This window comes from Aquarana catesbeiana, linkage group LG09 (assembly GCF_042186555.1).
Source record: "Aquarana catesbeiana isolate 2022-GZ linkage group LG09, ASM4218655v1, whole genome shotgun sequence".
Lineage (NCBI taxonomy): Eukaryota > Metazoa > Chordata > Amphibia > Anura > Ranidae > Aquarana > Aquarana catesbeiana.
In genome coordinates this window covers 255,619,181-255,763,359 of record NC_133332.1, presented here as the reverse complement: position 1 = coordinate 255,763,359, position 144,179 = coordinate 255,619,181, and the positions used below count along the sequence as shown (strand labels likewise).

General features: G+C 44.3%; 1 protein-coding gene across 1 annotated transcript; it reads right to left on the bottom strand.

Annotated features, from left to right (window-relative positions):
• Positions 1 to 29,083: 29,083 nt before the first annotated feature.
• Positions 29,084 to 106,699, bottom strand: LOC141108537 (heat shock factor protein 3-like). Its single transcript, XM_073600218.1, has 13 exons — positions 106,406 to 106,699; positions 80,587 to 80,695; positions 77,430 to 77,557; positions 69,235 to 69,362; positions 64,601 to 64,676; positions 63,237 to 63,298; positions 61,583 to 61,670; positions 53,345 to 53,511; positions 48,140 to 48,343; positions 39,493 to 39,598; positions 38,060 to 38,125; positions 37,882 to 37,942; positions 29,084 to 35,120 (listed from the first exon to the last, which is right to left on the bottom strand). The coding sequence occupies exons 1-13, from the start codon at positions 106,514 to 106,516 to the stop codon at positions 34,828 to 34,830; spliced, it is 1,599 nt and encodes a 532-aa protein (XP_073456319.1). The 5' UTR covers positions 106,517 to 106,699; the 3' UTR covers positions 29,084 to 34,827.
• Between the last annotated feature and the right edge of the window lie 37,480 nt (positions 106,700 to 144,179).

Sequence of the window (144,179 nt, the reverse complement as noted above, 5' to 3'; positions counted from 1 at the left end):
ATGCAGTATTTTCTGAAAACACTGCATTATGGCCAGTAGATGGCGCTGACAAGCATAGGGAATAAACATATTAGACACAATTCGGGGATTATTCTCGATGGCTGTGCGAATGCCAATATGTGCACACAACACGACTTTTTTTTTTTTTTATAGACTCCCTAATGTCATTTAAAGTGTTACTAAACCCATAACAGTAAAATCAGTGTGTATATGCAGTAAAGCATGCTTGTTACACTCACTGTGGAACCTAAGGGGTTAATCATCTGCATTGCTGACATAGGCTATTTGATTCTGTATACACAGATCCTCCTCTTCTTGCATTATACCCATAACATGTCCGGATAAGACAGAGTTACTGGAGTCTGGCTGACATGCTCAGTTTGGTGTGTATTGCTAGAAAGTTTGTATTGCTAGAAAGTAAAAAAATATCCCAAGCTTTGAAATGGAGCACTGTTCAATTCATCATCCAAAAATGAAGAGTATGGCACAACTGCAAACCTACCGTTTTTTTTTTTTTTTTGGGAGAGTGCATGTGATCAGCACAGGGCCAATCAGCACTGTCCAGACAGAGGATTGGGGCGTCCTCTATCCTGATAAGACAGCTCAGTGCAGTATGAAAACTCCTCCTACGAGCTTTAACCAGGCACTGATAGAAGTCACAAGACTGCTATATACTGCTGATGAGGAAAGGTATTTAGCGGTTTATATTTAGTAAAATGATTGCATTTCCATGTTCTGTGTACTGTGGGAGACCAGATATTGTAAATGCAGGGTCCTGGATTTAGTAAGACTTTAAGCGTAAAAAATCTGTAAAGGAAAAGATACATACATTGCCTGTCCCTCCACTTGTGCCTCAGTTCTTCCTTCTTTTGAAGGTCTACATTGGCTGAAGAGTGAAAATGCTTCTCCTCCATAGATACTGTACAGTGAGTGTGCATCATTAGCCTAGTCAGGGTTATTACTCTACACTAGCAGGATCACTATATGGCCAAATGAATGTGGCGACCCCTCCAAATAATTGGGTTCAAGCATTTCCAGTGAAAGGTATTGTTAATGCTACAGCATACAAAAAGGTTTTAGACAATTGTGGTCTTCTAATCTTGTGGTAACAATTTGGTGAACCCTTTTCTGTTCCACCATGACTGTACCCCTGCGTACAAAGCAACCTCTATAAAGACATGGTACGATGAATTTGGTGTGAAGGTGTCCTGCACAGAGCCCTGACCTCTACCCTACTGTACACCTTTGGGATTAATTGGATAATTGGAATTGGAATAATATCAATACCTGACCTCACAAATGGGCACAATTTCCCACAGAAAACACCCCACAATCTTCTGGAAAGCCTTCCAAGAACAGTGTAGGCTGTTATAGCCACAAAAAGACGAACATTTTTGGTTTTCAAGTTTTAATTCTTTTCATGATTCTGAGGTGATCTCAGTTATTACCTTGTACTTAGTTGGTTCTGTACTGCGTTACTATAGGTACAGTGCCTTGAAAAAGTATTCATAGCCCTTGAATTTTTCCACATTACAACCAAAAATTTAAATGTATTTTATTGGGATTTTATGTGATAGACCAACACAAAGTGACACATAATTGTGAAGTGGAAGGAAAATGATAAATTGTTTTCAAAATTTTTTACAAATAAATATGTGAAAAGTGTGGGGGGTACATTTGTATTCAGCCCCCTTTACTCTGATACCCCTAACTAAAATTTAGTGGAACCAATTGCCTTCAGAAATCACCTAATTAGTAAATAGAGTCCACCTGTGTGTAATTTAATCTCAGTATAAATACAGCTGTTCTGTTAAGCCCTCAGAGGTTTGTTAGAGAACCTTAGTGAACAAACAGCATCATGAAGGCCAAGGAACACACCAGACAGGTCAGGGATAAAGTTGTGGAGAAGTTTAAAGCAGGGTTAGGTTATAAAAAATATCCCAAGCTTTGAACATCTCACAGAGCACTGTTCAATCCATCATCCGAAAAGGAAGAGTATGGCACAACTGCAAACCTACCAAGACATGGCCGTCCACCTAAACTGACAGGCTGGGCAAGCAGAGCATTGATCAGAGAGGCAGCCAAGAGGCCCATGGTAACTCTGGGGGAGCTGCAGAGATCCACAGCTCAGGTGGGAGAATCTGTCCACAGGACAACTATTAGTCGTGTTCTCCACAAATCTGCCCTTTATGGAAGAGTGACAAGAAGAAAGACATTGTTGAAAGAAAGCCATAAGAAGTCCTGTTTGCAGTTTGCGAGAAGCCATGTGGGGGACACAGCAAACATGTGGAAGAAGGTTCTCTGGTCAGATGAGACCAAACTTTTCGGCCCCAAACAAAATACTATGTGTGGCGGAAAACTAACACTGCATATCACCCTGAACACACCATTCCCACCGTGAAACATGGTGGTGGCAGCATCATATTGTGGGGATGCTTTTCTTCAGCAGGGACGGGGAAGCTGGTCAGAGTTGATGGGAAGATGGATGGAGCCAAATACAGGGCAATCTTAGAAGAAAACCTGTTAGAGTCTGCAAATGACTCGAGACTGGGGCGGAGGTTCACCTTCCAGCAGGACAACAACCCTAAACATACAGCCAGAGCTACAATGGAATGGTTTAGATCAAATCATATTCATGTGTTAGAATGGCCCAGTCAAAGTCCAGACCTAAATCCAATTGAGAATCTGTGACAAGACTCAAATTGCTCTCCATCCAATCTGACAGAGCTTGAGCTATTTTGAAAAGAACGGGCAAAAATGTCCCTCTCTAGATGTGCAAATCTGGTAGAGACATTCCCAAAAAGACTTGCAGCTGTAATTGCAGCAAAATGGGGTTCTACAAAGTATTGACTCAGGGGGGCTGAATACAAATGCACGCCACACATAATTTATTTGTAAAAAGTGTTGAAAACCATTTATCATTTTCCTTTTAGTTCACAATTATGTGCCACTTTGTGTTGGTCTATCACATAAAATTCCAATAAAATACATTTACGTTTTTGGTTGCAACATGACAAAATGTGGAAAATTTCAAAGGGTATGAATGTTTTTTTTCAATGGTTTGGACCGTTTTCTAACACCTGGACTTGGTTGGCTGGTGACGGTCCATTGACAGTCTTGAGGACTTTTCTGACTGTGAGGGTATTTGGGAAGGGTTTTGTTTTTTCGTTTTTGTTAAGTTTGTATTTTCCATTTTTGTACTAATTCTTTAATAAAATTCTTATGGAACAAAAAAAAAAAAAAGAAGGGTCGACAACTCCATAATAATGCCCATGGTTTTGCAATGGAATGTCCAAAACAAGCTCATAGGAGGTGTGATGTCAGGTTTACAAAAACTTTTGGCCACGTAGTGCATTTATTTTTATTTATTTTTTTACAATTCAAGAAATGGGTTTTAAAAGAAAACATGAAAGGTTAAAAAAATTTGTTTAGCATTGGTCCAAATATTGAAAAATGCATTAAAATAAAGACAATACACACAAGCTCAACAAAATTGATAGTTAAGGCACATATTATGTAAAAGCAGAAGTCTAATTTAACACAAAGTTAATTTTTAGTCTGCAGGATGCAAAACATGACGTTTTTTCACAGTAAGCAGATTATGGTAATACGAACATTCTTGGGAACGTATGAATCAGAAAAAAAAAGGGGACATTCAGCAGAAAGAAAAAAGAGGAACTTTTTGGTTGTTCTTTTTTGGTTACAAAAGCCAGATTTAGTAAAGCTAAAGAAAAAAAAAAATCACGTTCCTCAAGAGTTACAAAGGAAATAAACCCACTTTGTGGCCACCAAATGTGCTTCAAACCCAGATATTACCATTTAAAAGTAGTAATGACATATTTATTGTGTTGCACATAGCCTTGGCAGACAGCGGAACTGTGGGAGGGGCCAAGCAGCTCCACCTACTACAGGCTGCCTGTAGAATACTACAAGAGGGGCGGAGACAAGTCTAGTCACCCTGACCAGGAGAGAGCAGCAGTGAGCGGTCTTCATTACAGGAAGGAAAAGTCTCACACTGGATTACTGCACAGATCTGGAAGGGATTCAAGAATAATACACATGGCAAATGCACTGGTTTGGTGTCAATGGCCCTGTTTTGGTGGCGGTTAGGAACACACTTTTGGCCTATACTAGTCTGGTGACACTGGAGCTGGTGTGACGGCAATCAGAAACACTGCTGCTGGCTTACACTGTCCTGTTGACACTGGTGTGACGGTGATCATGAACACTGTAACTGGCTGCACCGGTACTTATGCGTCAGAACCAGAGGTGTAACTAGAATCTTCAGAGCCCCGATGCAAGAAACCATGAAGGGCCCCCACCAGGGGCATTGCTAGATTTACAAAAGATCTCGGGCTAGAGCCCATTGCAGCTAAGTAAAGAAAGTCATACGCTTGGGCGGGCATACGCATGTATGTGTATTTATTATATAAAATATATAAAAATATATTGTTACAAATCTATCTACATATCCCCCTCATTACATCAGGGTCCTCAGGGAGCCTCCCTACTTACATCAGGGTCCCCAGAGAGTCCCCCCTTACATCAGTGTCCCCAAAGAGCCTCCCTTTTACATCAGGGTCCCTAGGGAGCCTCCCCTTTACATCTTGGTCCCCAGGGAGCCCCCCTTACATCAGGGTCCACAGAGAGCCCCTCCTTACATCAAGATCCCCAGAGAGCCCCTTCCTTACATCAGGGTCCCCAGAGAGCCCCCTCCTTACATCAGGGTCCCCAGAGAGCCCCCCCTTACATCAGGGTCCCCAGACAGATACCCCCCCCCTTTCCCGAGGTTCCCCTGTACCTGGCTGGTCTCTGCACCTCCAACCCCCAGCACATCTCTGTACCCCCCACCTGGGGGGAGGTGGGATGAGGCGATCGGCAGCTCTATGGTGCTCGCGGGCCGCGGGATCTCCCTGGGGCTAGTAGTTCTGCTCCCGAGTGTATACAGGGAGAGGTGAGGGGACTCTGACCCGGCCATGTATCTGCAAGAGTGTAGAAGCAGAGCGACACACTGAAGAGTGAAGCCGATACATGTCCGGGTCAGAGGCCCCTCCCCTCTCCACTGTATACATTCAGAGAGAGAACTACAAGCCCCAGGGACATCCCACGGCTCACGGGCACCATACAGCTGCCGATCGCTGCCTCCAACCTCCCCCCACTGCATACTAAATCCGACAGCCGGAGGTGCAGGGGAGATGCCGGGTCTTGGGACCCCCCCATAGTGGCAGAATGGTAGGGCCCAGTCGCAAGTGCAACTGCTGCGACCCTGAAAGTTCCGCCACTGGTCAGAACTCATGAACACTGTTGTTGGCTTACAATGGTCTGGTAACACTAAGCCTGGTGTGGTGCCAATCAGGAACACTGTTGCTGGCTTACACTTGTCTAGCGACAGTGGCACTGAAGTGGCTAGAGATTAGCAACATTGTTGCTTGCTGCATTGCTTTGGTGATACTGGCACTGGTGTGGCAGTCATCCAGAACACTATTGCTGGCTATATTGGTGACACTGGCACTAGTGCGTCGACGATCGGGAATGCTGTTGCTGGCTGAACTGGTCTGGCGATGCTGGGAATGGCTTAATGGCAATCAGAAACATGGTTGTTGACTTCACAGATCTGGCAATGCTGGAACTGGTGTAGTGACAATTAGGAACACTAATGCTGGCTGTCAAATTGCCACTGGTAGTCTCAAACAGAAGCCTGTGTGACAAGATTACAGTGCAGGACTTCAGATACAGAGAATTAACACCCTACAACAGGTAGTGCCTGAACAAGGACCTTAATGGCAGGACCATCAAAATAGGATTTTTATAACAGCTAACCTATAAAATTTTTGTTTGAAGTACATCACGGGACACAGAGCCATAGTAGTTACTATGTGGGTTATATAGGCCACCTTTAGGTGCTGGACACTGGCATACCCCAAACAGGAAGTTCAACTCGCTAGATAACCCCTCCCCCTACAGGGAGTATGTCAAGTTCTCACGTACCTGACTGATGAGCCCGATAGTGCAGAGGAAGGCCTCCCTTACGTATCTGACTCGCGGCCCCTGGTAGAGCAGACAGGTGGCACGAGAGTGCAGAATGGTATGAGCGCCTGGTAGGAGCAACAGCAGATGGGTCAGATGGCCGGAACAGCAGACAAGACCAGCAGGCTGGATGGATCAGCAGACAGGTGAGCAGACTGGATGGATCAGCAGACAGGTGAGCAAACTGGATGGATCAGCAGACAGGTAAGCAGACTGGATGGATGAGCAGGCAGGTGAGCAGACTGGATGGATCAGCAGACAGGTGAGCAGACTGGATGGATCAGCAGGCAGGTGAGCAGACTGGATGGATCAGCAGACAGGTGAGCAGACTGGGACTGAAGCTGGATGGCTGCAGTAGGTAAGTATAGCAGACTGGAGGAGAATCTTGGAACGTCAGGCAGGCCGGGTTGATAATCAGGCTGGCAACAAAGGTACAAGAGGAGCAGGCAGAAGGAATCATCAAACAAGCCAAGGGTCAGGTGCAGGCGGATAACAGGAACAGTCTCAAAACAAGCCGGGTCAAACAGGAGCAGATATCAGATCTTCAGGAAACACATACACAGAGCTGCAGATCAAACAGCAAGGACACAGAGCTGCTGAGGTGTTTAAATAAGGCAGCCTGTTGCCAATCACTGAAATCAGCCTGGACTAAGTTAACCCTTAGGTGGCAGATCCATGACAGAGTACCTCAATTTTGTAGCAAAGCAATACACGTGCATACCCAAAAAGAGGGGAGGGACCTCTGTGTCCCGTGATGTACTTCAAAGAAAAGGATTTTAAAGGTAAGCTGTTATAAAAATCCTATTTTCGTAATCCTACATCACGGGACACAGAGCTATAGTAGTTACTATGTGGGATGTCCCAGAGCAATGCCAACTGAGGGGAGGGAGACACAAACAAAAGTAGGGTGCCATCAGGCCTGAGGACCTGTACTGCTGCCTGCAGTACACTGTGCCCAAAGGTGATAGCCTCATGCCTTCTTACATCCACCCGATAGAATCTGGTAAATGTATGGACTGAAGACCAAGTCGCGGCCTTGCATATTTGAGCCATGGAGGCTTGGTGATGCACTGCCCATGAAGCACTAACAGCCCTAGTGGAGTGCGCTTTGACTTAGGTGGAAAAAGGTGGAACCTTCCTGTTATACCTGAAAGGTTCCACATGTACTGTCACTTTAAGGCTGGCTCCACCCAGGAGTGATGACAAGGGTCAAGGGGTATAGTAGCCATCTTAGAGCACATGTAAGGAAGCATATAAGATGTACTTGTCCTGAGATGCATGTTGCAGTGTACAGTGTGTACTGAAATAAACATCCATTGTTCCAGACCAGAGTCTTGTGTCTCTCACAACTCAGAGGATATAACAGTGGCGACGAGGGTGGGATTTACAAAGTGTCTATCAGTCTGAGAGAGAGACAAAGGCAGTGTGGATTGTCATCTGGATAAAAGCAATCACAGAGCCCAGCAGGAAAATGTCATTGATCGGGACATTAGGTGAATTTGATGGGGAACAGACATCCTGGAGTTCCTGGGTTGAGAGACTGGAACAGTATTGCAGTGCAAATGCCATCCCAGACAACAGGCAAGTAGCAGTATTCCTGACAGTGGTTGGTGCTAAGACATATGACACTCTTAGAGATCTCCTTTTCCCTGTAAAGCCAGCAACTAAGACATTGGCAGAGCTCCTGACACTGTTAGAGGATCACTTCCAGCCTAAACCACCAGAGATTGCAGAAAGATTTCGGTTTTATCAGCGGCAGCAGCAGCCAGGTGAAGAAATTAAAGCTTATGTGCTCGCCCTTCGCAGACTAGCCTCTACCTGTTCTTTTGGGGAGTATCTACCTACTGCACTGAGAGATAAGTTTGTAATGGGACTGAATTGTGAGTCTAGCCAAAAGAGACTTTTAACAGAGAAAGATCTTACCCTTACAAAGGCAATTGAAATAGCTTCAGTGATGGAAATGGCTGTGAAAGATACAGAGGAATTGAACCCCCAGGGCAGAAGGGAAGAGGTGAAACAGGAAGTTTTCAGAACAGCAGTCAAGCCAACTGCCGCATACTGGAAATACAGACCCCCACCAAGTCGGGAGTCAGCCTGCTACCGTTGTGGAAATACAGACCATGACCACAAAGTCTGCCGTTTTAAGGATCAGACCTGTCATAATTGCGGTAAGACAGGCCATCTTAAACGAGTTTGCCGTAGCAAGAAGGTGAGAGATAAACAACCTCTGAACCCCAAGACAAAGACATATATGGTGGGAAGATATACATCCTCATCCAAGTCAGAGGATGAGGAAGTGCTCCACAGATTAGACATACATCATATGCATTCAGCACCCTCCGCAATGACTGTAGAGGTAACTGTGGAGGGAAAGAAACTCAAGATGGATGTAGACACAGAGCAGCAGTTTCAGTTATCACCCAGAAACAATGGAGACAACTTCAGACCCAAACAACTGTCCGCCCAACACCAATCAAACTGCAGACATATTCAAAGCAGATACTCCACCCACTGGGTTATGCGAAAGTACAAGTATTGTACAAGGGTCAGACAAAGAGACTGCCATTATATATCGTAGAAAATGGGGGACCCCCTCTTTTTGGGAGGGACTGGATTGCTCACTTTGGTATGCCAGACATCACCATAAATCCCTGTAACACTGTTACAATTCCATTAGGAGATAATGAGGGATGGGTGGTGTCCCTAAAGCAACGTTTCCCAAAGATCTTTGATGACCAGTTGGGGAAAATAAAGCACGACTGTGTAAGACTCAAGCTGAAACCCAACGCTCAGCCTAAGTTCTTCAAAGCTCGGACAGTACCTTTCTCACTGCGAGCAGGAGTGGAAGCAGAACTAAGTCGGCTGGAGGAACAAGGTGTCATCTCCAAGGTAGAGCACAGCGAGTGGGCATCACCAGTTGTACCAGTAAAGAAAGCGAATGGGGACTTAGGCATTTGTGGCGATTTCCACATGGCACTGAACTCCCAACTGGAGATAGACCAGTATCCTCTACCCAGAGTAGATGACATTTTTGCCTCTCTTGCAGGGGGCCAAAAGTTCACCAAGCTTGATCTCAGACAAGCATATTTACAGTTTGAGGTCCATCCTTCTTCCCGCAAGTTTCTAACCATCAACACCCACAAGGGACTGTATGAATACAATCGGATGGTGTTTAGTGTAGCCTCCGCCCCAGCCATTTGGCAACGAAAAATGGACGAGATTTTGGCGGACATTCCTTTCACGCAGTGCCTGCTAGATGACATGCTCATCACAGGACGGACAGAGCAGGAACACGAGCGGAACGTGGAACTTGTGTTGGCGAGACTCCAAGAACAGGGTCTAAAAATGAACTTAGCAAAATGCCAATTCATGGTGCCTAAATTGGAGTTTTGTGGCCACCTTGTGGATGCAGAGGGTATACACACCACGGAAGCCAAGGTTGATGCTTTAGTCAAAGCTCCAGCCCCAACCAACGTCCAGCAGTTGAGATCATACCTTGGCTTGCTGAACTATTACCACAAATTCCTGCCAGATCTGGCACACACCTTGTTTCCGCTGAACAAGCTTTTGGAAAAACACTCAAGATGGGACTGGTCGGCTGCATGCCAACGGGCTTTTGAAGTCTCTAAGCGGAAGCTGTTGGCGTCACGCATGCTCGTGCACTATGACCTCCAGAAGCCTCTCACCTTGGCTTGTGATGCCTCACCCTATGGTCTGGGTGCTGTACTATCTCACATCTTACCAGATGGGTCAGAAAAACCAGTGGCGTTTGCCTCCAGGTCTTTGACAAAAGCAGAAAGCAATTACTCACACATTGACAAAGAGGCTCTAGCGCTGATATGGGCAATTAAGAAGTTTCATCTTTACCTGTATGGTAGGGAATTCACCATACTGACAGACCATAAACCACTCCTTCAGATCTTTAGCCCTGACAAAGGCATCTCTCAGACTACTGCGGCCCGCCTCCAACGCTATGCCCTATTCTTGGGAGCATACAGCTACAAAATCCAGTATCGCGGTCATGATGCCAATGCGGACGCAATGTCCTGACTGACAGGGAAGTTGATGGACTCTTCTCCACCGGTCAAGAGTTGTCGTTACACCAGCCTGTCCTTCTTGTCTTCTGGGGAGATAGCAGCCCATACAGCCAAGGATACCTTTCTGAAAACAATACTCTCCTGGGTACGGTCCGGTTGGCCTGCAACCGTCACACAGGATTATGAACCTTATTTTCGTAAGCGTATGGAATTAACTGTGGCTGGCAACTGTGTTTTATGGGGAGACCGAGTGATCATTCCACAGACCCTCCGGAGACACATTCTGGGTTTGCTACATACTGGTCATCCCGGGGGCACACGTATGAAACAAAAGGCCAGAGGCTATGTGTGGTGGCCAAACCTAGACTCAGATATCACAACATATGTGAATGCTTGTGCTGGATGTGCACAAACTGCAAGAGACCCTCCTCGAGGGTGTGTCCAGCCCTGGACTTGGCCCACAGTTCCTTGGTTTCGCCTACACTTGGACTTTGCAGGCCCGATCAGAGGACACACCTTCTTGATCATAGTGGACGCCCATTCAAAGTGGCCTGAGGTCATTCCTGTTACTCCCGCTGCTACGTTTGGATACCCCAGAGAGATAGTCACTGACAATGGTGCACAATTCACCAGTCAGGAGTTTCAGCGTTTCCTGACTGCCCACAACATCAAGCACAAGTTGACTGCACCTTACCACCCGGCTACTAATGGTCAAGCAGAACGGTTTGTGCAGACTTTTAAACGCTATTTCAAAGCTACAGTGGCTGCAAGTAAACAACAGTCCCTGTCACCCCAGCAGCTGGACTCCTTCCTTTCTGCTTACAGAAACACACCACATGCAACCACCGGGAAAACTCCAGCAGAACTCCTTCTGGGTCGGCAGCCATGGACTGTTTTGGACATGCTCCGTCCTCAAACAGTCCAGGAACATGTCCCTTCAAACCATAAACTTGAATTATTACTTGCCGGATCCACTTAAAAATAGTAGATTTAGACTCTGCCTGTCCTTTTCTAGGACCTTCAGCCAACACAAACAAAAGCATCCGATTTTTTTTTTTTTTTAATCTGAGTAGTCGTCTTCAAATAGACTTTGACTGCTCTCACTACATTAAGAGAATATAGCGACCTTGGACAGTCGCCTCCACTGCTCCCCAACCCGAAAGGCTGGAAGCTGTTGTTACCATCTTCTAGGTAACTGGTAAGAAGGATTTCCCCTTCTGCAGATTCTTGGATATCTTCCACCAACCGAGGCTCTGGTGCACCCTTTGGCAACAGAAGCTTTGGAAATCTAGTGCTTGGACCTTCTTGTTCCAGGTAGACAGGATACTGTTTTGCAGCAGTCTTAAAAGAGACTGAGCATAGGGAATAGCTTTGAATGAAATCACTATCTTTCCCAACAACCTTATGCAAAGGCAAATAGAAGGACCCTTCTTTGCCCTGACCACCTGAACCAGCTCCTTTACGGAACTGATCTTTGCCTGGGATAAAAGCCACCCTCTTCTGGGCTGTATCTATAGCCAGACTCAAGTATTCTTAGTCTTCTTAATGGTTTTAAAGAAGATCTCTCTAGGTTGAGGACCCAACCTAGGTATTCCAGGTAGCTGATTGTGGAGACCATGCTTTGGTCTAAGCGGGCTGTCTATTCAGAGCAGGTCATCTAGGTATGCTACAATTGTTATACCTTGAGCCCCTAATCTGGCCAAAGCAAGGGCCAGAAATTTTGTAAACACCCGAGGTGCAGTAGCTAGACCGAAAAAAGGCAATGCTACAACTGAAAGTGAAGTTTTTCTACTTCAAAACACAGATATTTTTCATGAGCGGGGAAAAATAGGTACATGCAGGTATGTATCCCTGATGTTGACTGATGCCAGAAGTTCTCCTCCTTAGGATGGAGACAACAGATTAGATTGATTCCACGTGGAAAAAAGTGGATATTTCAGGAACCGGTTTAGATCCATGAGATCTAGCATGGGTCTCACATCCCCGTTTGGTCTTTGGCACCGTGTAAAGGTTTGAAAAAAACTGGAACCCCTGCTCCATCGCGGGGACCGCCATGACCCTTTTCGAGACAAAAGTCTCAATGCTTGAAAAAAAAAGGAGACTTTTTTTTCTCTGGATCTATGGACCTTTTCCCTGAGGAAAATGAGGGGATGGGAAATCTCAGAACTCTAGTTTGTAGCCTAGAGCTATTATGGAGACCATCCATCTGTCTCGAAACTCCTCTTGCCAGACCCTTGAGAACTGCAGAAGTCCCCCCCCCCCCACTCGACCGAGCGGGGGCGCCCCTTCATAAGAGGCTTTAGCGTTCTTTTTTGTAGGTTCCCCCCCCCAGGGCTTCTTTTGTCCCTGAAGTCCTCTTGAACCTGACGGTGGAGGCAGTCATGACTGCCTGAATGCAGACGCCCCTGGCACTGGAGAAAAGAGCCTGTTTAAATGAGGGACGTTTTACTCCTTTTCTTAACTGGCAAAAGGGTACCTTTTCCCATCCCCAACAGCCTTTCACAGCGGAAAGAAAAAAAACAGCCAGGAGCTTTGCATGGCGCTTCGGCTGACCACTTTTCAACCATAAGATTCTACGGATATGCCTCAACCCAAGCGTAAAGCGAGAGGTTTGCAGAATAGAATCTCTGATTGCGTCAATTGCAAAATACCAAGCCTCTGGCAGCTGGGCTAAATCCTGGGCCTCCACCTCTTAGTATTTTTTTTCCTCCATAGGATAAAGTGTTGAAAACTTTTTTAGGAGGGAAAAAATGCTTATCTGGGTGATCCCACTCAGAATAAATAAGCTTTCCCAGCAATGAATGAACAGGAAAAGCATACACAACTTGAGGAGGCTTCAGTGAACCCAAACCAGAAGTGGGCTTTTTAACTGACACAGTTACGGGTAACTTAAATGTGGAGCGTACCATTTCAGTAAGAGATTGCACCAGCAATTTCTCAGCCTGTGAGGCTGAAGAGGGTCCTTCCCCACTTGATTCCTCAGAAGAGGAGTCATCAATCTATTCCCGGTCCCCTGAGAGGGATCATCTTCCTTCTCCCAGAATTTCTCTGTTTGAGGGTCCTGGGTGATAGAAGGGGCCTTAATGCGTTTTCTTCTACTTGTGAAGATGTGATTAAGGTCACTAATCTTTCCTCTAATCCACTCATGGCTGAGGAAAAAAACCTCCTGAGTATTATATATACATGGGCTGAAATGCCAGAAGCAGTTGCAGGCCCTAACCCCGACGGCTCACTCTGACCAGCCTCCCCAGGTTTTTCACGGGGAGATGGCGTTGCAGAGGGAGGGTCCTCAGAGCCTGAGGGAGATCCCTTTGAGCCCCTATTTTTCTGGGTATTTGTACCTCCCCTTCTGCCACAAATGCAGAGGTACTACCAGAAATGCACCCACTGCTGATCAATATAGTTCAGCAACTGCTGCTGCTATCAAGGCTCAGTCTGATGCTAAGTAAATGTGCCTAGGAATGCCTGTGTCAACTACTCCCACATGCAATCATTCTGCTCTGTGTCCCTCCTTTAGCTGTGTGCACCTGCAAAAAGTGCACCTTTATAGCTAAGCATGGCCCGCGCTTGTGGGCGTTGAACCACGCTAATGCTCAGCCCCCCTCCTCCGACCACCCCTTCCGCCCCCCTTCATCTTTTTTTCAAAAAAAGACCGCTTTCTCGCGTGAGTGGGGGTGCCGATTAGACTGGATGGCACGTGGAGGGCGGGCTGGGGCGGAGGAGAGCAAGTGGATGGAGAGCCTTCGTAATGGCAGAAGGAGCGGTGCGGCATACCCCAGACCGCCCCATGGCCTCTAACCGTGAGGAGAAGCTGTGGAGGGACATTCCTAAACAGAAAAAGCCCCCTTTCCCACATCCTACCTGGAGCTTGGGCTTGAAGGAAGTGTGCAGCTTGTGACACTGAGCAAGACTGACCAGCATGGAACAGGTACGTGCTCTTGACAGCCCCCGGTGGCGACTTTAGACATAGCAAACATTTATTTAAAGGCGAAAACCCACAAGGATTAGAAAAATTCTTTAGGAATCCCCCTTACCTTATCCAGCTGCAGGGTTCTGTGGTAAAACAGACTCAATCTTCACCGCTTACGGTGGGCTCCATTAAAAAATCTTCAGGGACAGGGGACCCCTTTTAATCGGGGGATCCACAGCTCTGGGCTTGTAAAGCACCCCGCCAGGAATATGGCTGAAAAAAAGAAATACTGGATCCCGGGGTCCAGCTTTTTAAAAAAAAAGAAGTGTTACAGATAAAAACGAATTTCTTCCGACACAAGGCCCAGGTACTATTCAATTCGGCCTGGAAAAGACACTTTGAATGGATCCGGTTGCATGGCTTGCCCCAGCAAGGAACATTCCAGCAGAGCTCAGCACAGCACATCTTTACTCATGACCAACAGCTAAGACACTGGCGAAAAAACTGAGGTACTCCCTGTAGGGGGAGGGATTATATAGGGAGTTGAACTTCCTGTTTAGGGTGTGCCAGTGTCCATCACCTAAAGGTGGCCTATATAACCCACATAGTAACTACTATGGCTCTGTGTCCCGTGATGTATGATTAATTAAGAAATAATGATTTAAAGAAAGTTGCAGATGTAACCACTTGCCGACTGTCCAATAGCAGATTTACTTTAGGGCTGCTGCTCTGCACAGGATCCGGCATATATACACACATGATTCTGCATTTACAGGCTTCAGCGCAAATGTGCGCTGCCGGAGGCGCACCACAGTCCCCCACAGTAGTAAAACACTGGCTAGGCACACATTTAACCCTTTGATTGCCCCTGATGTTAACCCCTTTCCAGCCAGTGTCATTAGTACACTGACCGCGCATATTTCCAGCACTGATCACTGTATTAGTGTCACTGGTCCCCAAAAAAGTGTCAGTTAGGTGTCTGACTTGTCCAGCGCAATATTACAGTCCCACTATAAGTCACTGATCACCGCCATTACTAGTAAAAAATAAATAAAAATTCCATAAATATATCCCATAGTTTGTTGACACTATAACTTATGTGCAAACCAATCAATAAAAGATTATAAAAGATCTGAACAAATTAATGGGGTGGGGAACTACATGGCAAATGAGGTTCAATGAAGAAAAATGTAAAAAAATGCATTTAAGTGGCAAAAATCTGAATGCAATCTATACACTGAGGGGAGAACCTCTGGGGGAATCTAGGATGGAAAGGGACCTGGGGGTCCTAGTAGATGATAGGCTCAGCAATGGCATGCAATGCCAAGCTGCTGCTAACATAGCAAACAGAATATTGGCATTAAAAAGGGGATCAACTCCAGAGATAAAACGATAATTCCCCCGCTCTACAAGACTCTGGTCCGGCCGTACCTGGAGTATGCTGTCCAGTTCTGGGCACCAGTCCTCTGGAAGGATGTACTGGAAATGGAGCGAGTACAAAGAAGGGCAACAAAGCTAATAAAGGGTCTGGAGGATATTAGTTATGAGGAAAGGTTGCGAGCACTGAACTTATTCTCTCAGGAGAAGAGACGCTTGAGAGGGGATATGATTTCAATGTACAAATACCGTACTGGTGACCCCACAATAGGGATAAAACTTTTTTGCGGAAGGGAGTTTAACAAGACTCATGGCCACTCGTTAAAATTAGAAGAAAAAAGGTTTAACCTTAAACTACGTAGAGGGTTCTTTACTGTAAGAGCAGCAAGGATGTGGAATTCCCTTCCACAGGCGGTGGTCTCAGCGGGGGGCATTAATAGTTTCAAGAAACTATTAGACACCTGAACAACCACAACATACAGGGATATACAATGTAATACTGACATATAATCACACACATAGGTTGGACTTGATGGACTTGTGTCTTTTTTCAACCTCACCTACTAGGTACGCTTTTTGAGATTTTCTTTTACCATAAATATGTAGGAGAATACATATTGGCCTAAATTGATGAAGAAATTTGATTTTTTACTTTTTTTTTTTATTGGATATGTTTTATAGCAGAAAATAAAAAATATTGTTTTCATTTCAAAATTGTTGGTCTTTTTTTTTTTTGGTTTAAAAAAAAAAAAAAAAAACACAGAGGTGATCAAATACCAGTAAAAGAAAGCTCTATTTGTGGGGAAAAAAGGGACATATAATTTTATTTTATCTGGGTAGAATGTTGCACGACTGCGCAGTTGTCAGTTAAAATAATGCAGTGCCGTATCGCACAAAAATGTCCTGTTCGTGATTTGGGGGGGGAGGGGGGGGGTAAATCTTCCAGAGCTGAAGTGGTTAAATAAAAAGCATTAGCACACTGTTATAGCACAGATGATTCTTGCTACATCAGCCAAAAAATGTGAGCAGTCCCTGATGTGGAAAGGCAGAGAGGTGCTGAACTGAAAAATCATACATCCCCATGAAATACCACATAACCGTCCCACTTCCCATAATGTGGTCACTTGACACTCATTAGAGATTCATAACAGGAGATCCTCTTACGTAATTCTACAAGCCAATGGCATCATTTGGGGATTGCACTTCCATTTACACTATTTCACACAGACATGGCGAAAGCCAAAACAGTGTAATAATGAAATACCTGACCTTGTGAGGTAAACCTTGCATTTCTTAACCACTTGACCTCCAGAGCATTTACCCCCCCCTTCATGAACGGGCAATTTTTCGCTATACGGCGCTGCATTATTTTAACTGACTATTGCGCGGTCGTGTGACACTGTACACAAAAAATAAAAATGGTGTCCTTTGTTTCCACCCACAAACAGAGCTTTCTTTTGGTGGTATTTGATCACCTCTGTGTTTTGTTTTTTTTTTTGCACTATAAAACAAAAAAAAAAGACCGACAATTTTGAAAAAAAAAATGGTTTTGCCTTCTGCTATAAAACATATCCAATAACAAGTAGAGAAAAACCAAAGAGTTTGGTTTTCGGATGTTTGCATTGTGAGGGTCCTTCTTCCCAAAATCCAATTAAAAAAAAAAAAAAAAGGATCAAATTTCTTCATAAATTTAGGCCAATATGTATTCTGCTACATACACTTTATTACCAAAAGTATTAAAGTTTAAAAACTTTATTAATTTTTTTTTCCATAAACAAAAACAGAGGTTTTCAACCATAAAATACATATAGTCTACATTCATAACCATCAACCCCCATTTTCCTTTCTCCCCCCCCCCCGATCCGTTTCCTAAAGTCGTTCTTATTTCAGTCACCGCTGCCCTCCTCCTTCATCCCCCTTGCAGAATTCCCGGACAGTGTAGATGCCAGCCATCTTTCCCAGACTGCCCTGTATCTTTCGACCTGTCCCTCCTCTCCACTACTACCTTGTTTCCCTGAAAATAAGACCTAGCGTGATTGTCGGTGATGGCTGCAATATAAAGCCCTACCCCCCAAATAAGCTCTAGTTAAAGTCCTTGTAGGTCTTCTTTTCAGGGTAGGGCCTATTATCGGGGAAACAGGGTAAGATATTCCATCTTACAGATAAAATCTATTCTTTCCAACCACTTTTATACTTGGTTTTTCTTTGTGTAACCATTTTTTTGGTATAAGTCCCTTTGCGGCACTCAGTAGGGGTGGGATTAGTGTTTTCTTGTGTCGTTTTTTTTTTTTTTTTATCGCTTGTAGCATGGAACAGGCAGGTCCAATGGTTATTCAGTATTCTCTCCTCTGTAATCTTTTCTATATATTCTAACATTTCCTGCCAATATTCTTTTTATTTTTGGGCACTCCCACCAAATTTGCACCATTGTGCCAATTTGCTTGCACTCCCGCCAGCATTGTGGGGATTTATCTTGTTGAAATTTATGAATTCTCTCTGGTGTCAGGTACCACCGTATCAAACACTTATAATTCGCTTCAATAGTATTTATGTCTGTTGCAAAATTATGTACTGATTCAATCATTTGTGTTTCCTCTAGTTTTATACCCATATCTTGTTCCCATTTCTCTATACAAGGTAATGGCCCTCGTCCCTCTAGCTCTGTTAGGATCTCGTATACTTGGGAGATCCCATGTTTTAAAGATTTATTTATATTGCATAATTTTTCGATAGGGTTTAGGTCCTTACCGTCCCTTATTGGGTGGGGTATTGTACTCACCAAGTGTTTTATCTGCAGGTGTTCCCACTCACTGATCTTCTGACACCCATTTACGCTTTTTAGTTCCAGTCTTGTCCTTATCCTGCCCGGCACAGTGACGTCTTTTAATTGTGCATTTCCCATTTGACTTCCTAAAGGTGTCCCTTTTCCAGGGATAAAAAAATTTGTGCCCGTAAGTGATATTAACCACTTCCCGCCCAAAGACGTCATATGACGTCTTTGACTTTCAGTGGGAATATCTGAATGATGCCTGCAGCTACAGGCATGATTCAGATATCCTTGTTTTCATCCGGCGATTCTGTGCACCATAAGTACGATCACCCCTCCTGCCGCCATCTGGTGCTTCTCTGGGCTCTCCCGTGCCATCGGGGATCCAGAGAAAGAATTGGCCGCCGCCGGATGACCACCATAGAGATTTCCGGTGACCAGATGGTCACCAGTCATCTCTATGACCGTCGGAGGCCCAGACGCGACGATATGACGTCAAGTCCGGGCCGCGGATGTAATCAAAGCCGCGATCGCGGTTGGTAAGCATGAGATCGTGGACTTTTTTTTACGATCTCATGCTTTCCAGCCTGGAGGAGAGATGTGGGGTCTTATTGACCCAGCATCTCTCCATAAAGAGGACCTGTCACGAACGATTCCTATTACAAGGGAAGTTTACATTCCTTGTAATGGGAATAAAAGTGATAAAAAAAAATGTAAAAGAAAGTGTAAAAATAAAAAAAAATAAAGTAAAATAAAAAAAATAAAAATATAATTTAAAACGCCCCTGTCCCCGGTAGCTCGCGCTCAGAAGCGAATGCACACGCAAGTCCCACCCACATATGTAAACGCTGTTCAAACCACACGTGAGGTATTGCCGTGTGCGTTAGAGCACAAGCAACAATTCTAGCACTAGACCTCCCTTGTAACGCTAAACATGTAACCTGTAAAAATTTTTAAAGCGTCGCCTATGGAGATTTTTTAAGTACCGAAGTTTGGCGTCATTCCATGAGTGCGCAATTTTAAAGCGTGTTATGTTAGGTATCTATTTACTCGGTGTAACATCATCTTTCACATTATACAAAAAAATTGGGCTAACTTTACTGATTTGTTATTTTTTAAATCATGAAATAATGTTTTTTTTCAAAATTGTTGCGCAAATATCGTGTGAGATAAAAAGTTGCAATGACCGCCATTTTATTCCCTAGGGTGTCTGCTAAAAAAAATACATATGTTTGGGGGTTCTGAGTAGTTTTCCAGCAAAAAAATGATGACTTATACATGTAGGAGAGGAGTGCCAGAATAGGCCCGGTATGGAAGTGGTTAAAGGTGAATTATACTTCCCATTTCCCTGCTTATGTATTGCGTCCCATATTTTAAAATACATTCTTAGTTAACTCATGTGTGCCTGTGCCCAGTGTTCTAAATTTCCATGGTATCCATATATTTTTTTTAAAGTGTCGTGTTAAGGAAATCTTCCATTTTTACTGTTTTGCCCATTCTACCAACCGTGCTATTATGACTGCTTTGTAGTATCTTTTTACATCTGGTGCTTCTAACCCCAGTTGTTTTTTTTTTCCTACAGAGAAGTGCAAAGTTTACTCTAGATTTTTTGTTTAACCATATATATTTTAACATCATTGTTTTTATTAATATAAAAAAACTCTGTGGAGTTGCTATCAGCAGCATTTGGAACTTGTATATTATTTTTGGTAGAATCACCATTTTTGATCCTACCAATCCAGGGCAAGGGTCTTATCTAAATGTTCTTAATCTCCGTTTTAATTTCATTAAGTAGTGGGATATAATTTGCCTGGTATTGCTTCTCTAGGGAAGGTGTCAATTTAATTCCTAGGTATGTTAGTTCTTTTTTTGCCCACGTAAATGGGAATTGCCTTTGTAAAGCTTGTTCTTTTTTATTTATTCCTAGATACATTATTTCTGTTTTTAATTTTGAAATTCGAAAGTTCCCCATATTTTTTTTTTTAATTCTCTCATTACATTCGGTAATGTCAGTCTTGGCTTGGTTATATATAAAACAAGATGTCATCTGCGTATGCCGCCACCTTATGTTCTTCATCGCCCATTCTCGCCCCTCCTATATCCACGCCCTTCCGTAACGTTGCCAATAGTGGTTCCAATGATAATACATACAGGAGTGGCGAGAGCGGACAATCCCTGGCTTGTTCCACTGAACATTTGAAAAGGCGGCAACACACTTGCATTTACCTTTACCATATCCGTAGGGTGGTTGTATAGGTTTTTAATCCAACGCATACATTTTGAACCCATACCCAGATATTGAAGTGTATCCATCATGAATCCCCAGTCTACCCTATAGAAAGCTTTCTTCGCGTCAATCGACAGGAGTAGTTCTGGGGACTCCATATCTTTCCCCTTTTGCATTAATAACATTGTTCTTATGCTGTTATCTCTGGCTTCCCTTCCTGGTATGAATCCTGTTTGATCTATATTTATCAACTCCGGCATCAGCTTTTTTTTGTCTCGCTGCCAGGATTTTTGCATATAGCTTTATATCTGCGTTTAACAGAGCTATGGGCCTATAAGTGGAGCACATTGTTCTATCCTTACCTTCTTTTGGTAATTTAGTACATTGTTAGCCAGTTGGGATTTCCTTCTAAATTCTTTGTTTTCCCAAATCATGTTCAAGTAGTTGCAAATTTTTGGCATGAATTGTTCTTTAAGCTTTTTTATAGTATTTGGTCGTAAAGCCATCTGGGCCTGAACTTTTCCCAGATGGTATTTCCTTTAGGGCTTTCCTGATTTCCTCCTGTGTTTGGTTCTTCTAGTGCTTCTAAGTTTTTTAATATAGTCTTTGGCATTTATTTGGTCTTTCCAATTTCTTCTTCCTTTTGTGTCTCTTCATTTCTAACCGCATATAAAGCACTATAAATATGTTTGAAAATGTAGATAGGGAAAATACTGCGCCAACCTATGGTACAGATGCGGCCAACACAACAATATGACTAACTGTGATGAAAATGGAAAAATAAAAGTGTGGCGCTAAAAGTAAAAAATAAATAAAAAGTGAAAGATGGGGGGAGGCTACCTGAAACAAGTAGTTTCTCTCTAATACAAACATATGCACATATAGTGTATACACTGCAAGACAAAGTGAAAATAGTAGTATCATGCAACTGTAAGTCACTCACTGTGAACTGCCATAAAGTGTTACATATATATCAAATAAGTGCAAAAAAAATCATTCAGTGCAATGAAGTACAAAACAACAAAAGGAGTGACTAATAAAAGCAAACAATAAAACATAAGCGTACAAAATGTGAAGGTAAGTGATAAATAACAGTATATAAGTCCCAAGAGTGATGATATTGAGAGGAATGAAATGAGGAGACAACTTCAACTAGGATCAAACAGTCTCTGAAATGGATGAATTCGGTGGTAGGTATACACCCGGGAGTGCTGACACCATCAAAGGGACAAGAGGAGAAAAAGGTACTCTTACCAGGAGTGGTGGACCCAGCTCACCGTACGGCGGTGGGTCAGTAAAGTGTAGTGTAGGAGACCTGAAATGGAACTCGCGGGCTGGACTGCACGGTGACCCCTCTAGTAGGTAGCTGGATCTCAAAGACGCCAAACGAGGGAGATGGATGGAAGATGGCAGCGCCCGCCAAACCGCTATCAGCTTACTGGGAGCTTTCCTCCAGCTCAAAGGGATATTAAAAAGCATGTGGGGAGAAAAGGAGTCTCCGCATAGTATAAATCCATATGTTGGGATTTATTGGTAACAAGTAAAACGGATATCCAATAAAATGTTCAAGTAAAAACACCAAAAAAATAGAAAAAGCGCAGTAAAAGTGACCAAGGCCGGCGTATTAACCCTACGCGTTTCGTCTTGAGACTTCAACTGGGGTATATGTTTAAAAAGCCTTTGCAATTTCTGTTTTATATATCATCTCACCTTTCTTGTTCTTTATCTTTTCTATATAATTTAAAGTTTTTTTTATTTCTGGAGATTTTTGCAAGATATTTTCCAGGCTTATTGCCCCATTTGTATCTTTCCTGTGCTACATTATTAAAATACTTTTCTTGTTTCCTGTTCCATTAAGTCCTTTAGTTGGTCTCTTTTTATGATTATTGCATTATGGGTTTCCTTATCTAATTGTATTTTATGCCTTTGTTCTATTCATATACTTATTTTATTGTATTTTTCATCTTATTTGCTCTTTCCCTCTTTTTGTCTGCCAAAATAGAAATCAGTTTCCCCCTGACGCATACCTTGTGGGCTTCCCAAATTGTTGCCTTTGTTAGTTCTGGCTTCTCATTAATAGTAAAACATTGTTCAATTTCCTCTATTATTTCTCCGACCTCTATATCATCTATGAGATCTTCATTTAACCTCCATATACCCTTCTTATGATCTCATTAAACCTCATCTTCATCATTACTGGTACATAGTCTGAAATCAATGTTATTTCGATTGAGGTTTCTACTACAAACGCCAATACTCCATGATCCACCAAAATATAATCCAACCAGGAGTACGTGTCGTGCACTGATGAGTGATATGTATAGTCTTTTGTACTTGGGTGTTGTATTCTCCATATATCAACCGACTGATTATTATATTTTTTTTTCTTGACCAATTTTTGTTGTTTATTTTCCCTAATCAGTGCACCAGACGTACTATCCAGTTTGTGGTCCATTGAGAAATGAAAATCCCTGGCCAGAATTAGATAACCTTGTTTAAATTTCATTTAGGCATTTAGGATCCCCTTTAAATATTTTTTTGAGATAAACATTGGGGCAATATATGTTTGCCAACGTATACTTCTTCCCCTGTAGGGTCCCCTTTAAAAAAAAGAAAACAGCCTTCTGGGTCAACTCTCCTCCAATAAAAAACTGACCTTTTTTCCTATTTCAATGGCAACCCCTTTTGCCCTTTTGTTTGGGGAGTCTCCATAGTACCAAGTTGGGATGGCCCTAGAATATAATTTAATGTTTGTATCCTGTGCTATATGCGTCTCTTGCAGGAATATTATATCAGCGGCTTATCTTTCTAATTCCCTTAGTACCATATGTCTTTTCCCTGGGGAATTCAGACCGCTTACATTATATGTTCAAAATGTGATATCCTTCATTTATTGTTCTCTCCTCCTGTCCTTCGGTCTAAGTTTTGCAAAACGTCCATTTTTCTTGCCAATCAAACATGAGGGGAAGCCCCAGCTATATTGGATATCATGTTCCTGTAGTACCATCAATAGGGGTTTTAAAGTTCTTCTTAAAGTTTCTTGTGAGAGATCTTGAAAAATTTGTATAATGTTTTCCTCAAATTTAATTGGGGACTTACCCCTCATGTTTCTCCATAGTCGGTTTTTCTCCTCCCAGTTGTCAATTCTAACTATAATGTCTCTTGGACTTCCCGTCGGAATTTCCTTTGGTCTTCTTAGTCTATGTGCTCTTTCAATTCCTATTGGAGTTGTTACCACTTTATCCAAAAATGGATTAAATATCTTCCTCATTATTTCTGTTAAATCTTGTGTCTGGGAGGATTTGGGGAGACCGCGTATTCTTAGATTCTTCCTTCTATCTCTGTTCTCTTGGTCTTCTAACCTATATGCCTGTTCCTGTTCTCTTTTTAGAGATTTTATTTCTCTTTTTAATTCTTTTATTGTGATTGTATCGCAGTATGTTTTTTTTTTCTACTTCCTCATCTTTCAAGCATATGTCCCAGGTCTTTATGAATTATCTCCATTTCTGATTTTAAACATTTTTCCAGAGCCGCGAACATGGTTTCCATGGCTGATTTTGTTGGTAATTTGGTTTTCCTCAGCTGGTCCTCGTCTATCCCAGCTTCTAGCTCTATCTCAGGTTATTCTACTATTCTGGACTCTGAAAGTGTGCTAGTCTCAATGAGTAGTTTATTCTGACCCGTTTTCTCCTTTTGTTTCCCCTTGGTCTATGCTTGGCAGCTTTTGGTACTTTGTTTCTCTGCACCGTTTCCTCCATGGGTTACAAAGTTATTCATTGGGCCTGAGTTGGGGCTTAGGCTAGAACAGGGTGATTTGGGGACCGCTCCCCCTCTTGCATTCCCTGAAGAAGGTGGTGGGGTGTTATTTCAATCTCCAAGTACATGCATATATTTTTCTTTTCCTCTTCTCCCTCTTTCCTTTCCTCCCCTTCCTTCGTTATATTACCCGGGAGGTTACTATAGACCAGGGATATGCCATTGGCAGACCTCCAGCTGTTAAAGAACTACAAGTCCCATGAGGCATAGCAAGACTCTGACAGCCACAAGCATGACACCCAGAGGCAGAGGCATGATGAGACTTGTAGTTTTGCAACAGCTGGAGGTCCGCTATTTGCATATCCCTGCTATAGACCTTTAGTCACTTGGGTCTCCGCCCTCACCCCTCCCAGGTTTCAAATTACTTTGGCTTCTGTGCCCGCCACCCCTTCAAGAGTCATCATCCATGCGAAGGGAAGAAGAAACAAAAAACAAAAGAAGATCTTCCTTTCCTAAACCACACAGATATTTCAGGCAGTACCGTTCTTTAAAAACCCACCATGTGAGACCTTATGAACTCTATATGTAGACCAAGCAATCTGTTCAGGGTTTTATGTGCACGTCACTACATATTACATGTGCTTATATAAGATGTTAGCTCTGTGTGTAATAAAGTACATTTTATCCATTGTACTCCCCACTCCCACTCTCTTCTGGTTACCCTCTATTCCTGCTGTCGTTCATAAACAGTTGTCTCTCATATGCAGGGGATAGCCAACTCGGGGGGGGGGGGGGGGGGGGGGGGATTTGAGACGCTCCGCGGGGTCCCTGAGTGGTGTTGCCCACACTCTCTCCAGATAGTTACTCGGCTCTTCTCGTCTCCTGACAGACGGTTGTCCAGTGTCTCCACCAACACTCGTCCCCTCTTCATTCACCTCCGAGCACTTCTGGTATTCGTTGCTCCTCCGCTCCAACACCTCTCACTATCTTCCACCCGAGAGGAGGAAAGAGCGTGCTTCACCTTCCTCTCCTATCCCGCACTGTGCCTCGTCTCCCGTCTTCACCGGCAAGGGATATACCTTCCTGACAGGGCAGACAGAAAGGTGAGGGGGGGGGGCACCTCCTCCACTCACCGCCCGCACTCCACGCTGCAACGTCCGCCCGGCTCAGATCCTCAAGAGGGACATGTAGCGGACACACCGGTTCCCCAAGCATGTCCGGGGTAAGCTGTACTAGGAAAGGGGGTGGGACAGGGCTCGGGCGGTCTCCAGCTACTCCATTCGGCAGGGACAGCAAACCAGACGCACCTAAAGCATGCTTTGGACCAGCGCTGGCGCAATTACTAGACTCCTTCCTCTACGCCACACACACACACACACACATGAACTTTAATGACATCCCAGTCTTAGTCCATAGGGTTCAATATTGAGTTGGCCCACCCTTTGCAGCTATAACAGCTTCAGTTCTTCTGGAAAAGCTGTCCACGAGGTTTAGGAGTATGTCTATGGGAATGTTTGACCATACTTCCAGAAGTGCATTTATGAGGTCAGGCACTGATGTTGGACGAGAAGGCCTGGCTCGCAATCTCTGCTCCAATTCATCCCAGAGGTGTTCTATCGGATTGAGGTCAGGACTCTGTGCAGGCCAGTCAAGTTCCTCCTCCCCAAACTCGCTCATCCATGTCTTTATGGACCTTGATTTGTGCACTGGTGCGAAGTCATGTTGGAACAAGAAGGGGCCATCCCCAAACAGTCCCCACAAAGTTTGGAAACCCGACAGAACACCTTTGGGATGAATTAGATTATATAGCAAAAAAAAAAAATTATATATATATATTTTTTTTTTTCAAAATGGTCGGCCTTTTTATGTTTATAGCGCAATTAAAGGCGATCAAATACCACCAAAACAAAGCTCTATTTGTGAGAAAAAAAGGCAAATTTTATTTGGGTACAGCATCGCATGATTGCGCAATTGTCAGTTAAAGTAACGCAGTGCCCTATCACAAAAAATGGCCTGGTCATGAAGGGGGGTAATTCTTCCAGAGGTCAAGTGGTTAAAGTAATTCTAAAGGATAGGAAAAACAGAAAAGTGCCTCTGAGTGCAATGTTTTAATGTACAACGGTATAAAATATCCAACACTTACATAGAGGTAAGGAATGGTGTGCTTGTAGGAAATCAAGTCTCCAGGGATCGTCTCCTGTATGAGCAGGGAACCAGCCGCAGGAGCCGTGATAACCCAGGAAGGAAGCCGGCTGATCCTGTGGGTGGCTGGAGAAGGCTGGTGTGATTGGCTCGGAGAGCAACACCTCTGAGCGTGTGACGTCACCGGGGTATAGGGGAACCCCAGCGCATTTCAGAGCATGCGCGAAGCTCCTACGGAGCACGCGCTCTCCTTTCTGAAGGTGATTCTAAAGGTTTTTTTTTAAAATAACATGTTATTCTTACCTCCTCTATGTAGTGGTTTTGCACAGAACAGCCCCAATCCTCCTCTTCTCGGGTCCCTCGCCGGCGATCCTGGCCCCTCCCTCCTGCCTAGCGCCCCCAGAGCAAGCAGCTTGCAAGCCTGGCCTCCCTGAGCACCACTGTTGACTGGAGCAGTGTGCTGGACTTGTCGGATCGCTGGGGAATCAGACCGCTGTGCTCTGTGTAAGGACAGAGGTCCAGCTCTCCAGTGTGCTGCCAACAAAGGTCTTGGGCCCCTTTCACACAATTATTCTGATCAGGTTCACCTGTCAGGTTTTCAGGCCGACCTGAAAAACAAACAGAAGGGGAGCCGTTCTCCTCCGTTTAGGCAGATCAGAGGTAGTTGGGTCCCCTGCTGATTGGAACTTAGTCCGCCTCATGTAAATCAGCTGCTGATCGGAACAAAGTCCGCCTCCTGTAAATCCCCTGCTGATTGGAGCGGAGTGTCTCGTGTGGATCCCCCGCTGATTGGAACAGAGTCTGCCTCGTGTGGATCCCCTGCTGATTAGAACAGAGTCCGCCTCGTGTGGATCCCCGCTGATTGGAACAGAGTCCGCTTCGTGTGGATCCCCACTGATTGGAACAGAGTCCGCCTCGTGTGGATTCCCGCTGATTGGAACAGAGTCTGCCTCGTGTGGATCCCCGCTGATTGGAACAGAGTCTGCCTTGTGTGGATCCCCGTTGATTGGAACAGAGTCCACCTCGTGTGGATCCCCGCTGATTGGAACAGAGTCCGCCTTGTGTGGATCCCCTGCTGATTGGAACAGAGTCCGCCTCGTGTGGATCCCCTGCTAATTGGCACGGAGTCCTCATGTGGATCCCCTGCTAACTGGAACGGAGTCCGCCTCATGTGGATCCCCTGCTGATTGGAACAGAGTCTGCCTCGTGTGGATCCCCTGCTGATTGGAACAGAGTCTGCCTCGTGTGGATCCCCTGCTGATTAGAACAGAGTCCGCCTCGTGTGGATCCCCGCTGATTGGAACAGAGTCCGCTTCGTGTGGATCCCCACTGATTGGAACAGAGTCCGCCTCGTGTGGATTCCCGCTGATTGGAACAGAGTCTGCCTCGTGTGGATCCCCGCTGATTGGAACAGAGTCTGCCTTGTGTGGATCCCCGTTGATTGGAACAGAGTCCACCTTGTGTGGATCCCCGCTGATTGGAACAGAGTCTGCCTTGTGTGGATCCCCTGCTGATTGGAACAGAGTCCGCCTCGTGTGGATCCCCTGCTAATTGGCACGGAGTCCTCCTCATGTGGATCCCCTGCTAACTGGAACGGAGTCCGCCTCATGTGGATCCCCTGCTGATTGGAACAGAGTTCGCCTCATGTGGATCCCCTGCTGATTACAACAGAGTCCGCCTCATGTGGCTACCCTGTTGATTGGAACAGTCCGCCTCATGTGGATCTCCTGCTGATTGGAACAGTCCGCCTCATGTGGATCCCCTGCTGATTGGAACGGAGTCCGCCTCGTATGAAAGGGGCCTTATAGTTTTAAGCAGTAAATACGTGTTCTAAACCATCTCCACGATATCCGAAACTAAAAAAAAACAAAAAAATATAAAAGAAAATAAAAGTTTTGCCTTTAGTTATACTGTAAGCACTAAAAATAATAAAAATGTAATACTCTTCTATACTTATTATGCAGCCCGATTACAGAACAATAAAAAAGCAAAAAACTTCAATTGGGCCTTAATAAATACATGTAGGGCGACACCAACAACTGACTATTTCTAGTAAAACCTGAAAGAAGCCATTAGACCTCAACTCCTTCTTACTAGCAGCCCACCAGCCCTTTAAGGGTTCTAAGCATTGGGAGGCAGGCATTCGAGTCATGTGACCGATGTGATTGGTTGTCACATGATCCGAAAACTCCCAATTGCTAATACGCATCAGGAGCTTTCCGGTAACCGCTGGCTGTGGTTTACACAGGGCCACATACCCTGTTTCCCATAAAATAAGACCTAGCGTGATTGTCAGTGATGGCTACAATATAAGCCCTACCCCCCAAATAAGCCCTACCCTGTTTCCCCGAAAATAAGCCCTACCCTGAAAATAAAGCCTACAAGGACTTTAACTAGGGCTTATTTGGGGGGTAGGGCTTATATTGCAGCCATTACCTCCTGGAAGCCTGGAAGTGGGCAAGGGTACCTGTTCCCTCCCCTCCCCCTTGAAAAGGTGCCAAATGTGGAACCGGAGGGGGGGGAAGCAGATGTTGCACTTTTTGGTGGAACTCCGCTTTAACCACGTGAGGATTTTGAATGTGATAGATACTGTAGGCCCTTAAAAAAACTAAAAAGTTTTTAAGACATTTCTTATTTACTGCTCTTCTCTCCCTGCCACTGCCATTACAAGCAATTACTGGCTGACAAAATGACAGCCGGGAATTGCTTTGTATTCTACAGCAGGAATGTCTGTCAAAATGCATTCATTGCATGTTTTTTTTACAATTTTGCAATAATTACCTACAATTTTTTTTTACCTTTCTTCAGTTTGATAATTTTAGTCATTTAAACAGCACAAATTATAGAGTAAAATGTATATTTATTTACAACTTTTTAAAACACAAAGAAAACACATTTAAATTTTTTACCTGTAAATTCCACGGAAAATAAAATACTTTTTTGCAAAAACAATATTGCCAAGAAAGCCTAGTTTCACCCCCACCCCCACCCCCTAAAAAACCCTAAAACAATGTAGTTGTTACTTTGTTCTCTTAAAGCAGAACTAAACCCTTTTTATCGATTACAGTCAAGGAAGCTGCCATCTTTGTCTCTTTGATCTGGAGTTGCCAGGAAGCTGCACATGTAACCAGTTATGACACCGGCAATTTTATGGGTTGACAGTTTGGTAGAGAGCACAAGCCAATGCGGTAGTTATAATTCAGGGCATGCCTTGAATGTAACTGATTTGGGGAAACCATTAAATCAGTGGATTAAAGAGTTATTAGTTCACCTTTACCAAAATACTGCCTATGCAGAGAAGGGATGTCTGTAGATGAAAAACTGTACAGCTCTGACTAAAGTTGAAAAATGCCCTTGCTATAGGTGTAGGTCATTTACATTCCTTAACCACTTGCCAACCTCGTAACGTACATGTAACATGCGGCAAAGTGGATCTATTGCACAAAATCACATACCTGTATGTCATTTCGTGCAATAAGCTCTAGGGGGCACGCGCCACCAGATACCCGATTGCGTGGTGATTGGACAGAGGGGGAGCCAATCAACGGGTCCAGTGGACCCAATGTGTGCCAGCCACCCGTGATCGTTCCCGGGAGAAGAGGCAGAACAGCGATCTACCTATGTAAACAAGGCAGTTCTGACAGGGGAGAAGATGGAGATCCTGTGTTTCTTCTAAGCAGGAACACGGACCCCCATCTTTCCCCAGTCAGAGCACCTCCCCCACAGTTAGTTAACCCCCTCCCTGCCAGTGTCATTAGTACAGTGACAGCGCATTTTTTTTAGCACTGATCACTGAATTAGTGTCACTGGTCCCCAAAAAGTGTCACTTCATGTCATATTTGTCCGCCGCAATGGTGCAGTCCCACTAAAAATCGCTCATTGCCGCCATTACTAGTAAAAAAAATTAAAAATAAAAATTCCATAAATCTATCCCATAGTTTGTAGACGCAATAACTTTTGCGCAAACCAATCAATATACACTTATTGTGATTTTTTTCTACCAAAAATATGTAGCAGAATACACATGGACCTAAATTGATGAAGAAATTAGATTTTTTTACTTATACTGAATATGTTTTATAGCAGAAAGAAAATGTTGTTCTCTTTTCAAAATTGTTGCTCTTTTGTGTATAGTGCAAAAAAATATAAACAGCAGAGGTGATCAAATACCACCAAAAGAAAGCTCTATTTGTGGGGGAAAAAGAACATTTTTATTTAGGCACATCGTCGCACGAATGCTCAATTGTCAGTTAAGGTAACGCAGTGCCACATTGCAAAAAACGGCCTGGTCATTAAGGGGGTAAAACCTTCCCGGGGTTGGAGTGGTTAATGAAACCTAACTGGAAAACTCCCAGGAAGTTGCTAAGAGAGGCCCAGCTGTTACTGTCCACCTTCACCATCACCGGAGTAAGCTCTCAAACTCCAAGCTCAGAGCTACTGCATCAGGGGAGAGAAAGTACATTTGAATCAGAGAAAGAGCTCCCTCCTGTGATGGTGAAGGAGAACAATAACAGCTGTTACTACACCTATAGCAAGGGCGTTATTCAACTTTAGTCAGTGTTGCACAGTTTGTTTTCATCTATAGATACTTCTCATCTGCGTAGGCAGTTTTTTTCTGGTAAAAGGTGAACTATGCCTTTAAGTTCCACTTTAAATGAAGACAGAATTATTGCCGTATAAACAGGTCCATGCTGGAAATGCAAAAATTTTTCAGGTGAATAAAGATTATACACAGCTATGAGAGCTGGGTGGATACGATATATCAATATAAATCTAAATTTTAGTAAGTCGCAAACCATTAAACACTGGCAGAAAAAGATTTTTGCCGACAGCCATACAAATATTTACATTAATGAGCCGCACCCATCAGCTGAGATCATATATCAGGGGTCTTCAAACTTTACAGTACGAGGGCCACAGTGTAAACTATACAAAAAATCGCGGGCCAGAAAAACTAAGGATAAATGAATGAATACGGTTTACCTGATTCTTTTTTTGGCGCCACTGTGATACGATTCAGAACACAAGAGAAAAAATTCCATAAGACAAAGTTCACTCTACTTGTCAGAGTCCCCTTTACATCAGGATCCTCCCCCATCAGGGCCCATCTTAGAACAGGGCCCCCATGAGAGCCTCCCTTACACCAGATTCCACCAGGATCTCAAATCAGTTGCATTTACATCAGGGTTTCCATCAGAAACCCCCTAACTTCAGATTCCACCAGAATCCTATCTTATATCAGTCACCTTTAGCGTTCCTCCTTACATCAAGGTCCCCATGGAAGCCCCCCTTTACATCAGAGTTGGCCTTGGGACTCCCCCCCCCCCCCCCCATCAGGGTCCCCTTTAGAAACTTCTTTACATTCAGGGTTCCCATCACAGTCCCCATCAGAAACCCCCTAACATCAGGGTCCCCATTAAAGCCCTCCTTACATCATAGTTGGCCTTAGGATTCCCCTCTTAAATCAAGGTCCCTACTAGAACCCTACTTACATCAGAGTGCACCTTCAGAATCTCCCCTTACATCAGGGTCTCTGCCAAATACCCCCCCTACATCAGATTCCCAATCGGGGATCCACCCAGACCTCTCAGAGCGTGACTTTAGTCAGTGTAGCAGCAGGACAGGAGCTGGAGAGTAGAGTAGGTATGGACAAAGGAAGTGCCAGCCTGCTGCCTGGGCAAGCCCGTCATTCATTGCTAAAATTATGGTGGTCCTAGCAACGGACTTGGAGAAAAGACATGGCAGTGTCCCCTTTAGAAACTTCTTTAGATACAGGGTTCTCATCACAGTGCCCATCAGAAGCCCCCTAACATCAGGGTCCCCATTAAAGCCCTCCTTACATCAGTTGGCCTTAAGATTCCCCTCAGGGTCGTCATTAGCATCCCCCTAACATCAAAGTCCACATTAGAGTGCCACTAACATCAGGGTCCCCATCTGAAACACCACTACACGACTGATCCCCATCAGAGTCCAATAACATCAGGGTGCACCTTAGGAATCTCCCCTAACATCAGATTCTCCATTAGAAACCTCTTTACATCAGGGTTTTTATCAGTGTCCCTCTAACATTAGTCCATATCAGTCAGAAACCCCGCTACACTAGGATCACCATCAGAATCCACTTACATCAGAGTCCCCCATCAGAAACCCCCTAACATCAGGGTTCCTCATCAGAGCCCTCCTTACATCAGAGATGGCCTAAGGATTCCCCTCTTAAATCAAGGTCTCTACTAGAGCCCCACTTACATCAGAGTGCACCTTCAGAATCTCTCCTTACATCAGGGTCTCTGCCAGAGACCCCTCTACATCAGACTCCCAATCAGGGGTCCACCTTTACCTTGCTTACAGCATGTCTTAAGTCAGTGTAGCAGCAGCACGGGAGCCAGAGAGTAGAGCAGGTATGGACAAAGGAAGTGCCGTCCTGCCTGGGCAAGCCCGTCATCTATTGCTAAAATGATGGCGGTCCTAGCAACGGACTTGGAGAAAAGACAGGGCAGCGGGGAAGGGGAACCTGATTTCTAGCTGTGGGTAGGATGCAATCCTGTAGCAGTCCGGATTTAGCCCAGGGGCAGTAGTTTGAAGACCCCTGGTAAAAAATGAATAGAGAAAGAAGGGAAGACGTGACTACTGAGAGACAAATGCTACATATGGTCTGTATGGACACATTGTACAACGGTTTCCGTACAGAACAGCCAACCTGCCGTGTTGGGCTGAACACAGACAGGCGATTTTAGTTGTGTCAGAAGCAATGTTCTTGGAAGGAAGCACAATCTGTAGTAGAATCAGGCAATTTCTAGCTTTTATTTTTAGTGCCCAACAGGCAACTAGCATTAGTAGAACACAAAGAATGCAATGAAAGCCCCAGTAGGCTTTAAAGCCTTTTGTAGGCAGAGCCCTTGCATAAACATGGTCATTAAAAAAAAGTTAAAGCTGAATTCCAGTGCTGACACACTATAAATTAAATCCAAATTGGTGCATGACATCTCCTGGACTAATTTATATCTGAACGGTTTATGGCTTTGCCTGGGCATACACTGACACCCCACACTCGGGGCTGTGAGAGAAGAGAGAGGCACCCAGAACTCATGCCCCTCCTTGGACTTAACACATAGTGTGCCTTCAATTTTTACAAAGGAGCTGAATTCCTGGAATTCAGCTTTAATATTCCCTTTCTTCTTTTTTCTGTTGATATTACTGAAGGCTCCAAGTTTATTACATTAAATCATTTTGATTTTGCAGGAAAGCATTCCCCAGCATACAGGTTAGTTTGCTTGTGTGCCCAACATGTACTTTTCTTTTATGGCCTGCCACATATTGCTTTGTGATATTTCCCGGAAGCTTGCACACAGAGCTCGTCACAGGGAGCTAACTTTACTAATCATCTTATCTGGATGGGGGAGGAGTGGCTTCCGACAGTGGGAGTCTGTGCCGCAATAGTGGATGCACATAGCAGAAGATACAATCAGCTGCAGTCCCACCTGGGACTAAGATGGCCTCGTGGGACCCTACGAGGGGATGGAGTCACTCCAAAGCAGGGACCTGTGCAGTCGGAATTTTTTACTAACTCAGGAACTACAGGTTTTTAAAGCTGAATTCCAGGAATTCAGCTACTTTGTAAAAACTTCAGCCATACCATGAGTTAAGTCCAAAAAGGTGCCTCCTGACACCTCTTAGACTTTTCTCATTTATTCCTATCTGACAGGTTTACTGTGTGCCAGGAAAGATAACTTCCGGAGCGCTGACGCTGGTCACTGTGGTCTCAGTTCCTACAAGAGCAGAGTCGCTGAACTGCAATCCCCTCCTTCTGCACATTCACCAGAAGCCTTTGTATTATGTGAACTTCTTTACAAAATACAAAGGCTTCTGTGAATGGGCAGAAGGGAGGGGCAGGCAAAGCTGCTTTGTACTTTTCTCCTCTCGCAGCATATCCTTCAGATGTGCAATAAACCTGTCCCATGTAATCCATAGAGACGTGCCGAAGGTGTCATGCCCCTAATTGGACTTAACTCATAGTGTGCCTGCAATAGCAATGCATGGAATTCAGCTTTAAGATAAAATTACCTAGCAAACCTGGTAAGAGCTAAAGTCACCAACACTATATGTTTTTAAATTTTAGGGTTTAACAACACTTTAAAGGATGTCTACATCGAACCCACAAAAAAGTAATAAATTGCAGTTACCAGTCAGATAAGGTGGCTTCATTCGTTTTCTTTTTTTTACTTTATTTTCACCTAGTGATCCTGCCAGTAAAACACTTTCTAGAGTGACAACACTCACTCATTGCATTTATATCTATGGAAGATTAACGTTGCCACCCTAGGACAGGACACTTTTCCATGATACCACAAGCAAGCATGGCTAAAAGAAGCTTTCCTAAACCTTAATATTGTTTTGTTTTGTTAATTTTGAATGTTTAAAGAAGTAACAGTACTGTAGAAATTGAATAAAATACATTGATTTCCTATGACAAAAACCTTATTGCGTTACATACAAGCCCCGAGTAAGAACAGTTCACATTTTAAAATAGTCTTCTTAGAACAGCTGATCTCTTGACACAAAATGCGCTGGTACTGCGTCCCCACCATCAGAGTTCCTCAGCTTCTTTGGCTTCGTCGATCAATTTGTTGACAGGACTAAGGACGAACAAAGGTAAAAGTTCCTGGGGGCCGCTAAAATCTTCTGCCAGCAGGTCTGGCTCCTTGCCGGAGCTACACTCTGGAACATTGTCATTCTGCATTGCTGAACTGCCTACGTATGCGTCGTCTCCCATCGTGGTCAGCAAGTTAGCTGGGTCTATTGCGTCTGTTCCATAGTCGCCAGAAGAGAGATCAAAAAGGGAGACCAGAGGGTTTCCTGTGTACTGCATCAGCTGCTTGTCTGCAAAATAAAAGGCCACACAATGTTAACCTGCAGTCCATGATCAACAGTCTAGTCATTCGTTTAACCACTCGACCTCCGGAAGGTTTTACCCCCTTTTTCTGCATTTGTCACACTTTAATATTAGAATTTGTTTGATGATCTGAATCATTTAGACAAAGATAACCAGGAGTAAATACAAAATGCAGTTTTTAAATGAGGATTTCTTTTATTAAGAGGAAAAAGCTGTCCAAACCTGACTGGCCCTATGTGAAAAAGTAATTGCCCCCTAAACCTAATAACTGGTTGTGCCACCAATGGCGGCAAAAATTGCAATCAAGCGTTTGTGATAACTAGCAATGAGTCTTTTACATCACGGTGGAGGAATTTTGGCCCACTCTTCTTTGCAGAATTGTTTTCATTCAGCCACATTGGAGGGTTTTCCAGTATGAACGGCCTGTTTATAGTCATGCCACAGTATCTCAATCGGATTTAAGTCCAGACTTGGACTACGCCACTCCAAAACCTTTATTTTTATTTATTTTTTGAGACTTGGTGTGTTTCAGATCATTGTCCTGCTGCATAACCCAAGTGCGCTTGAGCTTGAGGTCAGGAACTGATGGCCAGACATTCTCCTTCAGGATTTTCTGGTCTGGATTGGGTCCATCAATTATGGCAAATTGTCTAGGTCCTGAAGCTGCAAAGCAGCCCCAGACCATCACACTACCACCACCATGTATGACTGTTGGTATGATGTTCTTTTTATGAAATGCTGTGTTAGTTTTACGCAAGACGTAACGGGACGCACCCCTTCCAACTCATCAGTTGCAGAGTACTTGCCCAAAAGTCTTGGAGATAATCAAAATGATTTATTTTTTGGCAAATGTGAGATGAGACTGTGTTCTTTTTGGTCAGCAATTGCTTTGGCCTTGGGACTTTCCTATGGATGCCATTTTTTCCCAGTCTCTTTCTTATTGTTGAATCATGAACACTGACCTTATCTGAGGCCTGAAGTTCTTTAGATGTTGTTCTAGGTACTTGCATGACCACCTGGATGAGTCCTCATTGTGCTCTTGGAGTAATGTTGGTAGGCCGGCCACTCTTGGGAGTGTTCACCACTGTTTCAAGTTTTCTCCATTTGTGGATAGTGGCTCTTACCATTGTTCATTGGAGTCCAATGGCTTTGTAACCCTTTCCAGACTGATACATGTACATTATTTTGTTTCTTACATGTTCTTGAACGTCTTTAGATTGAAGCATTATGTGTAGCTTTTTTAGATCTTTTAGCGTGCTTTGTCAGACAGCTTCTATTTAAGTGATTTCTTGATTCAACAGGTCCAGCAGTAATCAGGCCTGGATGTGGCAATGAAATTTAACTCGGCTTTCTAAAAAATGTGGATAACACATCACAGTTCATTCATGATTTAGCAGGGGAGGGGCGGCAATTACTTTTTCAGAGGGCCAGGCAGGTCTGGACAGCTTTTTCCCCTTAATAAATGAAATGGTCATTTAAAAACTGGCTTCCACTAACCCAACGAAAAAAAAAAATCTAACGTAATAACAATAATTTACAAAGCCATCCACAACTCAGCTCCCGGCTACATCACTAACCTGGTCCCAAAATACCAGCCCGCTCTCTTCGGTCCTCCCAAGACCTCCTACTCTCTAGCTCCCTTGTCACCTCCTCCCATGCTCCCTCCAGGATTTCTCCAGAGCTTCTCTCATCCTTTGGAACTCCCTATCCCAATCTGTCTGACTGTCCCCTAATCTATCCATCTTTAGACGATCCCTGAAAACCCTTCTCTTTAAAAGAAGCTTATCCTGCTTCTAATACACTGTTTTACTTTCTCCATCAGCTCATCCCCCCACAGCTATTACCTTTTGTATCAATTGACCCTCCCTCCTAGATTGTAAGCTCTAACAAACAGGGTCCTCGGACTCCTCTTGTACCAAATTGTAGTGTAACTGTAATGTCTGCCTTTATTTTGTTAAGCGCTTTGCAAATTGTTGGCACTATATAAATCCTGTATAATAATAATTAAAAAAAACTGCATTTTGTAATTACTTGAGTTACCTTTGTGTAATATTACAATTTGTTTGATGTACTGAATCATTTAAAGTGTTACTAAGCCCAGCACCCTGCATTCACTATATCTGGTCACCCACGGTACACAGAACATGGAAATAAAATTATTTTAGTAAATATAAACTGCTAACTACCTTTCCTCATTAGTAGTTAGAACAGTCTTATGACTTCTATCAGTGTCCAGCAGAGCACTGGTTAAAGCTTGTAAGAGGAGTTTTCTGACTGTCCTATGAGACTGCAAGACCCCTGACCCACTGTCTGAACAGTGGTGACTGGCCCTGTGCTGATCACATGCACCCTCCCAAGAGAGAGAGAGAAAAAAAAAAATTATCAATACACACCAAACTCAGCATATGCAGCCTGACTCTTCAGACCGTTATCAAGAAATTATTAGGAGACGGTGGATGAAGGGGAGGATCAGAGAAGACTGGATCAACCAGCCTTTTTACACAATGCGGAGGATTAACCCCTTAGGTTCCACAGTGTGTATAACAAGCATGTTTTACTGCATATACAGACTGATTTTGCTGTTGTGGATTTAGTAACACTTTAATTGTGGCAAATGTGCAAAAAAAAAAAAATCAAAAAATCAGGAAGGGGGCAAATACTTTTTCACAGCACTGTATGTAGAGATTATAAACTCAACTACTGTAGTTGAAAGAAATGTATTTGTGCAATTAAATTATAAAACATCACCTTTGCTCAAATCATCATTGCTGATCCTTAATGCAGCATCATCCTCATTTCCCTGCAGGTCCTGTGAATAAAAGAAGTAGAACACAAGTTTGTACTTGCACCCAATCTGTCTACAATTTGTCATTTCAGATCGTTACATGAGGAGATGTAAGAAATCACGTATAAAAGATGAACTTACATTTGCTGTGCTGGGGTTGGGTTCAGTTACGGGATTATCTGAGGATGACAAGTCAGGTTTAAAAAGCTGCAAAAAGTTAGAGAGATAAAAGAAGACTTGCCTTCATGTATTACCTTATGTGAACTCTGGCCTGCTGGCTTCCTAGACCCAATCAGAAATACAAATGTACAAGGCTACGCTGCAGTTGGCTATTCCACATTTTTCCTATGCTTGTATTCCAGACATGCTCATTAGGTTTTAAAAGCACAAACATTATACATTTCACAGCACCATTCCCCAACTACAATAGCACAAAAAAAAAAAAAAAAAATTCCATCATACATTAGCCTAACCCCAGGCTTAGAGACCGAACTGCAAGACTTAAGCAGACCTTCAATCATTATTATGACTTTGCATGGTTGCAATATATAAGACCCCCCCCATCCAGAATATTTTGGGTCTGGCCCCGGTAACGCCCTCCATTCTTGCCTAGGTGAGCATGACATCTCCTCCACATCTGCAGCCTCCAGGGTTATCAATGTCACATATCCCAGGAGGCTTCAGGGTCCTTGCAGCAGAGGACAGACACAGCACTGGTGGGGGAGAAACTGGCTGGCTATCTGAATCCGGAAGAGACTGCTCCTGATGAGGAGGACGGTGGTGTAGGACCTGGTGATGAGCAGCCGACTTCCTGTGTTCACAATGCATGTCCGGCGGACTTTCCCAACTAACGGACCTACACACGATCACACCAAAGTCAGATGGATTCATACGTGATGACGTACGACCGGACTAAAAATGAAGTTGATAGCCAGCAGCCAATAGCTGCCCTAGCATCGGTTTTCATCCATCAGACTAGCATACAGACGAGCGGACTTTTCGATAGGAACTGGGTCCGGCAGAGTTCAGATGTAAAGATTTGAAACATGTTCCAAATCTAAGTCTGTCAGATTTTCGACTGAAAAAGTCTGCTGCAGGTCCGATGAAGCCCACACACGGTCGAATTGTCCGCCGGACTCGGTCTGTTGGACCAGTCCAGTCGAAAAGTCCACTCGTGTGTACGCGGCATTACAGCTATTTCAATATGAAATACAATTGCTAGACTCTCAAAATCCCCCCCCCCCCCCCCCCAAATAACTGACAAATACAGCCTTTACCTCTGCACAAGGCACTTCCTACAGAATGTTGTACATTAAAGAAATGCAAATATTAGAAAAAAATTACAAACAATAAACTGGTAAAGTACAATCATTACTCCAAAGACATGCTGGTAAGTTAATTGGCTTCTGTCTAAATTGGCCCTAGTATGTGTGAGTTTAGGGACCTTAGATTGTAAGCTCCTTGAGGGTAGGGACCGATGCGAATGTACAATGTATATGTAAAGCGCTGCTTAACTTGACGGCGCTATAGAAGTACCTGAAATAATAATAATGCATTTTTTGCAACCTTCTCACCTCGTCAATAACATCATCATCCACATTGAGTTTCTTTTTACAGAACATAGTCTGCAGCTCTTCCAGACTAGCATCAATACAGCTCAGGAAGTCTTGGATTTCCTCTCTAATAAAGAAAAAAACACAAATATTAGAATCTTGCGGCATAAATCAGATGATTCCATAAAATCAGGCAAAGATAGTGACTTGTGATCCTAGACACAGAAGAAAAGGTTGTCTACTAGGTTGGATATGTTCAACAACGAGACTAACAATATCCAGTCATAAAAGAAACCTGTAGATCCTATACATAGAAGGCAGCGGGTACCCCCTTAGCTAGCAAGGTGCTAAAACCAAGAACTACCGAACAGTAAAGCTTCACTTATGAAGGATTTTATGGCATGCCGCTGGTCTCTTTTTTTTGGATGTATTTTGGGGCATATGTTTGCTGCAGGTAAGCTTGTTTGGGGTGAGGACAACTGTCCTGCTTGGATCATCATCCGGCTATCTAAGCAGGTAATCCAGCATATAGGGCTTGGTAGTGGCAGATAACCCTTGCTCTTGTATGAAAAATAAAAATAATAAAATGAAAGTTCTTCTCACGAGATCCCCCTGCGAGAACACTATAGCTAACTACAACTTAAGCATTTTCTTCAACAACTCATTAAATCTCGCCATACCCCATACACTCCGACTCCATTTGAGAGCCTATGTAGAGCTAGACCCCACTCTCCAGGTCTGATATAGTTGATATATTCATCTAGAATTTCTACAAAAAAGCCCCCAATGGGGCTCTATCATCTCTAGTGGGAAAAAGAACTGGGGAGGCAGTTAGATCCAGAGGACTGGCAGATTATGACCATAGCCCTTTCCAAATGTTTGAGAAATGTTGTTGTATTGGAGAATGCCTATCAAGTGTTGTATAGGTGGTATTATACACGGCTAGATTGGCCTGTTTTATCCCAACTTACTCTCTCCTCTCTGTTTTTGGGGATGCTCACAAGAAGGCTTCATAGCACATATTGGGTGATCATGCTCGAGGGTGTGCAGGCTATGGGTCAGGGTCTATACCCTTCTTCGTAATTTATTATAAGTTAATCTTAAAAGGGACCCCTACAAAGCCAAATTGTTGAGTTGCTATGTCCGGAACGGCAGTTGGCCCAATATCTCTTTACTGCAACTAAATTAACTATTGCGAGGGCATGGAAAATCCCCACTCTCAGCTTTGAGGTGGTCAAAAATCATATGAATGATGTCATGGTGAACAAGAAGTTGACGGCCATCCTTTCAGCCACGGATTACACATACTCAGCCTACTCGGTTTGACAGTACACGTCTCTCGATTTAATGCTCCCCCTCTGGACACTCCTTTTTTCTTCTTATCCTTTTTCTTCTACCAGATTTTTTCTCTTTTCTTTCTGGTTGCTTTCTCTTCAACCTGTTATGCTTTATGCATTTAATCCATAGGTTTATCAGGCTACTAGTTATTGTCCTGGTCAGAATGGTTATATTTAAAACTTTAGGTTTTCTATATTGTTTTGAATTTAGTTTTACTTTTTATATTGCATCCTCCCCAAATGGGGGATTCTTGAGCTTGATTTTGTTTGGATATGCAGGTTCTATATGTGGACATTCTCATTTGCAGACACCCTATGATGCCTAGGATAGCTCGGAAAGCTATTTCTGGTCTTCCATTTTTCTGCTTTGCTCCATGGGACACTGAGTATGATAGCCGCATATTCCTACTGCTCATGTCTCCGTTATATTACTATACATTGTTTGTTTTGCCTTTTGTTCGCCTATCAATGTAACCGTCTAAATTTTGACCTGATATGTTGGATTACATGCTAATAAACCTTTGTAAAAGAAAAATACGATCTGGCTTGTCAGAGTCTCAAAAGCCGACTCAAAAGAGAAGTATGGCCAAAGCCGTTTTGCACTTAGGCCCTATTCACACCTGAGCGATTTTCTGCTTGAAGCTTGTAGCTCTAAAACGCTCAAGCTAATTCTCATTCATTTCAATGTCAGCTCTTCACATCTGAGCGTTCTGCCCCTAAAGCAAAACGCTCATCGCTCAAAAAAAGTACATAGTTACATAGTAGGTGAGGTTGAAAAAAGACAACTCCATCAAATCCAACCTATGTATTTGTCAGTATTACATTGTATATCCCTGTATGTTGCGGTCGTTGAGGTGATTATCTAATCGTTTTTTGAAACTATCGATGCTCCCCGCTGAGACCACTGCCTGCGGAAGGGAATTCCACATCCTTGCCGCTCTTACAGTAAAGAACCCTCTACATAGTTTAAGGTTAAACCTCTTTTCTTCTAATATTAATGAGGGGCCATGTGTCTGGTTAAAGTCCTTTCCGCAAAAAAGCTTTATACCTATTGTGGGGCCACCAGTACTGTATTTGTAAATTGAAATCATATCCCCTCTCAAACATCTCTTCTCCAGAGAGAATAAGTTCAGAGCTCGCAACCTTTCTTCATAACTAATATCCTCCAGACCTTTTATTAGCCTTATTGCCCTTCTCTGTACTCGCTCCATTTTCATTAAGTCCTTCCTGAGGACTGGTGCCCAGAACTGGAAAGCATACTCCAGGTGCGGTCGGACCAGAGTCTTATAGAGTGGGGGAATTATCGCTTTGTCCCTGGAGTAAATCCCTTTTTTAATACATGCCAATATTCTGTTTGCTTGGTTATCAGCAGCTTGGCATTGCATATCATCTACTGGGACCCCTAGGTCCTTTTCCATTCAAGATTCCCCCAGAGGTTCTCCTTCCAGTGTATAGATCGCATTCTTATTTTTGCCACCCAAATGCATTATTTTACATTTTTCTACATTAAACCTAATATGCTATGTAGTTGCCCACCCCATTAATTTGTTCAGATCTTCGTGCAAGGTTTCCACCTCCTGTGGAGAAGTTATTGCCCTGCTTAGCTTAGAATTGTTGGCAAATACAGAGATTGAACTGTTTATCCCATCCTCCAGGTCGTTTATGAACAAATTAAATAGGATTGGTCCCAGCATAGAACCCTGTGAGACCCCACTATCCACCCCTGACCATTCTGAGTATTCCCCATTTATCACCACCCTCTGAACTTGCCCTTGTAGCCAGTTTTCAATCCATGTAGTCACCCTATGGTCCATGCCAACAGACCTTATTTTGTACAGTAAACGTTTATGGGGGGGGGGGGGACGACTGTGTCAAATGCTTTTGCGAAATCCAGATACACCACGTCAACGGGTCTTTCTTTATCTGGATGGCAACTCACCTCCTCATAGAAGGTTAATAGATTGGTTTGGAAGAATGATTCTTTATAAATGTATGATAATTAGTGCTAATGATACCTTTCTCATGACTAAAATCTTGTATATAGTCCCTCATCCCCTCCAAGCGCTTGCATACTATTGATATTAGGCTAACTGGTCTGTAATTCCCAGGGATGTATTTTGGGCCCTTTTTAAATATTGGTGCTACATTGGCTTTTCTCCAATCAGGTGGTGCTATTTCAGTCAGTAGACTCTCAGTAAAAATGAGGAACAATGGTCTGGCAATTACTTGACTGAGTTCCCCAAGTACCCTCGGGTGCAAGCCATCTGGTCCCGGTGATTTATTAGTGTTAAGTTTCCCCAAGTCTAATTTTAATTCTGTCCTCTGTTAACCATGGAGGTGCTTCCTGTGTTGTGTCATGAGGATAAACGCTGCAGTTTTGGTTACTAAAGCCCCCCCGGTTCCCTTGTGAAAACTGAGAAAAATAAATTCAATACCTTCGTCAACTCCCCATCCTTTGTAACCAGATGTCCTACCTCATTCTTTATGGGGCCCATATGGTCTGTCATCCATTTTTTACTGTTTACATGCTTAAAGAATTTCTTGGGATTTTTATTGCTCTCCTCCGCTATGTGTCTTTCGTGTTCTATCTTAGCTGCCCTAATTGCACCCTTACATTTCTTGTTGCATACTTTATAAAGTTTGAATGCTGATTATTATCCCTCAACCCTGTATTTTTTGAAGGCCTTCTCTTTTGCTTTTATATGCATTTTTACATTAGCATTAAGCTATCCAGGACTTTTGTTCACTCTTTTAAATTTATTACCCAATGGGATGCACTGGCTAATGCCCTTATTTAGTATGTTCTTAAAGCGAACCCATCTCTCCTCCATGTTCTTTGTTCCTAAGATTTTATCTCAATTTATGCCTTCTAGCAAGGTTTGTAGTTTAGGGAAGTTGGCTCTTTTGAAATTCAGTGTCTTTGGGTTTCCTTTTTTTGTGATTTATACTGAAGCCAATTGAACTGCGATCGCTGTTTCCTAAATTTCTCTGTATTTCCACATCCGGGATCAGGTCTGTATTGTTGGTAATCAGTAGATCTAGTAATGCTTTATTTCTAGTTTGTGCGTCTACCATCTGACCCATGAAATTGTCCTGCAAGACATTTAGGAACTGGCGAGCCTTAGACGAACGTGTGGTTCCCTCTGTCCAGTCTGTCTGGATAATTAAAATCCCCCATTATGATAACACTTCCCATCCTTGCTGCAAATCCAAATTGTAATAGGAGGTCCGCCTCCCCCTCCTCCCACAGGTTAGGGGGCCTATAGCATACTCCCAGTATTATTTTCCCCTTAGCTTCATCCCTTTGGGGCTCTACCCATAAGGATTCCACCTCCTCCCTAGCTCCCTTAGTGATGTCATCTCTCACATTCACTTGCACATTATTCTTGTTATATAGGCATACCCCTCCCCTTTTTTTACCCTCTCTATCCCTGCGATAAAGGGTATACCCTTGAATGGTTGCCAGCCAATCATGAGAGCTGTTGAACCAAGTCTCTGAAATTCCCACAAAATCCAAATCCTCCTCGTACAACAGTATCTCAAGTTCACCCATCTTATCCGCCAGGCCCCTGGCATTGGTGAACATGCCACGTAGTTTAGACCAGTTGCATATTATTCTTTTATTGGGTGTTCCGAGATTGCAACTAGGGACTTGGTACTATAGTTACCTTGGGTTTATGTGCTTTAGTCAACCTACCACTAATGCCCCCAATACTACCCTCTGGACCATGTTCCGCACTGACTCCCTCTACCTCTGGACCCACCCCGCCGTCGCCTAGTTTAAAAACCCCTCTAACTTTTTGACCATCTTTACTCCCGGCACATCTGCACCCTCCTCATTTGGGTGCTGTCCATCCCCTCTATAGTACTGGTGACCGATTTTTAGCTCCTAAGTCCCTAAAATCGTTCTTTAGGACACTACATCTGCCTCTGACTTTGTCATTGGTGCCAACGTACACCATGACATACGGGAATTCCCCAGCCCCTTCCAGTAATCTGTCCACCAGATCCGTGATGTGCCCGGTAGACAGCATACAGTTCGATGCTTCAGGTCTTTTTCACAGATTGGCCTCTCTGTCCTAAGAATTGCGTCCCCTACCACCAGAAACTGTCTATCCTGTCCCTTCGCTCCCCCCCCACTCTCACTGGAGGAGTTCTTCAGCCAGCAGCTAGAGTCCCTCAGCTCCAGCAGTGCTGGTCCCCAACTGGTTTCACCAATGTGACTCAATGGAACCTACTTATTGGGATGCTCCAGGACAGGATGGGCCTCCCTGGCACTTCCCCCTCTATCCTTCCTGAGTGTCACCCATCTACTCTTTTCTGGTGCCTGCACCTCTTTGTCTCCACCCACCTCTGTGCTGGCCCCTGCCAGGTACGTTACCGACTCTCCTTTAGTATGGAGGGTCTTCTCAGTGTTGACAATTGCTTTCCCAGATTCAGAACCTGGGCTTCCAGGGAAACAATGTGCTTACATTTTATACAGCATTTGCCTCGATCAGATAATCAAGGAACGCATACATGCCGCAAGATGTACACCAAGTCGCATCTCCACACTCGCCGGGCATAGTACCTACCAATTTGATGAGGATATGGATCATACCCTGTCCATTACCTAACTAAAATTTCTACATGAGTTTCTTTTTGGCAGATTGGAGGCAGGTTGGGCCCATAGACTTCATTGGGAACGCCTGAAAATGTGCGACATGAGCGTTTTACAATAATTTTGTCGCTCGTTTTTTGCTGAAACAGCAACTCTCATCCCCACTTGTGCTTTATATTGGTCAAACAAAAATGCCCAAAGCTGTAAAATGCTTGTGATAAACTCAAAAATGCTCAAATAAAAACGCCAGTAAATCGCTACGCTATGCTCAGGTGTGAATGCAGCCTTAGTTCTGCACTCTTAAGTCCCAGATTCAGCGGACAGTGGGCTAAAGCAGGCTGTTGGCTGAAGTCACAGAGCCGATCAAGGCTCCCTGCTTAGAACCTCAGCCAACCACTCCTGCCACCCTCCACAGCTCGGTGCTCCAGTGAGCGCTGGAGGGGCAGAGCAGAGATCTGTGATCGACAGTCACTGCTCTGTGCTCAGAGCAGACTCAAGAACTGAGCGATCAGCAGTTTTGATTGCTCAGTTCTATGTGTAGAGGTGACAGCTGCAGCCCGGATTGCTAAATGTTCATTAATTTAGATTCCCTCACTGCTAAAAAATATGCACTGTCTCTGTACTAATGACACTGTCTGGGAAGGGGTTAAACATTAAGGGCGATCAAAGGGGTAAATGTGTGCCTAGCCAGTGTTTGTGTGCTGCTTTTACTATTGGGCAGTAACAGATTTTTTTTTCCCTGCTGTGCAAGGACACAAAATCCATCCCCTGTCAAAATGGAGATCTCCCTTGTTTACATAGGCAGAGCTCTGTTCTGAGTCTCTGCCCGACAGTCGGAGGTACTGGTGGACATCCAGTGCCTGGCATCTGCAGATCAGCTTCTGCTGTGATTAATCACAGCAGAAGCGCCCCCTGTAGGCGGAAGTGCGGAATCACGATTCTGCACAGTAAGGCTGCCCTGTAGCAGTAAATCTGCTATGGGGCAGTCCAGAAGTGGTTAAAATACCGTTCGGCTGCAGTTTGTAAACGTTGAACACAGAACTTATGGGACTGCTGATTGCCAATTTAAACAAACTGCTAGAAGGCCATCAAAAGGCAATCAACACACTCATTACAATTTGTGTTCAACATTCCCAAACTGGAGCTGATAACTGGAACCAGTACTTTAAATACTTCAATACCGGGCCAATTCTCACACTTCTAATATACATGTAAAAATCTTCTTTTTTTTTTTTTTTGCTAGAAACTCCCAAACATTATAATAAAGATTTTTTCTTTTTTTTTTTTAGGAGAGGACCTATATAATAAAATGATGGGTGTTACAATTATTTGTCACCTGGTATTTGTGCAGCGGCTTTTCAAACACTTTTTTTTTTCCGAAAAGATACACTTTATTGAATTTTATTGCACACCACAATATAATACCCAACTTTTACGCTGAGTAAATAGATACCTAACACGTCAAGCTTTAAAATTGCGTCCGCCTATCAAATGGTGCCAAACTACGATACTGAAAAATTCTCCATATGCAACGCTTTAAAGGGGTTGTAAAGGCAGACGACTTTTTATCTTAATGCATTCTAAGCTCATTGACACCAGTCTATCGCCCGTACTAAAGTTCATTGACTCCAGTCCTTTGCCCATACTAAAGCTTTTTGACTCCAGTCTATCGCCCGTACTAAAGCTCATTGACACCAGTCTACTGCCCATAATAAAGCTCATTGACGCCACTCTATCGCACATACTAAAGCTCATTAACGCCATGCCCATAATAAAGCTCATTGACGCCACGCCCATACTAAAGCTCACCGATGTCAGTCTAGCACCCTTACTAAAGCTCATTAACACCAGTCTATCCCCCACACTAAAGCTGATTGACGCCAGTCTATCGCCCATAGTAAAGCTCATTGACGCCAGTCTATCGGCCATACCAAAGCTCAACTCCTCGCCCATACTAAAAAGCTCATTGACGCTATGCCCATACTAAAGCTCATTGACGCCAGTCTATCACACATACTAAAGCTCATTGATGCCAGTCTATCACATATACTAAAGCTCATTAAAGTGAGGCCAACGCTCATACTAATGCTCATTGATGCCACGCCCATACTAAAGCTTACTGATGCCAGTCTAGCACCCATAGTAAAGCTCATTGACGCCAGTCTAGCGCCCATATTAAAACTCATTAACACCAGTCTATCAACCACACTAAAGCTCATTGACGCCAGTCTATCGGCCATACTAAAGCTCATTGATGCCAGTCTATCACATATACTAAAGCTCATTAAAGTGAGGCCAACGCCCATACTAATGCTCATTGATGCCATGCCCATACTAAAGCTTACTGACGCCAGTCTAGCGCCCATACTAAAGCTCATTAGCAACAGTCTAATCCCCAAACTAAAGCTCATTGACGCCAGTCTATCGGCCATACTAAAGCTCATTGATGCCACGCCCATATAAAGCTCATTGACGCCATGCCCATAATAAAGCTCATTGATGCCAGTCTATTGCACATATTAAAGCTCATTGATGTCAGTTTATCGCAAATATTAAAGCTCATTAAAGAGAGTCTAATGCCCATACTAATGCTATAGAAGCATTTGTTAAGCATTAGAAATGTAGTAAAGTGTGAACAAGTCCTAAGTGTGATTACACCAAAGACGAGATGAATATTGCTGCAAAATCTGCTTTTAATCGGTTCAACTGATTACATTTTTGTCCTACTTACCGGTATAACAATTCATTGCTGCTGGCTGCATTCTCATTCAGAATAGAACTGATCATGCTATCTGCATCCTCAGCGGAGTTCGCTTGCACCAAATCCAGCGCTAGTCCCTCTTCCCCTGCAGAGCTACTGGGGACTGGATTTTGCTCAGCCAAAGACTGCAGCTGCAGAACTGAATCATCAATAATAATCTCCTGCACCGATTCGCTGTGAGAGAATAGAAAATAAATCTGAGTTTTACAGCTTACAAATGGGACTTTTCAAGTGGTGGGTGCACAATACCCATAACTGCTCCCAGTGGTGGACAGACCATTCAGGAATAGCGCTGATTAGGTGCTGCAGTGTCACAGCCCATATTGCTGTAAGCAATGTTCTTTAGTTTTGATAACCAGTCATATACCGAGCCACCGTCATCAATACATGGTCACAATATGTGAAGCACATTTAGCAGGCCATTTAACATCAACACCCCTTTAGATAAGCCCTTAGTAACTCTAAAAGACTTTGCAGCAACGCTCCAAGCAGGAGTGTATGAGGTTTTCTCCCTCGACCCTCAGGTATAGAAGCGCTGGCATTTGAGTATCGCATCCAGCAGCAGCAATGACCATCATCGATGAACGCCGTTCTCCCTTCTGACCCGTAGAAGATATATTAAATGGCCTCAGCCAGCGCTCCTCTTCTGACCACACCTCCCTGAAGTGTTTCGACCCACCCACAGGGCTTAGTCATAGGTGAACTCTAATGACTAAGCCCCCATGGCCAGGGCAAAACGCGTCGAGTGTGTGGTCAGCAAAGGAACATTGGCTGAGGCTGTCTAATATATCTTCTACAGGTCAGAAGGGAGAGCGGAATTCATCAATGCCCTTAATGACTCTGTTTGCTAAGGGAAAATCCCAACCTGTAAAAGGAATAAGACTGTCCCTCTGCCCGTCCCTCAGATCTGTGCTCTCTTGCAAAGCAACAATGGCTATCTTCAGCATTTGACACTTTTAGATGCCACATCCGCATCACTTTCGCATGTGTTGGATGCTGCACCTTTTGCCGTTCTACCACATGGCCACTACATGACCGCAGAGTCATACCAGTGACGTTGTGGCCAACAGGTGAAACTAGATTTCTGTAGGAGGTGGATGAGACCTCAGATACACCTGAGAGGTTGGATGCTCAAGATTCTTTGGTCAGTGTGCAAAAGGCCGAACATCTGTATACCTCTTAAAGCTGAATTCCAAAAATCCAGACACTTTGCAAAATGTAAAGGCACGCTATGAGTTAAGTCCAAGGAAGTGCATGAAATCTCCTGAACTTACCCTATTTATATTTGACAGGTTTATGGCTCTGCCAAAGAGTACACTGATACTCGGAGCTGTGAGAGAGAAGAGATAGGCACACAGAGCAGCTATGCCTGCCCCCCCTGCTTCTCATTCAGAGAAGCCTTTGTATTTTGTTAATGAGTTCACAAAATACAAAAGCTTCTGTGATTGGCCTGGAGGAGGGGAAGGGTAGGCATAGCACATTGACTCTAATGTTGAAGATGCTTAGACCTGTAACATGAGCATTGGATTCCGAGAAATACAGCAATAGCCGTATTCCTGGAGTGCAATAAAACTATCAGATGTACAGTGCATTTGGAAAGTATTCACAGCGCTTCACTTTTTCCACATTTTGTTAGGTTACAGTCTTATTCCAAAATGGATTAAATTCATTATTTTCCTCAAAACCCTACAAACAATACCCAATAATGACAACATGAAAGAAGTTTGTTTGAAATCTTTGCAAATTTATTAAAAATAAAAATATCCCATGTACATAAGTATTCACAGTCTTTGCTCCATACTTTTTTTAAGCACCTTTGGCACCAATTACAGCCTCAAGTCTTTTTGAGTATGATGCTACAAGCTTGGCACACCTATTTTCGGGCAGTTTCTCCCATTCTCCTTTGGAGGACCTCTCAAGCTCCATCAGATTGAATGGGGAGCATCAGTGTACAGCCATTTTTAGATCTCTCCAGAGATGTTCAATCAGGTTCAAGTCTGGGCTCTGTCTGGGCCACTCAAGGACATTCACAGAGTTGTCACTTAGCCACTCCTTTGTTACCTTGGCTGTGGGCTTTGGGTCTTTGTCCTGTTGGAAGATTAACCTTTGCCCCAGTCTGAGGTCCAGAGCACTCTGAAGCAGGTTTACATCAAGGATGTCTCTGTACATTGCTGCATTCATCTTTCCCTCTATCCTGACTTGTCTCCCAGTTCCTGCCATTAAAAAATATCCCCACAGCATGATGCTGCCACCACCATGCTTCACTGTAGGGATGGTATTGGCCAGGTAATGAGCGGTGCCTGGTTTCCTCCAGACAGGAGGCTTGCCATTTAGGCCAGAGTTCACTCTTTGTTTCATCAGAAAAGATAATTTTTTTTCTCACGGCCTGAGAGTCCTTCAGGTGCCTTTTGGCAAACTCCAGGGGGCAGACATGTACTTTTTACTGAGGAGTGGCTTCTGTCTGGCCACTCTACCATACAGGCCTGATTGGTGGAGTGTTGCAGAAATGGTTGTTCTTCTGGAAGGTTCTCCTCTCACCACAGAGAAACACTGGAACTTTGTCAGAGTGACCATCGGGTTCTTGGCCACCTCCCTGACTAAGGCCCTTCTCCCCCGATTGCTCAGTTTAGCTGGACGGAGCCCTCTAGGAAGAGGTCTGGTGGTTCCAAACTACTTCCATTTATGGATGATGGAGGCCACTGTGCTCAATGGAACCTTCAATGCTGCAGACATTTTTCTGTACCCTTCCCCAGATCTGTGCCTCGATACAATCCTGTCTCGGGAGTCTACAGACAACTCCTTGGACTCCATGGCTTGGTTTGTGCTTTAACATGCACTGTTAGCTGTGGCACCTTTTATAGACAGGTGTATGCCTTTCCAAATAATGTCCAATCAACTGAATTTACCACAGGTGGACTCCAATCAAGTTGCAGAAATATCTTAGGGATGATCAGAGGAAATAGCATGCACCTGAGCTCAATTTTGAGTGTCACGGCAAAGGCTGTGACTACTTATGTACATGTATTTTTTTTTTATTTTTAAGTAATTTGCAAAGATTTAAAACAAACTTCTTTCACGTTGTCATTATGGGGTATTGTGTGTAGAATTTTAAAGGAAAATAATTAACTTAACATAACAAAATGTAGAAAAAGTGAAGCGCTGTGAACACTTTCCAGATGTACTGTAAACTAATAGGGATATGCCCAGGAGAGGTCAGGCACCTCCTTGAACTCATAGTGTGCCTTCACTTTTTACAAAGGAGCTGAATTTCTGGAATGCAGCTTTAAGGCAGTTGTTCCCAAAGTCTGTGGCACCACCACCAGAGTGTGATACAGATGGCATTACTGAATAGGCAACATATTCAGTGCTCAGAGTGAACTGATAATAGGGCAGCAGTCATATGATGAAGCTCTGTTCACTAGAGCTCATCATGAAGGGAAAAAGAGAAGCCACAACATAAAATAAAAAGGTATCCCACATTCCAACAGCCATTGTGTTATCTGAATAAGATGTTCTTGGAAGGATTTGGGCATAGCAACGGGCGCCCTGACTGTATAAAATATGAGTGTGCTACTGGTGGTGAGAGGGAGGTTGGGGGCAACTTTATGTTTTATGTAGGCACAAGATCTATTAGGGTCAGACTAGGACTCTGCCTGTACCCAGGTTCCTTCAGTTTGGAACTATGCATGCAATTGCTGTTTATGTTATATTAATTTAACCACCGGAAGGTTTTAACCCCTTCAAGGCGAGAGAATTCTTTGTTATTCAACACTGTGTTACATTAACTGACAATTGCGCGGTCATGCCACACTGTACCCAAATTCAATTTAGTCCTTTTTTTCGCACAAATAAAGCTTCACCGGGTTTATTTTTTATTATATGAAAGAAAAAAGGCTGAAAATTTTGAAAAAAAAAATATTATTTTCTAATTTCTGTTATAAAACATATCAAATATCTTCAAATTTGGGCCAAAATGTACTGTGCAACATGTCTTCATTAAAAAAAAAATCCAAGTGTATATTGATTGGTTTGTGTGAAATTTATAACGTCTACAAATTATGGTATATATACTGGAATTTTACACAGCTATAGACACTATGCTGGTTATGGCGGTGATCAGAGACTTATGCCCTGTACACACGGTCGGATTTTCAGACGGAAAAAGTGCGATCCGATTGTGTTGTCGGAAATTCCGATCGTGTGTGGGCTCCATCTGACTTTTTCCGTCAGAATTTTCGACACACAAAGTTTGAGAGCAGGCTATAAAATTTTCCGACAACAAAATCCGATCGGATAAATTCCGATCGTGTGTACACAAATCCGACGCACAAAGTGCCATGCATGCTCAGAATAAATTCAGAGACGAAAGCTATTGGCTACTGCCCCGTTTATAGTCCTGACGTGCGTGTTTTACGTCATCGCTTTCAGAACGATCAGATTTTCCGACAACTTTGTGCGACCGTGTGTATGCAAGACAAGTTTGAGCCAACATCCGTCGGAAAAAATCCACGGATTTTGTTGTTTGAATGTCCGATCGTGTGTACAAGGCATTATAGTGGGACTGTGATTGTGTAGTGGGCTATCTGGCGTTAACAGACACTGGCTGGGAGGGACACTAATACAGTGATCAGATGTAATGCTGTACTAATGACACTGGCTGAGAAGGGGTTAACAATGAGGAGCAATTAAGGGGTTAACTATGTACCTAACAATGTGAAATGTGTGCTGCATTTAGTAACAGATCTGCTTGCTTTTTCTCCCTGCTTTTCAGGGGGAAGAAAGAGCCAGATCGCTGTTCTGTGTACACGCTGTGCTGTGGTTGGACACGGCTCCATCAGCAGGTTTCAGCTAAAAACATTGGCTGAAACCATCTGACAAACATGTGCTGTGTCCAGTCACAGCAGGGGCGCACCCCAAACCCGGAATAAAGCCGGCAACGTATATTTACTGTGAGCGGGTCCAGCAAGTGGTTGATAGAACAAACTTTGGCCCATGTTATTTCTAATGTCTGTGATCTATGACTGATGCGAAGGCTCATAAAATTTCAACTGCTTTCAAAATGGGCCATGAAAAAAAAAAAAGAGCCTAAGATTTTTTTAGTGACAGGGTCACTTCAATGCCCATATCTGCTTGTTCCACAACTGATATTTTGAGTGAAAACAAACCAGTACATACTCATTGATCTCTGCTGCGATGGGTGTTGCTGGTTGGGCTGTGAAGTCTTGTGTTTGTTCTGCAGTGTATAGGATGGGTTTGGACGTGCCTTCTCCGGGGCTGAAAATCTCATGGATTTGCAGAGTGCTGTCTGCAGAGTTGTCAGAGTGCTGGGAAGAAATCAGTACCTAAGGAACACACAACAGAAACAAGAGAAAATTATTAAAATGTTTATACGGTCGGTCATCCAGCCCCGCACTTGCCCCATCTAGGTTGCAGGCGGGCGGTGGCTTCCATCGAGCCGCCTCCTCCTCTGCATCACAGCAGCTTCCGCCATGCGTCTCCTCCCTTCTTCTCCTAGGCATTCAATAGCATCGCCTGTCCTTTCGGCCAATTGGGTGATGGGTCTCAGGACCCTCTTCCTAATTGGCAGGGAGGAGAATCAGTGTGACAATAGCGAATATTCATTTGCTATTGTCACACAAGTGGGTGCACTCGGGGCGCACTACTCTGCGCCCCAAGCCCACCCTTTTTTGAACCCTATTAGAGCCTCTGGCTCTAATCATGTGTTTAAAAAAAACACGCTGGTTGCTAAACACATTTCTGGTAAAAAAAAAATACCCATGGGAGAGGCTAGACAATTTTGGGATCTGCCTCCGTTCCTTCTCCTCTCATTGACTGATGTCAGCTCTGGGCTGTCTGCTGACCCCCTCCTTCCCAGCACACAGCTCAGATCGATTCTCTTATAGGCAGTCTCTATCTGCACACTGTGAAGCTGCCTGCTATGCAGCAGTTCTGACCTAGGAAGTTCCCAGATAAATGGTTGTGCAGCATAGCAGGCAGATACAGTGGGGAAAATAATTAGGAATGCACCGAAATTTCAGCCGCCAAAGCATATCGGCCCAAAAGGGCCTTTTCAGCAATTTGACAAAAGAGAATTCTTGCCAATAATGGCGCGGAAAATGGGGCGGAGTCCCGCCCAGTACAGGGGTTATGTTCTGGAGCGCCCCCATCCAGTCCTCTCTCTTCCCCTCCCTCCTCGACGAAGCGGCTGAAAGCAAAACAGTGCTCTATGGAGGAAAGCTGTCAGCACACCGCGATAAGGAGCGGCTTGTCGGTAAGATAAGTGTGCAGCGCCGCGGGGGTTAAGAGTGCAGGACTTGTTGTTTGACATGCTGTTAGAAACAGTGAGCCCGCTCGGTGAAGCTTACGGTAACGGGATCAGCCCAGAACTACATGGGAGGAACTTGTGAATGATTGCAAGGCAGTTGGGACCACAGTCACCAAGTAAACCATCGGTAACACAATACGCCGCTAACCAACCAACATAGAAAAAAAAAAAACACAGAAAACTCTATATACACAATCCTATATCCACAGCTGATCCAGGGGAAGGCAAAAAAAGCAAAAAAAACAAAGCATGATCCAATTTGCTCCAGCTGGGGGGGGGGGGGGGGGGGGTGTAATTATTTCCTGATCCCCCGAGAGGCAATCAGATATTCCCTAATTTAACTCTACCTATAAATATTAGTACCCAGTTATATTATGTGCAGCTCGCTATGGGGGCACTCATGCAGGCCCACTCCTGAGCCAACCCTCCACACTGGCAGCAACTGCTAGCCAATGGCTACAGGAGCTGTCTCTGAGCCTATGAGGAGGGTGAGAGCAGAGAGACACTATATATTGTATAAAATATACAATTTTTCTAGAAGACTGTGATAAAATCTAGTCTGATTGCTATTCTAACAGAGATCAGGTTTGTCTGAGGATGTTTCTCAAACGAATGCCTTGGTAACAATGGGAACTGTTGACAGTTGGAAGTTTGGTTGTTTTGTAACCATCGTCAACAAACTGGTAAACAAAAGCCCAAATAAAAGGAGCAGTAAAGAATGATATGAAGCCCACTCAACACGGATTAACACCGAAGGAAACTCGAATCTGTAACTAGCGAACAAGAAGGTGCCCGTTCTCCAATAGCAACGGAGATCATGAACACAGTAACTGGAGCTAAGTAACTTAAGTGTATTTCTACTGTTACAGACCATAGGCTGTTTATTTGCTAGGCATTTTCTTGTTATAAAAATCTGTCAGTCTTGTATTGTATTCCTAATATTGTAATAGTTTATGTACAGCACCTTTGTATTGTAAAAGCACATTTACACACTGTAGAGGTCTTAGCTTCCTTGCTTATACCACAAAGTAACCTTGCTAGATAGACGCAAGCAAAACAGCACATTACTGGATCAAGATGAGGCTCTGGTTAATATAAGGAGGGAGGGGGGACTGGGGGAGGGAGCAGCACTAAAAACGTTTTTATCTTAATTCAGAAAATGCATGAAGGTAAAAAAAAACACAGCCTTTAGAACCACTTTAAAATGCTCCCATACTGCTGCCAGTCTGCCCGCACAATGGCAACTCATCACGTTGAACTGAGACAAACTGGGTCCCGTGTTTGCGGCACCCTGGTTGAGAAACACCAATCCAGGCTTCTACGACCTCTAGCCACAAAAGCAAAGCTAGATGAGATCAGAAATGTAACCACCTGAGCTCTGGAAGGCCCCCCCCCTTTCATAATCAGGCCATTTTTTGCAATTCAGCACTGCACTACTTTTATTTGGCAATTGCGCGGTCATGCAAGATGCAAATTACATTTTTATAATTTATTTTTTTTTTTTTTACAAAAACAGAGCTTTCTTTTGGTGGTATTTGTTCACCCCTGGGTTTTTTTCTTTTTTTGTGATATAAATGAAAAATAAATAAATAAATAAAAAGGGGCGGGGGGGATGGGGACTATAAATTTTGTAACAAAATAAATAAAATAGTTCATATTGTTATAAAACCTATACAATAAAATCAAATGTATTCTGCTACATTTGGTAAAAAAAAAAAAAAAAAAAAAATCCCAATCAGTATATATTATTTAGTGTGTAGGAAAGTTATAGCATCCACAAACTATGGTAAAAATCCTTTTCTTGATGTACATCATGGGATACAGAGCCATAGTAATAACTATATGGGTGTATCGCCACCTTTAGGTGATGGACACTGGCACCCCCAAGACAAGAAGTTGCCTTCCTATATGACCCCTCCCACACTGGGAGCAAAGAGGGGAGGGATCTCTGTGTCCCGTGATGTACTTCAAGAAAAGGATTTTACAGGTAAGCTGTTATAAAAATCCTATTTTCTTTATCGAACATCATGGGACACAGAGCCATAGTAATAACTATATGGGATGTCCCAAAGCAATTCCTGAGGGGAGAGAGACACATAAGTAGGACGCCATCAGACTTGAGAACCTATACTGCAGCCAGCAGCATATTGCGCCCAAAGGCAGTATCCTCATGTCTTTTCACATCCACCTGATAGAATCTAGTTAACGTATGGACTGAAGACCAGGTTGCGGCCTTGCAGATCTGAGCCATAGAGGCCCGGTGATGCACTGCCCAAGAAGCACTAATTGCTCTGGTTGAGTGTGCTTTGATCTTAAAGGGTGGAATCGTCCCTTTCAAATTGTAAGCCTAAATGATAATTTGCCTAACCCATCTAGAAATAGTAGTTTTTGATGCTGCCTGTCCTTTCTTAGGACTGTCTGGAAAAACAAATAAATGTGTTTTCCAAATCTGAGCAGTGGCCTTTAAATAGACTTTAATTTCTCTCACTACATCAAGGGAATGTAGTGACTTCTCTTGCCCAGAACGAGGTTCTGGAAAAAATGAAGGAAGGATAATATCCTGGTTCAGATGAAAATCTGACACCACTTTAGGCAAATAAACTGGATGAGGCTGCAACACCACTTTATCTTTGTGGATAATTAAATACGGCTCTTTACATGAAAGAGCAGCTAATTCGGAATATCGCAATCAGAAACACTAATTTTCTTGTCAAAAGGACCAAGGAATAGATCGTATTGGCTCAAATGGCTGTTTTTTCAATACCGACAAAACCAAGTTCAGATCCCAAGGACATAATGGTGACCTAACTGGCGGATTAAGCCGAGTATAAAAGTCCTGACCAAGGAATGAGAAGCGAGTGGTCTCTGAAACAATACCGATAAAGCCGCAAGCTGACCCTTGATAGTACTCAAGGCCAGCTTCATTTCTGCTCCTAATTGCAGGAAAGCCAGAATCCTGCCTATGACATACTTCCGAGGATGCCAACCTTTGGATTCACACCAGGCAACATATGCTCTCCAGACTCTATAATATATGACTCTGGAAGCTGGTTTCCTAGCATTAATTAGGGTAGACAGCACTGACCCTGAAAGACCCCGATTGTTCAGAATATGGGTTTCAATAGCCAAATCATTAAATTTAGCGTTTGTAAGCTAGGGTGGTATACTGGTCCCTGCGAGAGCAGGTCTGGATGTGGCAGGAGGGTCCATGGGTCCCCCACTGCCATCCTTATGATCGCCGCATACCAAGATCTTCTGGGCCATGCCGAGGCTACAAGAATCACCGGCTTCCCTTCTTGCCTGATTTTGCGAAGAAGACAAGGTAGGAGCTGAACAGGAGGGAATGCATAAATCAGTGAAAACTGATCCCACGGGGTCACCAACGCATCTGACCCGCAAGCGAGTGGATCTCTTGTGCTTGAGTTGTCTAGTTTCTTGTTGAAATTGGACGCCAATAGATCTACATCCGGGTTCCCCGATCTTTGGCATATATCCCGGAAGATGACTCTAGCCTTTTATCTGTTGGATCCCTGAACATCTGAGCATTGTCTACAGGAAAAGTCAGGTTTTTATTCACAGAGGAGATAGCAGCATCCATTACTGGAATACTCCATTTCCTGGTAAATTTCTCTTCCAATAGAGAGTTGAATATTTTTTAGGAGGAAGAAAATGCTTATCTGGGTGAACCCAATCAGCATATATAAGCTGTTCCAGCAATGGATGAACAGAAAAGGCGTGAAGAGCCTGCAGGGGCTTTAGCGAACCTAATGAAGAAATGGGCCTTACGGCTGACTGTCAAGGGCAACTTGAAAGCAGAGCGGACCATTTCAGTAAGGGATTGTACGAGCAATTTCTAAGATTGCAAGGCTGAAAAAGGTTCTACAGTTGATTCTTCCCGATGAGGAATGATTAGACTGTCCCTCTTCAAGGTCCCCTGAGGGTAATTCCTCTTCCTCTGGCCACTGCTGCTCCTTTGACAGGGGTCCGGCGCGGGGGAGGGAGATCTATCTCGTTTCCTCACACTCTGGGAAGAGGATGCAATTAAAGCAGCTAACTTCTGTTCTAACCCAACCAGAGTTGAGGAGAAGGCATCCTCAGTAACATAAACAGGGGCTGGAGGATTGGAAACAGCTGCTGCACCAGGGAAACCCAACAGCTCATCCTGGCGAGCCACCTCTGGTCTGTCCGGAGAGGAACGTACTATGGAGGCATGACCAGGGTCCTCAGAGCCTGATGCCTAATGCCTTTGGAGCCTTTTTTGCTGCAGTTTTTTTTAGGAGGCATAGTGCAAAGCAACAAACAGAGGTAAATAAAAAGACAAGCGCATCCGCTGATCCTTAGTCCAGCAATAAATGCTGCTAATAATGGTCAGCCTGATGCTTGAGCAAAGGTGTCATTCAGAATGCCTGTAATACATCACCCAAATGCCCCCAAATTGCTGCTGTGTCTCCTCTGTCAGTTAGATGCTCTCCTTACTGAAGCCTCTTAAAGGACTGAGCTGCTCTGAGCTGCCGAGTAAAAAAAAGACGTGAACACTGCTCCTCCCCCAACTCACATTCCAGCCTTGCGCTAAGCCACACCCTCCGCCCCGACCTCAGGAACACCTCCGTAATTCAAAATGAGAATCCTGTGTGCGTGCATAGCGCCACTCTGTATATCTCGGCAGCGGCGGGGTGGAAGGAAGCCCCAAAGCCATGAAGGAAGAGGGACATCCTGACCCTATGGGGAGGCAGACTGCCCACAGTCCGAGCATGGTCTTACAGGGAGGATACTGTGCTATGGGGAGCTGCAGTAATCCCTCTGGCCCTCATCCAAAGTGGCTGCGACCGTCCTGGAGTACCCGAAGAGGGCTATGCAAAAAATTCCCCCCTTTTTTTTTGCAGACACAGCGGCCTACATAGAGGGACAGGGCTATTGTGGAGATAACCATTAAAGTGGATGTAAACCCAATGTCATCCTTTCTAAACTACTGCCATGGGGGTTATCTATAAGGATATACATGCCTCCTGCATGTATCTTTACCTGTCAAATGTCTCCCCTCTGTCTGTTATGAGACCCAAAAAACTGCAGATTCTGTGGGCGGGTCTGTTGTCTGGAGCTCGGTGGGTGGAGTCGTGATGTCAGTAGACTCCCCGCCCACCTCTACACTCCCCTTGTCAATATGCATTTTCTCCTGTGTATTTCTTACACTGAACTTCTGCTATGATCTCTAACATCCAGTGAAAAGACAGGAAAGTAACCACATGACTTCAGCATGCCAAATCATGCTGAGGTGTGGAACAGCCAATCCTTGCAGAGCTGCTGAAGAAAGGAGTAGGGGTGGGAATTAATAAATAATGCCTGTATCTTAGGCTAGTGCACGAGATCTGTAAATCACCTGTCACTCACAGCAAGGGGGAGGATTTGACAAAGTTTTTCTCTGTCAAGATTTATCTCACTGAACAATAAAAGAGGATTGCTCAGAGCTGGATTATCTCTTTGTGGCAAGACTGGGCTCAAATGATAGGAAATCTTATACTCTACATTATGACAAAAAAAAAATCTGGTTTACAACCAGCAAGTATGCTCCCAACGCCATCTAGTGGTGATTTTTAGGCATGACAAGAGAAAAAAAAAAAAAAGTCTTTTTTGCTCAAAGAATTATCCTAAGTAAACCAAGTTCCTTAGGACCTTCACTTACCTTATCCCCACTGCAGGATTCTGCTGGTAACCAGACATATCCAATCTTCACCCATCACAGCGGGCTGAGTCAAAGACCTTCAGGGACCGGGTTCCTTAAAAGGGATTTTCACTACCCTGGACCTGTATAGCACCCCGCGAGAAAGGCTTTGGTATTTAATAAATGACCAAAGAACTGGGTCCCAGGGTCTAGCCCTCCCAAGAGAGGCATTACAGGCAAAACCTAGTTTCTTCTTTAACCGTGACCAACACCTTAGACACTTGCAAAAAAAAACTGAGGTGCTCCCAGTGTGAGAGGGGTTATATAGGGAGGCAACTTCCTGTCTTGGGCATGCCAGTGTCCATCACCTAAAGGTGGTTATATACCTATATAATTATTACTAGGGCTCTGTGTCCGGTGATGTACGATAAAGTGTATATATATTTGAAAATTGATCAAATCATTCATTGAGGCCCTTAAAATTTCAGGACAGTACAAATACCCCCCAAATGACCCCTTTTTGGAAAGTAGACTGTCTGAGGCAATTAGTAAGATGCAGTTTTTTAAATTGTAATTTTTTTGTCACTTTTTTGGAAAATGAAAAAAAAAAAGGGTTTTTTTTTTTCCCCACAATTTATTTACATACTGTCACCAGCGCAGTATAGCGACATGATATGACTGGAGTGACAGTGATCAGGGACACTGACTAGTGACAGCATGTTAAAAAAAAAAATGTATATAATAATTTTTTATTCAAAATTAGTTTTCATTTTTAGTTTTTTACTATTTTATTGTATTAATACTTTCATCAGAGTAGTTCAATGTTACCACAAGGGGTGGGGTATGATCAGGGATTTTATTTTATTTTTTTAACACTTTGCTGGTACAATAAAGATCATTATACCAGCAATGCTTTAAACTGTTATGAATGGGTTAAGTTCACGACAGCTGTGTATACTAGCGATTGGCTACAGCTAATTACATGGTACAGAGGCGCCGTAATTGGCCTGGGTACCATGTAATTGCTGTGGGCCAATCACAGCTCACTAGAAAAGGAAGCAAAGCTGGGTCATATTAATTCATAACAGCTTTGTTGACATTGTGATGTACAGCAAAATGACGCAAGGGTACACCGCTTTGCCTGTACAAGCCGTTCGCCCACATATACTGTGGGCGGTCGGCAAGTGGTTAATCATACTGATTATCTAGTTTATGGGGTCAACTTATTTGCACAAAATTATCTATTTGCAGCCACCCCAGTTTTGAAAAACAAGTAAAAATTACCCACAAGTTATATTTAAAAGTTCTAAACATCTCTGACAGATTTGATGAGATGGAGTTCTTTAAAAACAGGGAAATGCATTATAAGGATGACATCAGAGGTTGTTTACAAGTAGCACTTTTTTTATGATAAGTGCAAATTTCTTACCTCTTCCGCCACATCCTCAGGAAACTGCAAAACATTTCGACTGTATTTCGGAGGAGGAGAAGACGATGTGGACTCCAGCGTCAGTTGTCTGAAAATAAAGAAAATGATGAATGAAGGACAGAGAAGTGATCGGGGAAGGACTCATACTCTTCTTGTACTTATCCATTATGATTTTTTTTTTTTCATTTTTAACATAGTAGGCTGAAACTTGGGATCATGCGATTGTTAAACCACGTTATTGCACTGTTTTCAATGTAATATCTAGAATCAACAAAAAACATTACATCATACATGTGGGTTCTGTTTTATGTAATTTTTTATTGTTGCAGCACAGATACAGAACAAGCAGTCTTGTGTACAAATGTTGGTAAATACAAGACTATTAGAGCAACCTTTCTGAACACGGGCTCCGTGGAACCTTAGGGTGTCTTCCTGGGTAGCCTAGGACATTGATCAGTGACGGATTGACCACAAACCCAAATGAACCTGCATTGTTTTCCGACACCAATGTCTCTTGACAAGGCTGGTGCCATGAGGCAACAGCTGACCCCAAAGATCTTTTCAGCAATCTGTAAAAGGGACATACATTCTCCTGACTGATTTAAGGGGGTCCCTTCTCTACTGATCACCACTGTGAGGGGTCCCTTCTCTACTGATCACCACTGTGAGGGGTCCCTTCTCTAATGATCACCCCTCCAATGGGGGGCCTTCTCTACTGATCACCCCTCCAATGGGGGGCCTTCTCTACTGATCACCCCTCCAATGGGGGGGCCTTCTCTACTGATCACCCCTCCAATGGGGAGGCCTTCTCTACTGATCACCCCTCCAAGGGGGGGTCCTTCGCTACTGATCACCCCTCCAAGGGGGGGTCCTTCGCTACTGATCACCCCTCCAAGGGGGGGTCCTTCGCTACTGAATCACCCCTCCAAGGAGGGGGTCCTTCGCTACTGATCACCCCTCCAAGGGGGGGGGGGTCCTTCGCTACTGATCACCCCTCCAAGGGGGTCCTTCTCTACTGATCACCCCTCCAATGGGGGGGCCTTCTTTACTGATCACCCCTCCAATTACCGATCACCCCTCCAAATACTGATCACCCCTCCAATGGGGGGCCTTCTCTACTGATCACCCCTCCAATGGGGGTCCTTCGCTACTGATCATCACTCCAAGGGGGGCCTTCTCTACTGATCACCCTCCTTCTCCACTGATCACCCCTCCAAGGGGGTCCTTCTCCACTGATCACCCCTCCAAGGGGGTCCTTCTCCACTGATCACCCCTTGTCCATTGATAACCAACGTAAGAGGGTTCTTGTGTACAGATCACAAAGGCGATGGGGGACCCTTCTGCACTTGACCACTAAGCTAACAGGGACCATTCTCCAATGGACTACCCAGGTTAAGTGCCACTACTGTAAAATAGGCCCTTCTCCACTGAACACCAATGTAAGGGGCAAAACATCCATCATTTGACAATAGGCTGGGCAGGAAGTAGTTAATCCCTGTAATGCCTCTTGTATTGTGAACTATATTTCAGGGATGTGGTGTCTAATAACCTATTTCACCTAACCACATTAACACAAAAATTGAACCCTGTAATCTTCTATCACATCAGGTTCTGTGATGTTAGAAATATATAGAAATTAGTTGTATATAAATACCTTTTTCTTTTTGGCGCCATTACAATATTTCCTCTCATTAGGCTCAAAATGAACTGAAGGATCTAAAAGAAACAAACAAAAGAAAAAAAAAACGAACTGTTGAAGAATTAGTGGGTAGGGATTTCATACGGTGCCCAATCCTGGAAGCATAAGGTATTTTGTGAGTGTTGTAATAGAGAGGTGGGGGAGTACTTTGAAAGCAAGTATAAGTGGGTCGGGGGGGGGGGCTTTTAGGAGGATAAAAGTGTGGATATAAAAAAAAAAAAAAAAAAAAAAGTGGTTGTGAAGTCTTAAGATTTTTTACCTTCATGTGTTCTATTCATCGGCTCTCTGGGGCTCTCCCTCCTTATTGGAGGAAGAGGAAGCCATTGCCAATCACAGCCAATGATGTGGTGGTGGTGGTGGGGGGGGGGGGGGGGGGGGCTGAGGCTTTGCATGTAAATGGACACACAGAGCTTGTAAAACAAGTCTGTTTGGGTGCCCCCATTGCAGCAAGCTGTTGGCTCTGGGACAATTTAGCAGAAGGGAGGGGCCAGGAGCGCCGGCGGGGGTCCTGAGAAGAGCAGGATTGGGACGCTCTGTGCAAAACCATAACAGAGCAGGTAAGTGTAACATGCTTATTTTTTTTTTCTTTTAAAGAAAGCCTTTAATATCACTTTATTAGCCACAAAGGATAGTACATTGTAAAGTAATGACATCAATGTACTGCACATACAATGAGCAGAGAGCAAAGCTGTGGGAGGGGCCCAGCAGGCTCCACCCACTACAGACTGCATGCAGAAAATTACAGAAGGGGGCAGAGACAAGATCAGTCACCCTGCACAAGGGGGAGAGAGCAGAGCTGTGGATGGGTTAAACAGGCTCCACCCACTACAGGCTGCTTGCAGAAAACTACAGGAGGGGGCGGAGACAAGACCAGTCACCCTCCACAAGGGGAGAGAGCAGCGGTGAGCGGTCTTTATTACAGGAAGGAAAATTCTCACACTGGATTACTGCACAGATCTGAAGGAAATACACAAATTACACTGAGAATCAAGACAAATACACTAAGGAATGGATTTAGACAATAATTACTTATCTCAGAACTCAGCTTTAAAAGAAGATCAGTAAGAAAAAAAAAAAAAAAAAAGAGAAGGAGAATATGGCCAATGGTTTGCTGTATCATGAAGGCATCGTTTATTGAATACAAAGGTGAAAAACACCTGGGGCTGCTCCAATAGTTTTTCTCCAATAGTTCACTCCAAAGGATGATGGTACCCGCCCCTACCCTGAGATCTAACTGTTGAGGCAACCCTTTCTATCCTTAACGAATACAAGAATAAACCAGCTACCATACTACCAAATATTAACCCACGTTAGCTCACCTTTGTAAGAAGTTTTTGTTGCTGGTTGTGTTTCCTTCTGAGTGATGAAACCTCCTTCCAAAGCATTTCATTTTCCCTGCAATTGAACATTTTTTATACTGTGAGGTCATCGTTAACAGTCCAATAACGTCTATAACAAGCCAAAAGGGTTACAACCTCTGTAAAGTTTTTTTTTTTATTACTGTCTGTGTCCCTGCTGCAGAAATTCCCCTTCACATTTTCCCAAAATTTGAATTGTCACCAGAACAGGAATAGAGGTGCAATCTTCCAATGTCGCAAGTTCTGGTGAGACAGAGTCAGAGTCATTCTTTACTTTTTGGGGATTTTCCTCCACAGTAAGGAAAGCTGACAGGGCATAATGAGAAGAGAAATTTCCCCCCATGGTACAGCCAGGTTGGTGTGGAGGAACTCGAGTGGCCTGCAGAAAGCCCTGACCTCAACCCTACGGAATACCTTTGGGATAAATTGGAACTTTAAACCAACTCATCCATGAACTCTCATTCAGATCTTCTCACCCAACACCCCCCCCCCCCCCCGCTCCCTTAACTGAGCCCGATCTCAATCCAGCGATAAGCCCAGAAGGCTCAGACACAGCAGCCAGAGCCATTGGCTTCTGTCAATCACAACCAGTGAGGAAGGAGCAGGGGACAGGGCCAAGCTGCGCTCTGTGCATCTATGGAGACACAGAGCCGGGATGGGATAGAGTACGCACATGTGCCCCACATAGCAAGCAGCTTGCTATGGTGGACACTTGGAAGGGGGTGGGTGGGTGTGGAGTAGGGCTGCAACTAACGACTATTTTCATAATGGATTAGTTGGCCGATTATTGTTTCGATTAATCGGATAAGATCCTAAAAAAAAAAACGTAATATGTAATTTTTCATTTAAAGTAATAATGAAAATTATGGGGCACTATTCCTCCCGGAAACACCAATTATGGGGCAGCACTATTCTTCCCGGGGACACCAATGATGGGGCAGCAGCACTATTCCTCCCGGGAACACCAATGATGGGGCAGCAGCACTATTCCTCCCGGGAACACCAATGATGGGGCAGCACTATTCCTCCCGGGAACACCAATGATGGGGCAGCACTATTCCTCCCGGGAACACCAATGATGGGGCAGCACTATTCCTCCCAGGAACACCAATGATGGGGCAGCACTAGTCCTCCCAGGAACACCAATGATGGGGCAGCACTAGTCCTCCCAGGAACACCAATGATGGGGCAGCACTATTCCTCCCAGGAACACCAATGATGGGGCAGCACTAGTCCTCCCGGGAACACCAATGATGGGGCAGCACTATTCCTCCCAGGAACACCAATGATGGGGCACTATTCCCCCCCCTCCCAGGAACACTAATGGGGCACTATCCCCCCCTCCAAGCAACACCAATGGGGCACTATCCCCCCCCTCCAAGCAACACCAATGGGGCACTACCCCCCCCCCTCCTCCCCAGCAACACCAATGGGGTACTATCCCCCCCCATCCTCCCAGCAACACCAATGGGGTACTATCCCCCCCCATCCTCCCAGCAACACCAATGGGGCACTATCCCCCCCCCTCCTCCCAGCAACACCAATGGGGCACTATGCCCCCCCCCCTCCTCCCAGCAACACCAATGGGGCACTATTCCCCACCCTCCCCCTCCAAGCAACACCAATGGGGCACTATCCCGCCCCCCCCCCTCCCAGCAACACCAATGGGGCACTATTTTTAATTTGAACGTTTACAAATCACTTTAAATTAAGATAAGGCTTTTCTGGCACTTTTGTTGACATTAAACACTCAGTATTTTTTTGCTCGAAAATTTCTTAGAACCCCCAAACATTTTTTTTTTTTAAAGCAGAGGCCCTAGAGAATAAATTGGTGGGTCTTGCAATTTATGTCACATGGTATATGCGCAGAGGTTTTTCAAACGCAGTTTTTTGGAAAAAATACTCTTTTGTAAACTCTAAAATGTGAAAAAAAAAAAAACAAAAAACCCCAAACTTGTTTGTAAAATATAAAAGATGATGTTACACCAAGTAAATAGATGCCAAACACGTTACGTTTTAAAATTGCACATGCCTGTGCAACAGCAGCAAACAACATAAATATTACTATCCATAGATAGAGGCCATTCTGGTCTTTGTTCACCTCTATGATCAGCCCAAAGAAGCTGCAGAAGGGGTGGGAGGGGGTGTGGGGAAGACACACACATCCCCTCCTGCTGCTTGTAAAACCAATACAGTAGCTAGTTATCTGGCAGAGTTGTTTGTACAAGACAGACGACTAGTATTAAAAAACGATACCAGGATGATGCCTGCAGCTCTTATCCCAGCCGATTTCTGACACTTATTGTTTACAAGTAAAAATCAATATTTTTTGCTAGACAATTAACCTCAAATATATATAGCAGAGACCCTAGAGAATAAAATTTGCAGTGATAACTTACATGTGGTGCAAACACCGTTAACATATGTGGGCAAGACCTACGTATACATTCACTAATGCGCATGAGCACGTGGGAAAAGGTGGGCTTTAAAAAAAAAATATTCATTTCAATTTATTTTATTTTTTTTTTACACTGTCCCTTTAACCACTTCAGCCCCGGAAGGATTTACCCCCTTCCTAACCAAGCCATTTTTTGCAATACGGCACTTCGTCGATTTAACTGACAAATTGCGCGACGTTGTACCCCAAAAAAAAATGTATATTCTTTTTTACACCCCACAAATAGAGCTTTCTTTTGGTGGTATTTGATCATCTCTGCAGTTTTTACTTTTTGTGCTATAAACAAAAGAAGAGCGACAATTTTGTAAAAAACAATATTTTTTTACTTTTTGCTGTAATAAATATCCCAATTTTTTCAAAAACTAAATTTCTTCATAAGTTTTGGCTGATATATATTCTTCTTCGAAATATATATTTATTTTTTTTTTTACCAAAATCGCAATAAAGCGTATATTGATTGGTTTGCACAAAAGTTATAGCGTCTACAAAATAGGGGATAGATTTATGCCTTTTTTTTTTACTAGTAATGGCGGTGATCTACGATTTTTATCTGGACTGCGACATTGCGGCGGACAGATCGGACACTTTTGACACATTTTTGGGTCTAATGACATTTATACAGCGATCAGTGCTATAAAAATGCACCGATTACTGTATAAGTGTCACCGGCAGGGAAGGGGTTAACACTAGGGGGCGATCAAGGGGTTAAATGTGTTCCTCAGTGCGTGTTCTGACTGTGGGGGGATGGAACTGACTTGGGGAGGAGACCGATCAGTGTTCCTATATACTATATCTGTCTCCTCACCCCTGACAGAACATGGATTTGTGTATTTTTACACACACACACACATCCCCGGTCTTGTTCTGTGAGGAGCGATCGGCTCCTTAAGGACGTGGTGGGCGCGCCCCCTATATTCCTCAAAGTGCTCACCATACAACTATGGCTATTCAAGCAGGAGTGCCATTCTGCCCCGTTAACCGATAGGGGGCAGTTGGCAAGCGGTTAAAAAAACACAAACAATTTTTGATCACTTTTTTTTTTTTTTGTCATCAAAAGAATGCAAACATTCCTGGCATGGCAGGTCCTCCTTATGTAGAGATCTGGGGTCTATAATTTTTTGCTTTAATAAAAAACATCATGTTTACATGGTCCAAGAAACGGAAGTGATGTCAACGTCGTTCTGGCCATTGCTTATCTCTATGGGAAAACCCTGCCGATGACAGATGGTTCCCAGGCGTAACGATCAGTAATGTTAGCCTGGAAAGCGGCGAGGGGGATCCACTTCTAAAATGGATCCTGAAACGAATCTGCCACGGGGATCACTTTTAAAATCGGAAATCCGGCCGCCTGAGGGCAGAATTCCGGGGTTATAGCATCTAGCTGAAGCCATAACCCCGGTATTGAATGTAAAAATCATGGTGTAAATTCCCAGTTAGGCGGTCAGCAAGTGGTTAAAAGAAATGTTTCAGGTATGGATACTTTATACATAGTTGGATCAATGTAACTATGTAAACACCATGCACCTGGAATTCACTGAAGTAGACACCACTACTCCAGTGATCACATTAGCTTCCAGGCACTGCCCTGAGTGGCCATCCTGCTTCTTTCTGAACACAGGCCGGCCACTCAGCAAGCACGCCTTTCAGAGATCGTTTTGCATTTTCTGAAAGAATGCAAAGAGTTCTCCGGTTGGACGCGGTGGAAAGTGCGATTTCACCTCTCCACCTTGTTCAATCAGAGAACACTTGACATTCATTCAAAAAAATGCAACGCATTCTCTAATTGTGGCCCATGCCCTGACCTCTTGTGTTCACAATGCAGCATGGAAGCCGCTCAGCATGGGACCAGGAGGCTTCACTGGACTAGCGGTTTCTATACAGCGATTTACAGCTTCCAGGGGCAACCCTTTCCTGCCCACCCTGACGTTCCTTCAAACATTTCTGAACGCGGTGGGGAGGGCAGATTGGGGATGGAAAGATTAGTCAATCGCGTGACCACGGTGACTGGCTGTCACCGTGGACACATGATTGGGAGCCCGCCCCGCTGGCCATCATTAGCATGGACCACAGTCTTTTACAGCTCAGCTCGGTCTCTGTGTTGGAAGTGCGCAGGGAAGTGGGGAAAGTTAGTACATACCTCCTCATGTTTTCCAATTTTACATCCATATTGTTTTGACCATCTTTTAGGTCTTGTAGCTCAGCAACAACCTTCTGCAGATCCTCCTGTGATAGGTGAGATTCTTCAGATTTTACGGAAGATGAGATCTGTCAATTAAAACAAAATTCTTATTAATTCGCATTTCAGTCCGCACATGTAAGGCCAACTTACTTAGAAGCCCCTCACCGTCTAGATCAGGGGTCTCAAACTGGCAGCCCCCCAGCTGTTGCGAAATTACAAGTCCCATGAGGTATTGCAAGGCTGACAGTTACAAGCATGACTCTCACAGGCAGAGGCATGATGGCACTTTTAGTCTGGCAACAGCTGGGGGGCTGCCAGTTTGAGACCCCTGTTCTAGATACAAAATAGCCTTAAAAAGCCACAAAAAAAAAAAAAAAAAAAAAAAAAAAAAGGGCTTTGACCATAAACAAAGAAAGCGTACTTAACAACGTACAACCCAGCTTCTGACATTTCCAGGAGGTCGCATTAAAACAGACCAAAAAGGCGACACTTTTTTTTTTTTTCTTCCATTTTTAATAGAGCAAGGGAGGGTTATAACCTGCCACTTTACTTGCCATCTTTGTCCCATTCAGAATATTTCCCTTAAGTTCCTGTCCCATAGCCAAAACAGGAAGTGAGAGGAGATCCCTCCAAAGTAAGAGATTCCCGGAACTAGTGCCCCCATTGGAAGATCTCCCCTCTATTACTTTTCTGGGGACAACCCAAAATGTTAGGTTTTCTTTTACTTTCACGTTCAATGATAACGGTAGACAGGACATATAGAGAGGGGGGAAATCTCCTTGATGGGGGCACAGATGGCAATAAAAACAGACAGGGGTTCTAATCCCTCTCCACTCAAAGTTTTTCCTTCAGTTAGGCTGGGTTCACATATATGCGAATTGGATGCATTTTTAAACGCATCCAATTCGCATGTGTGGGGCAGCCGCGGTGCGGATTTGAAGAAGGTCATATGTGTTTTTGGGTCCAATTCAGGTGCGAATATAGGGAAAAATTTGCACCTGATCACACCTGAACAGATGAACAGAAACGCACCAGACTCCAGCCTGGAAACCGCTGCTGCACAATGTAAACACAGCCTAATACTTTAAACTCCTTGGCCCAGACAGTACACATATATGTGGCCCTGTGTAAACTACTTACTGCACTAAGAGCACACTCCGCTCGCGCTGCCAGCACGGTAGCCTGCTTGGATCGGTAAGCTCCCGATGCATACTTGTGATTGGGAGCTTTCCCATCATGTGACCGCTGCGACAGCCAATCGCAGTGGTCACATGACCTGAATGCCCGCCTCCCATCATCAAAAATCTCTTAAAAGGGCCGGGAGGTACCAGGGCTAAAGGGTTAAGGCTCGACTCCAGGGAGACGTACAGTGTATCACTTTTTACACATTTTATATTACAGCCTTATTCCGAAATGGATTAAATTCATTATTTTCCTCAAAATTCAATACAATACCCAATAATGACAACATGAAAGAATTTTTGTTTGAAATCTTTGAAAATTTATTAAATAAAAAAATGGAAAAAATCCCATGTACATAAGTATTCTCAGCCTTTGCTCAATACTTTGTTGAAGCACCTTTTGGCACCAATTTCAGCCTCAAGTCTTTTTGTGTATGATGCTACAACCTATTTTGGGCAGTTTCTCCCATTCTTCTTGGCAGGACCTCTCAAGCTCCACCAGGTTGGATGGGTGTTGGTGCTTAACCATTTTCAGTTCTCTCCAGAGATGTTCATTCGGGTTCAAGTCTGGGCCATTCAAGGCCATTTACAAAGTTAGCCCGTAGCCACTCCTTTTGTTATCTTGGCTTTGTGCTTAGGGTCTTTGTCCTATTGGAAGATGAACCTTCGCCCCAGTCTGAGGTTATTACTAAAAAAACAAAAAAGAATCCCATGTACATAAGTATACAGCCTTTTTCATGACACTCAAAATTGAGCTCAGGTGCATCCTGTTTCCACTGACCATCCTTGAGGCCGGGTTCACACTGGTACGGCAAATGCTCGGACATTGGGAGCTTATGTTGTATGACGTGTAAAAATCAATGTTTTCCTATGGGAGCCGTCTTAACTGGTCCGACACAAGTCGGTCTGACTATGAAAATGCTCCCTGCACTACTTTGGTCCGATTATGATCCTACTTCAGCCCATTGAATATCACTGAAGTCGGATCGCTGTCTTGACTGATCCGACTTTGGCATGCAACTTGTGCTCTGATGATCTTGAAGGGGAACTCCACGCCAAATAAAAAAAAAAAAACAAACAAAAAAAACCCCAGCATGGGTTCCCCTTCCAAGAGTATACCAGGCTCTTTGGTCTGGTATGGATTTTTACTTTGTGGCCGACATGCGTCCGACTTCAATGAACAGGGATCCGACTTTGATCCCTGAAAATACCAGGCACTGCCTGACGGGGGGGGGGGGGGGGGGGGAGCTAAGAGAGACACACACAACGCACACTGGCTAACAGGCCCCCCTTCCTCCAAAACAGAGTTTGTGTCTCTTTGTCTTCCCTTGTTAGACATCAGTGTGTGCACTGGCCTTTTGTAAAAACATATACAGGCAGTCCCCGAGTTACGAACACGTTAAGGACTGTAGTTTTGGCAGTAAGTGAAATTTGTTCGTAAGTCAGAACACTGCTTATAAATGTAACTTCCGCCTGTGGGGGGACGTGGGATGTTTCCGGCGCCCGCCTGTGGGGGGACGTGGGATGTTTCCGGCGCCCGCCTGTGGGGGGACGTGGGATGTTTCCGGCACCCGCCTGTGGGGGGACGTGGGATGTTTCCGGCGCCCGCCTGTGGAGGGACGTGGGATGTTTCCGGCGCCCGCCTGTGGAGGGACGTGGGATGTTTCCGGCGCCCGCCTGTGGAGGGACGTGGGATGTTTCCGGCGGCCGCCTGTGGAGGGACGTGGGATGTTCCGGCGGCCGCCTGTGGAGGGACGTGGGATGTTCTGGGCGCTTCTGAGGCCCTTCTGGCCATGCAGTACATGAAGCACTGCAGTGTGGAATGTGGCAAGATAGCTGCTCGGAGGTATCCAGGACCAGCGTGGAGCACAAGCAGCCAGCATTAGGCCATTCGTAAGTAGGAGTCGTTCGTAAGTCGGGGACTTCCTGTACCGCAATATCCAAAATTTCTTTGTTAAAGCAGTTGCTTTTACTTTCCTATTATGTTATTTAAAGGGGTTGTAAAGTAATTTTTTTTTTTTTTCTAAAATAACAAACATGTTATACTTACCTTCACTGTCCAGCTCGTTCTGCACAGAGTGGCCCCGAACCTGGTCTTCTGGGGTCCCTCGGCGGCTGTTTCAGCTCCTCCCCGCAAGCATTTACCACCTTCATGCGAGCTCCCTCGCACGGTGGTGAGTGCTTGCGGGCGCGCTCCCGTGATACAGCCGGCGGCTATAGCCGCTCGCTGTATCACTCGGCCCCGCCCCCCGGCGCGCCGCGTCATCGGATGTGATTGACAGCAGCACGAGCCAATGGCTGCGCTGCTTTCAATCCATCCACTGCAGCCAATCAGCGACCAGGCTGAGCTGCAATGAAGCTGACGAGGACGAGGAGCGAAGATTCGAGGCGTCAGGTAAGTAAAACGGGGGGCCTGGGGGCGGCGGTACTGTCAAAAGTTTTTTCACCTTAATGCATAGAATGCATTAAGGTGAAAAAATTTTTACCTTTACAACCCCTTTAAATATTTACCTTATAAGTGGTATAAATGTTAAAAAAAAAAGTTCTGAGCTACCGTTATTTTGCTTCAACGTTCTTTAATTTAAATTTTTTCCCCTGAAACTTAAAATTAGGGTGTGTGTCATACGATGATAAATACGCTACTTTAAAAATATGTGTACTGTGTTTTATTTTTGACATTTTTTTTTTTTTTTTTTTAGGTGAATGTACCCCATACTCAATCCCATAGGGCAGGGGGCCAGGATCTGGGGGCCCCTTTATTAAAGGGGGCATCCAGATTCCGGTAAGCTCCCCACCTGCATACCCCAACAACCAACTGCCAGGGTTGTCAGGAAGAGGCTCTCGTCCTCATCAACATGGGGACAAGGTGCTTTGGGGTGGGGGGGGGGTGGGGTTGTGCAGGGCCCCCCTGCCCCAAAGCACCCATCCCCCCATGTTGAGGGCATGCGGCCTGGTACGGTTCAGGAGGGGGGGGGGGGGCTTGCTCGGGTCTGGTAAGGATTTTGGGGGGGGACCCCACAACATTTTTTCAGCATGGGGATTCCCCTTAAAATCCATACCAGACTGAAGGGCCTGGTATGCTCTTGAGGGGAGAACCAATGCCATTTTTTTTTTTAAATTTGGCGTGGAGTTTCCCCTAAAGATTCACATCAGACACAGTGCCTGGTATTGTCGGGATCAAAGTCAGATCCTTATTCAGTGAAGTCGGACGCATGTTGGACTTCAAGTCGCAAGGCAAAGTTGGATCCAAAGTGCTACGACTGTCGTTTCGTACCAGTGTGAACCCGGCCGAAGATGTTTCTACAACATGATTGGAGTCCACCTGTGGTAAATTCAGCTGACTGGACATAATTTGGAAAGGCACACACCTTTCTATATAAGCTCCCACAGTTAACAGTGCATGTCAGAGCCAAAACCAAGCCATGAAGTCCAAGGAATTGTCCTTAGACCTCCGAGACAGGATTGTATCAAGGCACAGATCTGGGGAAGGGTACAGAAAAAGCTCTGAAGCATTGAAGGTCCCAATGAGCACAGCGGCCTCCATCATCCATAAATAAAAAAGGTTTGGAACCACCAGGACTTTTCCTAGAGTGGGTCGCCCGGCCAAACTGAGCGATCGGGGGAGAAGGGCCTTAGTCGGGGAGGTGACCAAGAACCCAATGGTAACTGACAGAGCTCCAGCATTTCTCTGTGCAGAGAGGAGAACCTTCCAGAAGAACAATCACCTCTGCAGCACTCCACTAGTCAGGCCTGTATGGTAGAGGAGCCAGACGGAAGCCACTCCTCAGTAAAAGGCACATGACAGCCCGCCTGGATTTTGCCAAAAGGCACCTGAAGGACTCTCAGGCCATGAGAAACAAAACTCTCTGGTCCGATGAAGATTGAACTCTTTGGCCTGAATGACAAGCGTCATGTCAGGAGGAAACCAGGCACCGCTCATTACCTGGCCAATACCATCCCTACAGTGAAGTATGGTGGTGAAAATATCATGCTGTGGGGATGTTTTTCAGCAGCAGGAACTAGGAGACTAGTCAGGATCGAGGGAAAGAGGCATACAGCAATGTAGAGAGACATCCTTGATGAAAACCTGCTCCAGAGTGCTCTGGACCTCAGACTGGGGCGAAAGTTCATCTTCCAACATGCCAACGACCCTAAGCACCCAGCCAAGATAAAGGAGTGGCTACGGAACAACCCTTTGAATGTCCTTGAGTGGCCCAGCCAGAGCCCAGACTTGAACCCCATTGAACATCTCTGGAGGGTGGGGGTGAGGAGATCTGTTGCGTTAAAGCGGAAGTTTGGTGTACTTTAAGGCTGCTCTCACACTGCTCCATTGCAAAACACTGTAAAAACGCCTGTGCATTTATGCCGCGTTTCCGGTGAGTTTTGCACCTGTGAAATGCGACTCAAAAATGCACCAACCGCATGCATTTTTAACACATTTCAAATGCGTTTTCTATTCATTTCAATGGGGAGGTGCGTTATTAATATTTTTTTTTTTTTCCCCCTGTACCAAACATGCACCAAAAATGCAGCATGAAGGACTTGTAAAAACGCAACTGACCCACAACTGACTGGTGTGAAGAGTTCCATAGGATTTAATGGTCACATATTTTTCTTCCGCTTTTGGTAAGGCAAAAAAAAAGAAGAAAAACTAATCAGTGTAAAAAGGCGCAAAAGTGGTTCTAAAGTCTGAAAAAAAAATTAAAAATTAACATCAGCAGCTACAAATACTGGAGGGGGCCACACTTGAGGCTGAGGGTGTCAAGAAAGTTGACCACCACCGATTTAGTGGCTTGCTTGGAGTTCAGCTTTAACCACTGCCTGCCTGTAGGATGTCATATGATGTCAGGGACTTAAAGTGGAGATATCTGGATAATAGGTGCAACTACAGCCATCATCTAGCTGTCTCCCTTTTCAGCCAACAATTCCCTACAATGTAAATGCCATCCTAGCGGCTGATCAGCCACTGGATTGCTTTTACATGCAGGGGAGGAGATGATACCTCCCACCTTCCGCCGCCACTCCGATCTCACAGGAGAGCCCGGGATCTGATCCAGGGGCAGGTTACCACAAAGCTGACCGTGGTCCCAGGCCATCTCTATGATCCTCGGAGGCTGGACGCAACGTCATGATGTAACTTCCGGCTCTGGCAGATGTAAACACTGCCATATTTTTTACCTGAAAAGCAGAGATCAATGTTTTTTTTTTTTTTTTTTTTTCAGCTCATGCTTTCTAGGGTAGAGGAGATATCTGGGGTCTTACAGACCCAGATGTCTCCATAAAGAGGACCTGTCATGCCTTATTTCTATCACAAGGGAGGTTTACATTTCTTGTGATAGGAATAAAAGTGATAATAAAAAAAAAAAAAAAAAATATATTAAAAAACGGGACAGTGTAAAATGCAATAAATAAAAATAATACAATTTTTTGTTTTAAAGCGCCCCCTGTCTCGTGGCGGTCCCAACTAGAAGCAAACATATGTTGCGCGTGCATACGTAAAATATGTGTGTTTGCAACACACATGAGGTATCGCCACAAACATTATATATAGCAAGAACAAGAATTCTAGCGCTAGACTTCCTCTGCAACTCTAAACTCGTAACCTGTAAAACGTTTAAAGCATCGCCTATGGAGATTTTTAATTAACCACTTCAGCCCCGGAAGGTTTTACCCCCTTCCTGACCAGAGCACTTTTCACAATTTGGCACTGCGTCGATTTAACTGGTAATTGCACGGTCATGCAATGCTGTAGCCAAATGAAATTTGCATCCTTTTTTTCCCCCACAAATAGAGCTTTCTTTTGATGCTATTTGATCACCTCTGTGGTTTTTATTTTTTGCGCTATAAAAGAGCGACAATTTTGAAAAAAAAAAAATATTTTTTTTACTTTTTGCTATAATAAATATCCCCAAAAATGTTTTTTATTTAAAACAAATTTCTTCATCAGTTTAGGCCGATATATATTCTACATATTTTTGGTAAAACAAAAAAAAAAAAAAAATCGCAATAAGCATATATTGATTGGTTTGTGAAAATTTTTTAGCGGTACTGCGACATTGTGACGGACAGATCGGACACTTGACACATTTTTGGGGCCACTGACATTTATACAGCTAATCAGTGCTATAAAAATGCACTGATTACGGTGTAAATGTCACTGGTAGGGAAGGGGTAAACACTAGGGGGCGATCAAGGGGTTAAATGTGTGTTCCCTCAGTGTGTTCTAACTGTATGGGGATAGGACAGAGTAGGAGAGGAGACATATCGCTCTTCCTACTTACTAGGAAAAAACAATGGGTCTCCTCTCCCCTGACAGCACAGGGATTTGTGTGTTTACACATACACATATCCCCGTGCTGGCGCTCGTGCATGGCTGGTGGCGATCGTGACCGTCGGCCACGTGCATCGGGTCCCCTGTCGTGCAGCGGGCGCACCCTCTAGCAGCTCTTAGAGGAAACCCCGTACGGTTATGGGGTTTCGTGCAGGGGTGCCATTTTGCCCCAGTAAATAGATGTGAGACAGTCGAGAACCGGTTAATATAGTTTGTCCTCATTCCACGAGCGTACATAATCTGAAAGTGTGACATGTTAAGTATCTATTTACTCTGTGTAACATTTTTTATATCTTACCAAAAATTGGGTCATATATTTTTTTTTGCATTAAAATTCCTTAAAGTGTATTTTTTTCCCCAAATATTGCGTTAGAAAAAAAAAAAAAAATCGCTGCGCAAATGCCGTGTGGCACAACAAATTGCAATGACCTCCTTTTTATTCTCTAGGGGCAAAAAAAAATACAGATTTTTTTACAAGTAGGAGAGAAAATGTCAGAATTGGTTAAAACAAGTATCCTTCACAAAGGTTGAAGAATAGAGGACCGCTCTCTCTTTACCAGTGCAGACAACATACTTCGTTGACTTTATCATATACCTATAAAGCATAATTAAAAAAAAAAAAAAAAAAAAGGAAACCTCACCTTGCGTTTAATATGTTCTAACAGTTCTGCTCTTCCTTTTTTAAAAGAAGGGTGCTGGAATTCGATGGCAGAGCCACCTTCCGTTCTCACGAGCCCACTCTCCAGACTCATCACCTTTCTGAAGCCATCTAAATGGGAAGTGCAAAATGGACTTTTAAATAATGTGATTCTTGAATAGAAAAGGTCAGAATTAACGGGACTAAAAGCATCTAGATATACAACAGTATTCAGAAAAAATTGACATAATGCATGATCATAGGAAACGTGTACACGTGAAAATAATGTGCTGCAATGTTCAGCACATTAAAGAAAATAAAAAAGGAAATCCTAATTACGTCTTCCACAAAAAGCACAGCTGAGCCCCATTATAGTCTATGACAGCCGCCTTCGCAGGCAGATTTTACTTCTACTCAAAGGAAGTCGAACCATTTCAAAGCCACACCTGTTATAATATATAGAGGGTGAATCTGTCAGCATTTACTTTGTGACTGCAATTCAGCTTTATTAAAGACCAACTCCAGCTGAAATGTTTAAAATCTGAAGTTTGATCATAGATTTTTGCATTGGTTCCTACTGGAGACTGCGGATCAAATACAAGAGAGGGCCAGAGACTGCGGACAGGATACAAGAGAGGGCCAGAGACTGCGGACATGATACAAGAGAGGGCCAGAGACTGCGGACATGATACAAGAGAGGGTCAGAGATTGCAGACAGGATACAAGAGAGGGTCAGAGATTGCAGACAGGATACAAGAGATGGTCAGAGATTGCAGACAGGATACAAGAGATGGTCAGAGATTGCAGACAGGATACAAGAGATGGTCAGAGATTGCAGACAGGATACAAGAGATGGTCAGAGATTGCAGACAGGATACAAGAGATGGTCAGAGATTGCAGACAGGATACAAGAGATGGTCAGAGATTGCAGACAGGATACAAGAGATGGTCAGAGATTGCAGACAGGATACAAGAGATGGTCAGAGATTGCAGACAGGATACAAGAGATGGTCAGAGATTGCAGACAGGATACAAGAGATGGTCAGAGATTGCAGACAGGATACAAGAGATGGTCAGAGATTGCAGACAGGATACAAGAGATGGTCAGAGATTGCAGACAGGATACAAGAGATGGTCAGAGATTGCAGACAGGATGCAAGAGATGGTCAGAGATTGCAGACAGGATGCAAGAGATGGTCAGAGATTGCAGACAGGATGCAAGAGATGGTCAGAGATTGCAGACAGGATGCAAGAGATGGTCAGAGATTGCAGACAGGATGCAAGAGATGGTCAGAGATTGCAGACAGGATACAAGAGATGGTCAGAGATTGCAGACAGGATACAAGAGATGGTCAGAGATTGCAGACAGGATACAAGAGATGGTCAGAGATTGCAGACAGGATACAAGAGATGGTCAGAGATTGCAGACAGGATACAAGAGATGGTCAGAGGATTGCAGACAGGATACAAGAGATGGTCAGAGATTGCAGACAGGATACAAGAGATGGTCAGAGATTGCAGACAGGATACAAGAGATGGTCAGAGATTGCAGACGGGATACAAGAGATGGTCAGAGATTGCAGAAGGGATACAAGAGACGGTCAGAGATTGCAGAAGGGATACAAGAGACGGTCAGAGATTGCAGAAGGGATACAAGAGACGGTCAGAGATTGCAGAAGGGATACAAGAGACGGTCAGAGATTGCGGACAGGATACAAGAGACGGTCAGAGATTGCGGACAGGATACAAGAGATGGTCAGAGACTGTGAACAAGCTATAGGAGTTCTTGGAGACTGGGGACATGTCTGGCAACAAAAGTGAGTACACCCCTAAGTGAAAATGTCCAAACTGGGCCCAATTAGCCATTTTCCCTCCCCAGTGTCATGTAACTCAGAGTTACAAGGTCTCAGGTGTGAATGGGGAGCAGGTGTGTTCAATTTGCAGGGCAGTATTCAAACATGATAACGACCCTAAACACACCTCCAAGACGACCACTGCCTTGCTAAAGAAGCTGAGGGTTAAGGTGATGGACTGGCCAAGCATGTCTCCAGACCTAAACCCTATTGAGCATCTGTGGGACATCCTCAAACGGAAGGTGGAAGAGCGCAAGGTCTCTAACATCCACCAGCTCCGTGATGTCATTATGGAGGAGTGGAAGAGGACTCCAGTGGCAACCTGTGAAGCTCTGGTGAACTCCATGCCCAAAAGGGTAAAGGCAGTGCTGGAAAATAATGGTGGCCACACAAAATATTGACACTTTGGGCCCAATTTGGACATTTTCACTTAGGGGTGTACTCACTTTTGTTGCCAGCGGTTTAGACATTAAGGCCCCTTTCACACTGGGGCGGTGGGGGCGTCGGCTGTACAACAGCGCTATTTTTAGCGCTGCTGTACCGTCGTTCTTGCAGCGGTATTCGGCCGCTAGCGCTGAGGTTTTAACCCCCGCTGGCGGCCGAAAAAGGGTTAAAATCCCTCGTACAGCGCGGCTATAGCCGCGGTATAGCCGCGCTGTCCCATTGATTTCAATGGGCAGGAGCGGTTTAGGAGCAGTGAATACACCGCTCCTTCACCGCTCCAAAGAAGCAGTTTGCAGGACTTTTTTCACCGTCCTGCCAGCGCACCGCTTCAGTGTGAAAGCCCTCGGGCTTTCACACTGTACAAACAGCGGAGGCTGTTTAGGGGCGGTTTGCAGGCAGTATTTTTAGCGCAATACCACCTGCAAACCGCCTCAGTGTGAAAGGGGCCTAATGGCTGTGTGTTGAGTTATTTTGAGGGGACAGCAAATTTACACTGTTATACAAGCTGTACACTCACTACTTTACATTGTAGCAAAGTGTCATTTCTTCAGTGTTGTCACGAATAAAATATTTACAAAAATGCGAGGGGTGTACTCACTTTTGTGGGATACTGTAGTTGGTTATTTATATTTACCACTGCATATAGATCTTTAAGAATTATTTGCCTTTTTTTAAACTTTACATATTAAATTATACACCACACTTTTTTTAAGGTTATTATCCGATCAATCGGCCAACTAATCGATTATGAAAATAATCGTTAGTTGCAGCCCTAATTTACACCCACCCCCGCGTATATGTGAACGCAGCCTTTTACAACTCCACTGTATTAATACTTCTGCATGCAGTTCGGTTTATACTCACACATGTTCAGCTGGCGGATAAAGCTGGACAGATTGTTGTGCTTAAAATACTTGGGCAGAATTTCTTTAGAAAATCTCTGGTCGTCCAAGATGCAGAAGTTCTGGCCATCCTGTAGGGAAAAAAAAAAAAAAAAATTAACCCAAAATGGTGAAGATGGCGCTCATAAAAATATAATATTATCCCTAAAACATCCAGAAGCTCAGCGATTCCTCCCACCAACTTACTATATATGACGCAATAAACACATGAAGGTCATTGTAGAGCTTTCTGAGCGCCCCACACAGGGCCAGTCCAATCTGCACAATGTTACACCCTAGAAATACGTGGGCTGGCCATAAAAGTTTTTTTTTTTCTCATTCAACCAGCATAATCCCTCCTGCTGCGCTATTGTAGGAGTGCATTTGGACAGAAAGTGGCTGCACAGAGACTGCAGGAGATCAGCAGCACTGAAATCTAACACAGGTGGCAATAAGGATTTTATCACCCACAGAAGATTTACCCACCTTCATGACAAGGACTTTTTTTTTTTTTTTTGTGATTCAGCACTGCACTACTTTACCTGACAATTGTGCGGTCATGCAAAAAAAAAAAAAAAAAAAAAAAAAAAAAAAAAAAAATTTGCATTTGATAAAGGGCTGCACAAAATGGTGTGCCGTTAAAAAAAAAAAAAAAAAAAAAAAAAAAAAAAATACAACCACCACCATTGTATTCCGCAGCATGCTTTCAGAAAAGATATAACGTTTGGGGGTTCTCTAAGTAATTTTCTAGCAAAAAAAAAAAAAAATGCAAATTTTATCTTGTATGTAAAAAAAAAAAAAAGCCTTGGACAGAAGGTGTTTTAACCACTTTAGCTCCGGAAGGTTTAACCCGCCTTCACGACCAGGCCATTTTTTGCGATACGGCACTGCGTTACTTTATCGCGGTTGTGCGATGCTGTAGCCAAATAAAATTTATGTCCTTTTTTTTTTTTTATACCACAAATAGAGCTTTTTTTGGTGGAATTTGATCACCTCTGCATTTTTTATTATTCCCACAAAATAAAAAAAAAATAAAAAAATGAAATCTCTTAATTTAGGCCAAAATGTATTCTGCTACATGTTTTTGATTTAAAAAATTCCAATAAGTTGATTTGCTTGTGTATCACACATAAACAGAATTTTTTTTTTTTTTTAATATATACTAGTAATGGAAGCGATCAGCGACTTATTACGGGACTGTGACAGTATGGCGGGCAATCTGCCACTGACATCACCAGTGACATTGTTACAAGGAGCAGTGCTAATAATATGCACTATAAAACTATACAAAAACTTGCGCTAAGGTAATCAAATCGTGATGAATGACAATACTGCAGCAGCTGTGCAGAGGTGCCAGAACCTTATACCAGTGAGAAAAAAAAAAAAATATATAAAACAGCGCTAGCAGAAAATACATCAACCTAAATACAACGACGTAATGATTTATGCCATAAGAATCAATATGTAAACATAAAATACACACAAAAATATATAAAGTGCTTGGTGCTCATATAATGATTGAATAAAGTGCAACTGTGATCCAAAATAGCATTGTGTGAGGTGCCACGCTCCCCCTTCAGAGACCCCACTGCTTGGCGTGCGTTCCATGGAGGCAGAAATTGCGTCAGTGGTTTAGCCTGAACTGAAAGTGTGCTGACGCGTTTCACCCCTCCTTCAGGGCGTCAAAGGACATCACTTCCGGTTCCATGCAATCAATTTATACCCGGGGGGGGGGGGATCACTCCTACCTCTAGAAAAAAGGAGCCCTTTAATTGGCGGGGCTAGCGGGCGTGCCACGCCTGAATGCCCGCCTCGTACAGCATGACCGTGCCCGTGGGTCCCACGGACTCGATGTCCACCTGTGTCCTGCGATCGTGTCACGGAGCCGCAGAACGGGGAGTTGCCTATGTAACTATGTAAACAAGGCATTTCCCCGTTCTGCCTAGTGAACTGACGGGGATCTACTGCTCCCTGTCATCGGGAGCAGTGATAGCCCATCCCCCCCCAGTTAGAATCACTCCCTAGGACACACTTAACCCCTTGAACGCCCCCTAGTGTTTAACCCCTTCCCTGCCATTTTTTATAGCACTGATCGCTGTATAAATGACAATGGTCCCAAAATAGTGTCAAAAGTGTCCGATGTGTCCGCAGTCACAATATAAAAAAAAAAAAAAAAAAAACAAACAAAAAAAATGTTAAAAAAAATATATCGCAGATCTCCGCCATTACTAATAATAAAAAAAAAATTATTATATTAAAAAGGCCATAAAACTATCCCGTAGACACTATAACTTTTGCTCAAACCAATCAATATACGCTTATTGCTATTTTTTTTACAAAAATATGTAGAGGAATATATATTGGCCTAAACTGAGGAAAAAATTTGTTTTTTTATATATTTTTGGGGGATATTTATTATAGCAAAAAGTAAAAAATATTGTTTTTTTTTTCTAAATTGTCAGTTATAACCAGTCAAAAAAGCCAAACCATAATCTTTTTTTCTTTTTGTCCTGTCTTTTTTCTTTTTTTATTTCATCTTATTTTCTATTTAATTGATATACAATTTTTGACATTTTAGAATCTTTTATTGGAAATCTATCGTAATGTTTATATTATCATGTGATTTGTTACAATATTGTTTGCCAAATAGTATGATTGTCATTACAGCTTTTATGCATTTTTAAAGATTTTTTTATTTATCTGGCAACAGGAAGTGATGTTAAGGAGGAAGTTGGTGTATGTTTACACTGATCGTTATTGGTCTCCTCCTCCTCCCTAGAGGGAGGAGTGATCTCTCCCCGGGTATAAATTGATAACATGTCACAGGAAGTGATGTCCTTTGAGACGCCCGGAAGGAGGGGCGAAACGCGTTGACACTCCTGATCCACGTTTAACCACTGACGTAATTTTCGCCTCCGTGGAACACACGCCAACCAGCGGCAGACTTGGATGTTTTTTCTGATGCCTGTTTTTGGTCAGTTATCCTGTAAGTAGCGCCAAGTTGCGCTTTTTACTTTATTTTAGCGGTATTTCTCTATGAGTGTCCTCTCTGTCTTCCCATCTATGGAGTGTGGCAAATCCTCTCTGATATAAAGCAATTCCTCTGAAGAAGCCTCTGAGCAACCACCCTAGACTGCAAAGCTGAGGGTCTAATATTTCTGGTGAGTGGGGTCTCCGAAGGAGGAGCATGGCACCTCACACAATGCTATTTTGGAGCACCGTTGCACTTTATTCAATCATATGAGCACCAAGCACTTTATATATTTTGTGTGTATTTTATGTTTATGTATTAATAATATGCACTGTCACTTTACTAATGACACTGGCTGGAAAGGAGTTAACATCTAGAGCAATCATAGGGTTAAATGTGTGTCTAACCAGTGTTTATATGTGTACTGCATGTCGCTTTTACTAGTTTCAATTCCCTGCTTAGCAATGATGAGATCCCCAGTCAGTGAACACAGCTCTGTGTTGTTTACATTCACAGAGCTGTGTTTGGGGAAGCTCAGAGCCGATCACCAGATGCCGATGCTCAATTATTGGCCAGGACCCAGTGGTCAGCATGTGCTGTGACGAATCATAGCACAGCTGGGGCAGGCAGGTACATGCACTCCCTACCCGGAAAACCAGAATCTCATAATATACAGTATCTTACAAAAGTGAGTACACCCCTCACATTTTTGTACGTATTTTATTATATCTTTTTCACGTGACAACACTGAAGATATGACACTTTGCTACAATGTAAAGTAGTGAGTGTACAGCTTGTATAACAGTGTAAATTTGCTGTCCCCTCAAAATAACTCAACACACAGCCATTAATGTCTAAACTGCTGGCAACAAAAGTGAGTACACCCCTAAATGAAAATGTCCAAATTGGGCCCAAAGTGTCAATATTTTGTGTGGTCACCATTATATTCCAGCACTGCCTTAACCCTCTTGGGCATGAAGTCCAACAGAGCTTCACAGGTTGCCACTGGAGTCCTCTTCCACTCCTCCATGATGACATCACAGAGCTGGTGGATGTTAGAGACCTTGCGCTCCTCCACCTTCCATTTGAGGATGCCCCACAGATGATCAATAGGGTTTAGGTCTGGAGACATGCTTGGCCAGTCCATCACCTTCACCCTCAGCTTCTTTAGCAAGGCAGTGGTCTTCTTGGAGGTGTGTTTGGGGGTCGTTATGTTGGAATACTACCCTGCGGCCCAGTCTCTGAAGGGAGGGGATCATGCTCTGCTTCAGTATGTCACAGTACATGTTGGCATTCATGGTTCCCTCAATGAACTGTAGCTCCCCGGTGCCGGCAGCACTCATGCAGCCCCAGACCATGACACTCCCACCACCATGCTTGACTGTAGGCAAGACACACTTGTCTTTGTACTCCTCACCTGGTTGCCTCCACACACGCTTGTCACCATCTGAACCAAATAAGTTTATCTTGGTCTCATCAGACCACAGGACATGGTTCCAGTAATTCATGTCCTTAGTCTGCTTGTCTTCAGCAAACTGTTTGCAGGCTTTCTTGTGCATCATCTTTAGAAGAGGCTTCCTTCTGGGACGACAGCCATGCAGACCAATTTGATGCAGTTTGCGGCATATGGTCTGAGCACTGACAGGCTGACCCCCACCCCTACAACCTCTGCAGCAATGCTGGCAGCACTCATACTTGTATTTCCCAAAGACAACCTCTGGATATTACACTGAGCACGTGACCTCAACTTCTTTGGTCGGCCATGGCGAGGCCTGTTCTGAGTGGAACCTGTCCTGTTAAACTGCTGTATGGTCTTGGCCACCGTGCTGCAGCTCAGTTTCAGGGTCTTGGCAATCTACTTATAGCCTAGGCCATCTTTATGTAGAGCAACAATTCTTTTTTTCAGATCCTCAAAGAGTTCTTTGCCATCAGGTGCCATGTTGAACTTCCAGTGACCAGTATGAGAGTGAGAGGGATAACACCAAATGTAACACACCTGCTCTCCATTCACACCTGAGACCTTGTAACACTAATGAGTCACATGACACCGGGAAGGGAAAATGGCTAATTGGGCCCAATTTGGACATTTTCACTTAGGGGTGTACTCACTTTTGTTGCCAGCGGTTTAGACATTAATGGCTGTGTGTTGAGTTATTTTGAGGGAACAGCAAATTTACACTGTTATACAAGCTGTATACTCACTACTTTACATTGTAGCAAAGTGTCATTTCTTCAGTGTTGTCACATGAAAAGATATAATAAAATATTTACAAAAATGTGAGGGGTGTACTTACTTTTGTGAGATACTGTATGTGACATGGAATGTCATTATAAAAGGAAAATAGCCACGGTAGAATGATGGCAGCTGGTCGGCAACCGGTTAATCAGCTGTCCTGGAGGGCAGGGGAGAAACTGGGGGTCTAAATTCTGAATCAGAATGTCTCCTGATGTCTCTATAAAGAGTACCTGTCACCTGCCGAAAGCTATCACAACAGGGCGCGTTTGCCCTCTTGTCGTGATCCCATCTGCACCCATTTTTCAGGCTTCGTATTCTTGCCACTGTGAGAAACAACATCCTCTTTACATGAATAAACTGATCTAAAAATCATGCAGTCCACTCACAGCGCTGCAAATGTTTGCTACAACAGCTGAGGAAAATAATTCATAGGAAGGCCATGTATTTCCATAGTGTAGCTATTGCCTAGAGCAGGTACGCTTTCAGAATGGTATGCTGTGATTGACACCTTCCACAGGATAATTCGTGCCTGAACCCGCCCAATCACAACGTGACGCTAAATTATTGGAGCTCTTTACCAGCAGTGCAGATCTCTGCATTCACCGCTTTACATTATGATCTGTCAGATAAAAAAAAGCTTCCTGTCACCAAAGGTATTATAGACAAATTGCTCTCTCACGTACGGAGATATATATATATAGATATCGAGAGAGATCGAGAGAGATCGAGAGAGATCGAGAGAGAGAGAGATCGAGAGAGAGAGAGAGAGAGAGAGAGAGAGAGAGAGAGAGAGAGAGAGAGAGAGAGAGAGAGAGAGAGAGAGAGAGAGAGAGAGAGAGAGAGAGAGAGAGAAGCAGCTGGCAATGTTTATTAACAACACTGCTCAACCACTGAAACACTAAAATAAAAAAAAACATTGTTTCTTTTTGTATCTTTCTGTTTCTCTGCAGATCAAAAGGGATGAACAAATGTTCCTCTGTTTAACCCCTTAGTAACCCTTAATTTACTCCCTAGTCTCCTCCATTTTAAAGTGGAGGGCCACCCTGTATAAAAAAAAAAAAAAAAAAAAAAAAAAAAACAAAAATCCCCCCAAAAATTAAAAGAAAAAAACATTTGAAAAAAAAAAAATTAAACTTACCTGAACCCTTGTTGCTAGGCAGTCTTCCTAATCTGCCTCTTCCTTTTCCGCGGCGTGTTCTGCTCCTCGGTGAGCGGCCACGTTGTCTTCTGGGAACTGTGTGTGTTCCCAGAGCACTACAGGGCCATTCACAGAGCGGAGCGCCACTCGCGCGTGCGCAGTAGGAAACTGGCAGTGAAGCCGCAAGGCTCCACTGCCTGTTTCCCTTACCTAGGATGGCGGTGGCGGGACCCGAGAGACGGGTCGGCCTCGGGCGGCCAACATCGTGGGCACCCAGGACAGGTAAGTACTTATTTAAAGTCAGCAGCTACAGTGTTTGTAGCTGCTGACTGTTAATTTTTTTTTTTTTTTAGGCCGGAATCCTGCTTTAATTATTATTTTCCTGCTTTTTTTTTTTTTTGCTTTGTTAGTGAATATTTTTACACACACACACACACACACACACACACACACACACACACACACACACAATCAGGCCCGAGAAATTTAGCCTGAGCACAGAGCTAGGTATAAACAAGATCATAGTTACCATTAAGGAAAGGAGCACTCTCTTGTCCTGGAGCATCAGATCTAACCCTTCACAGGCGGGAAGAGGAGTGGGCGTGTACTGCTTTCCCTATAAGGGGCCGCAGCACCTCACCAGCTTTCATGTGCAGCCACCAGTCACCTGGCAACCAGGACACAAGGAGAGGAAGAGGGACAGAGAAGCCGAGTCCACCACCTTCCCTATATGCGGCCGCAGCACCTTGCTGGCTTTCAAGTGCGGGAGGCTTCTCTGCCCCTCCTCCTCTCCTTGCGTCCTGGTTGCCAGGTGACCGGTGGCTGCTGGGAACTTTCAGCCATGCATATCGTCTCGCGGCCGGCCTTGCCAGCTTCTTTTAAGACATGCGGCCTGGCAGCCCACCGGGCAAAAGCACGGTCTGCCCTATATATTATATTTATACATTTGACATTGAAAAGGCGCAAAATTACAAAAAAAAACTATTTATTTAATTTGTAAATAACTTTTTAATGCTTTGTACTATTGCTGACACCTGAAGTGAAAACAAAACAGTTGCAGTAGGTATCGGCAATTGGTATCGGCGAGTACTAAAATGAATGAATGTGATCGCTACATTATGGCAGCTCCTACATATAGGCAATTTCTTGGCTGTTATAGGAGATTGTTTACACCAGGGGGTAGGCGACTGTGGTACTCTACTCTACAAGTCCCACCAGCAGCCAGGATCCTGGTATAACCACTTGGCCAGGACAATTTCATACTACATCAGTTGGCTGCCATGCTGCACTGTGAACACAAGAGGCTGCTCCCTTGGCAGGGGCACCATTCAGAGAGCATGAATTGCTAAGTGTTCTCTGGTTAGATGAGGTGGAGAGGAGGGGCAGTGACATCACGCCCTGGGATGAATGGGCTGCTCTACACATGATGCACCACGCTTGGTTTGCACCTGTACCGGCTAACAGGAGGCTCCAGCCCGGATTCATACTTGGATGCTGCATCTGTCCCTGCTGGCTCTCTAAGACTGAGAACCGAGTGAGCAAACGCTGCCGATCGCTCGGTTCTCAGAGCTCTGATTTGCCGTGAGATCACTTTTATCAGTTAGCGGGAGAGGGGCCCCCCTCCCGCCATGCTCCGGTGCCCCCCCCCCGGCCGCGGCGATCGAATCCTTCTCAGTCTGTGGTATGGAGCTGAGTGAGGGGAAGATGGCCAAATGTCAAAAAGTCACTTCCGCCCACAGCTCTTACAAAAAGGGAGATTTTTTTGGGATGGGGTTTTTCAAAACACATTTTAGTGTAAATTTAAGATCTGAGGTCTTTTTGGCCCCAGATCTCTTCGCTATCCCCCCCACTCTCAAAACTTTGGACAAATGCCATCCTCCCCCAGCACACAACCTTCTTACACTGCAGCTCCTCAACGACCAGACCTTCTCACATCCCACTTCTCCGCTGCCAGTTTAACCCCTCTGCCCCCGCGGGCCTTATCACCGGCTGTTGTCACACCTTTGCCCTAAAGAGCTGATCACCCCGGTACACAAGAGCCTTCAGTACTTTGGCTGACCACCTCAGCTTGGCCTCCTTTGGTTCCCGTGTGGGGACGGGTGCTTCCTCTGTTGGAAAAGCAAGGGACGTATCCCTGGGTCATTGTAGTAACCGGTGACTCTGTGGCAAGGTGGGGGGGCTACTGGACCGGGTTATATCATGGCAAATGACTGAGGATGAATCAGGCACCAGTGTTTACTCCCTGGAATCGTTACCTGGACAGTTGTCTCGGGGTGGGATGGTACACATGAAGAAACGGGGGGCAGAGGACAGTTATCAACCCAGTGGATGTATAACTCTTTGGTTGGAAGACTCCCCCCACCGGGAAATTCAGGGAGCCACATTCAAGGATGGAACAATGGGGCCCCATAGGAGAGAAACCTAGTGGGGGCACTAGCTCAGTGCTGGGGGGCCATTCGGGCACAGATGGCACTAGGCATGGCTTCTTAGGGGTCTGCACCATAGTCTAGGTCCAAGCAAAGTGCTTTATTCACTGGCAGACCTGCAACATTGATAACATCCTTAAAAGCCCTAAAGCAATACTCTCAACTTAACCGTGGGCTGAGCGCAGGTGCCCCCAAGCGGTTACTAATAATGGGTCACAAGATATCAGGAGATGGAGCAGGCACTCTGGTTACTTTCAGAGTGGGGTGACCGGGCCAGACTAGCAACTGTGTGGCCCTTGTGTGCCGCGCTATGCCGGAGGGGTAACCCCCCTCGCTGGTGTGGTGCGATACGGTGGGGCATTTAATGGTTATCGCTGCCAAATGTTACACCGTTTACAAAATGTTTATTGTTTGGATTAAGTTTACATGCTTCTAACTAGTTTTTAAGATTGTGCTGGGGTGGATGGGAAGGCCGGGTCCTCTCTTTTTGGTCACTACCTAACCCCTTCCCCAAGTAGGCAAACACACACCACCGACTTAATGGCTGAGGTGCGATATTTCAATTTAAATTCTTTCAGATTTAGTTTTGTCAGGTTTCCCTTTTTTGACCTGACCTCTACCTTAACTCAACCCCTCCACCTTTCCCTAACCTATCTACTTGTGTCCGTCAACGCCTCCCCCTTGTCTTTGCCTTCTCCCTCTTCTCACTACTTTCCCCTTCCCACCTTCCTCCCTCCCACAACATGGCGATGGAATCTATAAAAGGTAACATTGCTAAATGCTAAAAGGTCTAAATATCCCTGAGAAGAGACACATGCTATTAAACGAGCAGAAGAGAGTTCATGCTGATGTTGCCTTTATACAAGAGACTCATTTTAAGGATGATACATTTCCAATCCTCAAAAACAGATTTTTTTCCCGACATATCATTCCACTAACCCCGCAGCCAAATCTAAGGGGGTTATCCATATTGCTGTCCAGTAAACTACCATGGCGATGCCAAGCAGTGATCAAAGACCATGAGGGACGCTATGCGTTTCTCAATGGACTTGTGGGTGAAATACAACTCACGCTAGCGACATTATACGCTCCCAATGAACATCAAGATAAATTTGTCAAACATACCCTAGACAAACTTCTGGAGTTCTCAGAGGGACAGTTGATCCTAGGGGGAGACTTTAATGTCCCTCTGATTCCCTCAAGAGATACCTCCTCCGGGCACTCTGCGGTCCCCCCCAATGTATAGGAAACGGATAGCCAACTCCCTACACACAGCCCAACTGATTTATATATGGCGCCTGCAGCATACATTCTATTCCTCCCCACATAAAATATATACCGGGATAGACTTTTTCTTGATCCCCTACAGCCAGCTACAATCAGTAGTTGAATCCTCAATCGGCCAGATTACCTGGTCAGACCATGTCCCCATCTTCCTCACACACTCTCCGGAAGGCCCTCGGCTAGATCTCGTTTTTGACATCTAAACTAGAGTCTTCTACAGATCCCTGAGGTTTTAGCAGACGCGACTAGGACGTTGACCCTATACTTCCAAGAAAACGACATCCAAGACTGTGACCCTGGCTCCCTATGGGAGGCCCACAAAACAGTTCTTAGGGGGGTACTCATCAAAACAGGGCACGAGAATCAAGAGAGACCGCAATGCACAACTCACCAAGCTCCTTACCAAATTAACCTTTACGGAATCCCGCCACAAACATGCCCCCTCCCACGACCTAGAGACAGAACTGGGGTCACTACGCAGATAGGTCACTGACTTACTACATTACAAAGCCAAAACTGCCAAAAAACAAATTACCAATCAGGGGACAAATTTGGAAAGACATTGGCCAGATTAGTCAGAGAGCAAAAGAAGGCAGCCTATATCCCCCAAATTGTCTGCCCCAATGGCCAGAAGGCCACGTTACCTGAGCAAATTTCACAGGGGTTTAGAGAATTCTACTCCACTTTATATAATCTACCAAAACGGCAATCCCCCCCCCCCCCCCCCAAGACATAGAAGAATATATAGCGTTTTCTCAAATACCGTCCCTCCCCACAGAGGCCCAGGACGAACTTGACTCACCCATCACCCTAGAGGAGCTCCAAACAGCCATTAGGACCATGAAACTAGGTAAAGCCCCGGGTCCAGACGGTTATACGATCTAGTACTATAAAACCTTTCTTCCAATAATAGGCCCACGAATGGTGAAATTCTTTAACGCGGTGGGATCAGAAACCACTTTCCCCAGGGATATGCTAAAAGCTCATATATCCCTGATCCATAAAGAAGGTAAAGACCCAAGCTCATGTGGAAGTTATAAACCCATCTTCCTTTTAGAAATTGACTTAAAATTGTTCTCTGGCTACCCAGCTGGCATTACATCTTCAGTCATTGGTACACCTTGACCAGGTGGGCTTTGTCCCTACCAGAGAGGCAAGGGATAATACCATTAAGGTATTAAATCTCCTCCATGTGGCGAAAACTAAAAGTGCCCCCTGCGCATTTTTAAGTACTGATGCCAAAAAAGCATTTGACCGAGTGAACTGGAAATTCATGTTCTCAGTCCTCCGTCGCATTGGCCTAGGAGAGAGGATGCTCGGCTGGATTTATTCAAACCCTACAGCACAAGTGAAGGCAACGGGTCTGTTATCGGATCCTTTCCCCATCGGAATTGGCACGAGGCAGGGGTGCCCTTTATTGCCCCTCCTCTTTGCTCTTTCCTTGGAGCTGTTCCTATGCAAAATAAGACTAAACCCAAATATACAAGGACTTTTAACCGGGGACTCTCAGTGTAAAATCTCAGCCTACGTGGATGACACACTCTTCTCATTGACAAACCCCGCAATCTGTCTACCCAACCTACTTAAGGAATTTGACACATATGGTGCCCTCTCAAATCTGAAAATATTTTTTTCTAAATCAGAAGCTATGGGAATTGCAATACCAGCCCACATGCAATCAACCTTCTGTTTTGAATGGACGAATTCAGCTCTAAAGTACCTGGGTACACAATTCCCATCCGACATTTGGCGCATATATAACCTTAACTTCCCACCCATTTTAGTTAAAACTCGTACCCTACTAGAAAGCTGGCAGAAAGTACTCCATTCCTGGTTTGGTAGATGTAACCTTATAAAAATGTGCATTCTCCCTAAATTCCTCCATCTCTTCCAAGCCCTCCCCATACAGATACGACCCTCTTTCTTTAGACAAGTACAAACCCTCTTCACCCACTTTGTTTGGGTCCATAAAAAACCTTGCCTACGCCGGACACAAATGTCGTTTCGACAATACTATCAGGCTACCCATCCGGGCCGCATACTTGACGCAATGCAACATTCAAACTCTGGGTATAAATAGAGCAATCCCAAACAACCATAACCTTAAAGAGTGCATTACGGTGCTACAATGACTTACCCCCAGGACTGAAATCACACCCACTGATAGGGACTACTTTAAGACACAGCACTAACGTCGCTATGCATACATCCCTTACGACAAAAGATGCACCACTATATCCCATACTCGGTCACCTGAACTTTACACCAGGCCTTCATCCAGCTGAATACAGGACTCAGAGTTGGGTTATGACCAAGCCTCCAAATTTGTTATGGCGGGACGCTGGCCGTTGCTCCCGAAATTGACAGAGGCGATGGGCAACTACCGACTCCTCTTCTGGAAGGTGGCCCAACTACAGCACTTCTTGCACTCCATCCCTGAACCCAAAAACTTTTCTCGTCAACTGACGACCTTTAAAGAGTAGCTCAGGTACTGAGACACATTCTTGAACATTATCCAAAATGTGCTCCCTCCTGAATACGCCTCTGAAACAACCTAACCTACCCTGTCTAGAAAGATGGGAGACAGACCTAAACCATACATTTTTCGAGACACAAAAACAACACATTATCAGCTTTGCCATCAAATCATCCCTGTGCACCAAAATACAAGAAACAGATTTAAAAATATCAACCAGAATACCTTTCACCCACTAGGATTACACAAATGCTTCCCAACCACCCCGGACTGTTGTTGGTGCTGCTGGAAAGACGAGGGAACACTACTACACATCTTTTGGTCTTGCTCCAAGTTGGGAAATTTATGGGGAGAGGTCCGCCGCATAACACAGAAATTTACGGATTACAAAATCCCAGATGATGTGGCATTTTTTTCTGCTACATCCCTCAGAGATTCCGACCAAAAAATACAAAAGAAATCACTAGTACGCCACTTACTAAATGGCGCTAAGGCATGTATACCAAAAAATACAAAAGAAATCACTAGTACGCCACTTACCAAATGGCGCTAAGGCATGTATACCTCTTTACTGGAAACAGCAGTGCCCACCGACCATTGCGTGTTGGCTGCAGAAGGTGGAGGACATGAACAAGATGGAGGACCTAGTCATTACTGCACAACACAACCGTTAGAAATACACAAAAACCTGGAGTCAATGGAATATCTTTATCTTCTCTGATGAGGGGAAAACTCTGTTAGGATCATAGATCATATATACCTAGAAACCGCAGTCTCTCCCCCACGCCTATCTCCCTTTCCCTCTTCTCCTCTAGTACCCTATCCCCGCTATTCTACTTCCTTCCACAAACCTTTCTGTTTTTGAGGAAAAAAACGGAAAAGACACTGGGGAGATCCTGTTACCTTATGATACTCGCGTGGAGGTTAGACCCTGCGAGCTTACACTCTGTAAACCAAAAACATTGTGTTCTTTGTGTTAAACTATTAAGCAAGATGATGTTGAAATATATGTACAAACTTACTACACTTTGAATTCAAGAAATGTAACCTCAGCGATATAGATTTCTTTTGTAAATATGGGATCTCGCCCCTTTGTGAGTGTTCAATAAAACATTATATTTGAAAAAAAAAAAAAAAATACCTTGGAATGTCTACTTTCCAAAAAGGGGGTTGTTTGTACTTTCCTGGCTTGTTAGGCCCCTTTCACCTAACAAGCCCACTCGGGATCTGCCTGTTCGTTTTTTCAGGCGGATCCGAGCGGGCCATCCATTGACTCCTATGGGGAGATGGCTGTCAGTGGAGATGTGTCCGCTGACACCCGCCTGCGATCCGATCCGCCAAAATCACATGTATGGCAATGCGTTCGCCATCCATCTTGGCGGATTGGATGAGATCTAATGAAAACGGATATGCTCTATAGGAATCAGCGGCGCTCTGACAGGCCCCTCCCCACTCAGTGAGCAGAAACGGACCTGTCATCTGCCGATTCAGCGGAGATCAACAGAGAGATCTCCCGCTGAGCTAGCGGAGTCCGTTGAGCGGATCCGTCCTGCGTGGAAGAGGCCTAAGTGTCTCATCAGGTGTGATTAATTTTCAATGATTGGCACCACAGCTTGTACACTATATAACAGGGATATGCAATTAGCGGACCTCCAGCTGTTGCAGAACTACAAGTCCCATGAGGCATAGCAAGACTGACAGCCACAAGCATGATACCCAGAGGCAGAGGCATGATGGGACTTGTAGTTTTGCAACAGCTGGAGGTCCGCCAATTGCATATCCCTGGTCTATAACCTTCACACAGACCAAATATACACCGATTTGGGTTGTTTTTACTAAAGAAATGTAGCAGAACACATTTTGGCTGAAATTTATGAAAAAAAAAAAAAAATGGACCGATTTGAAAAATTTTATAACAGAAACTAAGAAATTTTTTTTTTTTTTTTTTTTTTTTTTACACAATTTTCGACCTTTTATTATATATTTAGCAAAAACTAAAAAAAGACCCAGCGGTGATTAACCCCTTTCTGCCTAAGTCTTTTTCTGACAGTTAAAATCTGTATTTCTCGAATCGTCTTCCAGGGCAGCATCCGAGAGATAGGCTCCTCCTCCCTAAAACAGGAAACACATTAGTCCACCATTATAAATTTCACACTCTTACCTGTGTGCCTCAGTTGTTTGTGTTTCCTCCGGACCCACAGGAGCTGCAAGAACGTTTGTTATTTTATTTTCACCTGTCTCTGTGCTTGTTGCAGGAGACCCCCTGCCAGCATCCCATACAGCCCAAGGGGCTTTGGGAGGGCGAGCAGGCGCAGCACTGGGCAACATTGCTCAAAGCCTGAGATTTCGCCCCTACTGAGGGGTCTGCAATCATCCCCCCAGGCTGCAGGAGGACTCTGTCATCCCCACCCCATGCCGCTGTTAGGCCTGTGTATGCTTCCGCAAGCACCCCCCTCTGGCTTTCCGCAGAATCTGGAGCCCGCCAGGGGGGATGGATACATGCATAGATGGGCGCCCCCCCCCCCCCCCCCCCCGCCGCCGCCGACCGCTGCCGAAAACCTCAGCAGCAGAGGGTCTAGCAGGGAGGGTTTTGCACCTTCTAAATTAGGTCCCTGGTGGCTGCGGCTGTCCCCCCAAACTAATCCACCGCTCTCCGGGCGGCGCAGCAGCGTCCTCACCGCCACAGGCCGCTACAGGAAGTCGGGGGTGTACCAAGATGGCGCCGAGGAAGTTCCGCTTCCGGGTTGGCGGCCATTTTCCCGTAGTCTATCTACTGCGGAGATAGAGCAGGGACACCTAGGGGCGGGAAGTTTAAAAAAAAAAAAAAAAAAAAAAAAAAGAGAAAGAAAACAGAATACAAATAGCAAATTTGTTCAATGCTACCCTTCACTACCAGCACAGTTACTCTACAATACAGCGGCATGTGCAGGTGTGTCCACCAACCTGCACGGGGTCAGCCAGGGGCGGGGCCGGAGCTTATGCAGGAAGCAGATAAAAAGGCCTCTAAGCAGAGGATCCTGGTGGCTGATCATGTCTGACGCTTCCCCACCCTGCCCTGCAGATCCTGCAAATCAGGACAGCTCCAAGGTAAGCCAGAATATTCTTGAATTATCTCTGTCTTAACCTCTTTACTGCCTATCTACAGGCAGTTCCTTTGACCACCTAAACTCACGGGGTTTTTTTGTTCTCTATGCTCGCTTGCAGGCAAAGACCCCTGAGGAAAGGAAGGCTAAAGGCAAAACATGTGCCTCATGCAGCCACAGGCTTTCCCCAGATTGGAAAAAGCCCCTGTGTCAGAAATGCTTAGACAAAATGGTGGCAAAAGAATCACAGGGATTTTTGAAAGACCTGCTCAATTCTTTTAAGAAAGAAATTCAGAGCACCATGGCACCACTACGCTCAGCTATAGAGAAATTAGAAACGCCAGCAAGTGTCGCTCAGGCCAGTATCCCATCTACCAGCGGCAGAGAAAAAGCTTTTCATCCCCGCCACAATCAAACGCAGATACCCGTTTGCGGAAGCAGACACCAAAACCTGGGCTAAATGCCCCAAGGTGGATGCCTCTCTGGCAAAAATCACGAACAAATCGGACTTGGCTTTTGATGACGCAGGTACCCTCAGCGACCCCATGGACAAGAAAATAGAAGCTCTCCTGAAAAGGGCATGGGAAGCAGGGGCGGCAAACCTAAATCCGGCTATTGCTTCCACCTGCACAGCTCGAACCTTGCTAATCTGGCTAACCCAGCTGCAAGATCTATTGGAGAACGACACACCCAGGGAGGAACTAATTAAAACCATCCCCACACTAACTAGAGCGGCAGCTTTCTTGGCAGATGCTTCAGCAGAAACTGTCAGAATATCCTCTAGGACCACGGCACTACTAAACTCGGCCCGCAGAGCCCTGTGGTTAAAATCCTGGGGGGGGGATGCACCTTCCAAGAACCGTTAATGTGGCATACCATTCACTGGAGACCTACTGTTTGGTCCCGAACTAGAAACAGTCCTGGATAGGACTGCAGCAAAAAATAAGGGGTTCCCTCAAACCAAGAAGAGACAAGGGAAGGCGCCCTTTCGGCATTTCAAGAAATTCAATAAGCCAGGGGCAAAAAAGCACTGGGGTCAACAAAACAAGAAAGGCAAAGGTGAATTCATCCTCAAGCCTAATACCCAAAAGAACAAAAAACAATGACTGCCTTCAGGTGGGGGGCAGATTGGCGGCTTTCTCCCACCAATGGGAGGAGATAACAGAAAACAAATTCATACTGCGCACCATAGCGGACGGTTACGCAATAGAATTCTCCAACCGCCCCCCAACCAAATACTTAGCGACCATGCTACCCAAGGACAGCAATCAAGCAAAGGTGTTTCTAGAATCCCTACAGAAACTATTAGATCAGAAGGTGATTTGTCACGTTCCCCAAGAGGAGGAACAAAAGGGCTTCTACTCACACATCTTCGCAAAAAGAAAACCATCAGGCAAACTAAGGCTGATACTAAACCTCAAACCACTCAACCGAGGAATAAGATACAAGAGATTCAGAATGGAATCTATCTATTCAATCAGGAACATCCTACCGCAGGAGACATTCATGGCAACACTAGACTTACAGGATGCCTACCTACATGTCCCCATAAGGAAGGATCACCAAAAGTTTCTAAGGTTCGCAATCCAGGGGCCAGCAGCTACGCTGCACCTACAGTACACAACTCTCCCCTTCGGAATCTCCTCAGCTCCAAGAATATTCTCAAAAATAATGGCGGAAGCGCTAAAAGGTCTAAGACAGGAGGGTATTGGAATAATACCATACTTAGACGACCTCCTGTTCTTTGCGGACTCAGCAGCAATCCTAGAAAACAACCTGCGCAAGAGTATGATCCATCTGCAAAACCTGGGATGGTTAATAAACGCAGAGAAATCGCAAATGATCCCAAGCCAGAGAGTAGTGTACCTGGGATACGTGCTGGACTCCAGACTGTCAAAAATTTTCCTAACAAAGGAAAAAGACGTAAAAATGACACAAGCAATTACGTCCCTGCTAAGGAACCATTCCACAACGATCAGGCACGGAATGTCCGTACTAGGACTGATGACGTCTTCCATTCCAGCCATCACCTGGGCACAAATTCACATGCGACCCTTACAGAACTACATTCTGTCCCAATGGGATGGCAGGCAAGCATCCCTAGAAAAATCCATTCCCGTCCCCGCCACAGTCAAACAAACACTCTACTGGTGGCTCAACCCACTTCGGGTCATCGAGGGGCGCAGATGGGCTCAAGTCAATCCAGTCAGCATCACCACCGATGCAAGCGCCCTAGGATGGGGAGCCCACATGGAAGGGCGGTTCTCGCAAGGGAAATGGACACCCAAATGGGCACAAGCCTCCTCAAACTTGAGAGAGCTGAAAGCTGTGGGGGAAGCGCTAAAAACCTTCAAGCCAGCATTACAGGGGAAGGATGTAAAGATACAACCAGACAACGCAACGACAGTCGCATACCTAAACAGACAAGGGGGCACAAAATCCCAAAAACTGATGAGACTGACACAATCTATCCTACTGTGGACAGAAGTGAACATAAGATCGATATCCGGTATTCATCTAAAAGGAACAGACAATACAGTGGCAGATTTCCTGAGCCGGAAAACGATAAAACACACGGAATGGTCGCTAAACCAAACAACCTTCACTCAAATCACCCAGAAGTGGGGAATACCCGAAGTAGACCTATTTGCTTCCAGGGCGAACGCAAAATCTCCGATATTTTTCTCCCTGGACCCTACAGATGGCAACAGCGGGGTGGATGCTTTCAACCAAAACTGGAAATGGCATCTGTGCTATGCATTCCCTCCAACTGCCATAATCCCAAAAGTAATCCAAAAAATCAAGGCAGAGAAAACAACAGTGATACTAATAGCACCACACTGGCCCCAGAGAGCATGGTTCAGTCATTTAAAAAATCTCAGCATACAACCTCAGCTGACACTGACGGACCGCCCGGATCTACTGTCACAAGGCCCAGTCAACCATCCGAACCACAAAATCTTGAAGCTCTCGGCTTGGTTACTGAGAGGGTAAAACTCCAGAACAAAGGCCTGTCAGACAGAGTAATCAACACCATCTTAAACAGCAGAAAGCCGGTAACGAGAGCCATCTATGAGAAAATAAGGAAAAAATTTGTTTCTTGGTACGAAGACAGACCAATCTCCAACGGTGGGATAATTCCAATAGTTTTGGACTTCCTACAAGATGGTGCAGACAAAAACATATCACCAAGTACCCTGAAAGTACAAGTTGCAGCACTTTCCTCGGTCATGGATACTAGACTAGCGGAAGACCCGCTGATAAGACGATTCCTCATAGCTCTTAAAAGATCCAAACCAGCCAAATTGTACAAAACTCCCACCTGGGACATGGGCACAGTACTTAAGGGCTTTCTTTCCCCTCCGTTTGAACCTATCGAGGACAGCTCAGACAAAAACCTCACGTTAAAAACTGCGCTCCTTCTGGCCTTAGTATCCGCCAGAAGAGTGAGTGAGATCCAAGCTCTATCTTCAATAGAACCATACTGTCTAATACATCTGGACAAGATAATTCTCTCTCCAGATCCGGCCTTTCTACCCAAGGTCTCTTCTACATTTCACAGAACCCAAAACATCGTCATACCCTCACTTCCAACAACCATGGATAGTAGGAAAAGAAACATTTACAGCAAACTTGATGTAAGGAACACGCTCATAGCGTATCTCGAAAGAACAAAAGAATGGCGTAGAACGACCTCCCTCTTCATCCTCTATGCAGGAATCAACAGAGGGAAACAAGCTTCAAAAAGCACCATCAGCAGATGGATAAGGATGGCCATACAGATTACCTATAAGGCACAGAATCTCACTCCACCTAGTGAAATCAGAGCGCACTCAACTAGAGCCTGGGCAACCTCGGCCGCAGAGAAAGCAGGGGCAACTCCGGAGCAGATCTGCAGGGCAGCGACATGGTCGAGCTTCAGTACTTTCGCTAAGCACTACCGCATAGACCAGCTGTCTGACCAAGACCAAGCATTTGGTCGTAAAGTGCTCCAGTCTCTAACCCCACCCTAGTAAGTATTGCTTGATATATCCTCTCGGATGCTGCCCTGGAAGACGATTCGAGAAAACAGAGTTAGGTACCTGGTAACTCTTTTTCTAAGAAGTCTTCCAGGGCAGCACTAGTTCCCACCCTTGAAACAACAAAAACCAGGTACAGAGGGGGAGCTTGCAGCTTACAGGGAATTCCTTCGGTGCTTTAACATAACTGAGGCACACAGGTAAGAGTGTGAAATTTATAATGGTGGACTAATGTGTTTCCTGTTTTAGGGAGGAGGAGCCTATCTCTCGGATGCTGCCCTGGAAGACTTCTTAGAAAAAGAGTTACCAGGTACCTAACTCTGTTTTTTTTGGCTACAAAATGACTTAGAACCCCCAAACACACTATATATTCACACACACACACACACACACACACATACATTATTATTATTCAGGTTTTATATAGCGCCAACCGTTTGCACAGTGCTTTACAACATGAGGGCAGGCAAACATTACAGTTGCATTACAATTTGGTACAAGAGGAATCAGAGGGCCCCCCTCATTAGAGCTTACAATCTAAAAAGGGAGGGTCAATTGATACAAAAAGGTAATAGCTGTGGGGGATGAGCTGATGGAGGAAGTAAAATGGTGTATTAGTTAGAAGCAGGATAAGCTTCTTTAAAGAGAAGGGTTTTCAGGGATCATCTAAAGATGTACAGATTAGGGGACAATCGGACAGATTGGGGTAGGGAGTTCCAAAGGATGGGAGAAGCTCTTGAGAAATCCTGGAGGGAGCATGGGAGGAGGTGACAAGGGAGCTAGAGAGTAGGAGGCCTTGGGAGGACCAAAGAGAGTGGCTTGGTTGGCGTTTTGGGACTAGGTTAGTGATGTAGCTGGGGGCAGAGTTATGGATCGCTTTGCAAATTATTGTTAGTAGTTTGAATTTTTTTGTTGGGTGAGTGGAAGCCAGTGGAGGGATTGGCAGAGAGGGGTGGAGGACACTGAACAGTTGGTAAGGTGGAGGAGTCTTGCAGCAGCATTCATTATGGACTGAAGTGGGGATAGTCTATGTAGAGGTAATCCAATGAGGAGGGAGTTGTAGTAGTCGAGGAATAACCCGGGAGTGAATTAGAAGCTTTGTGATGTCATTAGTTAAAAAGGGGCGTATTCTAGAGATGTTGCGGAGGCGAAGGCGGCATGATTTGGACACTGATTGGATGTGGGCCTGAAAGGACAGTTCAGAGTCTAGGATTACCCCTAGCACCCTGGCATGTGTGGAAGGACTGATAGATGTGCCATTGATTTTGACAGAGAAGCTAGGGGAAGGGGCACATGGGGGAGGAAATATTAAGAGCTCAGTTTTAGATAGATTTAGTTTGAGGAAGCGGTTTGACATCCAGGCTGATATGTCTGTTAGTAAATCAGTGATTTGTGAGGAGACTGATGGGGTGAGCTGAGGGGCAGAGAGATAGATTTGGGTGTCATCAGCATATAAATGGTAGCGGAAGCCATGGAAGGCTATCAGCTGACCCAGGGAGGACGTGTAGATTGACAATAGTAGAGGTCCAAGGACAGAACCTTGGGGGACCCCAACAGTAGGAGGAGTTGAAGAAGAGGAAGTGGAGTTGTAAGGGACACTGAAGGTGCGGTGAAATAGGCAAGATTAGAACCAACGGAGAATGCACAAATTGAGTTTTTTGAGGAGGGGGTGGTCAACTGTATCAAAGGCAGCGGAAAGGTCCAAAAGTAAGGAATAATGACCATTGGTTTTGTCTGTTAGTAAGTAGTTTGTGAGTTTTAGGAGGGCAGTCTCTGTGGAGTGCTATGGGCGAAATCCAGACTGAAAGGGATCAAGAAGATTATTCTCAATGAGGTGGTGCCTCAGTCGGTTGTAGACTAAATGTTCAAGGAGTTTGGAGGCAAAAGGGAGTAGAGATGGGTCTTAGGTAGTTAAGATTGGTGGGGTCTGAGGCCTTTTTTGGTATGGGAGTGACTAGCGCATGTTTAAGAGGGTTGGGGAAGATGCCAGTAGAAAGTGAGAGGTTGAAGATATAAGTTAACCACTTGACGACCGCTCACTGTATATATACGTCATTTTTTTGAAGATGGATATCTCGGTAACGGCAGCAGCTGCTGCCACAACCGAGGTATCCATCTTTACAGCGAGCGGTTCTGTACACGATAATGGTGGTCTCTGCGGCGGGTTCGCCGCGAGATCACCGTTATCGGTGGCGGGAGAGGTGCACCCCCCCTCCCGCCGCTCTCCTGCTTACCGGAGCCGTCGGTAGCGGCGGAGGAGATCGGGACCTGTCACCGCTGAGGTACTGAGACGAGTGAGGCCAAGATGGCCCCCACCCGTCTCTATACCATGTGACGGCCGGAGCGACGTCATTACGACGGCTCCGCCCACTTCTCTTAAAGGCACAATTTTTTGTGTGTCATTTTTTTAAACGACTTTTTTTTTTTTTTTTTTTGCATTCTAGTGTAAATATGAGATCTGAGGACTTTTTGACCCCAGATCTCATATTTAAGAGGACCTGTCATGCTTTTTTCTATTACAAGGAATATTTACATTCCTTGTAATAGGAATAAAAGTGATTCAAATTTTTTTTTTTTTAAAACAGTGAAAAAATAAATAAAATAAAGTAAAATAAATAATTAAAAAAAAAAAAAAATTTTTTTAAAGCGCCCTGTCCCGACGAGCTCGCGCGCAGAAGCGAACGCATACGTGAGTAGCGCCCGCATATGAAAACGGTGGTCAAACCACACGTGAGGTATTGCCGCGACCGGTAGAGTGAGAGCAATAATTCTCGCCCTAGACCTCCTCTGTAACGCAAAACATGCAACCTGTAGAATTTTTTAAACGTCGCCTATGGAGATTTTTAAGGGTAAAAGTTTGACGCTATTCCACGAGCGGGCGCAATTTTGAAGCGTGACATGTTGGGTATCAATTTACTTGGCGTAACATTATCTTTCACAATATAAAAAAAATTGGGCTAACTTTACTGTTGTCTTATTTTTTTATTCAAAAAAGTGAATTTTTTTCAAAAAAAAGTGCGCTTATAAGACCGCTGCGCAAATACGGTGCAAAAAAAGTATTGCAATGACCGCCATTTTATTCTCTAGGGTGTTAGAAAAAAAACCATATATAATGTTTGCGGGTTCTAAGTAATTTTCTAGCAAAAAAACCTGTCTTAAACATGTAAACACCTAAAATCCAAAACGAGGCTGGTCCTTAAGTGGTTAAGGAGTGTTGGATTGAGTCAGATGGTGACCATAGTATTTGAGAAGGAACAGGGTCCAGGGGGCAAGAGGTTAGGTGGGCATTAGAAAAAAAGTTTAGTGACTTCCTCTATAGTAGCTGAGTTAAAAGAGCGCCTGTGGCATAAGACCAAGCTCCAGGAAGACTTCACACAATATAAATCTGCACTCCTAAAATACTATTCCTGCCTTCACACTGCCAAACAGACCTACTTTATCACACTCATTAACACCTTCTCATCCAGTCCACGTCAACTCTTCTCTACCTTCAACACTCTACTCTGTCCTCCACCTACCAACTCACTCACTGCCCAGGAGATTGCCAATCACTTCAAAACTAAGATTGATACAATTCATGAGATGCGCAAAAACCTCCCCCATGGAACACCCCATGTCCACAGATACAATCATTACTTTCCTCATTCAACCCTGCTACTATTAATGAGGTTGCTAAACTTTTATCTAACACTCATCTAACCACCTGCCCCCTGGATCCTGCTCCCTCACAAATGCTACGCTCACCCCCTGACTTGATTGTACACTCTCTAACTCACATTTTCAACCTCTCCCTCTCTTGTGGCATCTTCCCAAACTCTCTAAAACATGCGCTAGTCACCCCCATACTTAAAAAGCCCTCACTGGACACCACCAATCTTAACAACCTACGTCCTATCTCCTTACTCGCCTTCTCCTCCAAACTTCTTGAAAGACTGGTCTACAACCGACCAAGTGACCATCTGACCATGAATAAACTTCCTGATCCCCTTCAGTCTGGATTTCGCCCTCAACAATCCACGGAAACTGCTCTCCTTAAACTCTCAAATGACCTACTAATGGCTAAAACCAGTGGACAGTAGACACTACACTGTACTACTTCTCCTGGAACTCTCTGCTGCCTTTGACACAGTGGACCACCCCCTCCTCCTCCTCAATAAACTCCACTCCTTTGGTCTCCATGACTGTACTCTTCGCTGGTTCTCATCCTACCTATCCCACCGCTCCTTCAGTGTCACTTACAACTCTACTTCCTCCTCTCCTCTTCCTTTCTCCGTTGGTGTCCCCCAAGGTTCTGTTCTTGGACCTCTCCTTTTCTCAATCTACACCACCTCCTTGGGTCAGTTGATTGCCTCCCACGGCTTTAAATATCATCTCTACGCTGACGACACTCAAATCTATCTCTCCACCCCCCAGCTCTCTCCATCTGTCTCCTCACGCATTACCAACTTACTAGCAGACTTATCAGCCTGGATGTCACATCACTTCCTCAAACTCAACCTAACCAAAACCAAGCTCATGATATTTCCTCCCTCAGGTGCCACTTCCCCTGATTTCTCTGTCAATATTAATGGCTCAACTATCAACCCATCTCCCCACGCCAAGGTCCTAGGTGTACTCCTGGACTCTAAACTAACCTTTCGGCCCCACATTCTATCACTATCCAAAATTTGCCGCCTCAACCTTTGCAACATCTCCAAGATACGCCCCTTCCTAACCAATGTCACCACAAAGCTTCTAATCCACTCCCTGGTCATCTCCCGCCTCGACTACTGCAACTCCCTTCTCATTGGTTTACCTCTAAATAGGCTATCCCCACTTCAGTCCGTCATGAACGCTGCTGCCAGGCTCATCCACCACACAAACCGCTCAGCGTCTGCCACACCCCTCTGCCAATCCCTCCATTGGCTGCCACTCAGTCACCAAATTAAATTCAAGATACTAACTATAACTTACAAAGCCATCCACAACCTGGCCCCCAGCTACATCTCTAACCTAGTCACAAAATACCAACCTAATCGTTCCCTTCGCTCCTCCCAAGACCTCCTGCTCTCAAACTCCCTTGTCACCTCATCCCATGCTTGCCTTCAGGACTTCTCCAGAGCCTCCCCCATACTCTGGAATGCTCTACCCCAATCTGTCCGATTTTCTCCTACGTTATCCACGTTCAGACGATCCCTGAAGACTCATCTCTTCGTAGAAGCCTATCTGGCTCCCACCTAACAACTGTACATTTATCTTCTCAATCAGCACATCACCCACAGTCATTACCTCTTGTATCTCTTGACCTTCCCTCTTAGATTATAAGCTCTAAGGAGCAGGGCTCTCTGATTCCTCCTGTATTAAAGTGTATTGTATTTGTACTGTCTACCCTCAAGTTGTAAAACTGTTAGCGGCTATATAAATCCTGTATAATAATTTTAAAAAAGTGTGTGTATATATATTAGCAGGGACCCTAGAGAATAAAATGGCGATCATTGCAATATTCTAGTGTTCCCTCATTTGCAGGGGTTTCCTCTTACTTCCTGTTTTGGGTATTGGGCAGGAAGTAAAGGGAAATCTCCCTAATTGGGACACTACAAAAAAAACAAACAAAAAAAACAAAACAAAAGAAAAGCAAAGCTTCCCTTACTCCATCTAAAATGACGTTTTGCCTTTAGTCGTACTTTGAAGGTGATATTTAGCAGCGGGGAGAGAGAAGAATAAGGCGGTCAGACCCTGTCGTTGAGCTCTGAGTGGGGGGGGAGGGGGGGGGCTTCCAGGTGTCCCCCAACTTGTATGAAGGCGAATCATAGGACAGACACACAAATCTCCCAATTTTTCGGAGATGGGAACGAGGGACACCTACTAGCAAAAGTATGCAGGCATAGGACACGCCCCCTTAAAGGAGAATTGCATAGAAAAAAAATAAATGATTGGTTAAACCCACATGTGCTTTTTACCACTACTATTCCCTTATATTGGCTTTTGGAATTTACAAATGCAGCAATTTAGAGATCAGATGAAAGGTTTAGCGCTGGAAAACACTTTTTGATAGATATAAAGTGCATTTTATATACAATTATATAGATAAGACCAAAATGAGGGACAAATGAGGAGGAAAGAGGGACAGTCCCTCCAAATCAGGGACATTTGGGATCTATGGTTACATGGGGGGGGGTGTTGTGGTTACCCAGCTCCAGGTGATGACGTCACTGTTGCTCGGGTCCTCCAGCAGCGCCCAGAGCTTCATGAGAAAGGCGGGGACCGGGGGAGAGCCGAGCGGGGCGGAGGGCTCCTTCATCCTGACACCGGACAGAGGAAGGGGGCGAGCTCTTCACACCGAACAACGCTGGAAACACCGACTTCCGGGACACGCACGACCACACCCCCTCCACGGCTCTGATTGGCTGGGGGGGAATGCGCTCCGCCCATCGTGACACAATCCTGGGGGTGTGGCCAGCAGGCCGAGGGCTCTGGAAGTGGGGGTGTGTGATCGGGAGGTACGTGGTTTTGTGAGGGGGCGTGGCCGAGAAATGCACAGCGTCGCCGCGAGGAAGGGGGGTGTGGTGCACGGCGGCGGGCGTGGCCAGGAGGGAAGGAAAGCTTTATCAGGGCATGTGGACGGGAGGTACACGGCTCTGTAAGGGGGGGTGGCCAGCTCTGTGAGGGGGTGTGGCCGAGAAGTATATGGCTCCGTGAGGGGGTGTGGCCGAGAAGTACATGGCTTCGTGAGGGGGTGTGGCCGAGAAGTACATGGCTCTGTGAGGGGGTGTGGCCGCGAAGTACATGGCTGCGTGAGGGGGTGTGGCCGAGAAGTACATGGCTCTATGAGGAGGTGTGGCCGAGAAGTACATGGTTCTGTGAGGGGGTTGTGGCCAGGAGGTTAGGACGTGGAGATGCACGGCTCTGTGTCTGTGAAGGGGTGTGGCCGAGGAGTACATGGCTTTGTGATGGGGTGGGGCCGGCTCTGAGAGGGGGTGTGGCTAGGACGTCTGGAGATGTATGACTCTGTAGAGGGGGGCGTGGCCGAGAAGTTCTCCATCCCAGTGTTTTGGTTGCTCAACCTGTGGCCCTCCAGCTGTTGCAAAACTACAAGTCCCATGAGGCATTGCAAGGCTGACAGTTACAAGCCTGACTCCCACAGGCAGAGGTATTATGGGACTTGTAGTTCTGCAACAGTTGGAGGGCCCCAGCACCCATGCAGGAACCCTGCACAGTCCCGGCCACAGCAGTCCTCCAGGTTTACACACATCACATTTTTTTAATGAGCGCAAAAATACACACATTTGCCATGATCAGTGTCATTACCACTTCAGCCGCGGAAGGTTTTACCCCCCCCTTAATTACCAGGCTATTTTTTGCGATACGGCCCTGCGTCGCTTTAGCTGACAATTGTGCGGTCGTGCGACGTTGTACCCAAACAAAATGTATGTTCCCCCCCCCCACAAATAGAGCTTTCGTTTAGTGGTATTTGATCACCTCTGCGGTTTTTATCATTTTTTGCGCTATAAACCAAAAAAAGAGCAACAAATTTGAAATAAAAACTATTTTTTTTTTTACTTTCTGCTATAAAACACATCCAATGTAAAAAATGTAATTTCTTCATCAATTTAGTACAATATATATTCTTCTACATGTTTTTGTTAAAAAAAAAAAAAAAAAATCCCAATAAGCGTATATTGATTGGTTTGCACAAAAGTTATTGCAGCTACAAACTATGGGCTAGATTTATGGACTTTAATTTTTTTTTTTTTTTACTAGTAATGGCGGCGATCAGAGATCTTTAGTGGGATTGCAGGGACAAATTGAACACATAACTGCCACTTTTTGGGGACCAGTAACACTAAGAATGCAATCAGTGCTAAAAAAAAAAAAAAAAAAAAAAAATCACCCTTACTGTACTCTTGGCAGGGAAGGGGTTAACATTAGGGGCGATCAAATGGTAACAGTGTCACTAGGAGGTGCTTCCTAACTGTTGGGGGAATTGTCTGACTGGGTGAAGACAGAGATCGGTGTTCCTGCTTAGCAGAAACACAAGATCTCCGTCTTCCCCCCTGTCAGAACGGCGATCTGCCTTGTTTACATAAGCCGCCCGCTGTTCTGAACTATTGCGGCCAGCTGGCGGACATCGCGTCTGCCAGACCTGCAGATTGGCAACCCTTGTGTCCAATCAGCGCGTGATCACGCCTTCAGTGGCACGTGCACGCGCCCCCCCCAGAGCCTATTGCATGAAATGACATACAGGTACATCGTTACACGCAATAGAGACGACCTGCCGCAGTAAAGTGCGGTAGGCGGTTGGCAAGTGGTTAAAGTAGAACTATAGGCAAAAATTTTTTTTTTTTTTTTTTTTATTTGGATAGAGTAAGGGAGGGTTATAACCCCTGTCAGATATTTTTTCCCCATCTGTGTCCCTTTGCAGAGATCTCTCTTCATTTCCTGTCTCATAGCCATACAGGAAGTGAGGGATAACCCCTACAAATTAAGGGAATCCCGACTCCTAGTATAAAATCAGCTTCAACCCCCCCCCCCCCCATCCCCTCTCACAGCACAACCCCCTCAAATCCCTGCTCCTAGCACAACCCCCCCCCAATTCCTTCTCCTAGCACAACCCCCCCCAGATCTCCCCATATCGCACAAACCACCCGCTCCCAAATCCCCCCTCCTAGCACAACTCCCCCCCAATTCCTTCTCCTAGCACAAACCCCCCCAGATCTCCCCATATCGCAAAAACCACCCGCTCCCAAATCCCCCCTCCTAGCACAACCCCCCCCAATTCCTTCTCCTAGCACAAACCCCCCCAGATCTCCCCATATTGCACAAACCACCCGCTCCCAAATCCCCCCTCCTAGCACAACCCCCCCCCCAATTCCTTCTCCTAGCACAAACCCCCCCAGATCTCCCCATATCGCAAAAACCACCCGCTCCCAAAACCCCCCTCCTAGCACAACCCCCCCCAATTCCTTCTCCTAGCACAAACCCCCCCAGATCTCCCCATATCGCAAAAACCACCCGCTCCCAAATCCCCCCTCCTAGCACAACCCCTCCCAATTCCTTCTCCTACCACAAACCCCCCCAGATCTCCCCATATCGCACAACCCCCCCCGCTCACAAATTCCCACTTCTAGCACAACCCCCTCAAATCCCCCCTCCTAGCACAAACCCCTCAAATCCCCCCTCCTAGCACAAACCCCCCTGCTCCCAAATCCTCCCCACTTCTAGCACCAACCCCGCTCCAACACCCCCCCCTCCAATCCCCTCTCCTAGCACAACCCCCTCCTAACACAAATGTGGGCTTTGCTCTCTGCTCACTCTCCCCCCACACTCCTCTCCCTCCTCGCTTTACCCCCACCCACAATTTCCACTGCCTGTACAGGAGCAGTGTGGGGTGGAGATAGGGGCAATAGTCAAATCCTGCACATTGGGAGAGGAGCGCTACTTTGAGTTAAAGTGTTTGTTGACCTAAAAATAAGATCCTGCTCCTTTAAAGCATCTTATAGAGGATGGTGCTTGTCCTGTGTCATTTGGCCCCCTGTATCACCTGAAATACCTGGCTGATCCTGCCTGGTTCTGCCCTCCCCTCTGTAAACTGACCACGGTATATCATGGCTGCTGAGCCCTGACACCGTGGTCAGTTTACATGCCTCAGTCATCCGCTCTCTCCTCTGTCCTCTCCCTGCCTGTCAGCTTGGTGTCCGTGCCCGCCCCTCCCCACCCCTCGTGCTGCTGAAATTACTGTTCAATTTTTACACCATGCTCTCTGTTTACTAATGTAATCTGCCCTTGTGCATAGCTCCCAACTGTCCCTGATTTCGAGGGACTGTCCCTGATTTGGAGCAATGTCCCTCTTTCCTCCTCATTTGTCCCTCATTTTGGTGTGATCTATAAAGTTGTATATAAAATGTACTTTTTAATGTTTCAAAAAGTGTTTCCCAGTGCTAAACCTTTCATCCAAACTAAATTGCTGCATTTGTAAGCGTCAAAAGCCGATATAAAGGAATAGTAGTGGTAAAAAAAAAGTCACTTGTGAATTTAATTAACTTTTTTTGGGTTAATTCTCCTTTAAGGGGGTGTGTCAGGGGGCGTGTCCTATTCCTACATATATTGGCTAGTAGGTGTCCCTCATTCTCATCTCAAAATGTTGGGAGGTATGCCTATGTATGTGCCTTATAAAAAAAAATGCAGCTATATATCATTTTTCACGTGACCCACCGCCTCTCTCTTACAATCCTTTTCCCCTTCTGACATCAGCTGTGGAATCTCAGCCCAGCCCACTGCAGCTATCAGGCCGAGAGAGGAGAGAGGCAGCGGGTCATGTGAGCACTGATTGGCGCTCTGAAAACAGGTATATAGCTGCATTTTTTTTTTATATATAAGGCACAGACACAGGGGCAGATTACACAAATAAACCAAGAGGATAATGTAAATTTACCCTAATAGGTTAAAGGGGTTGTAAACCCTCAAGGTTTTTCACCTTAATGCATAGCTCCCAACTGTCCCTGATTTTGAGGGACTGTCCCTGATTTGGAGCAATGTCCCTCTGTCCCTCTTTCCTCCTCATTTGTCCCTCATTTTGGTCTGATCTATATAGATGTATATAAAATGTACTTTTTATCTTTCAAAAAGTGTTTCCCAGTCCTAAACCTTTCATCTGATTTCCAAATTGCTGCATTTGTACATTTTAAAAGCCAATATAAAGGAATAGTAGTGGTTAAAAAAAAAAAGTTCTTTGCGATTTATTTAACCTTTTTTTGGTTAATTCTCCTTTAAGAGGGTGTGGCAGGGGGCGTGTCCTATGCCTACATACGTTTGTTAGTAGGTGTCCCTCATTCCCATCTCAAAATGTTGGGAGGTATGGGTAATGCATTCTATGCATTAAGGCGAAAAACCTCCTGTGATGCAGCAGCCCCCCAGAGCCCCCCTTTTCCTTACCTGAACCCGGTCATTCCAGCGACGGGGACGAGCACACCAGCTGCAGCCGGTGTCTCGGGTCCTGATTGGATAGATTGATAGCAGCGCAGCCATTGGTTCCCGCTGCCATCAATAAAATCCAATGACGCTGGATCCATGGGCCGGGGCCAAGTCCTGCTGTCTGTGTCGATGGAAGCAGCAGCAGGGCATGGGAGCGTGCCCGCACGAGTGCCCCAAAGAGAGAGGGGCTCTCCAACGGGACACTCGAGAAGAAGAGGAGCCAGGAGCACCGCTGAGGGACCCCAGAAGAGGAGGATCGGGGCCACTCTTTGCAAAACCAACTGCACAGAAGAGGTAAGTTTAACATGTTTTTTTTAAAAAAAAACGAACCTTTAGATATCCTTTAGCAACCACTTTAACGCCTGTGTGCAGTGACTGCGTGGAGAGAGAGAGAGAGCACAGCCCGCATGGCTTTCTCCTCCTTCCTGCAGCTATGTGAACTACAGTATGGAAAATGATTATTTGACCCCTGCAGATTCTGTAAGTTTGCCCACTTACAAAGAAATGAAGGGTCTATAATTTTTTATCATAGGTGTATTTTAAATGATAGAGACAGAATATCAACCAAAAATCCAGAAAAAACACGTAATAAAAATGTTATAAATTGAGTTGCAGTTCAGTGAGTAAAATAAGTATTTAAAGTGGAGGGCCACCCTGTAAAAAAAAAAAATTACACCAAAAATCCCCCCAAAAAAAAAAAAAAAAAAAAAAATGTTAAACTTAGCTAAACCCTTGTTGCTAGGCAGTCTTCCTAATCTGCCTCTTCCTTTTCCGCGGCGTCTTCTGCTCCTCGGTGAGCGGCCCCGTTGTCTTCTGGGAACTGTGTGTGTTCCCAGAACACCATGAGGCCATCCACAGAGCGCCGCGCCGTGCCGCTCGCACGTGCGCAGTAGGAAACTGGCAGTGAAGCCGCAAGGCTCCACTGCCTGTTTCCCTTACCTAGGATGGCGGTGCCGGGACCCGAGAGCCGAGGGGCGGGTCAGCCTCAGACGGCTGACATTGCGGGCACCCAGGACAGGTAAGTACTTATTTAAAGTCAGCAGCTACAGTGTTTGTAGCTGCTGACTTTTAATTTTTTTTTTTTTTTTAGGCCTGAATCCCGCTTTAATCCCCAAGCAAAACATGACTCAGTACTTGGTGGAGAAACCCTTGTTGGCAAGCACAGAGGTAAGATGTTTCTTGTAGTTGGTGATCAGGTTTGCACACATCTCAGGAGGGATTTTGGTCCACTCTTCTTTACAGATCTTCTCTAAATTCTTAAAGTGATTGTAAAGTCAGAAGGTTTTTTATCTTAATACATTCTATGCATTAAGATAAAAGCCTTCTATTTGCAGAAGCCCCCCTCAGCCCCCCTAATACTTATCTGAGCCCCCTCTCTAACCAGCGAAGTTGCACAAGTGTCTTGGTTGCCCAGGAATCTCCTCCTCATTGGTTGAGACAGCAGCGCGGCGCCATTGGCTTCCATTTTTTATAGGACTAAGGTCTGGAGACTGGGTAGGCCACTCCATGACCTTAGTGTGCTTCTTCTTGAGCCACTCCTTTGTTGCCTTGTCGGTATGTCTTGGGTCATTGTCATACTGAAAGACCTATCCATGACCCATCTTCAGTGTTCTGGCTGAGGGAAGGTTCTTATCCAAGATTTTTCAATACATGGCCCCATCTACTCCTTCATTCCTTTTGACCTCAATGCACATCACTTTTTTTTTTCCATAGTGCTCACCCTACGCAACAGCGCAGCCCGCACCAACATCCTCACTCAGATACCTTGGTTTCTTTCTTCATCCTACAACCCTGCCCTTTTCTTATACAACCCTCGGAATGTTTTTTTGATTATTGGATGAATGCATTCATGAGAAATCATTGCGTATATCCATATGCATGTTTTCCAGGTTTGGCGCTCAATTTTATTTTCTACGTGCAAGGCAAGTTTATACTAGTCCAATGATTTGCATATAATTTCCTTTCCTGTTTTGTATTTCATTTTACTCAGACTGATTTAAAGGGTAACTCCACTTTCGTGAGAAAAAAAAAAAATAGCAAATAAAGAAAAAATAATATAGCGTATACAATTGCGACACAAGTCATATTGTAAATGAATGTTATTAAAAATGATCTTTCATTTTCGATCTGCAGCGCTGTAATTTTCTGAAAATGCAATATGGCTACCTGGAGGTGTTCTGTATACAGAATGTGTACAGAACACCGCCCAGAAACATAATTTTCTGCTTGTCTGATTGGCTCACTGATTTTCCCAAAAGTCTGCACTAATATACAAGTCAGATTTCAGGCATATCCTGCAACAAAAATGTCATTTTTGGTGAGATACTCCCAATAGGAACATGTCAAAAAGGGGTGCTGACCCTGACACTTTTCTCATTAGTGCCCAGCAGGTGCACAGCTGATTGATAATTAGGAAACCACTCCCTTTAGATTCACTTTCCCACACGGATACAAACAAACACACAGGGATTTCTTCAGAATAACAAAAGGTAACAATCTGCAACAAAGTTTGGTAAAATCCTTGCAAAGTCCACCCAAAGTGGAATGTTTTTTTCTCAACAAAAGTGGAGTTATGCTTTAACTGTGGAACACCAGATGAAAAGGAATGCTTTTCAATTTAAGAAGATAAAGTATTCTAGAGCTGATTTAACTCCCCATTAACCACTAAGAGCCCAACTTGCAATCTAAGCCCTGACGAAGGGGGAACCTAATAGCCCTGAAACGTGGTGGCTTGTCATCTTTTGACTCTATTTTATTTCTCTGATGAAATAATTATATTCTATTATTATACAGGATTTATATAGCACCAACAGTTTGCGCAGCGCTTTACAATGTTACAGCAGACAGTACAGTTTCCATACAATTCAACACAAGAGGAATCAGAGGGCCCTGCTCCTTAGAGCTTTTAATCTAAAAGGGAGGGTCAAGTGATACAAAAGGTAATAACTGTGGGGGATGGGCTGATGGTGAAAATTAAAGTACAGTTGTTAGGTGGAGGCAGGATAGATCCCTCTGAAGAGGAGGGTTTTCAGGGATCTCCTAAAAGTGAATAGAGTAGGAGATAGTCGGACAGATTGGGGTAGGGAATTCCAAAGGATAGGAAAGCCTCAGGAGAAGTCCTGGAGGAGAGTATGGGAGAAGGTGACAAGGGAACTAGAGAGAAGGAGGTCTTGGGAGGAATGAAGAGGATGGTTAGGCTGGCATTGTGAGACTAGGTTAGTGATGTAGTTGGGGGCGCAGTTGTGGATGACTTTGTAAGCTGCTGCAGGGCTTGAGTCCTGCAGGAACACATGGGAACGGCATTCCTGTACTTTTTCCACAGCAGGAACGTTGTTCCCGTTAGCAGCCGCTGTAGCAGGCAGTGTGAGGGAAGGGGAGGGCATCCACCCCCGGAGCCATACATTGGTGGGGTGTTATCTCGGTGCACCCGTAATCCCCTCCCTTGGTTCTCCTCCTCCAGCAGACTCTGTAACAAAGTCCTGCCTCCAGTGATAGGCAGAGCACTGATCCAATGCCAGCAAATTGAATTAGTTTGATGTGTATTATAGGAGAAGGTCTAAAAGGTGGGACCTTGTTACAGCGGCCGCTGGTGGAGGAGGACCGAGGGAAGGGAGGACGGGCACACCGGGATATTCAAATCCAAGATCCAGACACTGATGAGGCTGCATTGCTGGCACTGGTCAGGCTGCATTGCTGGGCACTGATCAGGCTGCATTTGATGGGCACTGAGGAGTGAGCGGCCCGGGGCCTAGGCCCCACTTTGCACAATCACTACAGGCAGCCTGAGAACGGCCTCGGCCAGCACACTCAGAACTCCCAGCCTCACTCCTCTGCACAGACCACCTTGGGGGGCCTGGTGGTTGATTGCTCTTGCCTGCTTCTGGAATAATCTTCCAGAAAGAGTAGGAGGGTTAGCTACAGGGTTATTAATATTTATCTGACCTCAGCCAATCCCAGGCTCAGAAGGTGTGGCTGGAGAGAAGATAAATGTTTTGGAGGGTCTGTTCAGTCTCTCTTCTTCTGGGGCCTCTGCCCCTGGGAGGCACCTTGTGTTACTAAAAAGATGTTGCTGTTAGGCCTCAACATGTGCTAGACTGAGGGCCTGAAAGAACCTGGACTTAAAGCGGAGTTCCACTATCTCAGATATTTTTTTTTTTTTTGGCAAAATGACAAAGATTAGGATCTATGAATATAGAACTCACTTGTTCTGTTTTTGAGGATCAGTGCTGCCCGTTTTCTCCTAATAAAGAAAGTTATAAATTCTGCTAGAGACGGTTGTCATCTTGCCTGTGGGCATGTGAAGCCCACAGGCATCCTCTTCCGGGATACGGTGCTGCTGATCGACCAGCATGCACCGCTTGTTCTATTTCCGATCTCGCGCATGCGCAGTAGACTGACATCGGAGCGCCATCAACAGCTCCGGTTGCCATCACAATGAGTGGCGTCGTAGGAAGTCCCGCCCGTTGTGATGGCGTGATCTTGAGATAACTCGTGCCAGGCCGAAGCACTGACTCCTGGGAACAATGACACAAGCTCCCAGGAGCCAGTGCGGCTAATAGGAAGTGACGATTTAGCCGCAGTAAACACGCCCATAACCGCAGGCTGGACTTCCTGGAAGACACAAAGATACTAACAGCAACAAAGGTACACTAGAAAAAAAAAAAGTGCCGTTTTGTCATTAGGACATTGCGGTAATGCTCTTCATCTATTGTTTTAAAAACGGGTGGAGATCCACTTTAAAGACATTTGCTGGAGGATGCAAACTTAGCTGGTCTGGGCTGGTGTCAGACTCAGGAATCAGCAGCAAGGATGGCCAAATCTGCATAGCTACACTAGTTAACAGGCGCAAGCTATATTTATTTATTTATTTTTTAATTCATTTCTTAAAAGTAAAACAAAAAAGACATCCAAACACCAGCAAACAAAGATATACAGTGCCTTGAAAAAGTATTCACATCCCTTGAAATTTTCCACATATTGTAATGTTACAACTGAAAACCTAAATGTATTTTGTTGGGATTTTTTGTGATAGACCAACACAAAGTGGCACATAATTGTGAAGTGGAAGGAAAATGATAAATGGTTTTCAAAATTGTTTACAAATAAATATCTGAAAAGTGTGGCGTGCATTTGTATTCAGCCCCCTTGACTCTGATACCCCGAACTAAAATCTAGTGGAACCAATTCCCTTCAGAAGTCACCTAACTAGTAAATAGAGTCCACCTGTGTGTAATTTAATCTCAGTATAAATACAGTTGTTCTGTGAAGCCCTCAGAGGTTTGTTAGAGAACCTTAGTGAACAAAGAGCATCATGGAGGCCAAGGAACAGACCAGACAGGTCAGGGATAAAGTTGTGGAGAAGCTTAAAGCAGGATTAGATTATAATAAAATATCCCAAGCTTTGAACATCTCACGGAGCACTGTTCAATCCATCATCGGAAAATGGAAAGAGTATGGCACAACTGCAAACCTACCAAGACACGGCCGTCCACCTAAACTGACAGGCCGGGCAAGGAGAGCATTAATCAGAGAAGCAGCCAAGAGGCCCATGGTAACTCTGGAGGAGCTGCAGAGATCCACAGCTCAGGTGGGAGAATCTGTCCACAGGACAACTATTAGTCATGTACTCCACAAATCTGGCCTTTATGGAAGAGTGGCAAGAAGAAAAACATTGTTCAAAGAAAGCCATAAGAAGTCCTGTTTGCAGTTTGCGATGTGGGGGACACAGCAAACATGTGGAAGAAGGTGCTCTGGTCAGATGAGACCAAAATTAAACTTTTTGTCCCAAAAGCAAAACGCTATGTATGGTGGAAAACTAACACTGCACATCACCCTGAACACACCATCCCCACCGTGAAACATGGTCGTGTCAGCATCATGATGTGGGGATGCTTTTCTTCAGCAGAGACAGGGAAGCTGGGAAGATGGATGGAACTAATTACAGGGCAATCTTAGAAGAAAAGCTGTTAGAGTCTGCAAAAGACTTGAGGCTGGGGCAGAGTTTCACCTTCCAGCAGGACAACAACCCTAAACATACAGCCAGAGCTACAATGGAATGGTTTAGATCAAAGCATATTCATGTGTTAGAATTGCCCAGTCATAGTCCAGACCTTAATCCAATTGAGAATCTGTGGCAAGATTTGAAAATTGCTGTTCACAGAAGCTCTCCATCCAATCTGACAGAACTTGAGCTATTCTACAAAGAAGAATGGGCAAAAATGTCACTCTCTAGATGTGCAAAGCTGGTAGAGACATCTCCAAAAAGACTTGCAGCTGTAATTGCAGAGAAAGGTGTTTCTACAAAGTATTGACTCAGGGGGGCTGAAATGCACACACCACACATTTCACATATTTATTTGTAGAAAAATTTTGAAAACCATTTATCATTTTCCTTTCAGTTCACAATTATGTGCCACTTTGTGTTGGTCTATCACATAAAATCCCAATAAAATACATTTACGTGTTTGCTTGTAACATGACAAAATGTGGAAAATTTCAGTGGGTATAATTACTTTTTTAAGGCACTGTATTGTTATTCTGGGGATACACTCAGTGGCAGCTGGTGCTCAAAATTTTTGGGAGGTGCAAACAAACTGAAAAATACTGAACAAAATAAATAAATAAAATGCAGCCACTGTGCCATCAATTGCAGAAACTGTGCCCATGAAATGTAGCCACTGTGCCCATAAAATGCACACACTGTGCCCAAATGCAGACACTGTGCCCATCAAATGCTACCACTGTGCCATCACATACCACTGTACCCATCAAACGCTGTCACTGTGCCATCAAATGCCACCACTCTGCCCATCAAATGCTGCCACTGTGCCATCAAATGCTGCCACTGTGCCCATCAAATGCCACTGTGCCAAAATGCCACCACTTTGCCCATCAACACTGCCACTGTGCCCATCAAATGCTGCCACTGTGCCCATCAAATGCCGCCACTGTGCCCCATCAAATGCTTTCACTCTGCCCCATCAAATGCTGCCACTGTGCCCATCAAAAAGTTGCCACTGTGACCCCCCCCCCCGCCCACTCACCGTCTGTCCGGCACTTACCCTATCTTGGTGGCGGGTCAAGCAGCGGGTCAGAGAGTGGTGAGTTTTGTCCTCCATGCGTTTCTTCCCCTTCTCCTGATAGGCGTCCAATAGCAGCGCCTGTCCTTTCAGCCAATTTAGGTGACGGGTAACAGACCCGCGCTTCCTGATTGGCGGAGAGGCGGTTCAGTGTTAGCTTTTTTAACACACCTGGGTGGACTACGAGCGCAATGCATTGTGTTCCGAGTCCACTTTTTTGAAGCCTATTAGAGCCTATGGCTCTAATCAGGTGCTTCAATAATTCAGGCGCCCCGCATCCCAAAAGGGGCCGATGCATGAATAGGGGTTGGCGGCGGCAGCCATGGATAGATTCATGCTATGCATGAATCTATCCATTCTACATATAGGGAGATGGGTGGAGATGGGGGCGACGTCTGTGCGCCCTTAATGGACAGGCCGCCCGTGGATACACTTATTTTGAATTATTTTCCTCCTCTCATCCACACATACTACTCTTACATTCCTTTTGACTTCAATGCACATAACTTTTTTTTTTTTCAAAACGCTCACCCTACCCAACAGCACGACCCGCACCAACATACCTTGGTTTCTTTCTTCATCCTACAACCCTGCCCTTTTCTTATACAACCCTCGGAATGTTTTTTTCTGGTTTGATTATTTGATTATTGGATGAATGCATTCATGAGATCATTGCGTATATCCATATGCGTGTTTTCCAGGTCTGGCGCTCAATTTTATTTTCTATGTGCAAGGCAAGTTTATACTAGTCCAATGATTTGCATATCATTTCCTTTCCTGTTTTGTATTTCATTTTACTCAGGCTGATTTAAAGGGTAACTCCACTTTTGTGGGAAAAAAAATAGCAAATAAAGAAAAAATAATATAGTGTATACAATTGCGACACAAGTCATATTGTAAATTAATGTTATTAAAAATGGCCTTTCCTTTTCAATCTGCAGCGCAGTAATTTTCTGAAAATGCAATATGGCTACCTGGAGGTGTATACAGAATGTGTACAGAACACCCCCCCAGAAACCGAGTCAGGTTTTAGCCACCCCTTGCCATAGGACTTTCAGTTTTGTGAGATACTCCCTGTGACAGACCCAGCCAGGACAGGGGCTTTTGGAGGGGACTGCAGGGTAGCCTCTTGCCTGCTGACTATGGGCCCCGGCTTTTGAGGGGGCTCTATTCTTGGGGGGTGTGCCTGGGGGACCCTTGGAGTGGTTTTGCTTTGGATTCAGGTCCATGTCTCCCCAAAATACACAGGCTCTGGGAACCTAGGACCTGGATACAGACTTGGGGCGTTTGTGCCCAAATCATCAATGACTGCTTCACCCCCTCCTAGACTGTGAGACTCAGAGCAGATGTGCATATATTCAGCTCAAAACAACCTGATGTTGGTGTCTCCTGATCTGTTTATTAAGGTGTCTTTATCCCATGGTATCATTTCCCCATTGTGTGCCTCTTAGGTGTGAATTCCCATTGTTAATTGAGTCACCTATTGTTTCTGTCTGTCTGCATCCTTTCAGAGATTTGGACAGCCCCCGGTCTTCTTAGTGGGGAACTGGTGCTGAATGGTCCGCCTAGTCACCTAGGCTTGTGACTAGTAGACATGTGCACTGCCCAAAAATGTGTTAGTTTTCGTTTCATTCCTTTTTTTTTTTTTTTTCGTTTTTCGGGTCATTCGTTATGATCGGAATTCGTAAATTTGAAAATTTGAAAATCCGCAAATTTGGAAATTCCGAAATCCGACAAAAAAGAGATTTTAAAATCCAAAAATAAGAAAGAAAATTCAAAAATTTTAAATAGCTAACTAATAATAACTGTTAAATTATAGGCTTTGGAATTTCCTTTCAAATTTGGCTGTTAGTCAACGTAACGAATACGAATTTATTCAAAGTTACTAATTATCCGAAATAACGAATGTAGCATCTAAACAAATAGTATGGAATAAATTAATAATAATGATAAAAAATGTTATTATTATTGTTATTTTTTAATAATTTTGTTACGTTCCATGCGTTTAGATGCGGCATTCGTTTTTTTGGATAATTCGTAACTGCGGATAAATTTGTATTCGTTACGTTCTCTAACAGCAAAATTTGAAAGGAAATTCCAATACCTATAATTTAATAGTTAGTAATAGTTAAGTTATTATTTATTTCAGGTTTTTGAATTTTCAGGTTTTCGTTCTTTTGAATTTTTGTTCTTAGTTTCAGATTTTCGGATTTCTGAATTTCCGAAATTTCAGATTTTCTATTTTTGAATTTCTGAATTTCCGAATTTCCGAATATTCAAATTTACTAATATTTGGAAAAAATAAAACGGGTTTTCGTTAATTCAGATATTTCCAAATTTGTAAACATTTGTTAAAAAAACGAATTCGGAACAAAACAAATTGCACATGTCTAGTGACTAGTTAGCTTCCTGTTTAATTAGATTAATGTTTATGTTGACTGTTCCTTAGCTAGGTTAATTATCTTACTGTTTGCATAACATTATCAAGCTCTTACCTGATTTTGTGTGGTAAATATATTGTGTGTGAGTTTACAAGAAAAGCAGTTCCAGTTTGCACCTAAGCTAGTGTAGTCTAGTCCTATTCAGATAGGACACCTGGTTCCTGGTCCCAGACTGGAGGGAACTGTATACTGACAGAAACACCCAAGAGGGGTGCCAAGCGGTCTGTCACACTTCCTAAAAGTTAAAAAAGGGATGCAGATGCTGCAATTGTTTTTCATCAGAACACTGAGTGTGCATGCATTGGGTGATTATAATGAACTGGACCCTCCCATTCAGAATCATTCTGGTGAAACAAACAGCTATATTTTCAGAGCAGCAAAAGGTAAGAATCTGCAACAAAGTTTGATAAAATCCATGCATTGATCCACTCAGAGGGAATTGTTTTTCTCTCAACATAAGTAGATATACACTTTAAAAGCCTAAAGCATTCAGAAGATGATGTATTCCTTGATTACCTATTTCCCAAACATGCACTGCCCAAGAGAAGATAGTGGGTCTCCTGAACAAAAGAATGGTAAATGTATATTCCCCTTTTCTTTTCGTAAGCATAGTACTGTGTGTCTGTGTGTAGGATCTTTGCTCATATACTGTAATTGAATGCTTTCATCATCTAAGTGTATACTTCACTATGTTCACTATGCACCTACAACTCCCACATCATACTTGTAACAAGCATTCGAAGAAAGGGCAAACAAATAATATGAGAGAGGCTACATAATTAGTTACTATTGTTGAAGCCACAGATATATGATATGCGATTCTTTGAGTCTTGGAAAATTACTGATTTCCTTGTTCTATCCAATATAGAACATAAAAATTCTACAAAGGAGTCTTCCAGCTCTGTTTACCAAGAAAGCCTCTCTATATAAATAATCAGCTGTTACCTTCAGCTTTATTCTCAGAACCGGGGAGCATGCTAACTGCTTGTACAGGTTCTGATCTGACTTTTTTCCAGATGCCATATTTGAAATGTAGAGATCATCGGTTGCATGATCCAATGTCCATCAGACTTGGTCCGGGAATTGTTTCTGCGGGCCAAACAGTCGCATCATAGATTTAGTCCCCAGGAGGTTGAAACAGGTGTACTGTGGTGAAGTTGGTGAGCACATTTCTTTATTTGCTCGAATGAGATAACATACTGAACTACAGTATATAATACATTGTTGGGTGTATAATATTTTTTCTTTTTTCAAATCTAACAATAATCTAGATGTACATTCAAGTTCTCTGAAGAAGCAGATAAATTGCTCTGCGAAATGCGTTAGACCACAATGCACCAATGAAGCTAATTTATGTATATACTGGAAATTGCATATAGGAAAAATTCTAGCTGCTGGGCTATTGTCTGTATAACAGTATACCGTTTTTATACTCAGCTATGGATTTTAACCATGTTTGTACTATATTTTTACAAGTATATGAATACTGTGTATGTGCTCACCCCAGTGACAACCCCGTATCCTTCAAAGTCCTGCTTTCTCTTTGGAAGGTGATATTTCTTCCTTTTTTGTTCTAATATGTACCTAGGATGTGGATGTGGGGAATTGTCCCTAGAACTGGTTGAATACAGATTATAGATGTAGCGCCCTGCTCCTTTCGACCAGGCGCTTGCAGGTAAATTTAGTTTTTGGCTGAGCTGTGAACAGCTCAGATTGAATGTATATAGTGTACTGGATCTGTTCTGGAATTGACTTGGTTGTGCAGTTCCCACTGTTGCCAGTAGGTGTCACTGGTACCATGGAGCAGTGTGCGAATAACAACTTAGTGAAACTTTAATGAATATTCTTCTTTCAGAAACAGCCGAGTAGGAGGTTCCTGCCGCTGTGAATTCTGGGAGAGAGTATTTATGGGACAGATGCCATGTGCTTAAGAGGAGTTCTTACCTCGTGGCCCTCCGGGCTGGAGGCTACGTCACTGCAGCTGTGCAAGTAGGCCCAGAAGCCTGTCTGGGGCCTACTACCGCAGAGGTGGTCCTTAGGCTGTCTTGCCTGAATGGAAGAAGCCGAGCCAAGCTGAGGAGATCCAGGGGTGGACCATTGCTGGAGAGAGCCAGGATGACGGCTGGTCTCTCAGAAGGGCCTGGTAACTTACTTGGAGAACGCACCCACACCTAACCTACCCTCACAGTGCTGCCGGATGGCTTAAAGGTTCTGGTACTGTGACGCTGTGCTACAATTCAATCAAGGTAATACATTCGTGGCTGCTAAGTTTGTGAGAGAGACTTATCCAGGTATCCGCTGACTGCTAAGTCCTGAGAGAGAGGCTTATCCAGACATTGTACTGTTTGTTAGGTCTGTGGCAGAGACCTACTCAGCTATACAAGATTCCGCTAAGAGAAAGCTATGTGTTTTTCCTTTATTCTGAAGAGTCTGTAAGTGATCTGCTACAAAAAGGTATCTGCAACCTCCCCTCAACCTCTTTACTACTACTTCTTTCAAGTTTTTTATTAAAGCATTGAAAAATACTAAAGTGACTGGCGCCCGTATTTGTTCTCACTTCATATTATAGCCATGGACTCAGCCCTGGGGTGAATGTAAGCCCGCTCCCAGTATCTGGAGGTGTCTCTTTGTTCCCAGTATACTCAGGGGGGTGCTACATAGATATGAAATGTAGAGATCATATCTAATATATACTTAAAGGGCTCACCAATTTTCCCAGATGTCTGCCTAAGATACAGGTCAGATTTCAGGCATCCCCTGCAACAAAAATGTCATTTTTGGTGAGATATTTCCAATAGGAACATGTCTAAAGGGATGCAGGCCCAGCAGCTTTGCTCGTTAGTGTCCTGCAGCTGCCACAGCTGACTGATAATTATGAAACTACTCCCATTAGAGCCACTCATCACAGAGGCACAGAGGAACATACAGAGATTTCTTCAGAATAACAAAAGGTAGGAATCTGAAACAAAGTTTATTATAATACTTGCAATGTACATCGATCACCCAGAGGGAAATGTTTTAAAGAAGAAGTCCGGTCAAAAGCTTAAATCTACTCCCACCCCTATTCTAAGTCTATTCTAACTACCCTGTGAGAGGAAAGTTTCACGGTCAGGGGTAAAGCTCAAAGACCAGTAGCTACAGAAGTAGAGAGTAGACTTTGTTTCATCACAAATCAAAATTGGGACAAAAATTGTTGTTATTCTGAGATTTGGATGTATCCGAATTTCCGAATCACAATAGTAACGCATTTCAAGGAATCTGAAATAAATTAGAACAAAGCAAACTATCCGAATCAGAGTTTGAAAATGAATATGAATCGGAAAAAGTGGAATAAGAAGACAATTCTTACTAAGTCTGCTGAACAGAATAGAATTTCAAATTAATAGATTTGAAAATAAACATTATACAAAACGAATGCCAAAAATTAATCATTTTAACCTAACAAATATGACTAAACGAAAATATTAACTTAACGAATGAATACAAAACCAAAAAAAATGTTTCCGTCACATCTCTAGTAGAGACATTTCCACCGACCAGCAGGACAGGTATACAAGCAGGTCACCTTGCCGGATGACGCTGGCTCACCTGAGGTGTGGGGCCTAAGCACTAACCGGTACTCACCAGAGCTCCTGATGGTAGAGATGGCTTTTAATATGTGTTAGCACCAGGTCGCAGTCCTCACAATGGCCCCACCAGGAGGTGAGTAACCTGGGGTCCTATACCAGATATAGCAGGTAGGGAACAAGCAGAAGCGTATTCAGTAAACAAGCCAAAGTTCTGTAACAAGTGTTTGCAAGTTAGGAACAAACAGGAGCGTAATTGGGTAACAAGAGGTTGCTGTTTGGGATCAAGCAGAAGCATAGGTGGAGGAACAAGCCAAAGGTCAGCCACGAGTGGTAATGAAGGTACAGGCAGTAGAAGGAGTGACAAGAGCAAACTATTGGCTGGAGAGAGCACAATAATCTGGCAAACAGGAAGTGCAAAGGCATGGCTTAAGTTGGAAGTTCATAGGAGGAGCAAATAATTCAAGGTTCACCAGGAACAAGGTTTAAGACCAATCCAAGGAATTATACAGCATCTCAGGTGGCCTAATAAAAAGGGATACTGCCAGACACAGCAGATGTTGCAGGTTCATATCTAGGTCCTAACAGCAAGATGTCTATACTTACCTATTCTGAGGGCCCTTCTGTCTGGTCATATGATATGCTTCCAGCGCCACCTTCAGTGTAGAGGAGGGATGCCCGATAGTAAGCCCCATAGGCTCTGCAGCTGTTGTTGGCGATCTCCATCTCTTCACTGAAACTGGCTGCTGGAGAGATCATGCAACCAGACTAGAGCACCCTAGGAATAGGCAAGTATAGATATCTTTAATTTACCGGGTAGTTAGCACAGAGCTTAGAATAGGAGTGGAAGTGCATTTTGGCTTAGTTAGCTATTGATTGGACTTCTACTTTCCTGACGCATCATGGCAGCACACACTGGGTTGCGACTCCGCCACCCACAACCTGACAGGATTGGTTAACTATAAATTTGAAGGAGAGGCACCCCACTTCATTCTCTTTTTTTTATCCTCACCTGACAAGATTGAGATGGATTCCGCACCTCTTACCACAGTCACCCCTCCAGGTTAAGCCTCTCCTGGTTGATAGTCTCTCCTGTGCAGTCTATAAAGGAGACGTGAGAGGGCCGACCAGGAAAAGATTAATTAGCTCTCTTCAGGAACTGAAACTGGTGGGCGATTTTGTAGCAGAAGCCTCAGTGGATGTCATCAGATCCTCTGCAAGAGCTATGCTGACATCAGTCATGGAAAGGGGAGCCCTGTGGCTCAAACCATGGATGGCGAGTGCGGCGTCAAAAACCAATTGGTGCAAATTTCCTTATGATGGAATTCACCTTTTCGGCTCAAAACTGGATTCGGCAATCTCTAAAGTGACAGGAGGGAAATCAGGACTGATCCCTTCCGACAGGAAACCCAAACTACAGAAGGGTCCTTCTTTCAGATGCAACCTTCTGGAAAGGTACAGAGAGGCAAGAACATATAGGCCGGGAAGAGAGTTTAAGAGAACCTGGAGAAACCCACAATCATCCTTTTTGAGGCTCCAAAAATCTAAGACCACCCCGACAGGGGAACACCAGAAATCTTTTTGAGGGTACGCCCGTCCTTCCTGTGAGAGTGGGAGCCAGGCTCAAGGAATTCAAACAGGTCTGGATGGAACACATAGAAGATGCATGGACACTGTCCACAATAAAGCATGGGCAAAAATGAAACATCATAAACAATTTACCAGGTAATCACTTTCAGTCAACCAGACTACCATCATCACCAGATAAGAAAAGGGTACTTCTCAAATATGTGGTGGAGTTAGAGCCAAAGGGGGCAATCCTGGAAGTTACAACACCCCAGAGAGGGAAGGGGTATTATTCCTACCTATTTTTAGAAAAAAAGAAAACAGGGGATTTGCGCCCCGTGCTGGATCTAAAAGGTCTCAACAAAAGAATCCAAATCAAAGCCTTCAAAATGGAGAGCCTCCAGTCAATCCTGTTAGCAATAAACTTGGAAGACTGGATGCTATCCATAGATTTATTGGACTCTTACCTACATGTGCCCATACATCCCGCCTTTCAGAAATATATTTGATTTTCAGTCAACCACCAGCATTTCCAATTTCAGTGCCTCCCATTTGGCATCTCTTCTGCTCCTAGGACCTTTACCAAGACCCTACTTCCTGTAATCGCATTTCTAAGGGAGAAAGGTCTGAGACTGCATCACTATCTGGGTGACATTTTACTCCTTGCAGACAGCAGAGAAGCATTGATCCATCATCTTGGTGTACTAATCACCACACTCCCGAGCTTCGGGTGGTTAATCAACTGGGAAAAGAGCAATCCTCAGCCCACGCAAAACATGACCTTTCTAGGGGCAGAATGGATACCCTATCGAACAGAGAGTTTACTTCAGAGTCAGTTTACCCTTAATCCAGAAAATAAGGAGGCTAATGACAGCAACATCACTTCCGGCCAGAGTCTGTCTGAGCATCCTAGGTTCCATGTCTGCCACTCTACCAATGATCCAATGGGCGCAATGGCACATGAGAACAATGCAGACTTCATTCCTCACTCAGTGGAATGGAACAACAATGCTCCAGGCAATATCTATTTGCAAGAGCGTGAAACAGTCAATCTGGTGGTGGATGCATGTCGGCAACCTCAGGAGGCACAGACCTATAGTTTCCCCAGAACCAGAAGTGATCACATCAGATGTCAACCAGGCAGGATGGGGGGCTCACTACCAGAACCAGGCAGCCCAGGGTCAATGGCAATTCCATGCTCAGGGCTTAGTGTCGAATATTCTCGAGCTCAGGGCAGCCTTCCGGGCCATCCTAGCCTTCGGATTCCTTAAGGGGGAAAAACGTCCTAATCCAAATGGACAACAGAGTGGCAGTGGCATACATTCAGAGACAGGGAGGTACCAGAAGCAATACAGTACTGGAGGAAGTTCGCCCCATCCTGGAATGGGCTCAACTGCTTCTAACAGATCTACGAGCTGTGTATGTTCCGGCAGTACATAGCCAACTGGCCGATTGTTTGAGCAGGGAGTTCCTGTCAAACCACGAATGGTCTCTGAACTATCAAGCCTTCAGCCTCCAGATCAAAACTTGGGGAATTCAGGATATCGATCGCCGCGACACCTACGAACACCAAGTGCCAGAGGTTCCTGTCGAGAGCATACCTATCAACCGAAGGAGTACACTGCCTTCTTCACTCATGAAACTTTTGACTAGGGTACATATTCCCATCAACTCCACTAATTGCGAGATTCCTCTCCAGACTCAGGAGGTCTTCAGCCTCAGTAAAAGCAGTGACTCCCTTCTGGCCCAGGAGGCCTTGGTTCACGACCCTACCCCAGCTCAGCTTAGAAGATCAGCTACCACTCCCGCTGACTCAGGATCTACTTTACCAAGGACAGTTCTTTCATCCGGCTCCAGAGAAACTGCAACTAATGGCATGGAGGTTGAGAGGAATAGGTTCTTAGAACAAGGCTGTTACCAGGAGGTTGTTTCAACATTACTCCAGGCTAGGAAATGCACGACTAACGTCACCTACGATAAGATATGAGAAAGGTTTGCATCTATGGCTTAGCAGAATAACTGGGGTCCACTATCTCCAGAGGCACCACAGGTCCTGGAATGTCTTCAAGCAGGCCTAACTAGAGGGCTAAGCTCAAGTACCCTTAAAGTACAAATTTCAGCTCTATCTGCTAAAACAGGCTTCAGAGTCCAGTTTATGAGGGCATGTATAAAAATCAGGCCTCCAAGAAGACCAACGTTTCCAGCATGGGATTGATCAGTAGTCCTAAATGCACTGTCAAATTTTTTATTGGTCATTCCTCATGGAAGCAGAAGAGGTCACATGGCATCATCTTGCCCTATCGCATCATGGCTGGTCAAGTCCATCAAGAAAGCCTACGACATTCAAGATCTGCCGGTACCTGGAGGCATTAGAGCTCACTCAACAAGGGCAGTGGCAGCTTCATGGGCAGCATATTGCAGGGTTTCGCCGGAGACAATCTGCAGGCAGCGACCTGATCTTCCAGGCATACGTTTATGTCCCACTATAGGGTGGACTCGGCCCAATTATCAATAGTAGATTTCGGTAGATTCGTTATTCAGGCCAATTCTACAGCTATATGACAAAATAAATACTACTTTTTACTTGCACCCACCTGACTGGCGAGGTATTTCCCAGTGTGTGCTGCCATGATGCGTCAGGCAAACTGAAAATTGTATGCTCACCTTTCCATAATTTTCATTTTTCCTGACGCATCTTCAAGACAGCACACAGCATTCCACCCTTCCTTAGATGATAGCTACAGAGAATGAAGTGGGGTGCCTTGCCTTCAAATTCATAGTTAACCAATCCTGTCAGGTTGTGGGGGCAGAGTCACAACCCAGTGTGTGTGCTGCCATGAAGATGCGTCAGAAAAGGAAAATTACGGAAAGGTGAGTATACAATTTTCTGTTTTAACCACTTCAAAATCAAGCAAATTCTGACATTTCTCATATGCAAGTACAATTCTGCATTTTTTTTTAACCAGAAAAGTACTTAGAACCCACAAACAATATATATTTTTTAAAGGCAAAGTCCTTGGAGAATAAAAAGGTGAGTGTTGAAATTTTTTATGTCACTCGATATATTATATTGAAAGCAAATTTTCTGGAAAAAATACACTTTGATGAAGTTTAGAGCACACAAACACAATATAATACCATTTGTTTTTGTTAAAATATAAAAGATGATGTTAATGCGAGTAAAAAGATACCTAAAATGTCAGGCTTTAAAATTGCGCATGCTCGTGAAATGGCCACAAACCACAGTCCCTAAAGATCTCTATAGGCGATGCTTTATTAAACCTTTACAGGTTACCAGTTTAGAGTTACGCAGGAGGTCTAATGATATAATTATTGCTCCTGTTCTAGTGTTCATGATGAAATGTGATGTGATCACCATTTACATATGTGAGTGGGACCTACATGCGCATTCGCTTTATTATTACTTTATTTCATTTATTTTACACTGTATCTTGTTTTTTTTCCATTGATCAAGGGATAAACAACATCCTTTGTGATAGCATGGGCTGTGACAGGTCCTCTTTTTGGACCTGTCCTTTAATCACGGTTACAGGCGTTTGTAACAGCATTCAGCATTTTTTGTGGTCAAAATTGACTCTCCTGAACGTGATTTTGGGGGGTTCATAAAACAGCCAAAAAACTCTCCTGCTGATAAACTGCTAAAAACGTTCATAGACACATAGATAGGAGTTAAATAAAAATTCTGTGAGTGCCATTGGAGGTACTGGCATGGATTCTGTGAGTGCCATTGGAGGTAGTGGCAGGGATTCTATAAATGCCATTGAAAGTACTGAAATAGACTGTTTAAAAACATTAAAGGAATGTTTTTTAATCAGAGTATAGCATCAAGTCAATTAAACTCCTGGGACATTAATTTATTTATTTATTTATTTCAGGTACTTATATAGCGCCGTCAATTTACGCAGCGCTTTTACATATACATTGTACATTCACATCAGTCCCTACCCTCAAGGAGCTTACAATCTACGGTCCCTAACTCACATTCATACATACTAGGGACAATTTAGACAGGATCCAATTAACCTACCAGCATGTCTTTGGAGGGTGGGAGGAAACCGGAGTACCCGGAGGAAACCCACGCAGGCACAGGGAGAACATGCAAACTCCAGGCAGGTAGTGTCGTGGGTGGGATTCGAACCAGCGACCCTTCTTACTGCTAGGCGAATGTGCTATCCACTGCACCACTGTGCCGCCCATTAATCTAGTCAGTTAAGTAGCAGAGGGGCTTGTTAATCAGTTTCAGCTGCTTTGGTGTTAATGAAATGAACAACAGGTGCACTAGATGGGCAGCAAACCTCCAAAATAGGAATGGTTTTACAGGTGGAGGCCACTGACTTTTTGCTCTACTCATCTTTTCTGACTTTTTATCACTAGTTTTGCATTTGGCTAGGGTCAGTGTCACTTTTGGTAGCATGAGCCGATACCTGAACCCTATAGAGGTTGCAGAGGCAGTCCAACTCCTCCAGGATGGCACATTAATACATGCCATTGCCAGAAGGTTTGCTGTGTCTCCCACCAGTCTTAAGAGCATGGAGGAGGTTCCAGGAGACAAGCAGTTACTCTAGGAGAGCTGGACAGTGCCATAGAAAGTCCTTAACCCATCAACAGGGCTGGTATCTGTTCCTTTGCGCAAGGAGGAACAGGATGAGCACTGCCAGAGCCCTACAAAATGACCTCCAGCAGGCCACTGGTGTCAATGTCTCTGACCAAACAATCAGAAACAGACTTTGTGAGGGTGGCCTGTGGGCCTGACGTCTTCTAGTGGGCTCTGTGCTCACTGCCCAACACCGTGGAGCTCAATTGGCATTTGTCATTGAACACCAGAATTGGCAGGTCTGCCACTGGCGCCCAGCTGTTGACAATCTAAAATCAAAGCAGCCCATAAATAGCAGCACTTCCGATCTCTCAGTGCCCGTTTGTTTGGACTAGCTCCTTAGGTGTTGTGACTGCTTTGTGACTCTGAATACCGTATATGAACTTCTGCCTAAATTCCTGACTACTCTCTAGCCTGCTGATTTTGTACTTCACCGCCAGCTCGTGTATGACCTTCTGCCTGACCACTCTCTGGATTTCGATCGTGTATCGCTTTGCCTGATCTGTTGCCAACCTGATCTGCCTAAGTTTTCGCCTATCCTCAGCACACAAGCTCCACTTTGGACACTACCTATCACAGGTACCTTACAATAGAACACTTCTGGGACATTATCTTTTGGTCCATCCGACGCCACTAGGTTGCCCCTCAGTCTGTTTAGGAGCTCAGTGATGCCCTGGTCCAGATCTGGGAGGAAATACCCCCGGACACCATCCATTGTCTCATTAGGAGCATGCCCCGACGTTGTCGGGCATGCATCCATACGAACTGCTGAGGACCATTTTGAGTTGCTGCAATTTTTAGCAAAATGGACTAGAGTGCTGCATAATTTTCTCACTTTGATTTTCAGGGTGTCATTGAAGTCAGCCCTCTGTAGGTTGATAATTTTAAATTCCTTTAAACAATGTGACATCCTTTCATTCCTAACACATTAGCCAGTCCATATCATTATAGATATCCAGCATGATATTTTTCCCCATTGAGATCTGATGTGCTTTCAAAGTGTTCCTTTAATTTTTTTGAGCAGTGTATAATTCTGAATATTATCATTACAGTTACCAGAATACAGTTTTTTTTTTCACGAGTGTTTAAGTATTATGAATACCATGGAAAATTGTACCATTCCTTATAATAAAAAAAAAACCCTGAAGTTCTTCTGTTCAGTAAATTGTATGCAAGAGGGGACGTGGCTTAGTGGCAGATGTAGACGGTGGCATCTCTCTCTCTCTCTGCCGAGAATACAGATAAATCATCCTGCAGAACACTAATACCGGTCCATCCCGGACCCACATTGATCGGAACCGATATGGACACGATCGCGACCTGAACCGCCACTATGCCAGCTGCAAATCCTGACATGGCAAAGAGAAATAAAGAATCCAGAAGCCTCATGGATGACTCCAGCCAAGATGGCGCCTGGGCACAGAGATCCTCTAAAGAGAAATACAAGGAGGCAGCACAGAAACTTCTCTTTGGTGGTAAACCTCCCAACACCCTCAGCCATCTCCATCTGCTCAAGGGGAAGCTATAGGAGGCCAATCTGAAACAGATGACACGGTCCCGCTGGAGGATGCAGGTGGATTATCCCCTGTCTGGAGCACAGTGAGTACCCCCAGGGATATATTCACAGGACCACAGGCTACATCCCCAGCTACAGAGGAGGCAGAACCCACTCTCAGTGACATATTCTCTGCAGTGACATCCTGCAATTTGTCTATCACTGCTTTAGCTGATAAACTTAATGGGGTAAAGGCAGAAATTTCGTTTGTGCGCCATGACATGCAGAAGCTGCGGGAATGCACGTCAGCCATAGAAGGCAGACTGAGTAAAGTGGAGGATGAGGTAGCCATGCAAAGAGACTTGCAATACAATTGTCATCTCACAGCCCATGCTGCATGCTTAGATGACCTAGAAAATTGCATGAGGCGCAATAATGTGCACGCTCTGGGCATCCCTGAATGGGCCGAGGGCAAGAATCCTGTCACCTTCATTGAACAATGGCTGATAAACATCTTTGGCAAAGAGGCCTTTTCCCCACTTTTTGCAGTAGAAAGGGCGCACAGAGTCCCAGCACATCCCCTGCCACCTGGCAACCATCCACGCCCATTTCGCTTCAAATTGCTAAATTATAAAGACAGGGACGCTATCCTGTCCAAGGCTAGGACCATGAGTGGCAATCTGGCCATTAATAACTCCAAGATTTCAATGTTTCCAGATTTCTCGGCAGAGCTGCAAAAGCAACGTGCAAAATTCATTGACGTGAGAAAGAGGCTCCGGGATCTTAATGTACAATATGCAATACTGTATCCTGCACACCTTAAGGTGGCTGCCCTGGGGGAGATCCACTTTTTTGATTGCCCGACCACAGCAGTGCAATGGCTAGACCGAGAGGAGAGGGCGCTTAAAGCCGCCAAGTCGCAGTGTAATGCCCCGGCTTGAAAGACTATCAACATATAAGCTGGCAGGTGAGAAATTATCATCCCCTTTATGGCTGGCTGATAACAGATAGGGGCTTGTTGACCCCACTCATCTATTTGATGCTTTGACAAACTATCTCATTACCCCTGGATAAGGCGGATAACGGAGAACATTGGAACTAATTACCACGTGGTACATCCCACACAAGCTGCAGAAGTGAAACCCCCCTACTACTCCATCCGGAGTTTCCACTGCCTCCCCCCCCCCCCCGTGGATGAGCCATGGGGACGGATTATACAGCGGCCTATATGGCCAGGAGCCCTGTTGGCTCTAACAGTTAACTTATGTTTTTATGTGACTTATGTTATATTTTCAGCTCCTGCTCTGACCCACCAGTATGCTCACAACCGGTATCTCCAGCATAGATTCCTCCTGCTTGACCACCTATACATATGGTAATGTTGGTTTAACACATGCTTTATACTTTTTCTCTACACGTAAATATAGATGTAATGCTATAAGTTACTTACAAAGTAGATATGTTCTTATCACGTTCATTGGTAGACACACTCCCTTATGGCAGTAAATCTGAAATTTGTGTCCTGGAATGTTCGTGGATTTGGTAACCCAGTGAAGAAACTGGCGGTCCTTAGGCACCTTAAATCTGTGGGTGCTGGCATTGTATGCCTACAGGAAACCCACTTCCCCTCTGATCCCGTACCCAGTTTCAGCCCCCGCATTTATAGCACCCAATTTCATTTGACCTACTCTGCATATTCCAGTGGGGTCAGCATTCTGATACGTCAGGATGTAAGGTTTCAATCCTCCCATAAGGTCATAGGCCCAGGGGGGAGATATGTGTTCCTAATATGCAAAGTCCTTGGTTTATCATGTCTGATAGCAGGAATATATGTACCGCCATCGTTTTCCTCCGAGATCCTCAGGTGTTTGGCGGGGTTTATGGCCCAATTCCCTGATACTCCACTCATAGCGATGGGAGACTACAACAACTATTTAAATTATCAATGGGACAAACTGCCAGTTCCCACTGATGCACCCTCAGGAGGTGAGGGACATACGCCCTTTGCCAGATTGCTGAGGGAACTCGGACTGACAGACATATGGCGACATGGACACCCAACTACTAAAAAATTTTCATGTCACTCAGCATCACATGGGGGATTGTCCAAGATAGATATGGGCTTAAGCAATGATGCAATACTACCATTGGTAACAGCATTGCATTATAGCGACAGGCACATATCGGACCATTCCTCCCTCTGGGTATCTCTCTCACTCCCTGGCACGGATAAAAGTACAGGGTGGAAACTAAACCCTTTCTGGCTTTCCCTATTCCTGGAGCCAGACCCCATGCGGGATTTACTAAAGCTTTTTCTGAAAGATAACATAGGAAGTGTCAAACTAAGTGTAGTATGGGACACAGCAAAGGCATATATGAGAGGCCAATTTATCAAGATAATAACCCGCATTAAAACAGACACTAAGACATGGGAAACAATAGTGAGAGGAAAGGTCACAGAAACGGAGAATAGATTTATAGCCAATCCTACTGAAGACACAAAGAGAACGTGGTTGGGGGCTCAGTCCATGTCCACACAACTGGCGTTACAACTGGCTAAAAATAAACGTTTTTTTCTACAACAGAACCATTTTGAGGAGGGAGAGGCAACTGGGCACATGCTAGCTATGGTGGCACGTGCGCAGAGGTCCTCCTCTCTTATCTCGGCCATTTGTGACGAACAGGGAACCCCCCAACACCAGACCGCAAATATACTGCAAATTTTTAGATCGTTCTATGCCTCTCTGTACACTTTTAAAGTACAACCTACAGGGGAGCAGATAGATGAATTTTTAGAGAAATGTGAGCTGCCTTGCTTGTTGACCTCGGACGCTAATTTGCTTGATGTGCAACTGTCCGAGGAGGAAATATCAGCTGCCTTGGCACAGTCGCATAATAACAAATCTCCCGGAATGGACGGTCTTCCATCCGAGGTCTACAAGCGTTATGCAGATACATTGCTACCGGAATTATTAAAGGTATACAATGAGGGATTCAAAGAGGGTAAGCTTCCTAGCTCTATGAATGAGGTGATCATCATCGTCTTATTAAAACCAGGTAAGGATGTGGCCTTGCTGGATTTATACAGGCCTATCTCCTTGCTCACAGCAGATATAAAGCTGTTGGCTCAGATACTGGCAACCAGATTAGTTCAGGTTATACACAAATTAGTGCATAGGGACCAGTCAGGGTTCATACCCACTAGATCTATGGGCCAAAATATTAGGAGGCTTTTCTAGAATCTAGAGCTTCCTGTGGACAACCCCGGCATCAGACCTATATTTTTACTGGATGCAGCTAAGGCCTTTGACAGTGTCGAGTGGCCTTACCTGTGGAAAGTACTAAAACATATGGGACTAGGGGCAAACTTTATCAAATGGGTCCAATTGCTGTATGCCGCACCATCGGCTAGAATCAGAATTAATGGGGAGCTTGTTTCAAGGCACCAGACAGGGGTGCTCCTTGTCACCCCTGCTGTTTGCCTTGGCACCCCTGGTGGCAAGGATACAGGGACACACAAACATAATAGGGTTCAAGCGAAATACGGGCACAGATGTGGTATTAATGTATGCAGATGATACCCTACTATACTTGGGGGATTTACAGGGTACATTACAAAACATCATGTCCCTTATTAAAGATTTTGGGGAACTATCAGGCTTCTCCATTAACTGGAATAAATCTGTGCTGCTGCCAGTCGATCCCATAACAGAACCATTGCCGAAAGGAGCGGAGATGGTACAAATAGTATCCTCTTTTCGCTACTTTGGGTATACAGGTATCGCCAGACCCATCTCAATACATTGCTCTCAATCTAGCTCCTCTACTCAGAAAATTCCGTGAAAAATGCACTTCATGGTGCAAATTGCCATTGTCAGTAGTAGGGAAAATTAATCTGATAAAAATGGTTTGGGCACCACAATTATTATATGTGTATATGTGTATATAGGTTTGGTAGTCCCTCACTCCAGGGCCTACTACCTAGCATCCCAGCTCCAGCAACTGGGGGGCAGGGGAGTGACAGATCTAGCGGACCCTATCCGCAGACTATTAGCCACGCAGGATGAGATTATGACGGCTCTGGAGTGCCTGGAAGTGGGATATATGCACTTGGAGCCTGAGACCCTCACGGTGAGAATGATAAAAACTTTATGGACAAAATAATGTTGGGGATCAGGGGCACACGCCAATATAGCGCAATGTTAATTACAAAGAACTACTGAAGCTAAAAGGGTTCAGGAATTGGGAAATGTTAGGAATTCGCTATCTGTCCCAACTATACAATGGACCAAATCTCAAGTCCTTTATGGAAATCCAAGCAGAATTTGCTATTCTACGCACCAACTTTTTCAAATACGTACAGCTACGTCATGCAATTCAAACACAATCACAACACGCTCCCCTGCAGCTGACTGACCACACATTGATGCAGGGGATCTTTATGGAAGACAATAAGAAGGGAATGATCTCTAGAGCATATAATATCCTTCTTAGTGTCATACAAGACCCTTCCAGGCTTCTCTGTAGGCGGGGTTGGGAGGGAGATATAGGGAACATAGATGGGGAAACATGGGATCTGTGCCTCTCATCTGACCCTTTGGTGTCGGTTTCCGCCTCTCAAAAGCTGTCGCACTTATATCTGTTACACAGAGTATATAGGACTCCTGTATGGCTACAGAAATAGGGAATCAGGGATACCCCACTTTGTCCGAAATGTAAAGGTGATCATGGAGATCTAATCCACATGATGTGGAGGTGCCCCAAACTTTTCCACTATTGGAAGGAAGTTCTAGATGTAATATCACAGGTTTATATGATAAATATTCCACGAGAACCAGTTGTATGTCTATTAGGCGCACTGGACTAGGAGTTTCTAACCCCCTCGGCTCATACGGCGGTCCTACGATTACTATATTTTGCACGCAAATTAATTGCACAACTATGGATCACCCCCAGGGTGCCCACTAGGAAGCAATGGGTGGATCAAGTCAACAAATTACTAATAAGAGACAAACTAACATACCAACACCAAAATGTCCCACGTAAATTCTGTTCATTATGGCAGGCTTGGTTGGATGTCCCAGGATTGGCACCACATCAGCTGATTAAGGACAGGCTCCTACAAATGTAGAGGGCTAGTGGAATCTGAATGAATGTATATCAATGCTTGACAACACACACAATCTTAGGGGATACAGAAAACCCTGGTGGGTCGAGGTAACTCATTCAGATATATCACACCCTCAAGGTTCTGAGGGAGTTTAAGTAACTGTTTGTTTCTTTTTCTTCTTTTGTTCATGTCTCTCTTATAAAACTTCATTATATGACACGGTACTAATAGAACGCACCTATAAAGTTCTGTATACACTGTACCAATTGACAATGTAATATTACTGTATTACGTTTTATATTGCTGTTTTATTATTGAACACTGAATGTCATATACCATGTACTGTGAAAGTCAAAATAAAAACTTTTTTCTGATTTAAAAAAAAAAAAAATGTCTACAGGAAATGTGCAGCACTGAGATGAAATAAAGGATGACCAAAGGCGAAAGGCAATTTATTATACACTGTGCTTTATCAGCAAACCTAAGGTCAGTTAGGGTTTATATCTACTATAAATGTAACTTCAGCTATTCATCTTTTTATACAAAAGGCTATATCAGCAAAACAGTAAAAGTGGAACTTTACCCATTTTTTTTTCACTTTTGTTCACTGGGCTCTTAGCCCCCCTCTTTAGCAATTAAAGAACAGATTTTTTTTTTTTTAATGGGCAGGGGGGCTTAATCAACATGATAGTAATAATAATCATAATAATCCTCCTCATCATCTTTTAACCACTTCAGCCTCGAAAGGTTTTACCCCCTTAATGACATATTTTGCGATATGGCACTGCTTAGACCCAAACAAAATTTAAAAAACTGAAAAAGTCCTCTTTTCCCACAAATAGAGCTTTCTTTTGGTGGTATTTGATCACCTCTGCATTTTTTATTTCTTGCGTTATAAACAAATACCGTATTTATTGGCGTATAACACGCACTTTTTTCCCCCTTAAAATCAGGGGAAAATCGTGGGTGCGTGTTATATGCCGATACCCGCTAATTGTGAGCTATCGGCGGCGATCGCCGCTGACATTCACATAGCGAGTAGTTTTAAATATGGCGCCGCGGAGTTCGGAGGGACTCGGCGGAGCTGAACAAGCGCCGCCAAAATCACAGAGCCGAGATACACATAGTCGAGTGTATTCAGCTCTTTCCGGCGCCGCTCACAGTCATGCCCAGTCCCGCCACTGGACCTGTGTTATGTCCATCATAGGGCGGGACTGGGCGGGACTGTGAGCGGCGCCGGAAAGAGCCGAATACACTCGACTATGTGTATCTCGGCGGCGTTCGTTCAGTTCCGCCGGCGCCGAGTCCCTCCGAACTCCGCGGCGCCATATTTAAAACACAAACTACTGTCGGCAGCGATCTGTACTGTGTATATCGGCGGCGATCAAGCATGGACACTGGGGGCAAGGCTGCACTGACCACGGGGGCAAAGCTGCACTGACAAGACTGCACTGGGGCAAAGCTGCACTGACAAGGCTGCACTGGGGCAAAGCTGCACTGACAAGGCTGCACTGACACTGAAAAGGCTGCAATGACACTCTCGAGGCTGCAGATGAACACTGATGAGGCTGCATTGATGGGCATTTAAATGTAAGTTTTTTTTCCTTAAACTTCCCTCCTAAACTTGGGGTGCGTGTTATACGCCGATAAATATGGGTATTAAAAAAAAAAAAAAATTAAAAAATTATATATATATATATATATATATATATAATTTTTTTTTTTAAATATTTGTTGGGCTTTAAAAAAAAAAAAAAATATTGGATATAATATATATATATATATATATATATATATATATATATATATATATATATATATATATATATATATATATATATATATATATATATATATAATCCAATTTTTTTTTTTTTTAAAGCACATTTCTTCATCAATTTAGGTCAATGTGTGTTCTGCTACATATTTTTGGTAAAAAAAAAATCCCAATAAGTATATAGTGATTGGGTTGAGCAAAAAATATTGTGTCTACAAACTATGGGATATTTTTATGGCTTTTTTATGTATGTGATTTTTTTTTACTAGTAATAGCGGCGATCAGCGAATTGTAGTGGAACTGCGACATTACGGCAGGCAAATTGAACACCTGACACTTTTGACACTTTTTTGGGGGGACCGGTGACATTATTACAGTGATCAGTGCTAAAAATATGCACTGTTACTGTACTAATGACATTGGCTCGGAAGGGGTTCACATCAGGGGCAATCGCAGGGTTAAGCGTGTGCCTAGCTGGTGCTTGCCAACTGTGTGGGGATTGCTCTTCTCCCCTGTCAGAACGGAGATCTGCCTTGTTTACATAGGCAGATCGCCGTTCTGCCTCTCTCGGGAATAATCGCGGATGCCCAGCGGACATCAGATCTGCCGGACCCGCTGATTGTCTCCCCCTTTGTCCAATCAGCGCGCGATCGCGCCTCCAAAGTCACGCGCGTTCCCCCCCCCGCAGTGTCTATTGCATGAAATCACATACAGGTACGTGATTTGGCACAATAAAGTTGACCTGACGCAGTACAAGTACGTTAGGCAGCCGGCAAGTGGTTAAAAATGATTCTAATGCCGCGTACACACGACCGGACTTGTTGTCGGAAATTCCGACCGTGTGTGGGCTCCATCACACATTTTCCATCAGATTTTCCGACACACAAAGTTTGAGAGCAGGCTATAAAATTTTCCGACAACAAAATCTGTTGTCGGAAATTCCGATCGTGTGTACACAAATCCGACACACAAAGTGCCACGCATGCTCAGAATAAATAAAGAGATGAAAGCTATTGGCTACTGCCCCGTTTATAGTCCCGACGTATGTGTTTTACGTCACCGCATTCAGAATGATTGGTTTTTGTGACAAATTTGTGTGACCGTGTGTATGCAAGGCAAGTTTGAGCCAACATCCGTTAGAAAAAATCCTAGGATTTTGTTGTCTTAATGTCCGATCAATGTCCGACCGTGTGTACGGGGCAATAGAATGACATTGGTGTATTATAATGTATTTAATTTTATTTATCGATATCTGAAATGACATATTTTTGCACATATATATAAAATAACTAAATCTATTTAGAGCTGTTGTTTTTCATGTGAAATGCCGATATTTTGTCCTATGGCTTTCCTGTAAAGAACATAAATATCAGCGGTTAGATTGATTATAACAAGAAGCATTGCATTAAGTTAAACAGCATGATTTCCTTTTCATTTAAAGGGATTTTTTTTTTTTACTATTTACTAAACAGAGCTCCCACATAACAGTCGATAAACAAGCCATGTTCCCTGCATGTACTTCTAATATCCTGCCGACTATACCATTACATCCGGAAAAAGGAAAGCTATGGGGATGCAAGCAAAAATATCAGAGGGATTAGATGCAAACTCATATTGGAATGTGTATTCTGTGTTTGTGTGTTTGTATTGACTTTTGTATTTTCTTTTACTAAAAGCAAAACTCCGGGATCAGCAATTAGTGTCTAAATACAAGACGGCACATTTTTCATAGGGGCAGTAGAGACTGCCGCATGTGTGAAAGAGTCCTTGGGCCCCATTCGCGTGACGCAACGCCTTTTTTTTTTGTTATATCAAACGCGCTCCTGCACATTTTTCGACAGTGAGCATCTGGTAGCCGTGTCATTAAGAAATAATGGCACCACAAGTGCAGTGCACGTTTTGGTGCGTTTTCAGGGACGCACACAGAAACGCACTTTCCTGCACATTATCCCAGAACAAAAAGGTGTGAATGGAGCCTTAAGGCGTTAAACAGGCTCCCATAACCACTTAAAGACCAGGCCTTTTTCTGACTCTTCTTGTTTACAAGTAGTACAAATCTGTATTTTTTTGCTAGAAAATGACTTAGAACCTCCAAACTTATTGACAGTGGGGAAAATAATTATTTGATCCCCTGCAGATTTTGTAAGTTTGCCCACTTACAAAGAATTTAAGGGTCTATAATTTTTATCATAGGTGTAATTTAAATGATAGAGACAGAATATCAACCAAAAATCCAGAAAAAACACATGATACAAATGCAATAAATTGGGTTGCAGTTCAATGAGTGAAATAAGTATTTGATCCCCAAGCAAAACATGACTTAGTATTTGGTGGAGAAAACCTTGTTGGCAAGCACAGAGGTAAAATGTTTCTTGTAGTTGGTGACCAGGTTTGCACACATCTCAGGAGGGATTTTAATCCACTCTTCCTTTTTTTTTTTAAATTCATATAATTTTTATTCAAAAAAAAAAAAAAATTATATATATATATATATATATATATATATATATATATATATATATATTTATTTACATACATACATCTTCTCACATCAAACTATAACCCAGAAGCCCAACATTTAACATCCACCCTTAAATTGTACCATACACTACAGTACATTTAACCTATCTTCTACAAAAATAACACATCTTTATTTATCAGCAATATCAGTTTATATTTAAAATGAATAGAGCATTTCAGTATACAGAGAAAAAAGAGAGCATATATCGCATTCTCCTCACCTTTATCCACACATTGCACTTTACCCTTGTCTTCTAATCCAGCATTTCCATATTTTTTTCGAACGCCTCAATGTTACTCCTTTTTTTTTATATGTAAACTTTTCATTCCTTATTGTGATATTCACCTCATTCTCCCACGCTACACTAGTTGGTGGTTTTGCTGTTATCCACCTTCTAGCTATCATTTTCCGTCCCAAAAAGGGACATCTAATTATTGCTGTTCGCCTTCCCCGTATATCGTTGTCCTCATCCAAATATCCTAGCATACATATCTTAGGGTCAAAATCAATTGTTTCAAATATCAAGTTTATTTTTCTGATAACCTCCCTCCAAATATCTCTTTAATTTTGGACACCTCCACATTATGTGAATTAGGTCTCCCTTTAGCTCTCCACATCTTGGACATTTAGAGTTGGCTCTTCACCCATACAAAAAATGTTTCTGAGGTGTCCTATATGCTCTAAGCAGCAGCAGTAAATATAACACTGCTTGTGATGGGGATAGTGTACTCAGTGGCCCTATTTCCAGAATTTGTTTCCACTGCTCATCTGATATCTCCCCCCAGGTCTTCTACCCACCCTCTCTTACAGGGAAGCTCCTCGTTCTCGTTCTTATAACTTTGTCACATATACTGTCATATATAAATGTTATCAAGCCCTTGGACGTATCAGTATTAGTTACTTTCCGAAGGATAGTTACTTCACTCTGATCCACTCTTCTTGACAGATCTTCTCTAAATCCTTAATGTTACTTGGCTGTCACTTGGTAACTCGAAATTTTAGCTCCCTCCATACATTTTCTATAGTATTAAGGTCTGGAAACTGGCTAGACCACTCCAAGACCTTACTATGCTTCTTCTTGAGCCACTCCTTTGTTGCCTTGGTGGTATGTTTTGGGTCATTGTCATACTGGAAGACCCATCCACGACCCATCTTCAGTGTTCTGGCTGAGGGAAGAAGGCTCTTATCCAAGATTTTACAATACATGGCCCCGTCCATTGTCCCCTAAATAAGGCAAAGTCGGTCTGTAAATTTAGCAGAGAAGCAGCCCCAAAGCATCATGTTTCCACCTCCGTGCTTGACTGTAGGGATGGTGTTCTTAGGGTCATAATCAGCATTTTCCTTCTTCAAAACATGGTGAGTCCCCCTCCTCAAGAAGGCACATGTACAGTCATGCCAATGAACATCTAAATGATTCAGAGAAGGATTGGGAGAAAGTGCTGTGGTCAGATGAGACCAAAATTTTGACATTAACTCGACTTGCCGTGTTTGGAGGAAGAAAAATGCTAACTATGATCCTAAGAACACCATCTCTACAGTCAAACATGAAGGTGGAAACATGATGCTTTGGGGCGGTTTCTCTGCGAAAGGTACAGGCCCACTTTGCCGTATTGAGGGGCCAATTGACGGCACCATTTATTGTAAAATCTTGGATGAGAACCTTCTTTCCTCAGCCAGAACACTAACGATGGGTCATGGATGGGTTTTACAGCATGACAATGACCCAAAACATACCGCCAAGGCAACAAAGAAGTGGTTTAAGAAGAACCTTCTAAAAGTGACCCAGCAGTGAATACGCCACTCAGAGCGTTTTTATAAGAATGACCGGCGTATTTTACCAGTTAGGCGGTTGGCAAGTGGTGCAGGTCTATTGCTATATAACTGGTACAATTAAAATTTCTAGCAGCAATTAGATAGACCCCAAAAAACATAAAGAAAATCACATTTTAATTTTATGCACATCATGACTATGGATTTTTTATTATTATTATTATTCAAGGAGAAAATTGGCACCAAATAGTTAAAAAAAAAAACAAAAACATTTTAAATTGGTCTTTTTTTCTTGCTATTACCATAACATACCACCAAAGAACAACCCAAAATAAATTCTCTTGCTCCTGACAATCTCAGCAATACTGCATACCCTGGTCAGCCAAAGTATGGAAATGGACATAGGCATAGACCCCACTAGACCTCTGAAGGTATGCTGTGGTATCTGGCACCAATCCATCAGTAGCAGATCCCTTAACCACTTGCTGACCATCTGACAGTACTGCAGGCGAGGGGCTGCTGCGGGCAAAGCAATGTACCTGTATGTCGCTGCCTACTTCCTGGTTCAGGGCGCGCCCATGGACCCCCCACCCCGCCCGGGTGCTGCTGTCCTGCAGTGGGATCCTGTCGGCAAGTCCTGACCAATGATTCACGACCGGGACCTGCTGATCGGCTGTGTCCAATCACAGCCCAGAGCCCTGTGTTGGTAAACAACACAGAGCCCTGTTCAAAGGGAGCAATCTATCAGTTTGCAGGGATGAGAAATTGAGAGATCTTTAGTAAAAAAGCAGCGCACTATACACACGTTACACATTGTTAGGCACATTTTGAACCCCTTGATCACCCTTGATGTTAAATGTTGATGTTACCCAAAAGTGGAACTTCCGCTTTAAGCACTCCATGCCCACTTACATGCCACATTTGGCATGTAATTTTTTTTTGGGGGGGTGCTTAGTTTTGAAGGGGACTTCCTGTCCTAATTCCTGGTTCCACCTACGCGATTCCTCCTCTCCCCCTAGGCGGCCCCTCCCTCTGGTCAATCTGGGACACGTG

Coding starts and splice junctions, on each gene's coding strand:
- LOC141108537 (XM_073600218.1), bottom strand. CDS start 106,516: ATGAAGGAGCCCTCCGCCCCGCTCGGCTCTCCCCCGGTCCCCGCCTTT. Junction 80,696..106,405: donor ACGTCATCACCTGGAGCTGG/GTAACCACAACA, acceptor TTTTCCCTACAG/GATGGCCAGAACTTCTGCAT. Junction 35,121..37,881: donor CAATGATGATTTGAGCAAAG/GTGATGTTTTAT, acceptor TTTATTTTGCAG/ACAAGCAGCTGATGCAGTAC.